Source organism: Chaetodon trifascialis, chromosome 17 (genome assembly GCF_039877785.1).
Source record: "Chaetodon trifascialis isolate fChaTrf1 chromosome 17, fChaTrf1.hap1, whole genome shotgun sequence".
Taxonomy (NCBI): domain Eukaryota; kingdom Metazoa; phylum Chordata; class Actinopteri; order Chaetodontiformes; family Chaetodontidae; genus Chaetodon; species Chaetodon trifascialis.
This window is the reverse complement of record NC_092072.1, coordinates 4,507,230-4,643,142: the sequence shown is the minus strand read 5'-3', so window position 1 is coordinate 4,643,142 and position 135,913 is coordinate 4,507,230. Positions and strand designations below refer to the sequence as shown.

At 43.2% G+C, this 135,913-nt stretch overlaps 16 protein-coding genes across 23 annotated transcripts; 10 read left to right on the top strand and 6 right to left on the bottom strand.

Moving 5' to 3' along the window:
- Window positions 1-14,961: 14,961 nt before the first annotated feature.
- LOC139346099 (T-cell differentiation antigen CD6-like) lies at window positions 14,962-24,420 on the bottom strand. Its single transcript, XM_070985000.1, has 13 exons — window positions 24,411-24,420; window positions 23,008-23,079; window positions 21,826-22,107; window positions 21,400-21,714; window positions 19,874-20,188; window positions 19,277-19,348; window positions 18,947-19,084; window positions 17,921-18,037; window positions 17,617-17,739; window positions 17,278-17,349; window positions 16,464-16,634; window positions 15,863-15,931; window positions 14,962-15,777 (listed from the first exon to the last, which is right to left on the bottom strand). Exons 1-13 carry the CDS (start codon window positions 24,418-24,420, stop codon window positions 15,686-15,688), a joined length of 1,848 nt encoding a protein of 615 aa, XP_070841101.1. The 3' UTR covers window positions 14,962-15,685.
- Window positions 24,421-25,682: 1,262 nt separating this feature from the next.
- Window positions 25,683-30,742, top strand: LOC139346105 (G1/S-specific cyclin-E2-like). The gene is made up of 12 exons (XM_070985005.1): window positions 25,683-25,722; window positions 26,665-26,696; window positions 26,814-26,871; window positions 26,977-27,027; window positions 27,135-27,283; window positions 27,599-27,734; window positions 27,929-28,075; window positions 28,257-28,352; window positions 28,445-28,579; window positions 28,907-29,018; window positions 29,285-29,442; window positions 29,991-30,742. Exons 2-12 carry the CDS (start codon window positions 26,683-26,685, stop codon window positions 30,072-30,074), a joined length of 1,140 nt encoding a protein of 379 aa, XP_070841106.1. The 5' UTR covers window positions 25,683-25,722; window positions 26,665-26,682; the 3' UTR covers window positions 30,075-30,742.
- Window positions 30,663-40,654, bottom strand: ints8 (integrator complex subunit 8). Its single transcript, XM_070985004.1, has 28 exons — window positions 40,495-40,654; window positions 39,624-39,762; window positions 39,128-39,302; window positions 38,572-38,712; window positions 38,206-38,277; window positions 37,929-37,980; window positions 37,513-37,692; window positions 37,323-37,430; window positions 36,901-37,050; window positions 36,647-36,747; window positions 36,322-36,463; window positions 35,893-35,963; window positions 35,469-35,644; window positions 35,227-35,357; window positions 34,878-34,988; window positions 34,602-34,806; window positions 34,333-34,454; window positions 33,733-33,917; window positions 33,604-33,637; window positions 33,440-33,499; window positions 33,293-33,354; window positions 33,067-33,185; window positions 32,619-32,722; window positions 32,207-32,257; window positions 31,993-32,066; window positions 31,848-31,912; window positions 31,682-31,725; window positions 30,663-30,881 (listed from the first exon to the last, which is right to left on the bottom strand). Exons 2-28 carry the CDS (start codon window positions 39,754-39,756, stop codon window positions 30,765-30,767), a joined length of 2,985 nt encoding a protein of 994 aa, XP_070841105.1. The 5' UTR covers window positions 39,757-39,762; window positions 40,495-40,654; the 3' UTR covers window positions 30,663-30,764.
- Window positions 40,655-40,745: 91 nt separating this feature from the next.
- Window positions 40,746-48,587, bottom strand: LOC139345890 (probable C-mannosyltransferase DPY19L4). Its single transcript, XM_070984764.1, has 19 exons — window positions 48,232-48,587; window positions 47,908-48,069; window positions 47,185-47,309; window positions 47,006-47,096; window positions 46,765-46,886; window positions 46,457-46,602; window positions 45,993-46,116; window positions 45,776-45,910; window positions 45,304-45,435; window positions 44,880-44,981; window positions 44,696-44,769; window positions 44,394-44,552; window positions 44,136-44,255; window positions 43,901-44,021; window positions 43,716-43,772; window positions 43,542-43,624; window positions 43,327-43,459; window positions 42,835-42,993; window positions 40,746-42,523 (listed from the first exon to the last, which is right to left on the bottom strand). The coding sequence occupies exons 1-19, from the start codon at window positions 48,320-48,322 to the stop codon at window positions 42,359-42,361; spliced, it is 2,301 nt and encodes a 766-aa protein (XP_070840865.1). The 5' UTR covers window positions 48,323-48,587; the 3' UTR covers window positions 40,746-42,358.
- A 385-nt stretch (window positions 48,588-48,972) lies between these two features.
- Window positions 48,973-53,634, bottom strand: LOC139345891 (nucleolar protein dao-5-like). Of its 5 annotated transcripts, none has more exons than XM_070984768.1 (10): window positions 53,494-53,634; window positions 52,853-52,959; window positions 51,824-51,949; window positions 51,601-51,711; window positions 51,365-51,517; window positions 51,144-51,278; window positions 50,919-51,044; window positions 50,680-50,829; window positions 50,417-50,560; window positions 49,651-50,333 (listed from the first exon to the last, which is right to left on the bottom strand). In XM_070984768.1, the coding sequence occupies exons 3-10, from the start codon at window positions 51,909-51,911 to the stop codon at window positions 50,269-50,271; spliced, it is 972 nt and encodes a 323-aa protein (XP_070840869.1). In that variant the 5' UTR covers window positions 51,912-51,949; window positions 52,853-52,959; window positions 53,494-53,634; the 3' UTR covers window positions 49,651-50,268. The 5 variants fall into 5 exon arrangements, with proteins under 5 accessions (XP_070840866.1, XP_070840869.1, XP_070840868.1 ...); XM_070984767.1 differs by having other exon boundaries at window positions 51,601-51,723; window positions 53,494-53,611; XM_070984765.1 differs by lacking the exon at window positions 52,853-52,959 and having other exon boundaries at window positions 48,973-50,333; window positions 51,601-51,723; window positions 53,494-53,628.
- A 519-nt stretch (window positions 53,635-54,153) lies between these two features.
- On the bottom strand, window positions 54,154-62,830 carry LOC139346201 (lysine-specific histone demethylase 2). 2 transcript variants are annotated; one of them, XM_070985155.1, is made up of 21 exons: window positions 62,643-62,791; window positions 62,208-62,350; window positions 61,280-61,401; window positions 61,128-61,174; window positions 60,841-60,952; window positions 60,628-60,741; window positions 60,501-60,539; window positions 60,182-60,374; window positions 59,828-60,012; window positions 59,517-59,687; window positions 59,326-59,400; window positions 59,075-59,209; window positions 58,800-58,971; window positions 58,575-58,702; window positions 58,104-58,235; window positions 57,520-57,594; window positions 57,308-57,424; window positions 57,051-57,176; window positions 56,647-56,769; window positions 55,763-55,915; window positions 54,154-55,410 (listed from the first exon to the last, which is right to left on the bottom strand). In XM_070985155.1, exons 4-21 carry the CDS (start codon window positions 61,130-61,132, stop codon window positions 55,327-55,329), a joined length of 2,139 nt encoding a protein of 712 aa, XP_070841256.1. In that variant the 5' UTR covers window positions 61,133-61,174; window positions 61,280-61,401; window positions 62,208-62,350; window positions 62,643-62,791; the 3' UTR covers window positions 54,154-55,326. The 2 variants fall into 2 exon arrangements, with proteins under 2 accessions (XP_070841256.1, XP_070841255.1); XM_070985154.1 differs by having other exon boundaries at window positions 54,158-55,410; window positions 61,085-61,174; window positions 62,643-62,830.
- Window positions 62,831-62,897: 67 nt separating this feature from the next.
- On the top strand, window positions 62,898-71,982 carry LOC139346071 (cilia- and flagella-associated protein 69-like). The gene is made up of 23 exons (XM_070984973.1): window positions 62,898-63,329; window positions 64,062-64,121; window positions 64,210-64,275; window positions 64,642-64,751; window positions 64,849-64,925; window positions 65,332-65,502; window positions 65,967-66,119; window positions 66,378-66,555; window positions 66,806-66,929; window positions 67,066-67,114; window positions 67,221-67,342; window positions 67,442-67,673; window positions 68,341-68,505; window positions 68,604-68,719; window positions 68,822-68,940; window positions 69,232-69,313; window positions 69,387-69,579; window positions 69,970-70,107; window positions 70,378-70,454; window positions 70,574-70,771; window positions 70,913-70,999; window positions 71,086-71,169; window positions 71,556-71,982. Exons 1-23 carry the CDS (start codon window positions 63,240-63,242, stop codon window positions 71,718-71,720), a joined length of 2,856 nt encoding a protein of 951 aa, XP_070841074.1. The 5' UTR covers window positions 62,898-63,239; the 3' UTR covers window positions 71,721-71,982.
- A 770-nt stretch (window positions 71,983-72,752) lies between these two features.
- Window positions 72,753-75,474, top strand: LOC139345906 (putative transmembrane protein ZNF593OS). Its single transcript, XM_070984789.1, has 3 exons — window positions 72,753-72,781; window positions 73,657-73,746; window positions 75,146-75,474. Exons 1-3 carry the CDS (start codon window positions 72,776-72,778, stop codon window positions 75,293-75,295), a joined length of 246 nt encoding a protein of 81 aa, XP_070840890.1. The 5' UTR covers window positions 72,753-72,775; the 3' UTR covers window positions 75,296-75,474.
- A 261-nt stretch (window positions 75,475-75,735) lies between these two features.
- On the top strand, window positions 75,736-86,813 carry LOC139345905 (Na(+)/H(+) exchanger beta-like). The gene is made up of 12 exons (XM_070984788.1): window positions 75,736-77,586; window positions 80,396-80,856; window positions 81,880-82,130; window positions 82,721-82,938; window positions 83,348-83,544; window positions 84,015-84,104; window positions 84,283-84,353; window positions 84,597-84,770; window positions 85,122-85,236; window positions 85,341-85,439; window positions 85,552-85,624; window positions 86,022-86,813. Exons 1-12 carry the CDS (start codon window positions 77,298-77,300, stop codon window positions 86,282-86,284), a joined length of 2,301 nt encoding a protein of 766 aa, XP_070840889.1. The 5' UTR covers window positions 75,736-77,297; the 3' UTR covers window positions 86,285-86,813.
- A 1,716-nt stretch (window positions 86,814-88,529) lies between these two features.
- On the top strand, window positions 88,530-89,636 carry LOC139346021 (fatty acid-binding protein, liver-like). The gene is made up of 4 exons (XM_070984933.1): window positions 88,530-88,634; window positions 88,710-88,882; window positions 89,370-89,459; window positions 89,586-89,636. The coding sequence occupies exons 1-4, from the start codon at window positions 88,568-88,570 to the stop codon at window positions 89,634-89,636; spliced, it is 381 nt and encodes a 126-aa protein (XP_070841034.1). The 5' UTR covers window positions 88,530-88,567.
- Window positions 89,637-89,879: 243 nt separating this feature from the next.
- On the top strand, window positions 89,880-97,212 carry LOC139346139 (serine/arginine-rich splicing factor 10-like). Of its 2 annotated transcripts, none has more exons than XM_070985071.1 (6): window positions 89,880-90,020; window positions 91,635-91,741; window positions 92,767-92,868; window positions 93,676-93,847; window positions 93,956-94,009; window positions 95,802-97,212. In XM_070985071.1, the coding sequence occupies exons 1-6, from the start codon at window positions 89,956-89,958 to the stop codon at window positions 96,022-96,024; spliced, it is 723 nt and encodes a 240-aa protein (XP_070841172.1). In that variant the 5' UTR covers window positions 89,880-89,955; the 3' UTR covers window positions 96,025-97,212. The 2 variants fall into 2 exon arrangements, with proteins under 2 accessions (XP_070841172.1, XP_070841171.1); XM_070985070.1 differs by having other exon boundaries at window positions 95,796-97,212.
- Window positions 97,213-98,401: 1,189 nt separating this feature from the next.
- Window positions 98,402-101,018, top strand: LOC139345686 (gap junction alpha-9 protein-like). Its single transcript, XM_070984460.1, has 2 exons — window positions 98,402-98,551; window positions 99,442-101,018. Exon 2 carries the CDS (start codon window positions 99,459-99,461, stop codon window positions 100,965-100,967), a length of 1,509 nt encoding a protein of 502 aa, XP_070840561.1. The 5' UTR covers window positions 98,402-98,551; window positions 99,442-99,458; the 3' UTR covers window positions 100,968-101,018.
- Window positions 101,019-101,739: 721 nt separating this feature from the next.
- mycbp (MYC binding protein) lies at window positions 101,740-103,420 on the bottom strand. 2 transcript variants are annotated; one of them, XM_070984461.1, is made up of 5 exons: window positions 103,081-103,420; window positions 102,713-102,785; window positions 102,575-102,623; window positions 102,048-102,177; window positions 101,740-101,969 (listed from the first exon to the last, which is right to left on the bottom strand). In XM_070984461.1, exons 1-5 carry the CDS (start codon window positions 103,093-103,095, stop codon window positions 101,928-101,930), a joined length of 309 nt encoding a protein of 102 aa, XP_070840562.1. In that variant the 5' UTR covers window positions 103,096-103,420; the 3' UTR covers window positions 101,740-101,927. The 2 variants fall into 2 exon arrangements, with proteins under 2 accessions (XP_070840562.1, XP_070840563.1); XM_070984462.1 differs by having other exon boundaries at window positions 101,902-101,969; window positions 102,037-102,177.
- A 152-nt stretch (window positions 103,421-103,572) lies between these two features.
- On the top strand, window positions 103,573-115,135 carry LOC139345685 (sialin). Its single transcript, XM_070984458.1, has 12 exons — window positions 103,573-103,752; window positions 106,669-106,820; window positions 107,763-107,980; window positions 108,181-108,414; window positions 108,646-108,820; window positions 109,107-109,225; window positions 109,877-110,038; window positions 110,163-110,295; window positions 111,047-111,194; window positions 111,563-111,653; window positions 112,547-114,772; window positions 115,002-115,135. Exons 2-11 carry the CDS (start codon window positions 106,736-106,738, stop codon window positions 112,712-112,714), a joined length of 1,533 nt encoding a protein of 510 aa, XP_070840559.1. The 5' UTR covers window positions 103,573-103,752; window positions 106,669-106,735; the 3' UTR covers window positions 112,715-114,772; window positions 115,002-115,135.
- Window positions 115,136-121,510: 6,375 nt separating this feature from the next.
- LOC139345549 (elongation factor 1-alpha) lies at window positions 121,511-125,356 on the top strand. The gene is made up of 8 exons (XM_070984196.1): window positions 121,511-121,694; window positions 122,533-122,692; window positions 123,279-123,458; window positions 123,554-123,850; window positions 123,927-124,077; window positions 124,166-124,422; window positions 124,528-124,762; window positions 124,914-125,356. Exons 2-8 carry the CDS (start codon window positions 122,549-122,551, stop codon window positions 125,033-125,035), a joined length of 1,386 nt encoding a protein of 461 aa, XP_070840297.1. The 5' UTR covers window positions 121,511-121,694; window positions 122,533-122,548; the 3' UTR covers window positions 125,036-125,356.
- Window positions 125,357-125,527: 171 nt separating this feature from the next.
- On the top strand, window positions 125,528-135,423 carry LOC139345547 (elongation factor 1-alpha). Its single transcript, XM_070984194.1, has 8 exons — window positions 125,528-125,661; window positions 126,770-126,922; window positions 128,132-128,311; window positions 128,402-128,698; window positions 128,970-129,120; window positions 131,566-131,822; window positions 133,844-134,078; window positions 135,049-135,423. The coding sequence occupies exons 2-8, from the start codon at window positions 126,779-126,781 to the stop codon at window positions 135,171-135,173; spliced, it is 1,389 nt and encodes a 462-aa protein (XP_070840295.1). The 5' UTR covers window positions 125,528-125,661; window positions 126,770-126,778; the 3' UTR covers window positions 135,174-135,423.
- The last annotated feature ends 490 nt before the right edge of the window (window positions 135,424-135,913 follow it).

The window sequence follows — 135,913 nt, the reverse complement described above, 5'->3', positions numbered from 1 at the left end:
GAAAAGGAGGAACAGCACAAAGATGGATAATAGAAAAAGATTTAATTACGTGAGCCTGAACTGCGTGTTTAATGCTCATCATGATCACCATCTTTGTTTAGCACGTTAGCATGCTAACATTTGTTAATGAGAAGAAGCTTTATTTGTGCAGTTCCTTTCATACAAAAATGCATAAAAAAGACAGAAACAACATGAAAAGAGGGATGGAAATTCAAAATCAAGTGGGGAACTTGGAAAGTCTGACTTAGTCTGACCAACAGCACGACTGTTTTCTATTTGAGGCAGAGCGACGCAAGGCGTGAGGAATAAACTGATCTTTATATGTAGAAAATGAGGGCGATGCCAGTGGTGAAAACTTGAAAACGAATTTGAGAGCGTGTGGAGACAGGAAGTGAGAGGAAGGCCATCAGATGGTAAGAAAACCACACTGTGGAAGAAGGAGGGAAATCAGTGTATGTGTGTGTGTGTGTGTGTGTGTGTGTGTGTGTGTGTGTGTGTGTGTGTGTGTGTGTGTGTGTGTGTGTGTGTGTGTGTCAGCTCCCTGCTCCCGCTGCAGAGCCCCATCAGTCTGGCCTTTTGGCAGCAGAACAAACCGGGCAGAGTTACTTTTTAGCGGGTGTTCCCCTCCTCTCCTCCCCCCTCCTCTCCTCCCCCCTCCTCTCCTCTCCCCTCCGCGGCCTTTTACTGTCACACAGGGATCTAAATGATGAGGACACGCAGAACATGCAGATGTTTGCAATATCTTCTCTAATATGAACCCTCTCAAACCGACGCACCTGGCTCTGATTTGTCTGAGATAGAGCATGTAGCGTGTGCACTTGACATCAGTTTTTATGTGTGCAGAAAGATACTTAAAGCGAAGAGAGGAGAGGAGGAGGAGGAGGAGGAGGAGGAGGAGGGGGAGGAGGAGGAGGTGGGTGGGGGCTGTAAGTAAAAACAGAGCAACTGTCGCTCACTTGCCCGACACAGAATGATAATCAGGGCCCAGGCTGCTTTTGTACATGAGCAGCTTTGGTTTTGGGTGACAGCGCTGGTAGTGTTGTTTTACAGTCAGTCTGCAGTTGGAAATAAAAACCAGACGAGGTGGGCTCGGCGGCCAAAATCAGTCCCCCCGGTAATTAAAAGTGCCTGCTGAGAGCTCTTTACTACACGCAGCCAGATCGCTGATCATCACCACTGACCGATCACATCAAAAGGAAATGACACAGGACACAAGGCGAGCCATTAGTGAGTCGATTTCCCCCAAAAGATCACAGGCAGTCATTGGGCGCTTGATTACCTACAGATTGTCTGTTCTTTCTGCACCTCTCCACCCGCGGGGGGAAACGCTGAAACGCTTTTATTTTTAAAATCCTGATGTGATCTACAGAGGTGAAGTATTTAACGCCACAATGGTTCGATGCATCACCAAATCTCACATTCAGCCCGTATTTTTTATTTTCTCAAGTTAAACTTAATAACTTTTGTGAAATAGCGGCCACTGTGGCCACAAGTTGTAATTACAGGATGACGGCACAATGAATTTGCACTCATTTTCCAAGATGCTCTTTAAGCAAAAGTTTAATACGACTGTGCAGTTAATAAAGAGCTACAGCCAGCAGACAGTTAGCTTAACTTCGCATAAAGACTGGAAACAGTGGGAAACAGCTAGCCTAGCTTCATCCAAAGGTAACACAATTCACCTAATAGCACCTCTGATGTAACAGTGGTATCTTCTCGTCTAAGGATGTACTTGCTTTCAACTATGAATCCGTGTGCAAGCGATCCGATTGGAGTGTTGGTTGGTTGTATGAGCTCTAAAACACACTCAAGCATCAAAAGTAAAAGCACAAGAAAAGTGAAGTTTCCTTGTCAGATGAAAACTTTGTTTCCCAGTTTTGCTAGTTTTCATTTTTTCATCTCAACTGAAGAAGAAAAGAGAGTTGAGGAGGGAGAGAAAGAGTTCAGAGTCTGAACGTCAGAGAGTCATCAAACTCAAACTAGGCTGTTTTACAGAGTTCCTGAAGGTTGACCTTTTTGAGATGAAAGATTTTTTTACAAGAGAAAACCTTTATTTTACGAGTCCTCCTCACGATAAATGTAGAATCTTAATCTACAAAGTGCAGCCGTCAGATAAAAAGTACAATATTTCATAAAGTTTCATCCAAGGTCACGGAGCACCAACTGAAACATCTCCATGACAAGTGAGCGCTGGTGGAAGAAGTATTATATTAAGTATTTTTCTCAAGTAAAAGTAGGAATATCACAGTATAAAAACACTCTTTGAAAAAGTGTTCCTGAGTCCATGTATTAATCTTCTCCATCCAATCATGTGTTCACAAAGTGGTGAACCTTGCTCCATCCTCTTTGTGAACGACTGAGCCTTTCCAGGATGCCCCTTTCATACCCAATCATGACACTCTCACCTGTTACCAATGAGCCTGTTTACCTTACAAATTAAGTATAAGCAGATATTTACAAAAATCATTGAAGCTGATGAGTAATCGTGGTAGAAGTAATTTGAACTGCTTAATATAATCTATTGTTGTGTAGTTTGGTTCATAAGAACACATCTCCGGAAGAATCCGGTCAGTGGACGTTGTGATGAGATTTGTTTTTCTTTTTGTTTTTCAGTTCAAAGGTCAAGAAAGAATCTTAACCATCTACAGTATTTCCCTCCCACATGTAGTGTCCATTGAGGGCGTGTCCAGGAGGGGGCCCTGGAATCTGATTGGCTACACAAAGTGCCACCCTGCCATACTATTGGCTATCTGCCCTGAGAGGTGTGACCTTAGTTTAAACCAATATAGCATTTTTGAATGTGCGTTGTTTTCTCTTGTATGTAGCCAAATTTTTGGGTACAACTCTTTTTTAAGAACTTAAAAAACAAAGTATTGAAGTTTTACATTACATTTGTATGTCTCCGCTCTGTTGTGAGTGGTGTGACTATTTATCTTTAAAATCTTTTAAATGTGCTTGTTACAAGTTGCTTTGGATAAGGCTTCAGCAAAAATGTCATTTGAAGAAAAATGTTTAAAGACAGAAGCAGAAGAAACAGATAGACTGTAATGTTAGTTATTAAAGTAGATTTGAGAAATGCTAAATGAATGCTAATGCTATTGGTGCTACTTCATGCCACCCCAGCTAAAAACACCACCGGGTGTAGTCGAGAAAACATGGAGATTTTAGATTTTAGATCCTTTTATGAGTTGAAGAAATCCCTGTCTTCGTGCAGCGATCCTCTGAGGTGCTGAAGGCTCGACATTTTTTGAACACCTTGTTAAATGAGTTGCAGGTGCAATCAGCAAGACAACACCACTTTCAAACCTCGGCACAATCGCCCTCCTTACTGTAATTTATTCCCCTTAAAGAAATGTGGGGGCGAGCGGCGTTCGGGCAGAGGGAGGCGGGAGCCGAGCCTTTGGGTCAATAAAAATCAAAAAAGCAGTTATTGACTTTGAAGCCCTTTGCTGTTTGAGGGAAACTCAATACCGGGCCGATTGCGGCGAGTCGCTCTGGTTGAGGCTGAAGAGGAAATGCAGTGTGACACTAACAGGCTGAAGGAGGAAGTGTTGATGGACTGAATTAAACAGGGGGGGGGGCGAAGGGGCCGGGGGGGTGGTGGGTGGGTTTGCAGGGGCATGACACTAATGTTTTCCATTGACAAGACGGAAAAGCCCCGCTGCTATGCCACACACACACACACACACACGCAGAGTTATAAATTCATGCATTCATTCAGAGGGAAGCCGGAGCAGGGCCACTTTCCCATGCACGCTTTAAAGAAAACATACACAAACGCTCTGATTGAGAGCTGGAAGATGCATCCAATCAACATTTACCACATTGCTGCAGCACAGTGTTTCCCACAGCAGCTTGATTTAAGTCTAAAACTGACCCTCATCTGCCCGGACTGAAAGAAAATAATAAAGACTCAAACATATTTCAGGCTACTGTGACTCAGAGGTACACAAGCTGCCTGTTTCCAATTATGGCTTTTAAGCAGTTTGAGGAAATGTGTGGTAACTTCAAGAGGAAGTATTTTACATGTCATGGATGTAATAGAGGAGCATTGTGCTGCGTGGAAGCTGCTGGGTCTGGGTTTTATCTGCAGGCGGAGAAATGCAGCACTGACAACAAAGATGATGATGATGTTGATGAGGAAACAGAAGCACAGAGATGTTCAAATGAGGATTTTCAGCTTAAAGGTTCTGGTTTTTTAGGCTCTCTCTCCTTGTTTTATCCTGCTACAGACATGTGTGTTGCTCAAGTGGAAGTCTCCAACGCCTCCTTCATGTCCTGAGGTTGAGGGGAAGTCCTTCAAACTGGAGAGGATCAGGTGCACGATGAAGGGCTCCATCAGAGCGGGACTTCCCAGATATCCCTGAGTGATTGATCAGGTGATTGTGGCATGACCAACAACCATGTATCATGTATTTTTATTTTTGCTTCATTTCTTGTCTTCGGTCTTGAGTTCTGTTTTATAGTATTTGTCCTGTCACGGTTTCCTCTTATCAGTGTATATTGACCAAATGTTATTGTATTATCTGTCTGTTCTATTTGCAAATGATCAATAAACAGATTGTTTTGGTGCATTTTAGTTTATTTGCTGTATGCAACAAAAATAAAGTGAACTTTCAAGCAAAGAGTGAAAAAAAAATGTGAAAACTTATTAATGATATAGATCATCTGTGGACAGCTGCAGGTAGATGCTGTGTGGAGATATTTTCAGGATGTAATAACAATAAATGAGTCATAAACTCTTATTAAACCAGAGAAAATGTAACTGAACAATGTAATCGTTGAGTGTGTGATCATATTTGGAGGCTTTAATGGTTTAACTGCACCTGAAGAACATCCTGTCGTCTTCTTCTTCTTCTTCTTCTTCTTCTTCTTCTTCTTCTTCTTCTTCTTCTTCTTCTTCTTCTTCTTCTTGCAAACATGCATTTCATCTGTTTTTTATCATTGTAAACTTAAATATCTTTGGATTTTGGAAGAATACACCACATGATTCACCCGTTAGTCAGGGGAATGATGGCCAGATTAATTGACAAGGAAAAGAGTTGTTACTTGTGGGCCCAGAATAAACTTTTTTACAGACTTTGTTGGACATTTGTGATAAACCATGAGACGCTGTAAATTCACATTATCTCGCACATTGTCTCATTCCCTCATTGTACATTATGCGCTGTGTAACTGTGTATAAATACAGTTCCATCCATGTGATCTTATTCACTGATTGGTTTATTTAACAGCTGCATTCATTATGTTCATCAATACTTGTTATTTATTAGATCCAACTACAGTTTATTCTCTTTCATGTGCACATTCTGTCTTTTTAGCTTTTTTCCCCTTTAGCCATAAATGAGCCTTTTTGATGATGAAAATGAATGGAGGTTAATTGTCCAGCTACTCGACGTTACTCACTGTAGTCGACAGGATTTTACCGAACAGTCGGATGATTTTTCTGTCTCTCAGCTTTTATCAGTGCCAGCGTGGTGATGAAAGCATGTTTTGATCTGTAAGCCACTTTTCATATGTGGATTTGGGAGGCGCATGGCATGGGAGAGGTCAGCGTTTTACGGCATTAGCAACAAGTCAGACAGACCTCCCACCACGCGTGCATTCATCTAACGAAGCAGGCCGAGTCGAGGCCCTTCGCTCCTCAGGCCTTGATAAGGTTGTCAATCAGCTGCACATTTCTGGAGGTCTGGCTCAAAGCAGCAGCAGCAGCATTTCTGAGGCCACATCAGAAAAGGTCCAAATATATTTTAGAAATCCTCCATCCTGCCTCTCTTTTAAGTCGTGGACTCGTTCCGTGTTATTCTTTGCTTTAATTAACAGGATTAAAGTGAACTTTGATCAGTATCATTGGACACAACGCCTTGTTGTCAAACCTCAGTTAATCCGTCCAAACTGTCAGACCGCATCACGTCCTGCTGCTGAAAACTGGACCAGAGTGGATTTCAGAAGTGGTCTGGAGTCACACGTTGAGGCTCTGCAGCCAAAAATTAAATAGAAATTCTCCTGTTACTGTGCCATCCTGTTTCCAACAAGAGCAGATGGATTTTGATAATTTTGAAGAAAATTAGATTCTGTTAGTATTTACAATATAAATCTGGGGCATATACTCAAACATAACGGAATAATTCACAGATTTAAATGTGTGTCTTCACAACTGATCAAACGTCTACTCAGAAACGCATCAAGAGCTCATTAAAGACTCTCACTTTCTAAAATACAGTTATAATTTGTAACTTTTTTGTACAAAAGGAGTCACTTTTTTAGAAGTTTCTTGACTGATTTTGTTTTTAAAAGTGAAATAAAAGGGTCACCTCCCCATAAAAAAGTCCCTCTGTCATTCCCAAAGTGCGGGAATTTTAATAGACAGGCTAACACTGTATGAGTTCAGGTTTCTGACTTTCTTGGTCTAGACTGGCACCAGTTTATACCTCTAAGTGTCACCATTGCATTCAAGTCACAGAGCTAATTATCCAGTTTGTTTATCCCGATGATCTTTCTAATACCCAGAACCTTATTTAACAGCAGCACTGCTCTGAAAGTATTTCCTGAATCCTCAAAGACGTTTGTGCTGCACCATGTCAACAGGAGAACAACTGCCTTGAAAAAGGTGGGTAAAGGTGAGAATTAGTTAAAAGTTATGTTATTTTATATCTACTTATCTACAACTTACAGATGGAAAGTGAACTTTTTATTTTTAAGTGTAAGATATAAAATAAGGCGCCAAACATCTGGAAAAATAACCTTGATAATCCTTGATCACGCTTACAGGTGATGATCATGATATTTTAATCAAAACAAAAGGGCACAGAGCATCGTGGAGGTGAATCCCTGCATTGTTTTTGTGATAAAGTGTGTATGTGCGGCTTCGTGAGTCTGAACAAAATGATCGCCGTCGCCCCCCGACTGGATCAGAGCGATCTGCTGGCAGTGACCCCGGCTCCCCTCTTTCACCTTTAGGTGTTGATTGCTTTTAGAGCCCTAAGTCTAGATTGAGGGCTTTTCCCATGGAGATTAGACGATCTGGTTTAAAGATGTTTCAACAGGTCGCTTGTGAGGGGTCAAAGGTCAATTACATAGTAGTGCCTAATGGTAGCAAATAACGTCAATCACTTTAAACGGACCAGTGGCGAGACTTGTGCCTGACTTTGGGCTGGAATGTGGAGAATCCAGAGGTTAAGCTGGTGGCATGGAGCGGCTGACTGGACACACACACACACACACACACACACACACACACACACACACACACACACACACAGAGTTCCTCGAGTCTAAGATGGCCGGACTCACTCACCATCACCCACCATGCCATGCATCAATCTTGCAGTGACCTCATTCAATCTGAAAAACAACACACATCCAATAACTGCGGAGGTCATGTGATCAACAATAAACTGATCACCTCAATGGAGGCAAAGAAAGGCCAAAAAATCACATTTAAACAGCATTTAAGATCTTTTCCTTCAATAAATTTAGTATCACCACAGAAATACAAGTAACAAGTAACATTATACATTACATGTAGTAGAGTATAAGTATAAAGTAGCGGCAAATGAATTTGTCAAAGTACCTAAAAATTGTACTGAAGTGAAGAACTAAAGACTAAATGTACTTAGTTACTCTACTCTCCACCACAGGTAGCTGAATACCAGAGCTTCAGTGATTTATCGATTCATCAACTGAGAGAAAATTAATCTGGAACAATTTTGCTAATCAAATCAAGCAACAATGTCAAATATTTAGTGCCTAGTGCGAATTAGCACATGCTAACATGTGGACGGTGGACATGGTAAACATACCTGTTTTGCATCAGCACGTTAGCATTATCAGCTAAAGCATGTTAGCATGCTGATGTTAGCATTTAGCTCAAAGACGCACCCTTGTACAGCCTCACAGACCCGTTAGCGTGGCTGTAGACTCTTGGTCTTGTTTGAATTCTGGAAACTTGACTTTCCATCTCATCTCATTTCGTCTCATCTTGCACAACTTGAAGTTGCTGCTGGAAGTTTCAAACAATTTAAATCCAGATAAATGATTTTCAAAGGAAAATATTTCAGTAAATTTAGGTACTGTATACAGTTAGACTCAAAGCCTCGCTGCCTTTCTTTGCTTGCATACACCTCCTCCTCTTCGGCCTGCTCCTCCTCAGTTTCGCTCCTTCGTTGCAGCTGAGATGAAATATCCATCCCCCGCACGAAGAGCCTGAAGTTCTGTGAATGAGAACTCTGTTGGCCCAAACGTCTGCATTCACATTTACGTAGCTCATGATTTGCTGAGGCTGTCCTGGACTGACTCTGTAATTAATGGCCTCGCCTGCGGCACGCAAACAAATGACGATGCTGTGTAGCCATGATGACGCAGATGACTCATACCCACAGCGAGCCCTCACCTGGCCTGATGTGCTGTCTGTGCCAAATGTAGCTTATCCTGTGCATATGTTAATGTTACGGCGCCAGTAACTCGCACTGAGTGATGAGCTCATGAAGTTTTTGTTTAGTTTTCATGTAGCAAACCGCTGAGAAATGCTAGCTGGGGGTTGATTTCATGTTATAAATATTATTTTAATCTTAGGAGACTGTGCCTACCCATTGATCAACAATAAACTGTAAATGAGCCTGATTTTACCTGATTAATCAAGTATCATTCGTAACATGGTCACCGTCTTAGCTTGTCATGTTAGCATGCTAACAGTGGCTAATTAGCACCACTGAGGCTGATGGGAATGTCAATGGTTTGCAGGTTTAATCATAAGTAAGAGTAAAAATTTTCACCTTCTGGGCCATCAGAGATACTGAGATTAATCTTTCAGAGACCTTGAAAATTTGTGCAAAACTCATTTTAACAATTAAATGAAGGAAAGAGAGCTCACGACTAGCAGATCCCACCATTCACCTGGCAGCACACCTGCTTCTTGTTCACCTTAATCATCCACTCTGTATGTATACCTGCCCATTAATGCTGGTCCTCTGGAAGACGACCTGTGTCACTATAGACTGACTGTTGTTTGTCAGTCTGTAGCTAATGTTGTCTGTTAACCTGCTCCTCTTCCTTGTTCTGCTTTGGGGTTACAAACAGATCTGTTCATTAAGGACTGTGGCAGCGCTCAGTGTGACACAGAGATCATACCTGCCTGACCAGAGTAGGCAAAGAGCCTTTAGCTCTTTATTTGAGACACAAGCTGACGTCCACACAGCTCTGCCAGCTGCTCTCAGTCAGTTTGACAGTTTTCTGGTTCGGCCCAGACGCTGGAGGCTTTTTGACTGGATGTCGTGATTTTCATCCAGTAACAAATGACATCAGCTCTTTGTTTTTGTGCAATGGATCAAACTGCATTGTGCATGCTGGCTCGGGAAACCCGAAGGCCTGAGCCCTCATTAGTGTTATCGGCTGCACCTGTATGTCTCCTGCAGCGACGAACCAAAAGGTGTGCTGTGTCTGACAGGCAGTGTCATTTATTTTACTGTCAATTTCTCTCTTTGAACTGCTTGTTTCAAGAAATCTTTTCTGCTATTTTATTTATTGAATCGGTCTTTCACTTTTTTTTTTTTTGTATTTTGTGAAGCACATTTCATTGCATTCATTTAATATAAACAATATATACAATATATTTTCATCTTATACTGTTAAAGAAAACTGTGTGTAACTTTAAGATTCTGCAACTTTGTCACCAATGTGCACCACTAAAGCACAAAATCAGCTAAAGTGTGTCCTACATTATGACCTGATGTCATTGTCCTGCATCAAAATCTAGTTATAAGAGCTTAATTTCAATCAAAGGTTGTGTTTAATCACATCACCACAAACAAATTTACACAGAATAATCCGGTGAGCAGATTCAATGAAGCCCCACAGCTAAACTTTTCAGCCCGCTTTCTTTCATTATTATCAAATTTTATTCCTCCATCTGAAACCTGATGATATATGATGCTTCAGAAATGATCACATGGTCACTTTGATTGATGAGAATAATAAATAAAAGAATCATTCCTGTGCAAAGCTGGGGCAAACATGTACAGTATGCCGTTCTGCGGGCTGGTTCAGTTCAGTGTCCCACACACATTGTTTGTATCTGCAGGGTTTTGTTTCCATGCCTCCCTCGGCCTGAAAATGCAGCAATCAGGCCTTGTTTATGGCAGCCAATCTGCCATTCACTGGCGACCAAGATTGATGACGCCTGTCCTGACTGACTGGCACTGAGCGCGAGATGCTGCTGTCCGACATGCACCGCACACTCATAAACCTCTGTCCATCTGGTTGGAGACAAACAAGGAAATGTGTCCATAAATTCTTACTTGCTTGAGAAATTTTCATGTTGAACGAGTGAGCGCCGCAGTCTGAACGTTAATTATCAGACTGGTTGTGTTTATCTCAAACAGCTGGAAACGTCTGCACATCCTCGTATCCTTCAGCCATGCCGCCCTTTTGACCCGCTGACCAGACTACTGACATTAACTAGACACAATGTATTCTCCCATGAATGCAGCGTTAACCACCGCAGGCTCCCATTGACACTCAAACGGAAGTATTTTTACGGCCTCCAAGCACCACTGAACAAGTTTAAAGCAGCTTAATTGCAGCTTTGACCTGATTGGCAGCTACATGAATGTGTCTTGGTGGGGAAGAGGCCACAGACTGTTAACTGCAGCGAGGTGCTAAGAAGTAAAAAGCTTAATGAGCTAAACGCTGCACGGCCAGGCTAGCTTTCAAGTTGGGATTCATTTCTTTATACAGACTAATGAATGTGAGAGAAATGTACGGAGGCCTGAAGGTGCAAAACACACATTAGCAAGATAGAACGTTTTAGAAAACAAAAAAATTTCTTACATTTTCTAAGAATCATGGGTAAAAGCCGACCCAGTTAGAGTTAACTTTAGCAAGTACCCATGGTTATAAAACCAGCCAAGACAAAGGATCGTTTTCAGCCTGTCAGTGTTCTTGTTTTATTGTTGTAATGCTGTTGGTTTATTTACCCACACTAAAATATGCAATGACTGTGAACTGCTATAAATTACTGTTCCTGCTCATTAGCTGTTTGATTGTTGATACATTTTTGACAGTTTTAACGTAAAACTTGGGCTCAATATATTTTACACTGAATAAATAACCCAACCGTAATATATTAAGGTTTGGTCAGCAGGACTGTATGGATGAATTGTGATTGGATGTTGGTTCTGTCCATCACAAACAAGAATTACCTTTTTCTGACATTTTCATTTTTTTTTTAATGTTTTTTTTTAAGCTGTTGCATTTTCTGTTCTGTTTGTTTCCTAAAATATTGTTGTTTCTACAATGATTTTTTTTTTCAAATTCATCAGTGTTTTCTAAAATTGTTTTCTAATATATTAATGTGTTTTCTAATATGTGGTTTTCTTATTTATTAATGTCTATGTTTATTAAATTGTGTTTTCAGAAAATGTTTTATAAAATGTTCCATTTTCTGATTCACTTGTGTTTTTAGACATTGGATTTTGTTGTTTTTTTTATGTGAAGTTAACATGTTTCATTCAATATCGTGTTTTGCACTTCAGGGCCACCGTAAAAACTTCCTGTTATGACTGATCATCATGTTCATTCTTCTCTATAGACATAAATTCAACAAGTGTGTTATTCCAGAGCTTTAACAGACCAGCGGTGACAAACATTGCAAACTTTACACAAACCATGAGATTCAAACGCTTGTCTGGTACAGTAGTAACAGGAAATGAGGTAATGAGGGCCTCTCTGGGAGTGCACAGCATGGAGAGTGATGCACTGACCCGTGGCAACCCAGACAGGTCCACTGAACTTTAAAGGTGAATTGGATCAGGGCCCCTGCCCAGCCGCTCAGCCAAAAACCTCCTGATGAGGGCTTAGTGGCGGCAGTGAAAGCAACCTAATGAGTGAAGAGTAATCAACACTATTACAGGGCCCGAGCTTCAGCCCGGCAGGCTGTAATGTCATTTACAGCAAACTACAGGCTGATTCACTGTGAGAGTGACTAATCAGGAGAGGGGAATATTAGTGAATTTAATGGCTTTAGTATAAATCTTTGCCATTGCTTGGCTGAAGGGAAAAAGGCTTTGATTAATAAGCTGCAGTGGGTTTTTCGCCCGGGTCTGTAACCATCTGGGGCTCTACCTAAACTGATGACCTCACTGCATTTCACTGGCTGCGGTCCATCCTGCAACATGTCCCTGGCAATCACAGCGCAGTGCCAAAACAAAGGCCGAGTCAAGAGCAAAACCTACGGGGTCACCGAGAAGTGAGACACAAATTAGACATGTTTGGTTCTGTTTTAGAATTTTCTTCATTGTTGTAATGACACATGAAACTGGGTTTGAAGTATGAACGAGACCAAAAATAAAAGAAGCTAAAATAAACTGAAGAGCCAAAATCTCTGAGTTCATCACTGCGAATGGCCCTTCTTACATTATAGATACTCACTTGATTCACTGTATTTTAATACTTAAGCAATAGAATAATAAAAAAATCCCTAAATCAAGGCTCACCCTGCTGTTTCTGGAGCTTTTCCACCAAATGTATATCACTGCTCATACAAAGCCAAACACCTGCTGTCATAGGTCAAAAGTCCTGACAACAAGATGCTTTCATGGGAAGACAAGAGATTTGGTCAAAATCTCAGGAGAAAGCTATATATTAAATATATCTAATGTCTGAGCTCATCAGCTTCATTGGTTTTTGTAAATATCTGCTTATTCTGAATCTGATGCAGCAACAAAGACTGGAAAAGATGTGGAACGCTCCAAAAACACCTGTTTGGATCATTCCACAGGTAAATAGGCTCGTTGGTAACAGGTGAGAGTGTCATGATTGGGTATGAAAGGGGCATCCTGGAAAGACTCAGTCGTTCACAAGCGAGGATGGAGTGAGGTTCACCACTTTGTGAACACATGACTGGATAAAGGAGATTAATACCTGGACTCGGGAACACTTTGTTAAACTGTTCATTTGCAGATGATTGCATCCTGTTTTTATTTGCTTCACACAACGTCGCAGCTTTTCTGGAGTTTTCTGGTCGTGCATATTGTTTTGAGGCTGGTACTGTCGTCTCCAGGCCTCCTGCAACAAACAGAGTTCAAAAGTTTAAACTCTGCCAGGATCAGCTGTCAGGACACTTTAAGCAACTTATGGACTTATGCAGCCGTAATCCTTTGTGTGTAACTGATTTAATGAACAAAGTGAAAACAGAGGGTTGATCTTCTAATCCCCCAAATGCTACAAGCTACTTGAAATACTGGTGCACCACATTTCTCTCCCTTGATGTTAATCAGGACTGTAAATCCACAGATTTTAAGATTCTGACTTATCAATCTTTGAGAGCAGAATAAAAGAAAAGCAAACTGTTCGAGGAGGATCTGCAATATATCAAACTGCATACTTTAAGATGGAATCTCTGTTAAGTGGTGTGTGTGTGTGTGTGTGTGTGTGTGTGTGTGTGTGTGTGTGCGTGCGTGCGTGCGTGTGTGTGTGTGTGTGTGCGCGCGCGTGCTGGATTCTCCGGCATGTGAAAGAGATTGAGTTTCATAAGGAGATCTGGTCGTTAATTCGCCTGTTTATCTTGATGCAGAGCTCTGGACTAAATTTGAGTGTAATATATGATTCTCCCTGACACGTTTTATCTTCGCCAACTTCTCCATCCACCTCCTCCTTCTCTCCTCAGCTTCACCCCCCATCCTCCTCCTCCTCCTCCTCCTCTCGCCTCCACACACACACACTCATCCTCCTCTCCCTTGCCAAATACCTTCCAGTCCAAAAACACCCAATTCTGCTGGTTATCAGTCTAATGCATCATCACTCCCACTTCTCACGTTAGCTGGCCTGAAGCTAATCCGTGTTTATCCCATTAAAAAGTTTTACAGGTGCTTTGAAGCAGTTTGTCATGTTTACCTCCACAAAACGAGACATCGCTTTAATTCAGGGCGTCACTTTGGATCAGGAGGAAGTGTTGATGCTCTGCAGCTGCTGCAGATGTAATGGACCAAGAAGAGCCGTGCCGGGTCTGGCTTTACAAACTGCTCTGATGGTTTATGTTGGCCCCTGATCAGGATCCAGAGTCCCCCTCTCAAACCTTTTCACAGTGCATCATTTTGACTTCTCCCTCACTCAGCACTGGAGGGTATTTGTCACTGTGTTACAGCCTGGAAAACACTGCTTTGGCAAATGTTTTATAGGATTACAAGTTGTTTGTTCTCTGTAGTTTACATGTGAGGTCTTCACTCCAGTCAGCGCCTGAAAGCCTTTAGTTTCTCACAAGCTTGTAGTGCCACCTTGTGGTAGAACTTAATAGCTTGATTACTCTTCTATAAATGCCCTCAGGAGGAAAAATTATCAGGTTATTTGAAGACACTATATGGCCAAAAGTGTAAGGACACTTACTTTTTGAGTTGCTTTGGTCTGTGGTTTGTGTTTATTACTGTTTGAGTTGAGCACCTCAGCTCCAATTAAGGGAAATGTTGATATTTATACTTTAGATAATAGTTGGCTCCAACTTTGTGGCAGTTTGAAGTCTGTTTCCTGTTTCAACAGATCTATAAAAATATGGTTCTCCTAGTTTGGCGTGGAACAACATGTCTGGAAAGCCAAATGCAAGACAGGAAACTGGCTGAAAATGAGTTACTGTATGTGATGTGTTACTTTCGTGTTTCCTTTACAACTGAGCATCCCTGTCTGACCTCACTCATGTTCTTGTGGCTGATCTGTTGTGGGGGCCGAGTCTTTGGGAAAGTCTTCCTAAAAGAGTGGAGACTGGTGAAGTAGTCATCTTAATGCCCATTGTCTTCAAATGAAAGCTTCAAGCCCCAGATACAGGTGTAATGTTCAGGTGTCCACATATTTTTGGCCATGCGGTGCACATCACAATTATAGAGATTCAATAGTTTAATTCAACAGCTATAAAACTCAGTAGTTTGTACTTATATCAAAACATTAGCACATTATTTACAGTACATACTCGTTATTACAGAAAACTGAGATGCAAACACATTTAAATATTAAAAATCTAAAACAACAAACAGTTGCTTCAACTACATTCACAGAACACCTGAACAGACCCGAACTGCTAAGTCTGATATCCTACCTTCCAGGTAACCACTGATTTTCATTCATTTATTCTCTATGAAAAGAACTTGCAGCCTTGAAACTTGCTTTAGATAGTTACTCATCAATCCAAGTGAACATTTCATCCATTAAAAATTTCAATTCCAGGATGTTTGGACGTGACACACTTCAGAGTGAGCTGTACAATTCAAGCAAAGTCACTCATTAACCTTTTCACAACATCCACATGTGCTTGCCATTTGTCTCCCGGGTTTGATTTCTGGAGAAAATGCTTGAGATGTCCGAGCATCGCTGAATGCACCATGTGAGCGCTTTCAAACAGCTCGCTGTGATGCAGGAGGTCACGTTTCCAGACTGCTGAGCTGGACGCTGAACTCACAGTAAATCACCGTGGTTCACAGGAAACAGCAGTTTGGTGAGTTGCAGGTAAACGTCGGTCATGAAGTCCAGGTCAAACTTGATATGAATTTGGTAAAAAGAATATTTTTTAGACGCAGAGGTCACAGTGAGCTTTTTTGTATGGCAGCATTTCAGCGCCAAGCAGGTTCAAACTGCTGTTTGCATTCAAAGGCTGCTGAGAAGCTGGTTCTGTGTAAGCTTCAGTCCATCTCTTGGTCTCTGTTCACTACGAGGCGCCGATGTCATCGTAGTCATCCTCAGATGGAGGGTTTTGGTCGGGGCTCACGGGGGAGTAGATGGGGCCGTCATCGTCATCACCTAATGATCAGACAATAGCAAAGATCAGCCACTCTTAAGGATCTTACTGTTATGGATCTGCTGCTGTAGCATCTGTATCATTTACTTGAGTTGCGCGGGTTTGTTGTTTGTCCACAGTAGACCCTCGAGGGGTCCGGCTGGCTCGTCCCCGGCTCTGGAATATGTGAGAGGTCACAGGTCATGAGTTCAGTTTTCATGAGCTTTTGATCTTTTTGAGCGCAGGTTCACATTCACTTCTGTCTTTCATATCCTCCTGCTGAAGGAGGTGAAACAGCTTTTGGTCATGTGTTGTCTTGACTGCGAGCGACAAACGCCCACAGATTCAGCTCAGGGACTGTACAAAAGCTGATGTGGGCGAGGACCAACGCTTCTTCCCTTTGCTGCTGAGAGTTACAAGGGAAATTTGATGCCACTCTCATGTCTCTATGGCAGATAAGAAGCTATAGTTAACAGCCAGGTAGCTTAGCTTAGCATATAACTGTCTGAAATTAACAAAATACAACACAATCTTCTCATCTAACTCTCAATATGAAAGCAAATAAGTGTATTTCTCAATATGTTGAACTATTCCTTTAATATCATAACAGAAAAATACTGTTAAAAAATACCAATATACACTTTAGAAGTGGAGAAACTTCACAACAACGTGATAGTTGAAGGGACGCAGGTGGATGAGGGCGACTGACCGGGGGTGACCATGACGTAGCCGTTTGTGTTCTCATAGCACTCCCCAGAGGAGGTGCTGGAGGTATCGAACGAGTCCACGGAGATCTTTGACACTCTGGCGTATTCAGCGCCTGTGGGGCCACTGTTATAGCCTGGAAACGTTCCCATCACTTCATTTTTGGGATCAGTGCCTGAAAAATGAAAATCAGATTCGAATATTAAAGACAAAGAATAATTTGAAAGACAAAAGCATTAATTATCTCTTGTAAAGTCCACAGCTGGTGATGGCCCATTTAGAGACTGCGAAAAGTAAGATACGATAGAAAGAACCCCTTTAATTATCAGGTATTTTAAAATCATTAAAATGGTTAAACACTGCCAAGTCAGAAAAATCTTTTAACATACCAAACTCCATAAGCATAAAGTATAATAGAAGACATACAGTCTAAATCTATAAGGTTGTTTTGGACCTGAAGCTTTTCAATAAGTGAAGATAAAATTTGGAACAGTTTACCAGATAATGTGAGATAACATGAGAATCTTAGTATATTAGTAAAAAACACAGTTTGTACAATGAGAGCTGGTCTACTTATCAATCTACTTATCAATGAATCTGGACGTCAGAGTGAATTTGTATCTTCTGGTTTTTCTTTATGTGTTTGTATTTGGACGAGTGTGTTTATGACAGAGAGGAACTAACTGATCTTTGGTGAGGACGTTTCTATCCAAACACTCCCACGGTGGTAAATGTGTTCAGAAAGTGGAAATGCCACCGCGATCTGGGCAGGGTAACATCTTTGCCTCTTTGACATCTTTGCAAACTTGGTGACTCACCTTCCTCTAAGAGGCTGTCGAGACCCGACGGCCTCATCAAAGGGTTCACGTCTGTTTTGTACCTCTGCGAATCTGGATACAAAATGATGCACACCAAGCATTGTCTTAATCACAAACCACCCTGCAAACATTCAGTGCATTGATCTGCACAGACTGCACACACACACACACACACACACACACACACACACACACACACACACACACACACACACACACACACACACACAGCAGGGCAGCATCAACCACAACACAGCAAGAGAACATGTTCAGAGGCAAAGACTGAGAAACACACGGGAGCAAATACAAATGGAGAGGAAATAAAAGAAGGCAGCTCACTCCGAAAGGTTGACAAAGGGACAGACGGGTCATTGCTTGGCTCATACTGCTCATAGTCTGTATCTACTGACGTGCTGTCAACACTACTAAGCTGGGTCCAAAGATACCTGGGATTGGAGGGCACTTTTTGAGACAAACACAGAAAAAATTAAACGACTTGCTGCAAACCTTCTCACCACTGTGCATGTGTATAAATACGCATATATGCAGGGTATAAAGACAGAAAAGATGTGTTAGTATTAACTTCTGCCCACACATTCAGGTTTTTTAATCATGATATTCTCGGGAATGTTCAGCCACTGACCGTCGTTCTGAGGCGGGTTGGGGGTGACCTTGACGAGGTGGACGGCGTCCTGGTAGCTGTTGTGATGATGTTCGGAGGAAGGCCGCAGGCTGGTGCGCGTCTGCTGGAGCAGGAGCGCTGCGGACATAAGAACCAGGATGCAGATAATTACTGCAAACTGCATGAAACGTTTAACTCAGGCCGGGCGTTTAACTGTGGCTGGAGGGTCTAATAAAGCAAAGCCCTAAAGGATTCTTTTATCCTAAAATAATATATTTTTAAAAAAGGTTTCTTATCATATTTGACCTTTAAGAGCTGATAAAGTTACATATGAGGCAAAACGTTAATCCCACATGAAAAAAAATTCGACCTTTTGTGTACTCGAGTAACACTTGAGATAAATACTTGCTAAATAGGCTTTTACAAACTTTAAGTGTACTGAAGTCCACCAGTGAAAATCGGGAATCATGAGCATTAAAACACACAGACACACTGTATTATATCACCAATGTGCTGGAAATTACTTAAATATACTTCAAACTAAATGAAATGAAAAGACACTAATTAAGTATGCTAATACTGTATTACTTCAAAATAAGTATACTTTTCATAAGTTCACTTCATTACTACGAAAAAAATTGTAATTTCAGTACACTTAACTACAATCTATAATACACTTACAATAAAGTATACTTTTTAAGTACTTTAAAATACCACTTTAAGTATTGCACATATATTACTATATTTATTTTCAATATATTTCAGTAGTATATGTCAAACGTACTTTAAATTAAGCACTAAAAGTAAAAGTGTACTTGTACTGACTTTTCTATACTTCTATAAAGTAAAACTATAAAGTACACTCCTTTTTGACCTTTATCAGAAGCGCACTGAAGCTCAGTTAGCCGTTTTTCATCAACTTTAATCTGGTGAGACTGAAGACGAGCACAAAGCGTCACAAATCAAAAGATAAAATGCTGAAATCACAGATTTCTTTCTTCACTTTGTTATCCAGATGAAAGGAGCAGCGCGGAGTGAAGCACCGACCGTGTCTTCTTCTGTAGTGGCAGCAGAGCACCGTGTTTGTGATCAGAAACACGAGGAGCAGGAGCGACAGAGCGATGGTGCCGAGAAGCTCCATCGACGGGGCCGAGAAGCCTCCAGGGGGGTCGAACGCGGCCGCGCCTTCAGGGATGGACAGAGAGGAAAAACACGCATCGTCCTCTGGTTTTCACATGGTTAGCGTTTTCTGTTTGTTTGAACACCTTCCTGTGACTTTTACAACATTCTGCTGCCCTGCTTTACTCTCAGATAAGCCAAATAATACTTTATTTATTTATTGTTTATTTAATCTGGATAAAAAACTTAAATATTTACCAGTCGTCCAGCTGATTCCCAGGGTTGCGTTAGCAGAGGTGGCTGTGGTGGCGGCAGGAAACCCGAGAGAACCTGCAGGATGGAAAGAGTCTTTTGGTTCAACACAGCTGATAAAGAAGAAAGTAAAAGTCATTTAAAGCTCTTTTTTTTTTTTTTTTGTTCTCAGTTATCTAATCGTGACTGAAATCTATACGACTTGAAAGGATTACAACACAGATAAATGACTTTAAGTCTACAAATATCTAAAAACAAACAACTAAATACCTAAAAAATGACGACAACACTTTATAATATTTATAATAATTATATAATTCATACAGGAGCTCAACAACTGCTGAAAATTAACTCTTATAAAAGAATTAAAATTCATTTTCATTGCTGCTTTTGATTCCTGTTTTGTACATTTTCTATGAATAAAAATATAAATCTAATATAAATATTTCAGACAAAACCTGTTACTTTACAGTACTTAAGCCAAATTATCTGATTTTGCTGCCTCATACAAAGCAAATGTAACCCATATATTTCATTAACAACAACAACATATACCTCAAAACACAAAACATTAACAACCACAAACTAAACGCTGTCACCCACCATTACAGACGACGCCAGATGCTTTGGAGGTCGCGCACAGGTGTGCTTTGTTGGCGATCTCCTCGCACTGCCACAGACTCCGCTCGTTTGCAAAGCACTCGTAGTACCACAGCGGCCCGTTGTTGTGGGCGAGAGGAGGAAGGAACTGGGAGAACTTCACTGGCTTGGGGTCACACTGCAGCATGGAGCACACCATGGACGCCATCTTTATATTCCAGCAGTTATCACACACCGTGCCCCAGCTGCCGTTACGGTGGATTTCCACTTTCCCAGAGCAGCGGTCCAGACCTCCCGTCAGTCTGAGGGCTCTCATCTCTGCACGCAGAAAAGACGAAGTGTGAAAGTATGAGAGGAAAATGACAGTCTGTTGTAGATGAATGTTAATGTTAACAAAACAAAACTCAGGACTGAACGCTACAGGAAATCATTCCTGCCTGTGGCCATCGACCTGTACAACTCCTCCCTCTGAATGGCCCCTGGACTTTTCACTTATGCTGTTACATATTTGACCAATTGAACTTTGCACATCCTGTTGTATATACTGCTTTTTTCCAAATTCAACTTGGTCATCCTTTTGTAGCCAAATTTACTTTGCACATCCGTATGTACATACTGTTTATTTGTTCTCAGTCTATATACATTGTTTTATATTCTGTTCTATATTTTGTGGTATATTTTGTTTTATATATATATATTCTTAATATAAATATTTTGTTTTTATATTTGCTTCTTATATATATAGTTCTCTCTCTTTTCTTTCTTTTCTAATTTTATTCTAGTTCTATTCTTGTAAGGAGCACTGCAACAAAAACTATTTTCCCTCGGGGATCAATAAAGGATAATTGGATGAACCCTCCTGACTTGGGGCCCCCCTGGGGCGGGGCATGCGGACAGGCGAGCCAGGCAGTTGCTTGGAGCCCCCGGCCACTAGGGGGGCCCCGGCCACTTACTTACAACAACGATTATTGATAGGCCTGGGCTTTCAGGGACCTCTCTTAGTCCCGCATTGTGCATTTATGTGTTCAAAACACAATTTTTTGCGGCGTGCACGGGTGGGGTGGGGGCCCCAGGTATTTCTTGCTTGGAGCCCCAAGAGACCTTCCTCTGACCTGATCATCATGGTGTGAGTGAGATGTCTCGACAACTATTGGATGGATTGACATGACTCATGTCCCCGTCGGTGGTGATCCCTCAACTATCTGCTGACACTGTCATTGTTAGCATGCTCGTGTTAGCATTTAGCTCAAAAGTACAGCCTTAGCATGGCTGTAGACACTTGATCTTGTTGTGCTTTGGACTTTATTGTTGGTTTAAACTAAATATTTTTCATAGAAAGAAAGAAAGCTTCTTTCTTGAGGTCCACTTTCTGTCTCTGGGGCTTCAAACCACTCCAGAAAGCTAATAAGTGGATTTGGAATTAAGATTTCTGTTTCAAACTTCTGTTTCAAAGGTCAAAAATGAACTCAGTTTAAATCAGTCAGTTATTTTTCTGTGTGTACGGATATGTTTTTGAACTGAAAGGTGACCTGAGCACACGACACCAGCGTCCTCTTTGTGTCCGCAGTCAGCCTCGTCCTGTGCAGCCGGACAGGCCCACAGGTTCTCCTCTCTGCCCGTACAGTTCAGCTCGTCCAGGTAGACGGGTCCTCTGCCCGGGGGGAACGAGCCACCCTGTCCCGTCACGCTGAGGGCGTAACCGCAGCCGAGCTGGGCGCAGACCACGTTAGCATCCTCCAGGTCCCACCGGTCGTCACACACTGTGCCCCATCTCCCATTCCTCCACACCTCCACCCGTCCAGCACAGCGGTCTGATCCTCCCGCCAGCCGCACAGCCTGGTGGCCTGAGGACATTATCATGCTGTCAGCTCTTCTGATTACGATGAAGGGCAGAGATAACCCGGGAAGTTGTTTTACACCAGTTCATTCGATAATATTGCAGAGAAAAATCTTACCACAATCAGCCGAAGCAATCACCGTGCAGTTACTTCCCACGCCCTGCGAACAGTTCTGCAGACGGCCATCTTGGTACAAACAGTCGTGAAAGCAGGCGGTGCTGGGAGGCGAGCTGGTTTTATTCACATGAAAGACGTTGCCGCAGTCAAGATCGTGACAGATCTGTTCCACCAACACATCTGCAGAGTTGGCCGGTAATGCCACCACCTCATGACTCCTGTTCCCAGGCATCCTGAGCGTGAAGCTGCATTTACCAGCGAGTTTGTAAATGTAGGGATCAGCTGAGGACACACAAAATGATTTATGTGATGATTATTCCAGTAAAACTCAAAAGCTGGTGTCAAGTCTAATTCTCTGGAGCCTTGAAGCATCAATGAACAGTATTGTTTCTGCGTGTATTCATAGTGCAGCAGTAAATTATTGTCTTTTACTAAATTATTGTCTTTTACTGGCTTCTGTTTTTAATTTTCTTTTAAATGTATTTTATTTTATTTTTATCTTTCTATTCTCTTCTAATGTCTTTCTTTCTTTGAAATATATGCTTTTAATGTATTTTTATGCTTCTGTAAAGCACTGTGAACTGCCTGGTGTATGAATTGTGCTATACAAATAAATTTGCCTTTTGCCTTTGCAGCAATTTGTGAGTGTTTGTCCATCATGGATTGTTTTTTATTCTATAAAATTTTCTAAAATGTGAATTTGCTCTTGCCAGTGGTGTTCACGCAATGCCAATTAAGCCGATCACCAGCAGGTAAATCTCTCTGTATCTCACAGTATACAGGAGTACCTCAGTAAATGTATTTGACTGAGACGTTTCTGGGACAAAACTGCGCTGTGGAGGGTGCAGTTGACGACAAAGCCACACACAAGCAAACAGCAACAAAGCTTGCTTGCAGAGCAAAGCAGAGTGTGTGTGGGAGAGCGCTTGCTTCTCTCACTGCTTGATTTGCACCTGCAAAGATCACCGAGATGTGTTTCACAAGCAGGTTACCCCACATCCTGTGATAATGAGAGCGGGGATATTCATACATGCTCTGCGTAAAGTATTTATCCTGATTCTGGACAAAAAGCAGTTCGACAAAATCTGGTGTAACGATGTGTTTGTGTACGTGTGTTTGAGAAAAGAGAGAAATTATCTTGCTGAATGACACATCTGCACTGCAGAAAAGCGTTAAACTCACTGTTAGACTCCTCTTCCTCTGCTCTCCCGTAGACGGCGGAAGGGTCTGTTTGAGTGGATGAGTTTTGTAAAGCTGAAATGAAAACAGAAAAGTAACAGTGTGAACATCAAGGTTATAGAGGCTAACACATAACGCACCACATCAAACGCAGCTGCCACAGTAACCACTTGACCCAGTGTCAGATTACTGTGAATCAGACGGACCGCAGCACAACACGCCACCAGCAAATTATCGATCATAATCTTCCACATTCTTGTCGGACTCAGTTTTGCCTCTGACACCAACTTCACGTTTTCCACTTTTAAGCACCCAGACAAACAGATTAAAATGACGCGGTTTAGTGACATGAAATGTGGCGCGTTCCTATGGTCGTGCTAAAAGATTAGTGCTGAAAATAAGGATTAGAAAAATGAAATCTAAAAAATTCCAGATTAAAAATTCTAAATAGATCAAACAGTTAAAATGTACACTAACGTGTTTTATCCACGTTTCACCCAGAACTGTATTTTTCTATGTTTTCACCTTTTTGATTACTTTTAACATCCACATCATCTCTGAAATACATTTGAATTTTCTTCAAGGCATTTTCTTTAGAGGATGGTTATCCAAATGAAAGAGATGCACGTGAAACTTCAAAGCTACAAAAAAATAAGAGCAAATGTAACTAGACCGGACGCCATTTTAGATTTACATGAACAATAAATTTACACAAAATTTCACAATACTTTCCCCAGGTGTTTCCAAAAAAGGATTATTCTACCCGTCAAATAGCTGTTTCTTTGTCCATGTTAAATTTACAGGGTTACTTTTCTTTTGATAAACTGTGGCAAAAAATAGTAAAATAAAAGACAATTCCAGCTTCTACAATTTTCCTTCCCAGACAAGAAAAATCTTCTTATTCATAATTTCCATTGTTTTTCTCATTTAATAACATAGTTTCTGTGCTGCTGTCCTTTCAGCTACTCTGGTTTCAATTCAAGTAGAATCACTGCTGGTGTTCATACATTTGGAAAAATAGAATTAAATAAAGTTAGAACGTTATATCGCCAAGAAAAAAATCTATTATTGTCTCAGCAATAGCCAGTTTCAAAAAAGTCATGATAAAGTCCATAACTCACAGCCAAATCGACAGTTTGTGAACACCTTTAGGATAAAGTTTATACAACTTTATACAACTATAAAACTGTAAACATTACCTTGACAAAGACAGCTCAGCTGGACAATTAAAATACATTTCACCAGCTTCATGTTGTAGACAGAAAAGGAAACTGCTTCTATCGTCTGTCCTCAAAGTTGAAACTCAAACTGTGCCGTGTAGACCATCTACCAAGCCTGTCTGCACAAACTGGCGTGGCTTCCTCTCTTGTTCCCTTTATAATCGACTCACAGAACTTCCCACTTACCACAATGCATCGTGACAGGAAGTGTTATCCATGGCTGTGCCGCTGATACAGTAATATCAGGACTGAAAACACATTCACGATGCTGAAAACATCTCCTGACTTATTTTGTTAAATGACATCATTAACTCAATCTATTAACGATTTTATTACATGAAAAGCAAATTTACAGGTTGCCATTTTCTACCTTTAGATTTATAAAGCTGAGTAAAATCTTTGCATCCTTTGTATAAAATGGACTGAATTAACAATAAGTAGTGACTGAAAGTTATATAATAGTGTTATATAATACTGTATGCCCTGAGGTATGCTGTTAAATTGCTGCTGGGCTAATGAGACTGGAGAAAAGCATTTAGAGTCACAATTATCTTATATGTACCAAATAATTCACACTTAAAAATATGATTACTAAAGAGCAGATAAATATATATTAAATTACTTTAAAATGGTTAAAGGCATAGGCATCTGTTGGTTTTGTGTTTTAATTTAAGAAATTATTGAAATTATGATGGTTCTAGTCTTTTCACCTCAAATGTAAGAAATAAGTCAAATAACTGCTGACAGTGATGTGTCTGTCAACCTAAAGCCATTTTCAACCAGTGGGAGGCGACATTACTCCAAGTTTGTTCGTTGTGCATCTTTTGGTCAGAGTGTTCTGTCGTGTCTTATCGTAAAATATAATCTAGCTGTGAAGAAATATGTTTCTTTTTTTCCGTTTAGGAGAAACGTACACCTCATGAGGGGCGCAGCTCTGACCTATGACCTCTCCACTGACAGCTCCCCGCTTTGTTTACATCCTGGTCCAGGAACACGCGCTCAACTCAACTCTCTCTCCTATTGGCTGTCCTGATCTACAGCTCCGCCCACCACCGGCCGGCCGGAAAATACAACTGACAGGAACAAAAAGAAACGCGCGAGATGAGGTTATTCTAATAATCATGTTATTTAACGCCTCTTGTAAAACAATAAAGGCTTAATAATACTTAAACCAAACGCTGAATTGAAGTAAACTGCGTTCGCTCTCACAAAACGACTGTTTCTCCATTTAGTTGCAAGTTTGATTTACGGGTAAAGAACAAACTCCAGTCCAGCGTTAAGGCGGTTTAAACTACAGTGAAGGGAATACTTTTTTAAAATACGATAAATTACAATTACAGCCACCCACCTTAACGTGATGTGTCCTAACCTCTCATAACCTCCGGTTAAATGGTTCAGGGTTGGGAGTATTTACACACATGCGCAATGTGCACACGCACATTTGTTGGCGCCAGCGCCAACTGGAAACTAGCTTAATTTGGGCTCGGAACCGAGGAGGGTAAGCAGCAAACGTTCAGCGTTCCTGTACAGCTAGCACGTCTCTTAACCTCACTGCTTTTTATCTTATAGTTCTGAACCATTCCTGGGTCATTTGTGTGCAGGTGCTCAGTGTTGTGCGTCAATTAAAGCGGCAGTTTGTTCGTTATTGTGCTGGTACGAGTGTAAACTCCGTCGCTGCAGAGCTCATGGGCCGACTAGTTGTGTTTAGCAAGCTAGCATCAAAGTTAGCTAACAACTAGCCACTTTAAAGTTGTAGGGTCGACTTTAGAAGGTTTTAGAAACTTCTGTTTCTGCGGTGGAAGCAGATTTTGTTTCCTCTGAACTTGAATGAATGAAGCAAACTTATTTACGGTCTGTTCCTGGTTCAGTCACCCGTAAAAAGTTATGCGGTAATGCATCTAAATCATGATGAAACTGACTGACTGGTACAGGAATGACAATAAACCGTAGAAGAAGAGATGTTTAGTATTTGATGGTCGTGCTGCATTCAGGGCGCCTCATCAGTGGCACTTGGCTCAAAATGTCTTCCTCTGAGCCTTTGTGTTGTTGCTGCATTAAGGGAGCAGTTGCAGCTTTTGGTGGGCTTTCACGTCATGTCTCTTTGTGCTGATCACGGTCATTTTGTGTCGTGGAGCTGCGGGATCATCAGCACAGAAATGTCCATAGCTAGAGAGATCGATGTTGAGCAGCAGCGGTCAGTTTACGCGCTCATTAATAATAATGGCGCCTATGATGAGGAATAATAGCTGCCACCATTAATATACCGGAAACAGTGCATGCGGGTTTATCTGTTTTCATCGGGCTTGGTTTTGCATGAAAGTATGTTCTGTGTAAGCCAGGACAGCTGCAGCTGGCTGTTACCGTTTCCATCAGAGGGCTGACTTCCTGGTTTTGTCAACAGACTCTAACTCTGACTCTAAATTTGTTCCCTTTTTTGCAGACAGAAGCAGCCACAGCCATGACTAGAGGAAGGTAATCACCTGTTATGCTGCTCTGTGAATTATTATTATTATTAGTAGTAGTATTATTATGTCTTGACTGGTTGTTGAGCTCCAACTCCGTGTTGAATTCAGTTTGATGTCTTTGCAGTGGTCGCCTGCAGAAAAGATCTGAAAATGCCTCAGGTCAGAAAGGCAAAGTAACAAAGGTAAGAGTCCTAACAAAGCATGCATCTAAGAGGACTCTGCATGGCTTTAATTAGTAATACACAGCATTTTACACATGGTCTGACCTTTGTAACGTCTCTTTTCAGCAGAGCAGCCGAAGAAAGGCTCAGCCTCTGTCGAAGCTGCAGTGTGAGAAGGTAATGATGTCGCAAACAGAGCCAAAACCCCAACTCAGATCATCCCATGAACACACGAAGAAAAAATACACTGAACAGAAGTATCAGTTTTCTCATTTCCATTTCAGAACCAGCTGGTACTTGAAGGTGTCGCTGAGCCTCGTATCCTCATCGAGACCTCGGACAAGGAAGTCGGGGTCGACGGCGATGAGACCGGCCGTGAACTTCTCACTTCAGGAGATTCTTTGGTTCGGCCGTCGCCTCTGCCTCATCTCGGGTGATTATCATTCATTATTCAGCCGTTGTTGCTAATTTCCTCTGACAGACAGTTTAATGTGCGTTTCTCTGTGCGGCTGCAATTAAAGATCATTTTCATTATCAAATAATCCCAAAATTTCGTCCAATACTTGTCACAAAGGCGTTCAGTTTACGATAATGTAAGACCAAGATGACGCCCAGATTCTCAGACTTCAGCGGCTGGAATGACCAGATGTTTAACCTTTGCTTAGAAAATGACTTAAACTATTGCAGTTGCAGATGAATCTTCTGTCCATCGATTGATCGTTGCAGCTCTGTTTTCTGCTTATCACAGATGGGGGTCTTCTGAAGACGTGTGGGTGAAGATGGTCTGCAAGGAGCAGAATTACAGACACAGCAAAAGCTTCATGCAGAAGCATCCCAGAATACAACCCAGAATGAGATCAGTCCTCCTCGACTGGTTGATTGAGGTGCGTCTTCAGCTTCAGCTATTTACATGTTTATAGTTTTAATTGTAAGATTTTAGATTTTTTACACGCAAGGTTCCCAATAGAAGAGAGAGAGAAGTAATCAAAATGTGAATGAGGGTCTTGTCTTTGTTGAGTACACTTCAGATTGTGATCAGAAATGAGCCTTTGAATGTGCTCATTGTTGTTCTTTCCAGGTGAGCGAGGCCTACGCTCTCCACCGGCAGACCTTCTACCTGGCTCAGGACTACTTTGATCGGTTCATGTTGACCCAGAGCAACATTGGGAAGGAGATGCTGCAGCTCATCGGGATCACTTGTCTTTTTATAGCATCAAAGATGGAGGTGAGGAAGAACAACTGTGCAACGCTGTGACGCCCGATTCAAGCCCCAAACATCACATCTCTGTGTTCTTTAAAGGCTTCCCACGTGTCATATTTGCCTCTCTGATGCAAAACCCCAGCAGCCACCTTCGGAAGCTCTTGTGATGGGTTTTAACAGCTTCATGGTTTTCCTTTGCTCGCAGGAAGCGTGTCCCCCAAAGCTCTCAGAGATGGCCTATGTGACTGCAGGGACCTGCTACGAAGAAGAGATTCTTCAAATGGAGTTAATCGTTTTAAAGGTGAGACTGTGACACGTACGGCCACGTGTTGACACGCGACTCTTCATTAATAATTACATGTTTGCTTAATTCTGCTTTACTCTGTTCTACAGGCTCTGAGTTGGAACCTTTGTCCTGAAACAGCCGTTTCTTGGCTGAAGCTTTACTTCCAGATGGCATCGATGAACACCGGCTCCGACCTGCTGGAGCCACAGTTTCCACAGGAGGCTTACATACAAATGACGCGTGTAGGTGTTCAGATTCACCTTTTTAAGGAAGCACGCTGATACAAATGTCCAAGCTGAGCTAAAAAAACATCTAGAAACAAAAATCATTTCGCAGAGTGCTTTTCTACAGTCTGTTTTATTGGATTTAATTCTGATTAAGGCCCCACAACCACGACACCAGTGGTACCCCATCAGAGCTCTCTGCCGTCTCTCCATACCCACTCTCATGCCAAAGTAGACGAATGTGTCAGGACTCGTTTTCTGCTCCATAATGATGCTGTACTGCCTCCTTAAGTCTCGCAGTTAAAGCTTACGCACTCGTGACCAAAGCTGCTGTCTCTCTTCCAGCTTTTAGACGTGTGCATCCTCGACATCAACTCTCTGGACTTCCAGTATCGAGTGTTGGCCGCATCAGTCCTGTCGCATTTCATTCAACCGGAAACGGTGGAAAAAGTTTCAGGCAAGATTTGGGATTATTATGGGATTAATGTGGCTTTAAAAGGCTAAAAATGAAAATCTCAATATTTGATATCTGAACTTTGAGAAGTGGCAAAAATTCTGTCAGGATCGTAACAATATATTTTAGTATTTCATGTTTTTTGATGGCTCAAATGCAGCTTTAAAACCGAAGAGACAACCACATCGACATATTGGCTGAGCTGATATTTAAAAAAAAGAAAACCAACCACAGCGAGCTGCACGTAAACATGTCTTTCATCTGTTCAGGTCTGTCGAGAGACGCCACCCAGCTGTGTGTCAACTGGATGGCCCCCTTTGTGGAATCGCTGGGCTGGTTCGGCAGCGCGACGCTGAGGGAATTTGCCCGAATAAAGACAGAAGACAGACACAACATCCAGACGCACACAGACTACCTGACCATGCTGGTTGGTACTTTGCTCTACTTGCTGGGATGTTACATGACGTTCATGTGGCCGATACTTTTGTTCAAGAGCTTCAGACCTCCTGAGGAATTAGTTTTCAAGCTCATCTCCTCATCCTGTCAGAGCCTCATGGCAGCTGTAGTTAAAGCCGTGTTCAGGCTGTGTCTGTCTGGACAAAGCCGCTCCTACATAGAGACTGATGATTAATTGGGAAAACACTCGAGATCATTGAATGCAAATAGTAGTCGCAGCCTGAGTCCTCACTCGGGTTCAATCAGCTCACCAGTGTGGAAACATTTAACGTGCAGGACAGGCTGGAACATCTGTCGTCCCGTCCCGAAACAAAAGGAAGATTTTAGTTTTGTGAGGCAATCTGGATTCATTCGAGCTGAAAGAAAGTTTCCACAGACACACCCAAAACAGCAGGATGAAGAGAAGATCTGAGCTGAGCTGTCACCAAAGTTCAAGTCCAGAGAAATGCCAGAATGAATGCTGTAAAACCTCCAGCGTGTAAATATATTCACTGATGCTACTTTATCATTTCCTTTTAGGACGCCGTCGGTAAGAAAGAGGTGAGCAGCCCATTCCCCACTCCTCCCAACAGCACAGAGAAAGCCCCCACACACAAACATTAAGAGGACGACTCTGAAGCGAGCATGGACAGAGAGGACGCGGGCTGCCGTCCCACAAAGACGGAGTCCCCTTTACTGGAGAGCGTTGGTAACCAGCAGAGGACAAACTGGACGGGAGTTTATTTCACAGCTGCTGATGTGAAACCTGCCACTGAATGCATTAATGTGCCAACATTTTAAAGACTCTTGGTCAAAGCTTTTTTTATTTTTCCTTCAGGATTTTTAGCCGTTTTAGCGACTGGGTGCTTTAATTCAGAAAAAAAATGTACAAAAAAAAGTGTCGTTTCGAGGAAATGATGTTGTATCACCGAACATGATGTGCAATTGTTTACTCTGTAGCATATTAAATATGTACAGTCAACAGAAAATCTTATAAAGTTAAAATGTTGAATGGATGCTGTTGAAAGCGGCTGAGTGTCGAGCAGTAACGTGGAAACGCTGACGTTCAGTACGAGTTCTTCTGAGGCGTCGAAGCTCGGCTGAACCTTCTGTTTGTTTCTCGGCCGTCTTCACCTTGATGCTGTGATCACCATTGTTTGTAACTCAGGGCAATGGATCGTCTTATTTTTTTAAAGAATTCATTTCAAATGATTACAAGTGTACAAATGAGCAACTGTATTTATTTAGAAGTTTATTTTCTAAGACAAAATAAAATGTCTGCTCCCACCCCCTCAAAAGTCTGACAGGTGTCTCCTAGAAATACAGTTTGGCCATCGCCTGCAGGAACCTCTTCTTCCTTTTCTGTGCAGCCAGCTGCAGCACTTCCTCAGGGTTACTGGTGTTCAGCTCGGCCTGTCCGATGGATTTTATCTGAAGACGAGCAAAGAGTCAGGACACGGGTGAGCAAAGACCTGGAGGTGTGCAGGCTGAACCCCTGTTTCAACAGCATCTTCAATGTGTTAAAGTAGAGTCAGAAAGCTGCTGTTTAAACAAGGTTAAATACAAAACCAGCATCAAAAACTGCCCAATTTTAACCTACATGTAATTTAAGCTGCTAATCACGAGATGAATGCATGCTGGACCACTGTGCTTTGCATTTTTCTGTCAGTTCTTTGGTCATTTGATCTACTTTTCTAAAGCAGGATGAGGCTGTTCATCAAAGAGTGAAGAAACTGAATCTGGCTTGTGTTCAGGTCTTCACTATGCGCTTATTGTATCTTAATTTAAACTTTAAAAACAATTCAGTTCACAGAAATGAATGAAACGCTGAGATACAGGCTGGGAACCAGTGCATTAGACAGACCGAAAGATATCTGGAAAACTCATCTCACATTCACAGGAAATAATCATCAAAAAACTCCTTCTACACAAACTTCCTGCAGGTATTGTCTTCATGATTTATGTTAATTGTACAGTTCAGCAGTTCTGTACTGTTAATATGTATAGAGCATAATATGAAATTAGTCACTTAGGGGTCGTCTGTGTACTCAATGAGAGTAAAAGGGTCTCAACTGAAAATAAGTTTGGTTGGTTATGAAACAGACGAGAAGCTTCTGTTAATTCACAATGAACATTAAATATCTGACCCTTTAAAAAAACAAGTTCAGTAGCAGTTGATTGTTTTATCTTTGGACAGAAACAGTGTTTAACTGGGTTTTTTAACAGCTTACCGCTATCTGTCTCTTCTCAGTCTCGCCTCGTTTGTGGTGAATATCTGAACACAGTCAAGGAGGAAAAAAAATAAAGGCAGACATTGATGTTAACTGCAGGTTTCTTCAAAGAGTTCTCATGTAGGGCCCCAAAAGAGACAAGATGGCAGTTCTGGAAAAAGGATACGTATGAGGTACTCCAGGATGGTGACGTCCCAGATGTAGTCGTAGAACGAGTCCATGGCGTCGTGACTGTGGCGACAGAAGAAGGCAGAGATGTTCAGAGCCGTGCTGCTGCTCGTTACTGTCGGGTGTGTCGCGTCGTGTCATACCTGTTCTGTTCCTGAAGGGCTTTGAACGCCGTCATGTAGTCCACCTCTCGAAGAAACTGGCAGAGAACAGCAACCTGATGAAGGAAAACCAGGCGCTCACACGTCAGTTTATACTGTAGAAAACAGGGCGTGAATATAAAGCCTGAACACTGACGCAGAAAACAAACTGCAGTCATTAAGTCATCACAGACTCGTGGCTCGATCGACCTCTGACCTGTGTGTGGCAGTTCATCATTGAACAGCACTTGATCATCCTCTTCAGGACCTGCAAACACAGTGAAGTAAACTTTATCGTCCCCGAGGGGAAACTCGTCTTCACGTTTAGAAAAGAAACATCACAAAAACAAGACGTTTGACACGATGGCAGATAAAAACACGTCAAAGCATGAAAGAGACATTTGACGGTAAATCCGACACAAACAACAGGTGGCTGATCAAACTAGACTAAGAATGAAAGTGCTCAGCTGCCTGTGATTTGCACTTTGGTACAAAGGTCTTCCAAACACGAGCTCAGGTCTGCAGAGCAGCTCCACCAGAGGACAAACTGTATGAATTGAATGTATAGAAGAGCACAGAAGTGGGCTGAAACCTTATAAAAAAACAGGTGAGTAGCCCAGGTGATGTACCTGGTCAGTGTAGACATCGGGGGGAACAGCTTTGGTGAAGAAGTCGGAGCACACGGCTCCAGCCTGGAGGTAAAGGTTCAGCGCAGCAGAGTACTGATTGGTCACTGCAAACAGAGAAAGACGAGGGAGAAGAGCGTTAGTCCAGCTGACGCATCGGGCTAACGCTGTGTTTACACTCTGCCTGAGCGCTGCTGCCATTTAGCAGCCAGATGTTTGGTGTTGAAACTCGAGGGAATTTAATTTATTCAGTGATTCATGCCTTGAAACGCCATACATCAGGTTCTGCAAACAACTGCAATTCAACCTGTTTTCTTAAATCCATTGTTGACCATTTTAGAAACAAGAACCTCGAGCAAATTCACAGATGAAATACTTTCTGACTGCACAAACAAAGGCTGTACTGAGTCACTGAAGCCCAGATGTTTAGTCCTCTCTGACATCTTCTTACCAAAGTAGATATCGGCCTGTGTGATGAGCCACGACTGGTTGTTGGGATTCAGGGTGAGAGCGTAGGACACCAGCTCTTTGACCGTCACAGCCACAGCCTCCACATCTACTGCCTGTATGCTGCCACACACACACGCACGCGCACACACACACACACTCACAGTCACTGTCACATTTAGAGGCTTTGAGAGATCTTGAACGTTTCATTAGAAAACGTTGGGACTTACTTTGGGAGAGAAGACGGCCAGATGGAGAGGTGTTCTGCTGTCACTTCATTCACAATGTCATCCTAAAAAAAAAGAAAACGGTTCCATCATCCTGCTGTCACGCAGCCGATGTGAGACGTGTAAATGCAGCTCAGACCAGAGACTCACCCGCACTATGCTGTGAAGCCTCACAAACAGCGAGATGAGGGTTGTCAGCACCAACGGCTCCTGTAAGAAACACGTGACACTAACTTTTCATCATCAGCAGCGCCTCATTCAAAGAAAACCTCACGTGTCCAAGCTGGTTTAAGTGCAGCTTGTCAGAAACTTACTCTTAGCTTCTTGATGAAAGTGATGAATTTGCTCCTAAACGGGCGAGACAATGAAAACAGAGCAGAATGAGCAGGACTCTTCCACCTGTGCGTTCTGCACATCACTGTAAACACCTGTGTGCAGCCTACCGGTGCAGGATGCCCATGGACGACTCTCTGTGTTTAATGAGACCCACTCTGCCGTCGTTGTTCCTCTTGTGCTGGATGGACACGCTGCAGATCTGCACCACCACGTCCCACAGCTCCTTGGCTGTGCGTCGGCTCTCTTTGGGACCTGGGAGCTCTTTGCACGTTGAGGCCAGGAGCTGCCCGAGCTGTCACAAGGAAACAGACGGGGTGAGTTTAAGAAGAGAAAACCACAGCGGTCCTGACCTTTTCCAGCATCAAATGTACAGAGCCCAGTTTGAACTCATGGAGATCCCAGTGTCTCCTGAAGTTATCAAATATGTCCAACTGAATTATAGGAATGTGTATAAAGAGATGCACAATACTTATATATGAATCGCGTGGCCTAAAGCTGCAATAACAGCTTTTATGGCCACATTTATTTGGAGCCTCCTTTGTGTCTACCTGACATGTAAGTCCAACGTTCTCTCCTTTCACCTCTCCCTTTTAGCCCAATGAAGTCAACTACACAGACGCTATGTTTACTGGTGAAATCAGGTGTAAGAAGCAACGATAACATCTCGATAACGGAGGCTGTGACGGGCTTGAAAACAGACTTTTTACCTTGATGTACGGGTTGTTCATGACCAGGGATGGTGGCACCTGCAGAGTCAGGTAATCGTTCTCCCTCCAGTTCAACATGAAGGCGACACACTCCTCCCCTACCACCTGACGCAGAGGCAGATCTGGAGACAAAGGTCAATTTAGAGCATCTGAAAAGTATGTTCTGATGCCGTTTTTGATGTTTTAGGCGGGTGAGAGGTGTTAAAATATGAGCTGTGATGCATTACAGGTCAGTACAGACCAGGTAACAACAGTTTCCACCCACTCACCGTGGATCCTCATCTCCAGGTATCCTCTGACCCTGCTGACCAGGTCGGGGGGCGGTCGCTCCTTGCTGCCCTCGGCCGCCATCGTCTCGTGCGCTCGGACCTCCAGCAGAAGCATCTCGTTCAGCATCACCTGCCTCAGCTTCGGGGAGAACTCGGTGACGAGCTCCAGGCAAGCTGAGAAAAGCTGCCGTGCGTGAGCAAAGTCCTGAGAGAAGAGCAAAACGTTAGCCAAGCACAACGAAGCCACATTTCTGAGCACTGATCGAGTGAACGCACCTTTATCGATATGCAGTGGAGTCCTTTGGCCATGAGGATGTAAACCAGGTCCTTGGTCAGGTTGTCTTTAATGCCGAGGATCACGTTAATGTAGTCGAGAGGAACTTCCCACTTTACACACAAACAAAAAGTGGTACTTTAGTTGTTTCAGTGTAAATTCTTCATGTCTGAAAATGAATACAAAATTCTCCACAATAAGTTAAATCAACCTTAAATTCTGGCCATGTGTGAATCTAAGTGAATCATGCTTTATGCTGTAAGCTGCTTTTAATAGCAGAGTTATTATAAACCCTGACTGTCTTTGATATCAGTGCTTGCTTCTCTTCCTCTCAGTTTGTTGACCTCTGACCTTACTGTTGACCCTCCAGAAGGGTCGTTCGGCCATGCCGTGGAGCTCGATGAGGATCTGTCTGATCCTGCGGGGCTCCAGTAAAAGGATGAGCTGCTGCTCCAGCTGCCCGATGTTCACGCTCGCTGAAGCTGTGGAGGGACAAAGCAAAGAGCACGAAGCTTCAGGAGGCTGAGCGGTAATCGGTCGTTGGCTGGAGGCAGATTTCCTGTGGATAACACGCCGTTTGACAGACACTGTACCTGGAATGTCGTAGAAAGAAGGCAGAGGTTTGGCGCTGAGGTTGATTGTGGCCGATCTCTTCCTCATCTGCTCCACCAAGACCTTCCTCTCCTCCTCCTTCAACAGCTCCATGAAGAGCTTGTGAGACGACACCATGAACAGCAAAGGCAGCTCCTCCAAGCTTTCACACAGAGTCCTGCAAGACAGGCGTGGTCTCGCGTCAAAGATGGTGTAACGACTGCGGTACGTTCACAGCTTTAGGTCCAGTCTGCGCTGCAGCTCGTGCAGAAAGAGATGCTGCACAGTGATCTGCAGGGTTGGCTGTTTCGACTAAATAAAGCTTTTATTGTCACTTTAGTTATTCATCAGTGTGTAATACACTGAGGACAAACTACATTTGTTATTCTAGTCAAGTTAAATGAAGCCAACTTTAACGTCACTCACTTCATGAAATTGGCCATGTTTTTCCGGCATGTCTCAGAGGGACGCTCCTTTTCCAGAGAAAGTGTGCAAACCTGCAGGACAAACAGAATTAAATGAGAGAAAAAAAGAAATCAGGTTAGTCCCAGTTACACACTGAACTCCTCAAGCTCCTGAGAAATGATCTGCCATGTTTCGTTATGAAAATACTTTTTTTTTTCCATAAAACTCCCTCAAACTTCTTTCCATAATCAAACAGCTCCCAGTGTCACTGATGCCAGTCTGAGCTTCATTTCATGGCCGTTATCACAAAGCGAAGGAAAGATGGACGCATCAGTTACAAGTCAGACTTAAATCTGAGAAACCTTTGCATGAGCCGAGGTTTGTGCATTCATCATCAAAGCTCCGGCATTAGTTGCTCCTGCAAGAATCACAATATTAGAAGAGGAGTACCTCTAAAATGAAGTCCACCATCCTTTTACTGGGCTTGAGGAGGAGCTGCTGGAAACGCACACTGAGGACTTCTCCTTCCAAAGCGTCTCGGACGGCGTTGCAAACACACAGCTTGTGGCAAACCTCGTCCAGACCCGACTCCCTGCGGAGTGTTAGAAATGGGCTGTTTGTGGATATGACAACAAAAAAACAGCCTGCACTAAGAACTAGACATCCTCTTCAATCCTTACACTTCTGGATGACTCTGCCTTTATTACAGGTTGTGTCACACTGCAAACTGCTTTGTCTGAATCAGTTTTGATGCTGGATTGAATGGCGGTCTCACCCCTGTTGGACTTTGTACAGGAACTCCCTGAGAACAGAACGTCTGAAGTGGTTTGGCAAACTGCGGGACACGTTGTCTTTGATGAAGGCCTCAATGACACACTGTCAGAGAGAGAGTTTAACATCATGTAAAGAACTACACGTGATGGCTACACATGGAGCTGTACTAATGCCACCTTATTCACTGTGTCGTCTCAGGTGTATTTTTACGAAACAAATCTTTAGCTTTACTGTCGCCGCAGCGTCGGCTCTGACCTGGTAGTTACGGCCCCGGATCAGGCTGTTGATCTGATCGTAGGATGTGGTCTGGGAGTCTGAGTCACAGTCTTCAGTCAAAGCCTTGCAGGCGTTCCAGTAGCCAGCCAGACGCTTCTCATCCAGGTGAACGTGGACAGTCGAGTCCAGCTGAAAAACATGAAGAAGTGACAGAGATTCACAAACTTTGCTGGAGGAAAACTGTCTTACAGAAGGTCAATTTTACTTATATTCAACTGTGCAGTGTTTCAATGTGCGTGCAGCACAAATTCAGTGTTTGCATGCAGGACTTCAAGCATTACCATCACGACTACGGGACCAGTTTAATGATGATTTATGTAACACAGCATCAGAAACCACAATGTGCCTGAGGGCTTACAGCAGCATCATAGCTACATGTTAGTGACTTCAGGTTGAAGTACCTTCTTTAACAGTTCCTTTGTCTGTCTGAAGTGATCCCTGGCTTTCTGATAGGCTGACTGGTCTGTGCAGCCTTGCTGGAAGAAAATACCTCCTACGTCATAATGCACCTGAAACACCAAACACAAATGAGACGCTAGTTGATGTAATCTGCACTCAGAAGCCCAGAAAGAAACACTGCTGTCCGCTAACCTGACAGTGCAGCTCATCCGCACTGATGCGAAGCCCTGCAGTCGAGGACTCTGTCTCTCCGTTGGCAGCAGCATCGGCAGCCAGCAGATCCAGAGTCCTCAGCGTGTGAACGTAGAAGTCTTTCTTCAGCTGCAGAGCTCCTTCCAGGACACTGATGGAGTCAGTCGCCTGCTCTTTCAGCTGAGGGCATGAGAAGAAAGCACACTTCACTTCACCTGCTGGATCATTTCTGAGACAGTGGACAGGTGATATAGTGAAAAGTCCAAACCTTTACAAAATCAAAACTATCTGCGATACCGAAATGCTTCTCAAATGTGAATAACCTTTATTTATATCTGCAATAGTTGGAGAACATATATTTCATGACAGTGTTTGGGGATTTCTACTTGATACACAACAAAAATGTGTTAACTCACCACAGTCAGGATGTTTTCAGTCATCTCCTTCTCCTGCTGCACAACACTTAACCTGGAAGATGCCAGAAGATGAGAACTCACAACTCAAACCGACCACTTTAAACAAAAGTGCTGCTGTTTTCTTTTTAACTTTTATGTGCAGCGGTGCCTGGATAAGACCTAGTCCACACGCATGCCCACACGTTATTAAAAATGGAGTTTTCCTTCTTTGCTGCCCACAGTAATAAGCTTATTCCAATTCAGAGGGAGGTGACAGGAAGGAAGGAGCAGCAGTTACATGTTCATCTGGTGAGGTCCCGGTTTGGTCTGTTTCTCTGGAAAGCTGCTCAGCACAATGGTTCTGATGGCCCTTTGAAAGACAGGAAGAATTGGACATGAGGACAGTTAAAATTCTTTGTTATCCTTTCAATTTCTGCAGTTTCTTCCTTTCATTTATTCTTTGCAACTAATGTGAATTAAACTACTACACATCACTGAATGATCGGATGCACTCAAGTCCACTTCAGGCTGCAGTAACTTCCTCTGAGACAGAACAGTAAAAAAACTGTCCGACCACAGCGGATTAGCTCGGCTCTTCTACGACTTCAGCTGGTGCGTCTGACCTCTGTGAGTTTCGTGTGTTTTCATTGTAGGCTTTACTCACCAGCGGTTGTATATGACGACAGCCATGGCTGTAGTAGGAGGCAGAGTGGACAGGTCCAGGTCCACATGTTTCACTCCAGGTGGCACTTTGCTCACACACAGGAGCTCGTTCAGTAACATATTTAATACTGGAATGGTCAAGCTGACGGGGAAGAAGAATAAATCATCACCTGATGCAATCGTCTGTATGATTGGACAGAAGTCACAACTATTAAAGACGTGCTGAGACATTTTCATCTTTGCTTTGCTGGCAACTTCCTATTTCTGCCAAATTAATTAGGCTGCCCTTCAAAAATGCTTTGCATAATTTAAAGCCACAAATCCTAGGACATGACCGGCGTCACTGGGGGAAAACCAACAAGCTTACATTTCAGACATCAGCTAAAGTGAAGGATACCAGTGTCCTGGACAAAACGACAAATATCTGCAACCCTGACACCCTTTCATATCCACTGAATCAAATGCAAGGTCGACCATCTTACATAAGCATGAAAAGTTGGAAAGCGACACTGTCTTCCTCCACGTTTATTTTAGAAGAGCCTTTCACACACGCTTACCCTTTCTCAAGAACATCCAGGTCCCACTTCATGTGTGCAGCCACTTTCAGAGCCAGCAGCTTCAGGGTACGGTTCCTGCGGTTGTCTGCTGGAGGCTGCACTTGATTCTGCTCGTTCACGGAGGGCTTGGACGCCTGCTCCAGGAACTGGATGATCAGCTGCACTGGTGTCGGGTCTGTGGAAATACACACAAACACACTCGTACATACATTAAAAAGAACATGGTTGATTCGCTGGAGGTGTCCACTCATGACACCGACTTAAGAAATGCATCAAACTATAATGATTCTGACAAAAACACACCAAAATCTTAAGATTTTGACTGACATTTTTCATATTAAAGTTTCATTCTAGATGCAAAAATCACAGTTTGGTATCTTGTTGTTCACGTTTAGCCCGTTACTCAAAGGAGGGATTGATTTGATTATGAGACCACTACAAATCTACCAGAAGTCGCTGTATAATAACTGTCATTCATTCTGAACACTGAGCTGACCTGGGTTTGACTTCTGCAGGTGTTTCTCCAGCAGGCTGCCGTCCAGGAGGAACTCAAACCAAGAGGTCTGAAGAGGCGTGCTGGGCCGACTGCTGGCCACAGCAGCTACCCGGTCCGCCGCCTCCGCGCTCATCCTCCCCTGGTGAACAGTGACAGAGATTTTAAACTTGGGTTTATCTTGCAAGGCTTACAGTAAGCAGTATAACAGACACAGGATCAGTTCATCATCAGGGGAGTAATTTACTCCTGAGTGACTGTAATGTCAACAGTAAAGTCCTCTATGGGTCTGGAGGACTGTGTCAAGTCTGAGAAAAAAGTAGTGACGTTATCAGGGTTAATTTTTCATACTGAAAAAACTTCTTCCTGCTTAAACTTCCATGTTTGTGACAACATACATGACCGCAGGGCCATTTCTTGTAACATCACATTACCTTTCCTTCGGAAACACATGGCCACGTGCATTACGTTTTGTGCACGTGTATGTATTCATTCTCTTGCTTTCATGTTCACTTATAAAATGGATTTAGTGGCATATTCAGCATAAAACCTCTCACGTACACCCAACCTATGCAACCTAGATAGGTATCTCCTGATGCTAGGCTCGTGAAGCAGCTAGTGTTTTATTTTCTGTAGCAGACAGGAAAGTGTTTATCCCGTTAACGTGTAGTCCCGACTGGGCGGATTTTCAGTTCTTTGTCGACAGGAGTCAAACTGTGACTGAACCCAGGTCGGTAGCGGCTGCCGGTGGTTGCATCCCTTTCACCCTTTCTCTGTCGTGTGTGTGTAGCCAGCGTTGTTTTGAGCTAATATTCATGCTAACTGGCTAATCTCTAACAGCCTGGCCCCGACACAGAGGGACGGTTTTTCTTACCTTAACAGGCAAAAATGAACAATAGAGGATATCTGAGCTAAATACACATTAAGAATATCTAAAATAAGTGCCGGAACAGCTACACGGACTGTTTAGTTCTCACATAATTCATTCTGCGCTTCGCCATCTCTGCGCCGTATTTCCGGTTCCGCTTCGTCGCCGAGGAGAATCACAGTGCGCCATATTTGCGCATATTTATGCTCTACGTTTCACGCTATTTCACTTGTTTCAAGTATTTTCTAAAATTTAATTTTAAAATATATAATCTTATGCTTTCTTTTTTCAACGAGAATTAAAAAAAAAAGCACAACGTTAAAATGACAATTTAAGGCAGCACATGGCAAAAGCATGAACATACTGTAGAGATCAGCTTTTTATTCATCAACTTATACACACTTTTAATCCCCACAAGTAAATCAATAAAACCTAATATTCACTACATGGCCTTTTGCAGAGGGATTGATATTGGTGACACTTGCATGATAGCACCAGGAGGAATTTACCACCAAACACTTCAAGGCAACATCCAGGGCCTGGAAAATCTAGCAAAAGGTCCGATTGATAAAGACATGTCAGTCGGTCAGTTCCCACATCTCAAAATAAGGCATCCAGACGAAGAGGATGATGAACATAATGCAACAGAAAGGAGCAGCTTCAGAACAAGCCTCCACTGCTCTTAAGGCTGAAAGAGACGCAATCAGTTTAAAAGACGTTGTTTGCTTTGCCCTGGGTCATTCAGCTGATATTTGGACATAACACCCCTCCATCATGCCAAGCACCGTTGTTATGTGCAGTGAACAGATCTGCTCCCTTAAAACGGGAAAAGCAGAGCACATATGACACATTAAAACCATCCAGCCTGCAGTCCAAACACTGACCTTCCATTCATCTTCACTTCATATCTGGCGTCAGGAGTGCTTGATCTTCCAGTGTTGCAGGAGTGCAGCTGATGGCAGAGCCCAGGGATTTATTAACGCACAAAGACACATAATCCCTATTAAAGTTTAGCATATGGGAGCAGCAACTGTCTAAAGTACAACATACATACACATTACTGCATGAGTACTTTTGTGAGGAAACGAGCAGAATGTGAGGGGAGGAACAGCTATGATTGCCAATTTCTATAGGTCTCAATTCCTCTTAATAATCGCATTTTCTTCAGATAAAATATTCTGAATAAGCCTTAAGCTTTCTTGATTTAAACTGTGCTGTGGTGGCCCATCAGTGATCATGACTTGGCTCAGTATTCCAACATAGAGATGTAATCATATGCTCAAATATCAAATTATTTTCTCCCAATCAAGACATAATTATCAGATTATGTCAGGATATTAAATTGTAGTCATTGTTTTGTAGTCAGCGCTTTGACGTCAGCAGACGGTTTGTTGATGTTTACCATCTCAGTTTTACCATGTGAGCATGCCAACATTTGCTAAGTAGCGCAAAACAATATGCGCAAAAATACGACCACGATTTGTTGACTCAAAATATTGAGCCTAAAAAACTCAAAGTCACGCATCAGCCTCCTCCTTCATCAACTGCATCACGGTAACAGAAACGCATGGCTTATAAAACTACAGTACAGGAATCAATATGGCATATTTCAACTTCAGCAGGGTCCTCTTATGTTGAACAAGCGACGTGAAGGCCAGAACAAGGACAGTGCGCTCAGCTGATCCCAGCTGGTTCGAATTTGCATCTGCACCGGGATGTGTAAGGTAACAATGATCAGACGTTTTTTCTCCGAGCACGCAGCACAACCACATGCTGCAGTCGTCTGTGTTACACTGTGGACAGGATGCGAGCGCCTGCAGACGGCAGAGCCAGGCTCAGCGGAGTCTCAGCAGGGAGGCGGAAGCTGCTGTCAGTACTGAAAGGAGATGACGGAGTTCACTTTGTAGACGTGGTACGAGCGGTTCCAGAAAACTCGAGTGAAGTAGTTCGTGTAGGGCGAGTAGTTCAGCTTTATCTCCTGGCAGAACCTTCCGTGCTTGGAGAAGGAGTAAATCTCTCCTTTGTCATAAACAACCTGAATATGACGAGAGAATAGGAAACGTGAGTGAGGATAACACCTGATTAAAAACTCACGTCATACTCAATGCTTGATTTACTTTCTACCTTTTTTATTGTCTATTCCTTTTTATTCTTGTTGTAAGAAGTTAATTTTACTCAACATGGGATCAATAAAGTCTTGTCTTATATGCTTCGTCTGACTGAAAAACATTTAAAACCTACATCCAACCTCCTTAAAGTCATGATGTCCTCCTGGTGGCAACAATACGCACCATTGAAAAGCACAGCTTGGCAGCTGGCGGCAAAATAATAAGCGTCTAAACTCACATGTCCGTTGGCGATGTCGAGCAGGTCTTTGATCCGACAGCCTTTATTAATACTAAGCTCGTTACACAGCGACTCCTCGATGATCACATAGTTTGTCTTCTGAGAGGTCAGAATCTTGTAGATTTCCTCTGCAGATCTCATTGCATAGACCTGGTAAGTCTACAGGAGGAAAGAACGAGAACAATGTGATGAGGAAAATCAAAATCCGATGGAGCACAGTTCAAATGGTTTGGAGCATTTTTATGTCTCTAATAGCAAATGAGCAGAAAAAAAGGTGATGGAGAGAATGCAACATTTTTTAAAAGGCCCAATGTGACATATTATTCAAACACACTGCATCATAGCATAAATTATCAGTACAATGCATTTTGAATCACCTCTTTAAAACCAAAGGACTTGTGCTCTCTAGCTTCGTTTAAAACTGGCTGCACTCTTTGAGGCGTCTCATGCAATTACTGTCCAGTACAAAGCGTCTCCGTTCATCTCACTCACGTCTTCACTCCTCCTCAGCAGGCTGCCGTCTGAGTAAAGCGGTAAGCTAGTCACAGCTGATCCTGAGCACAACTTCACGGTTCCTAACAGCTGAGGGCTGCCGGCAAAGACGGCCGCCAGTGGAGCCTGTGACCTGGACGAGAAGACGACGTTAGATGAGACAATAAAAGACTTACGTAGATTCTCTGAACGTACAGAAAGATCTGCCGACCCACCTGATCCAGCTGATCAGCTCTACTGTATCTGGGTCGTAGAACTCCTGCAGGTCTGACAACTCTGCTAAGACGCGAGGGCAGTACTGCAACACAGAGGAGAGCAGTGTCGGAGGATATCAGGTGCTTTTAAATGTCTGACGTAAAGCTTGAAATGATGCTAAAAAAAAATCTCACCTCTCTCCACAAACTGAATCCAATGATGGTTGGAACTGCAGTGCTCAGGATCAGAGACTGGAGAGGTTAAAAAAAAACGTTAAAATTAACAGATTCAGCAAGTTAAGATATTCATTTTTTTCAGCGAAAATAGGAGAAAATGTTTTTTGCTGTTGAAAGTGTTGAAAGCATCAGAGGCCTCTCACCAGCACTACAGGATGGATGGACTTCAGTTTGAGCCACTTAAACACAGTCATCCAGAGGTCCGGAGAACACACACCGAACGCTGTAAACATGCACACATACGGGGTCCATAAATATTTCATCCTGCATGAAAAGAAGAACACAGTCAACGTCCAGCGGCGCCACAACCGAAAACGAATCAACATTTGATCATTTACTCCAGAAACATGTTAGACATCCGAACGCAGATGGTCGTACCCATCAAACAGCAGAACCAGGCCTCCAAAAAGCAGCGTGTGAAAAACATGATAGATGACCTCTGGCTGCTCTCCTATTCGTCCATCTTCGAGTCTGAGGTTGGTTTTCATTGGCTGACCACTGTGTGAAAGCAAAAATCCCGTCAGCATCAGGACGTGAATTCTCCGGCCGACAGCGGAGCCTCAAACAGAAGAACTTCAGACTGTATGAACAACACGCAGCTTGAGAAAGAAATATCTGTGGCACCGTGCGTCTCACCTGAGTCTTCTGTAGATGGTCTGCAGGGTGGACAGCAGGCAGACAGCAAGCACCAGGAAGTAGAAGGGCAGCACGGAGGCCTGCGTCAGTCTTAGAAATAAGTCCTGACTGGGTGTCTGGAAGCTCTCTTGGCACAGCAGGAAGTTGGTGACAAAGTCACTAACAAACAGAAATAAATCAGATTATACAGAGAGAAAATAAAGACTGACGAGGACAGTGTTAAAAAAGGCATAGAGCAACAAACAATGCCAGCATTTAGTAAAACCAGTGTCCACACTTTTAATGCAGTGGCTGTGACTCACGTTGTTGTGTTGAGCCCAAATTTTACTTCAAGGAATTTCAATATGAAGTCACTCTCACTGACAGGGATCAGTTTCTGAAATTAAAAAAAGAGACGATCAACCAACAATAACTAGAGATGAATTCTCTTCACTGTGATAACAAACGGATCCATGGAGGTAACCAACCCATGTTCTTGTTTTTTACCTTAACCAGGTAACTGAAGGTGATCCCCGTGGTGAAGACCAGGTGGAAATGCAAGAAGAGCTTCATCACTCTGGCTACAAGAGGTCCCATCTTCATCTTCTGCTGCAGTTGAAATACAAAAAACAGCATTGAGATGATTTAACTGTGCATTCAAACCCTGGACAATCAGTTTTTTATTTAAAAAACCCAAAAAGTCCTCACATTTAAAAAGGTGCAACCAGGAAATGTAGTTTTCTTACTTGATAAATAAGTTCAATGATCAATCAGTCTTCAAAAGTCACCGATTATAATCTGTTGACTGATTAACCAGTGAACCAGTAATTCAACTGGTCTTTACTCGAGCCCCCCCACTTTGGATTCAATGCAAGTTAAAACAAATATCTCCGATATGGAAGCTCTGACGTGAGGGAGCAGCTAACTCTACCTGGAAGTACCTCGCGAGCACTGAGCCAATCAGGAGGCTGAGCAGAGGCGAGCTGAGCAGGGTCGGGTTCTGAAACTGGAACAAGTAGGCCAGGAACAAGGAGCTGAGGTACACCTTGTGAATGTCTGCCATCTTGAGTTCCAGGTGGAGGGATGATGGAGAGAAAGAGAAGAGAAGCAAAGGAAAAAGCATGTTTAGCTGTTAAGATAAAGCCTGCAGCCATTTAGCTTAGCTTAGCACAAAACCTGGACACAGGGGGAAACTGCTAGCCTGGCTCTGTCTGAAGACAGCAATCTGCCTACCAGCACCCAAAAGCTCACTTTTTAACATGTTATATCTCATCAGCTTATCCACACAAAGTGTAAAAATGGCAATTTGTGATTTCCTCAACTTACATCACTTACAAACTATATAAAAAAATTGTGCCAACAGACTGTGGGATTGTCCTTTTATCATGCTGGGACTGCGTTACCTTACGTGGTGGCACCAGGTCAAAAGAGTCCAGCAAGAACAGACAGAGGCCTTGGATGAAGAGCACATAGTGACTGTGTTCCCAGACCAGGAGGAAGGTGAAGGTGGTGGCACTCATGGTAAGATAGCAAAACATCTACAGAGAGACAGTTATCAGCATGTGTGTCAACGCAGTTTTCCACCTATTTTAAAAAAACGTGGTTTCACGAGAGGCTCACCTCAGTGGCAGAGCTGATGTTATTACTCAGGAATCCAGTCAAAGCTGTCACCTGGCACGAGAAGTAAGGCAGAGCCCAGTTGTCCCGCAGAGGGATAGCATGGTCCACTTTGGTCGTATCTGGTCTGAGGACGAAATGACCCACAGACGAGTTTGTCGCCATTAAACAGAAAGAAGACAAGTGAGGCCGGGGTGTGAAACAGGAGGGTATTATCATGCTTCATCACTGAGACTTTTATTTGTCTTCACAGCGAACCCCCAGTTTTCAAGTCTGCTGTGAGGCATCTGATATTAGAAAGCAGCAACAAGAGAGAGAAACAGAAAGAAAGGACGTCTGATCAAGTTCACAAAGGGAAGATAACTTCACCAACGTGATCGTCTTTGAGAGGAGGAAGAAACACAATGAAGCATTCAGACACACCCCAAAGTAAAGGACGGGGAACGTGGCGGCACATGTCCTCTCACCTGTTGATCACATACCAGGCCACGGCCAACATGCCAGCCACCCAGGTCCCGCTCATCACCCAGCTACACACAAACAGGGCGGTGACGTAGACCGCCTGGAGGCCAAAAACCGCTCCAACATAGAAGTAGATCGGCTCCACGAAATCCTGAAGGCAGAGAGGGAAAAACATCAGGGTTTTATCACGGACGAGGCCAAAATTATACGAGCAGAAGCATGAAAAGCGGATAATAACAACGTCAAAGTGCTAAAAGGTGTGCCTTGTGTGGACACGTCTCTTGCTGGGCGCAGCAGCATGGAGTCTACTCACCTGGCTGTTTGTGACTCTGTATATGAAGCTCGTGATGAGCTCTGGATACAGAGACAAGCGTTCCACGATGTTGATGGTCTGACCTGAAACGGTCTTGTTATCTAGCGTCAGCTCATAAAACCCTGGAAAACACAAAGCACATGAGAAGCGAGCTGACTGACAAGAGGGACATTCAGAGGCCTTTAATTCAGGTCAGCGTCGGCTTTGATGTTGTGTTTAGCTGCATTCAAAATACACACACCTCTTTCAAAAGATGGTGCTGCCAGCATGTGTTTGTAGTAGTAATAATAGAGCCCGCTGCCCTCTTGGAAGGTGATTTCACGCTCCAGGTCCTAACACATATGAAAGTGAATTTTACAGTTGATATGAGTGCAGTGGAAATATAATGGAAGCGGGCTCAAAAGAAAGCCGGTCACCCACCTGTCTAGTTGAAAACCAGAACTTCCTGTCATGATATGTTGACAGATAAACGGCATAAAGCATGCCACAGGCTACCGCTGCCAGACATCCAAAGAACACCCTCACCAGCCGCTGCAAAAAACCCGCTGAGGAGCACAAACAGCCAGCATCACGTCTCAGAACAACACTTACAAGTTATAATGAGAGTGTATGAAACAAGGACAAATCCAAGGTTGATTGAGTCACTGGTCAAACTTGTCTCTGTCCCTTTGAAAGTTGGAGTCTGTATTATTGCTGACCAATAACAGTTTAAACTGCTCATACAGAGGTGTGGGTAAATAAGATGTGATCATAAACAAAGGATCTTCTTCTGATATTGATTTACATGCTTTATATAGTGATAAATATCTGACTCGATGCCATACATCAACACATCTTTTAAATTATTTGTATACTGTACATTTTCTTTATACTGTGAACATCTGCACATCCTGTCCTTTGTTTCAAACACTGTGCAGTTCTTTCATTCATAATTGTTATTACATATATTTCCTATTTTTATGGAAGTCAACTCTTTTCAGTTTAAATCTGGACAACATAATTGTCAGTCATGATAAACAATATGTAGTGAACAGATGCAAAGCTTGTGTCAAATGACACGGGCCCACATCAGGATCATCAGTCCAGCACTGGGAGCAGTGCTGAAACTTTTCTGACCTCTCAATATAAAGGACGTGGACTTACATGCAGAGGACACCTTGGATGTCTTAGCAGGTCTGTTTGAGTCTTCCTGTTTACGCTGAGCATCCTCCTCTTTAACCTCATCCTCCTCTTTCTGCTGCTTGTCCTTTGCTCCACCACTGGCCACACTCCCCTCATCCCCCGTGTTCACCGGCCCGTTAGTATCTGTTCATGTGGTGAAACAGTCTACAGTTTAATTACAGGCTTTGTCACAATCTGTACAAGCATCCCAGTCGGACGTGGGGCTCTTCTGGAAAAGTTAACTGAAGTTAGCAGAGGAAGCTAACTGCTGTTCAGTTAGCAAACTGCTAGGTGAGCTAAACTTACGTATATTGTGCCCCTCGGGCTCACTTTGGTGCTCATCCTCTTCTTTATCTCCCATCAAAGTGTCTGTTTTCCGACATCTTAATTCGGTCATGACGAGATAAATTAGTCCGAGAGTTGTCTAATGTGTTGAGACAGCAGCATGCTAGCTCACAAGTTAGCTAACCTAAGAGCAGACCAATACTTGGCTTTGCGGTAAACTAGGCAGGTGACAGGCTAAGCTACGAGCTTTCCTTCTCTAGATGAACTTTCCTCGGACGAAGCAGCGAAGCAGCAGCCGCACAGTTCTCGTGTTGTTGATGTTGAGGGTGTGGAGGACTGAACTTAGCACCGCTGCTGGGCTGGGCATGGCGGATGTTGCGGTTGGCGACAAAAGCGACGAAGAAGAACCAATAACGAACTTCCCTGCAAATTCATGTCATTTAAGAAAACAACTCAAAATTTGAATGGATTTTTTGGTGTTGTGCCAGTATGACATCTATATTTGCACTAATGTTATTTTCTTGTCGTTCTATGTCGTGCTCACTCCTTTAATTGTTTTGGGGAAAAGGGTTTTAGTGCTTAAAAAAAAAAAAGTCATAACAGAAAATGAATCAATGGTATTGCAAATCAACTAACTGTCCAAGTTGTTTACCAAGGAAAAATGCTAAAACATTTTCTCGAGCCTTCTTTAAGAAATCTGTTATCTTGTTTATATCTGGAATTATAAGAAGCACATGATTTCAAAAATCAAAAGTCTGAAGCGGGATTGACTTTACCTGTATTCAGCATGGCTACTGGGCTGCCAGTGTTATTGGGTTCTAATATTTTGGCAGCAGGGGCTCTGGTTAATTTGGCCTCTGGGGCCCCTGCTCCTTGTGGCTACATATTAAGGCTCCAGGCCCTTTCAGACACAACACAACAACAGCGCCATTATCTCCAATGGCTTCCATCACACAGCAACAGGAAGCAGCATGCACAGCCATGACGAACCACTAAAGGCAGCAGTGTGCACAGCTCAAATCATGTTGTGTCTGAACTCTGTTGTTGCCTCGTCCTTGCCAGCCATGCTCTTCTCTAAGCTGGGAAAACCTGGGACATCTGCTTGACATATGCTTGTTTGCTGCACTGTCATAACATAGAGTTTTAAGAACAGTGAGGTTTCTTTTGGGTTGGACTGTTTTCTATTTAAGGACTTGGCTCTTCAAAGTCATTTTTCCAGTGTTTCTTTCGTAACCTCGTTCAGTGAAGCGATGCCATGCTTGTCATCAAATTTTTCCACTGCGTCTTCATTACTCTGTGTCTCTGAAAGGAAACTCTCAGCCCTTAGGATTGTAGTCCCATCAGTGGCTTTTTGATGGATGGTAGTACCAAGTTTGTGATTGTTTATGAACTCCAAGTGCTACATATTCTTCACATGGCATAAAGAATACCGCATCATCTATGTAGTGTCTAAACCATTTTATTTTGTCCAAGTAGGGGTTGGATGAGCTCTAAATTAATTTTTCCTGCCATTCTCTGACTAAGAGGTTGGCACAGGAGGGTGCATAGGTCACACCCATTGCTGTGCCTCCGGACTGTCTGCCTCCAGCTGTTCCTCGAAGAGAAATACAAGATGGACACAGGAGACAGAAGACGGTGGCGATGCACAGCAATGGACAAAGTAAGACTGTTAATAACAACACATTGGCACAAACACAATACAGTTCTGCCCCTCACACTTGAACATTCGACCGAGAACCAGAGGAAACAGCCAACACAAACAACAGGCACAAAGAGTAAAAGAACATCAAGACTGTGCATTAAATCTTTCAGGAACCCACAAACTTAAAACCCAAACTTACAAACAGGAGTAAAAATATCAACAACTTAAGTTAACATATGAACTGTATACAAAACTTTAAATGAACACTGTTCGGGAGGCGTCTCTCCGACGGATTTACAACACTTTAAGAGTCCTTCAAACGTGGAGCCACAAGGTGGTCTGAGCCTCCCAGTCCAGGAGGTGAAAGGGAACAACAGGCAGTTTCTTCAGCCTGTTCCAGCCTTTCTTTCCTGTTCTTATGCTTCTTCTGGTGATTGCTCTGAGCCGTCTGACTCCTCGCTCTTCTCAGCAGTCGGTGTGCCTGTTTTGAAGAGAAACAATAATGTTATCTTTAGTTGGAGCTTCTGTTACAGCATCAGCAGTGACTGATTATGTAATCAGTACCTGCTCTGGTTTTGTTCACGCTTCTTGCTGCCCCCGTCTCTTCACCATCACACCTCTCTAATATTATCCTGACGATTTTGGTCACTTGTGGGTGTTTGGCTGCCTTGATTAAGGGTTCATCATCTGAACTGTCGTTTGATGATCCTGAAAAAACATGAAGGAAACATAGACGCGTTACTGATTGATAACAATTTTTAACAATACCTTGTTTTCTCGTGTATGTTGGTGTTATGCATTTTCATTTCTGTCACCTTTTTCTTTACCTGACACAAGGATCTTCGTTGGCTTTTCAGGAGCTGTGTCTCTTTTCTTCTGAGCTGAAGCCTTCATTTTGGTTTTTGTTTGCTTGTCTGTGCGGTTCTTTTTCACAAAGTTAATCAAGGGTTCATCTTCTGAGCTGTCATCAGAAAGTCCTACCAAACAAGTCAAAGCAGCAAGGATTTAAATCATTTCCCATTATACAGCATACATTATGTTTGTGTCGTCGTTACTGCTGCAGTACCTCGTCTGTTTCTGGATGCACTGCCATGCGATACAGCTGTTGTCTTTGTGTTTTTCTTCACTGGTTTCTTCTTGGCAATGAGGTTCACCAAGGGAACATCATCATCGTCATCATCCGAGCTGCTGTCTGAGGATGAGGGGTCTTTTAAAATCCAAAGGCAAGCACTTGACTTGTAATAAAACTGAATTCATTCCTTCTGGCCAGTCCAATGAAAGTGTTGCCTACCTTTCAATGATTTGTCTTTTAGTTTTTGTTTTGTTTTCTTGCTCTTTTGCTCTTCGAGAGCCTTTGTCAGCTTCCTCTTCGTCGTCGCCAGTGGTTCATCATCTGAATCATCGCTGGAAGACTCTGCATATTTAACTAGAACACACACAACATTCATTGTTGGAACAAATGCTGTGAGAAAATCAATTTAGATGAGGTGATTACCAAATTTTAATACTTACCTGTTTTCTTTGCTGAGTTCCTTTTCGATTTCATGACTGGGGTTGCTTTCCTAGATGACACGACAGATGCCTTCCTCTGAGGTTTGGACTGAAGTCTCTTGGCAAGTTCACTCAAAGGCTCATCATCCGAACCATCAGCGTTATCTTGGGATTCTGTGTAAGAAACGGAAGTCATGACCAAGAGAACAGTAACGTCCTGTTGATGCTGAAGGTCCGTGGAGAGAAAATTACCTTACCTCTCTCCTTTGTACTGACAGTTTTTTTTGGAGGCACTGTGAAAGACTTATTCACAGCTTTGGACGACACTTTGGCGATCTTTATGAGCGGCTCATTGTCGGAGCTCTCATCTGTATTCACATCTGAAATAGTTAGATACAAACATTTGAAAGGCATCCATTCCAGACACAAAGCAGAAAACACAGCTGAGATATGGCTGATGACATATGGTACTGTAACCACCTGCTTTGTTGCTATGTGTGCCATTAGATCTGGTTGACGGGCTGTTTTTTGTCACTGGTCTCTTAGCTGGTGCGGAGACTGTTTTCATCTTTATCAAAGGCTCGTCATCTGAGGAGTCATCTAAAGCTACAACAGGAGAAGACGGTATCACAATGTGTAAAGTTGAAAATATTTTTTAATTTAGTGCTGGAGCGAAAGTTTAGGTTGTGTCTGTTTTCACATGACTGTTTCTGCCCTCTGTTTTGACTGAAAGGGTTCAGACTACGGGTTGGTAATATACCAGTTTCGTTCTGCCATCACATGGATTTTGTAATGCCATCATTATAGAGAATGTCTTAGCATATTAACAATAATATGCTTTACTGTGTGCGATACCATGCAGGTAGACACTTATGCACGTACTCATAGAACTGGCGTTATATCAAGTGACTAAGATCTTCCTTCCTATAACACAGACTCTGGTAACATGAAGATGTGAAGGGTAACATTATGAACAATGCACACTAATACACAACACAAAAGCCTTCATCTGCTCCCACCATCTGAGGAAGTGGAGACAAAGTGAATTAACCTGATGGAAATATCCCCACAACAACTGGAAAACTCTTCGGCTGCATGTGTGCGCTAATCAATTTATTTTTGACCGCTCTGAGGGCCAATACAAAGCAGGATTCACTTCAAACCTGAGGCTGAAGGACGGCTCGATCCCGACTTCAAACTTAGAACCTGAAAGCTTCGTGCTGCTTTTTACTGCTTTACTGGTTAGCTTGTTGAATTTGGCGTTAGCACATCCTGAAGCTAACGTGGCTCACAGCATCTACTGGAGACCCACACACTGGAGCAATGCTGGCGTACCTAATATTGGGGGACAGTCAAGAGCTGGGCATCATTCAATAGTTTTTTTCACACCGCTTTGTGGGTCGTCTCACATAGCCAAACCTAATTATCTCCACACTTCATACCTCAGCACAGGCTCAGCTAGTTTTGTTGGTACAGGAAAGACCCATCTACTGAGGTCATATCACCCACCCTTAGTTCAGGCTATAGAGCATGATGGGTGGTGCCGGTGTACACGTGACAGTTGGTGTCCTCCAAAAATGGCCGGTTTGCTGTTGATGATGTCACACACCCGCTGCCTATCATAATCAAAATATACTTACAGTATCAAAAGTAAAAGAACTGTGTTAAATGTATTGTATTATCATGCATTAACAAGGGAGAAGTTTTTTTATGCTTTAATACACTGTGTGTACTACTGTTCTGATTTTAATATGATAAAATGAAGAGTCACAAGATGAATGTAGAGGAGGAGAAAGTAGAAATGTTCTCTGAAGTGTGTGGTGAAGTAAAAAGTGGCAAAACTGGACGTGGTAAATAAACACCACAAAATCATGCTTAGGTAACGTAACGTACAGTACTTAACGGTAGCGAAACTCCACCATTACTACCACTAGTACTATTTGTGTTTTAAGAGCTAATGTTCCTGTTGTCCTCACAACATGTCATCCGACTGGATCGGTGGAAACTCTCCCATCTTAAGACGCTAGCAGCAGTGATGCCAGTGCCTAATTTCTAAGTTGTAAGCTAACTTAGCGTTTAGCTCCGACGCAGCTCCGTGAAATGTCCTCCCGCTCAGCTAAAATTTAAAATAACACTGTGACTCTAACTACCTGGAGAGTCCTGGACTACATTGGTCGCCTCGTCAGCCGTGCTGCAGTCCATTTTGATGCTCCTCATCCAAACCGCCCCAAGTTGCTCCACTGCCTCTTCTTTTTGAGTTACGTTAGCTTCTTCTTCTTCTGATGGAATCTGCGGCAGGCAGACCACACGCTGCAAAGCGGTGTTGCTGCCCCCACAGGTCATGTGTAGAACTCCACTGAATGAGTTAAATCCTCATAGAGAAAATTAATTACAGCTTTTGTTGTTTCACAATGTTACAGCTTTCAGCGAATAAGCCGTAACTCCATTTTCTGACAGCTCTGCTCACATGAGGCTCTTCTCTGTGTGATAGTTGGTGCATTTTATCAAGGCATGATTCCCATTTTGATCCTCTCAATAAATGCATTTTCTATCCACATGCCTACCAACCAGTGCCAGTGCACAGTCTGTACGTCATGAGAAATTTGTGAATTGTCAATCACAATTTCATATCTGAATCGTTCAAATTGCTTGTTTTGTCCAACCAACAGTTCAAATCCCCCAAAAATTCAAATATTCACATCTGACAGGCTGAAATTTTTTGCCTAAAAATGGCATAAATCTGTATCAATAAATAAATGAAAGCTGATTTAAGTTCCTGACTTGATGAAGAAAAAAAGGAACCGAACATTCATCCAGAAGTGTAAGCGACCAGGGTGGCAGTCGATAGCTCAGTTTATTACACACATACAAGATAAATATTCAAGCACTGTGAAGACGGACAAACAGGATATGATCATGTACTGATCCAAACAGTGATATGAGGACCTACATATAAAGCTTCATTAATTAACATGAATCAAACACAGTGAGGACATTGTTGTGCTGTTCCCCAACCCCAGACCTCAGGAACTTAACTGTTCAGGAACTAATACGACAGAAACATGGAGAGCTTTTTCCTCCTTTGGTCGGTTGTGTTATTTTTCTTGCCACCCATCAGGATTGCTCAATCATCACTTCCCTCCATCGTTTTCTGCTTGGGTGTTGCTGTCTTGATCCCATCCCTGAGACTGTGAGGGGACAATCCTCTGATCATGTTCAGTCCTACTGAGAAATCATCTTGTTATACATGTGAACTATTCATTCCTTCTCTTATTGGTTTTAAATCAAATAATTGCTTTAAAGCAAAAGTGCTATCACAGAATCACGACTATATGTCTAACCTTTCATCCACTTCTCTTCACCATTTGTACCAACACAGTAATCACAATGCAAATTCATTACAGCTGTATGAAACATTGGTCGTTAACTCTCAAAAAAGACAATATTCTTAGATATCAATATAATATGATCTCTTGAAACGTGATCCTTGGAGAATAAATCCTATTCAGTTGAATTCATGATTAGACGACTGAGAGTTCACCAATGTTTCACGCACCATAATCTCTCTAAATTAAATGTTCGGACCATTTCATCACAGAAGTGCTACATACACCACAAACATAACATCATCCTGCTCTCCAGCTCAGCAGCCCCGGGCAGAGCCGCACGGGGATCATCCATTGCTCGAGCCTCGCTGTTGATTTTTTTTTGCATCTTGTTGCCAACAAACGATTTGCCGGCTGCATTTTTGATATAAATAAAAAGCACTTTAACTCGTTCTGTGTTAAAAATGTAGAGCGCTACTTGACCCCGCTATTGGAAAGTGACTAACGGCGTCTTGCTGATCAGACGCATCACAGTACAGCGAAATATCATTTCAAGTGGAGCAATTCAGGTAATGCAGTCAGGAGCTGTTGAAGGGTCTGTCGCTCAGTGCAACCCGTGTGTCCATGCTGGTGTTTGAGTGCTCTGGAAATGAGAGTTTATATAGCAGCCATCTTGCTGGCTTCTCTGACCCCACTCAGGTAGGCTCCTGTCACAGTTTGGGGGAAATGTCTGTTGGTGGCCTGAAAACAAAAAGCAACGACAGCAAATCAAATCAAGAGGTCCTTGACTAAAGCAAAACGAGTGAGTTCAACAATACTGCAGAGTTTGATCTGCATTTTCACAAAAGTCATCTTGAAATGTCACAGTCAGAAATAACATAATTAATTATGTCTGAACTCCACGTAGCTGCTTCAGTTTCAGGGTCCTGTTATGGTGCATGCTGGCTCTCAGTTAAACCCTTTTCTTACCACCACCTGCTTTTCTTACCAGGTCTGCTCTGAAAGGCACCAACGACCCGTCAAAAGCAAATAAAACCCACATCACTGCTTCAAAACCATTAGAGACACTTTTGATTAAAGTGTGCGTTGTTACCTCGCCAGCAAAGAACACTTTTCCCTGCACGTCCTCAGCGAGGATGTCATAGGCCTCTCCGCTTCCCCCCGTCTTCACAAAGCTGTAGGACATCTGGGACCACACGTCTTTGCTCCAATGTGTGACAAAGAAATGCACTGGCTCTGGGACCTCCTATGGAGGATGGCACACAGTAAATAACAACAACTGTCATGAGAAACACACAAAAAGTACAAATACAAAGTGTTTAGTGGCACGGTGGAAGAGTGGCAACACTGGGTCCCCGGGCGCCGCTGTCAGCTGGTAGCCCATCGCTCCTGGTCTGCCGTGGAGGAAGGACTTTCCAGGATGGGTCAAAAGTGGAGAATTTCACAAGAAGCATGGCGTGTGCATGTAGTGTGCATTGTTGTGTTGTGATAAATAAAGTACGTCTCTTCTTCTCTTCTTCTTTTAATCATTTCGGCGCAGTAAGAACCTCTTACTGACACAGACTTTGCCTGACTGAACAGATCTGAGTCTAATTTTAGATCCTGGACAGCACAGAATTTTACAGCCCAAGCAAAGTGGCTGTTCTGGGCAAAGTACTTTCTGACAGTCCAGGAACTGTCAGGGTGGAGGTTTATGTCTCCTTTTTAACAACCTCCAACGTCCAAGGAGCAGAGCAGTAAGCTACAACAACAATATGATGCCCTTGTGTTGCTGAATACAAAAAACAACCTTTAGAAGCCAGATCAGTTTTCAAGGGTCCAAATAAATGTGACTTTTAGCTCCTAATTTAGTTCCACAGTTTAGTTTCTGGGACTATTTCATCAGTCAGCCTGAATTAAAGTGGAAGCAACTCTCCAAAAAACGGCAGTTCAAAGAGTTGGTTTTCGCTTTGGCATCAAACATTACAAGAACATTACCTGTTCTTTGAAAAGCTCGCGCAGGACCTTCATGCACTCATCCACCACCTCCTTGTCCTCCATGTCTCGGACAGCAGGGACAGCATCGCCAGTGATAACAGACATGAGGATGGCCTGCTTCCCCTACACACACACACACACACACACACACACACACACACACACACACACACACACACACACAAAGGCAGCATTGTGCACACTGTAATCTTTTTATACTTTCTGCTTTCACTGTGTTCATCTTTTATTTATTTCTGTTTAGCAAAACATACACAGCACTGTTTGGCCAGCAACAAGGCCAACAATCCAAACCCATTTTCTTCAGTAAGAGTACAAATTAGGTGTCATTTCTGACAGGACAGTGTGTGATTAGCCGACACTGTCTTACTGTGAGGAAAACAAACCTGCGGCTCCATGTCATAGAAGACACTGAACATGCCTCTCTTGTCAGGACTCGGCGGTATGTGACCAAAGTAGTCTGCCCCTTGGATTTTGTTGTCCCAGAATCTGTACGGGAACTGAAGGGCGATCTGTAAGAAGTCAAAAATTGATTGTAGGAGGAGGCAACTTTCTAATGAGCGGGACACTTTTGAGTCAGGAAACTTTTGCCTGGTGGCTTGTTGTTATTTACAACCATGAATTACACAGAAAGAGTTGTTACCTTCTCTATGATGCCGGCTCCCAGACTGTGGATTGCTTTCAGTTTCCTTTCAGGAAGTGGAGGGTTGAACTGAATGCAGTTCTTCTGAAGTAACGTCAATGGGACCGTAACAAGAACCTGACAGGAGGGAAGGATGTTAAAGCTCAATGACACGACACCATGATAATCAAAATACACCTATACATACACAAACATTTTATTCATGTTTTTACCTTCTGTGCTGTCCACTGGGACCCACTGGAGGAGGTAACTTTGACAACATCACCTGAGTAATCAATGGCCTGGACCTGCAATTGAAAGGGAAAAGAGAGGAGGAGGAGAAGAAGAAGAAGAAGAAGAAGAAGAAGAAGAAGAAGAAGAAGAAGAAGAAGAAGAACTTTACTTTATTAATCACAACACATGCCATGCTTTGAAGAACACAACAACAACACATCATGCACATGCTTCAGTGAAATTCGTCCTCTGCATTTGACCCATCCTAGTAAGTCCTTCCTCCACAGCAGACCAGGAGCGGTGGGTTGCGAGCCGACAGCAAACAGAAAGTTTGCATGTTCTCCCTGTGTTCACCTAGGGTATCCTCCACAAACAAAATAAAACCCCACTAAAAACATGCAAGAAGAACACCACCTGACCAATGGTGACAAAAAAGGAACTGGGTCCCGGGCGCCGCTGTCGGCTGGCAGCCCACCGCTCCTGGTACACCTGATGTCTTAAGGACGGGATTCTTCATGAGGTAAACAACACTGAGTACAAAAGGTCAAAGCAGCCGCTGAAATTAGAAGACTGAGGTACAAACCGGGCACTTTGTGCGGACGTCCAGGCCCTCGGCCAGTTTGAGGAGTAACACAGAGTAGCCCTTGGTGAGTAAAGTGTGGTCTCCTGAGAACTGGGCAAAAAACTCATTGTGGTCCCAGGATCTTGCCGATACCTAAAAACAAAGGAACCAAAGAAAGCTGAGAATATTTTCATCACAGATCTCTTCGGGACACAATATCAAAACCCACACAATCATGATGTGCAGAGTGCAGACGTGTCACCAGAGTTCCCTGCAGGTTTCTTACAGGTCAGACGCAGACGAGGTGTTTTCCAGGACATAAACTGTGTGTTTGTCTCTGTGGTGAATTCTGTGCTGATTCTACACAGACAGCCAGAAATGTAGGAAGTATTCACAACAAGCCAGCCTGAGTTTTTCCAGCTTGAGTGGAAAAATGATTGAACCTGGCCCCCGACACAGCGGGAAAATGTTCCGTGTGTGAGTTTTTCAGACCTGGTCTAACGTGCTTCCACAGGCGTACTCCAGGTTGCTGAGATGAAACTGCAGCACTTTCTCCTCCAACTCGCTGAACTGGATTCCAGACTCCTGAAGAAAGTTCTTCTTCACCTCCTGGACTTTTTCTGGAGAGGCAAAAGGTCAAATATCTGTAATAATTGCTGTGTTTAAATGATTTTTTATTTTGAAAATAGTCTTGCTGAGTTGCACACAGCGCAGCACCTTTCAGCGGCGTGTCCTGGTTCTGCGACTTGTCCTTCCTCCATTCTGACACCACGTCCAGGATGGCGTTGAAGTGGAAGTCCATGCGCTTGTCAATGGCGGGGTCAGTAACCTGCCCCCCCTCTTGAAAGAGGTCACACCGCTCTCCCAGCTTATGCATCTTGATGCCCATCTGCAACAGAAATCCAAGAAGACAGCATGTTTTTCCATTTGAAATTAAGAAAAACGCAGACCCCAGATCAGGAATTCCTTCTTTTCTTCTTAAAAATTCTCACCTGTTCACACATCAGGGCAATGGGGTTGTTTACGCAGCCATTGACAATTTGAGCTCCCCGCCCGACAGTGACTCCCAGAGACGTATCATCCCACACACGACCTCCTATTCTCTCCCTTGCCTCTAGCACCACCACCTGTAGACCAATGAAAATGAAGAGTGTAAGGCACAGCACTGTGGCCAGCAAACAGGGTGAAATAGAAGGTCACAGGAGATGAGTGACAGGAGCTAACGTGAGCCAAGGACGTTTACCTGAGTGCCAAAGTTCTGCAGCTGCCGTGCAGCAGCCAACCCTGAAGCCCCGGCACCGATGACGATGACATTCCTCTGCAAAAATGATAACATCCAGGACGTACTGTAGGTCTTAACCAAATAAATGAGAAAAACATTTACATAAGATATGCGCTGCTGTGTCATGACGGGGTAAAGATGAGGACACTCACAGAGAGATATCTGTCAGGGAGCAGAGGCTGCTGCACCGCCAGCACGCCCGTGTTGATGAGGCCTTTCCTGGTCATGAAGTGCAGCACCCGGTCCATCTCCTGCACGCAGCGCACACGCACCAACCCCCGGACAATGATGTGCAGAGCACATTTCTCGGAAGTCAGCACCTCCTTTAGAAAAACAGGAAAAATTGCGTATAGTTTTGACTTTTTGCTGGTTTTGGAATCGTCTATTCTCTTTTATGCAGGAAGAGAAGAAAAAGAAACGCGCAATTCTTGTCAGCCACTGTTGGTAAACGTCTGCAGTGTACCTTGCAATTCCTGTGCCAGGAGGCCAGAATAAGGTTACGCAAAGCCAAATACATGGTGGGATCGCGGGAGAATTCTGGAAACTCGTAAAGCTCATCCAGCTCCATCATATCCGGCCGCACGCACAGAGCCTTGCCACACTCGTTGGGCTGGTAGAAGGGCTGGAAGTATGGACACAGGCCTGGAACTGAGGGAGAAAATCATGATTACTACACATTGCTATGTTGTTAAAACTGTTATCTCTACATGGAGGCTGACCAAGCGCCCCATGATGTATTACTCCCTCTTTGTCACACGTGTCTGTAGAATCACTGCCCCGTAAACGAAGGCTGTTCCTGTAACGCTCGCAGACGTACCTTGTGGCTGGACGGCTCTGCAGTGGTCCGTCCTCAGCTCAGTCAGAGACACGTTGCTGGGAGAGCCTGATGGACTCATCCCCACGCAGTCGGGGTAGTAGGCAGCGAGGAAAGGGCTGGCTGGACTCTCTTTGAACAACGGCGGCAAAATCAACATGGAATGCCACCAGCTGTCTGTCACCTCGACCACTCGCTGTGACAACGAAGATTAAAGAGGATGCAGATCGTTATCTTGTCTTGGAAGTTTCTCATTATAATGGATTTCATACTTTGCCTAAAGCAGGGCTGACTGATCGTATAACACACATCGCCAGCTTACCAAGTCCTCTGGCTGGGAGCACTGGTCTGGACCTTCACTCTGCAGGCAAAGACAAAAAAGTATCACCATAAAATAATAAAAAATGTCACTTGATCACTGATTGATTCTTTTGCTATTTCCTGTTTACCTTGATGTTGTTGAACTTCATTCCACAGCGGTACGTCGCTGCCAGGGAAGCAGTGAGTTGGATCTCCTTGGTCAGCTGACGCCACTTCCTACAGTCGGGTTTAGTACACTGAACCTGAAAGCAACATATCGCAATGAACATCCCTGTATATACGAACTTAGAATAACCTCATTTAGCTGTTTAACAGGAACCAGGAAAACCACCTGCACTTACCCAGAATGGAAGCTGCTGATCTGCCATGAAAGCTTTAAGACTGGGCTCACTTTTCCCATTACTAGTCCACACTTTCTTCCACAAAGCAAAGGTCTCATAGCCGTCTTTGTGACTGTAAGCGGGGGGAAAAAAGAAAAACCTTGACACAACAGCACTTTTAATGTCATAATGTAAAAAACACTGATGGACGATAATGGAAGAAGCTTTATTAATGTTATGTGAGTGGTTGTTCTGTCGACATTACCTTCTGTAGTAGTGATCAAAACATTCGTTGCAAAAATGCTCACCACATGACAGATGATACCAGCGAGAGGTGTATCCATTTTTAGCACACCTGACAAGACACGACGCAAATCAGGTCCATTCAAAACGGTCTGCAGCTAAAAATGAGAGCGATTGAGTCCGAATCGGATTCCTGTTATACGAAAGAAGCAGCTACCTTTCAGATGCACTTGCAAAACAAACTGGGTATGTGGCCGAGCATCCGGCCTTCTCACACTTCCTGTACTTCTTCTCGGACTGGTCGTCTTCCTCCTCTGTGTCTGTGGCTTTTCTTTTACTCTAGAAGACAGTGTGGAGAAAGTTATCACCGAGCTCAACTCCACATTATTTACAGACCACTTTAAACACATCGATCCCATGTGCTGCATCAGCATCCGCAGCATCACTTTATAAAAAATAAAGATCACATGTTTGTGACAATGACAAATTCCAACAGGGATAAAGCAAACAACTTAGGATGGAAAATAAGAGCAGGTTAGGATGGGTTTGTTCTTTTCAGCTGGAGGAAGTTTTCCATCCACCCAGTATTTGATGTCCTCCAGGTCTGTTAGTTTAGTGTAACGATTAGACTAACAGGGCGGGGCAGCTAAAAAAAGAAAAAGCAACAATGTCTCCTTTACACTGTTGTCCCAAGAGAGTGCTTAATGTCAATATTGAATACCTGAAAGTAGAAAGATGACAGGAAATGAGGCGAGCAAGAGATGGGAGAATGGCACGCAGCAGAGGCCCACAGCTGGACTCAAACTGTGGACACTGTGCTTCATGATCTGAGCCTTAAAACCTGAAGCCAAAAAGGCCCAACAAGGTTATATTGCAGCTGTAAACTTGTTCTCCTCCTCAGAACAAAACTTGTGACTTTCTCGCCCCACATTTCATGCCTGACTGGCGAGTTACTATCAAAGCCAAAAAGTCCCCAAATAATATAATTGTAAATAACAGAATAAAATTATCAATATCAGCCTCAAAATCCATTGGGCATATACAGATGGACCAAAAATGGGACCAAGCACAGAGCCATGGAGGACCCCACAGGATATGAAGGCATATGAGACATGACTGTGCCGATCGTGCTCGCTGCAGCTCACCTGTCCAGGTGGAGGGTTGTTGGTGCGCTTCACCCGGACGTTGATGTGCCTTCCAGAGGAGCGCAGGGTCTGACTGTCCCCCGAGGACTCCCCGGAACTCCTCTTCTTAGCTCGCCGGGCACCAGAGGCATTCCCAGAGTAGTCTAAACATTAGTGACAACAATCCGTGTCTGAACAGCGCACAGTGCGAGACAGCTCAGTTCAAATGCGGCCTTTTTTTGAGACTGATGAGGCTCTTTATGACAGATAACTTGTTTCCTACTAACACAGCTTATTAGATAGTAACCAAATGGAATGAAACAAGCGATTAATTGTGTAACATAGCAAATGTGGCGACACATGAAGACATTAGCTAGCTCTTTAAACCAGCCAAACAATGTCCGCCTGTCACATTTAGCATGTAGCAAGTATTAGCAGCGCATTATCAACACTGACCTGCATCCGACAGCATGGCCGACTGCGGCGTTTCTTCAAAGCCAGAGATGTACTGACGTTTATGTCACTTTCTCTGTCGGTTTTGCGTTGTTGTGCCCGTCTCCCTCTTATTGTTGTGGGGGAAATCAATGCGCTGTTATTGCAAGAATACCACTTCCTGTTATAAAGAGGAAATGGGCGTTTCGTTTAAGATGAGTTTGGAACTCCGCTGCTCGCCGTACTACACGGTAACCATAGCGACTGTAGTACGCTGTCAGACCGGAGCAACATCAGCGCACAGAGGGAGATGTTGGTCGACTATCTAACGTTGACTTTTAGACTTTTCTCGGATTTTTTATTGTAATAAAACAACTCGGGTTAAGCTTAAGTTTCAGCTCGTTGTTTTCAGGAAACAAACACCGAGGTTAGACGATAAACTTGGACTTATTTATAATGTTTGAAACTGTAATAATCTACAACTGGCTTCTTTTGACGTTAGCTAACCTCAGACCAACTGGAAGATAAACATTTCGTGAGGCCACAATCAAATGGACCGACGATGTTTACCTCTGAGGCTGAAGTAAGAAGCTGAAGCAAGAAGCCCTCAGAAATTTGCAGATGGATTCAGGCAAAGTTGCGCTCAGAAGAAAACCGGACATCCTCGTAACCAGACCAAGAGCATCAGCTGAGAGCCAGCATGTTCAGCAGGTAAACACGTACTGTCTGCCTTTGGAGGGTTTCCACACTCATCATGCTGCTGAAGTGTCTGCCCTACATCTCAGTTTACACTCACTCATATATTCAATAATAATAATGATTATAAGCCCTGATCACTGCGAATGTAAATGACTGGAATCATCTTATCACGACATAAGAGGGATCATATCTTCTTTCACTTTCTGCTCACGAAGTTAGGAAAACCATAGCTCTTTTTAATTAATTTTTCAAAGTAATTAGCAGACAGTAAATCATGACCAGGTATGCTAACATTGAATGTATGTTGGTTTGGGGGTGTAGGGAGGATGTAATCAAGACGCTGTGTGTAATCTGCTGTGTTTACTGTACTTGATGGGTAGTTAGAGGCAACAGTACACTCATAAAACACTGAGAGTGGGAGGAAGGGGGTCTGAAGGGGCCCACAGCTTATTTTTGACCAACGGCCCCTTAATGGCTTATTTGTCTATAATGTACAGTGTGTTTTTTACTCATACTTGTTATTAGTATTGAAAGAAAAGGCCCACGATTTATTATCATATTTAATGTGCAAAAATATTACTGATATTTAAAGTTTTTCTATTTAAGTAGCGAACTGTTGCAATTTTAAATATTACCCTAATTGCCGGATGGAGCAAAGAAAAGCTCTGGTTATTAAAAAGCTTTATATAGTGTTATATTGTAAATCGAGCTTTTGCTTTGACCTAAACTGTAACTTCGCTGCAGGTCAGTGCTAAAAGTCTTGAAATCACTAAGGTGATTCGTCTTCTTGAAGATCCTTTGACAGTAAGTTGAACTTGAGCACCATCAGGCTTTTTTCTGTTTTAAGTTATGTTATTTGTAATCATACTTTCTATTCTCTTTTTGACTGAAGGCTAACTTGAAGGAGAGACACCTTTTCGTCCTGAAGAAACTACTGAAGAGAAGCCAAATTGGCTTTGTATCCTTTTTCTCTGGATTCAGTCCTCTGACATACTCTTGACATACAAGTGTGCCATCTTTTCCAAAATAAATCTCTCTCAGGTGTCACACTCTGCAGCAGATTGTCAAATTTTCCACATTACTGTCCCCTGGGGCAGCGATGGAAATAGATTTGCTCTCATGCAACCTGAACACGGAGCCAAACTTCATTCCCAGGGCTCTAATTTGCAGCTGCATCACTGTGTCTGTCAGCATTTTCCCTGCTCAGAAATAACCACAGTCACGATGACTCTTTGCCCCGTCGCTTTCCCTCCCTCGCTGGGATTTACCTCTCCGCAAGCAAACACTTTGCCAAAAATGTTAAAGCTTCTTAAATTATTCCAAGCTTTTGAAGGAGCTGACAGGCATCGCCAAAGTACTCAACATCTGTGCTGAGAAAGTGAAGGATCATCCTGAATATGTGCCCATTTTGTGTGAGGCGCTTAAAATTTGTGGGTAAGAAACTTAAATATTTCAAACCTCCGTGGAATACACTGGTGTTTTTTCTCACGCCATCGCCTGAACATCGACATGTTGCTTTGCTTCATATCAGGTTTCCCTTCCTGAAGGAGAAAGCATCTGATGAGCTGAACTACGCGCAGGACGTCATGGAGTTCCTCTCTCACATGGGTACACAGATCAGTTATTAAACGGCTGTTTTCAGTTTTGCACGTCACAACCGCGTCATTACTGGTAGCATTTACATTCAGTTTTCAAAATGAATGTGAAGACATGGAACTTAAAGGAAAAGGCTGGTGTTATCAGTTTTTTTCTTACTGACAAAAAATCCACTGAAAAGACATAAATAATACACTAGTCATTTTTTTCAATACTTCTTCCCCACATTTTCTGTGGCTGTCTGAGCCTCAAGCCCATTGGTTCCCTGCAAAGATGTACATTTTTAAAAACAAATAAACAGTAATTTTTTTTAAAAAAAGGCTCAGTAATTTTTTTTAAAACAGTATTTTCAGAGGACGGTTTTCAGACAAATACATATTTAATGAGTATTTCCTAACAGACGTGTTTCTGTTGGCAGGGTGTCTGATGAGGGTGTCAGATGCTGAAGTGAGACAGCAGATAGTTGACTCTGTGAAATCATTCTTCAGCTCTGTGGCTCCTAAACAGCTGCTCGATGGTACGGATCCTCTCTCCAGGCCAAAGCCTCGGACTTTCCACTCTGACAACCGATTTTCTAGACTTTCACGAAGTGAGGCTCTCTCGTGGCTTCTGTGGTGGCATGCTTGCGCCTTTGTTTCTTTTCTTTTCTGTGTTTTTGTTTGTTTTATTCTTTCACGTCTTATCTTTTTTAGAGTCCTACTAATACGTCACAAGGCTGAAAATGAACCCGCACTGGCTGATGACGCTCGGAGAACATACTTGTGAAACTCATTGTTCAACTGTAAAACAGTTTTGTCCACATATACCAACACACTGTTGTGTGTATCACAACATGAATCTGTATTTTAATACGTTTTGTTAATGTATCACTTTGTTATTGATTTTGATTTGGATTTCCCAAAATCCCATTAAGAGGATTTCTTCTTCTTTCATTCTTTCTTTCCTTCCATATTTGAATGTGTCCTTTTCTCGTCTTCTCTTCAGTTTGTTTTTTGCGGTTTATTCCATACATCTGCTGAACTATTGTATTGACCTTCTTATCTGTTTCTGCAGGGCTCCAGCCAACGTCTCCAGGCTACAGGCTGCAGCTGCTGGAGCGCAGTGACCTGGCTCAGACGTTGCTCCTCTCCATGGCTGCTCTGGAGAACCAGCCCTCCATCAAGCTGCAGCTCCTGCAGACACTTCAGATCCTCTCCAGCTCTTCTGGTCAGTAACTGATTTTATTCTGCATCTACTGAGGGAGTGGAGGAGGGGATCTGTCAGACATGTCAATCCAACAGATGCCCTCCTTCATTAGATAAAGTAGCCAGCTCTCAAGAGCTTAAATCAGCTCATTCCAAATAACAATCAGACAAACAATCACAACAGTGATTTTAAGTGTCCTTGAGTCAATGTCAGCAGGTCAGTGGGTTGTTTTATTATTAATCACATCTCTTTAATTGCCTTTGATGCTCATTTAACCAGATATGAACTGTGTGTCAATACTGAATGCACGAGGAGCAGAGACGATCTGCCTCCACATGAACGAAGCCGACCCGTCCGGTCAGGTCGTGCTCCGCTCCTCCGAGATCCTCTGGAACCTGCTGGAGAGAGGCAGCAAGGAGGAGGTCACTGCTCAGCTCAGCAGCATGGAGTGTGTCATGTACGTGTCTCCTGTGGGTTTAAGATGTCTTCAGATGTGGCTGATGGCTTGTAGACTTCATTTCACTTAAGGATCTTTTATTCGCAACAAGCATTTCAAAAGAAATTTACAAACTTTTAAGATCTGGAGGAAGTTATTTGAGTCCAGAATGTACCACTTTCCATCCACTAGAAAGCTTAAAGTGCAAATACTTCTGTGTTCTCATTCTGTATAAATAGATATAAGTTATCTTATTTTTTTGTTCATTTAGATCTCTGAAAGAAGCGTTTTTTCACCAGCTGATTAACAGTGTCCGACATTCTGACCTCCAACTTGCAAACGACCTGCTCGTGATCACCACTCTCATCGCTGAGAGTCCCAACTCTCTGCTTGTTGTGAGTACAGGATCAGTAATTTTATGATGGAAACACACTGCAGCTGATATTTTAGTCACATAACTGCTCAGTATGTAGAGAGAATGTGTAAAATGTACCGTTATAGTTTGCTTGACTTCATGTTTCTAATTTTCAGGAGAGTTTATTTGCCAAACAGCTCGTTACTCTCGTCACATTTCCAGAGCGTGAGGCCACTTTTTCCTTTTCATTTTTATTTCCTTTTTACATTTGAATAATATTGAGTGCTGAAGCATCTTTTATTGTAACAAAATTGCTTTATTTATGTTTTAGTGAAAAGTAACAACCCTTTGGTGCACAACCTCAAGCTCAACTTCAGTAACGAAGACTTGAAAATGAAGAAGTTGTTGTTGAATCTGTTGGTTTTGATGTCAAAGGACTTAGCTGCCCTGCAGGTCAGTCACACGCTCAGTTAGTTTCTCTGTAACTGTTTGAATAAATGCAGTGAAAGGTCTAAATGTGCGAAATGTTCCCTCCATGTTTTCCTCTCTTAGCTTTACAAAGAAGAACGAGTTCTGCAGGTTCTGCTGACGCGCGTGAAGCCTCCCGCCGCCTCCTCTGCGCGCCGCTCAGGTTCACGCCACTGGTCCTCCGTCCAGCAGGAGGAGCTCCAGCTGCAGGCGCTGGCCACCCTGGCCACTGTCGCTCCGCTCATGTTGGATGACTACAAGTCCTGTCAGGGAAACACATGTCTGCTGCTCCTGCTGGACTGGTGCGTCAAGCAAGGTGAGGATGGAGCAAAACGTTTTATGTGTCCTGTCAGAGTGAGCAAAACTCCAAGAAGACAAAAAAAAAAACAAAGAAAACATGTAGCAAAGTTAGAAATAACTGTTAAAATATTTCTATTTACAGCCTTTTATCATTGCTTTCATTTTTCACACTTCAGCTGACAGTTCAACTGCTTTCAGTGCAAACTCACAGATCAAGTGTCTGTAGGACTTGAGCTTAAAAGTAAAATTTCAAATGCCTTCAGCTCTCAAACAACAATCATTTTCAGTGGTTCAGCTTCAGCTGCCGCTCCCCTGCAATCTCCTGTGCTGCACTGACAGTTCAGCTGCTTTCATCTCCTGACAGTTGAACTGTTTTTGGTGAAAGCACACAAACTTTCACTGTTCACAGGGCTTGAACTTGAAACTAAAATTCGCTTTCAGAGTTGACATTTCATCAGACACTTCAAACCCTTTCAGTGCTTCAGTTTCAACTAACACTTCGATTGCAAATGATTAACACTTTAAGACAATGTAACGCCTGTACAGTATCTGGACCTGCAAGTGTCAGTGTAGGCACTTCATTTAGCCTTTTCTGCTTTTCAGCAGTGTCACAACACTTTGTGTATTGAAGCCTTTTTTCACAAAAGAAGAGAATATTTATTATATGTCCTCCTTTGGTCCAGATGCTCACTTTAGTCAGGGCCACAGCTTCCATGCCACAGGAGGAAGAGGCAGTAAAAAGGCTCAGATGCGGCATTGTGTTAGAGTGCTGAGATCTGTGGCATCTGTCGGCGACGACTCAGTCAACCAGGACCTTTGTGATGAAGGAGTCATGAGCCAGCTCCTGGGTAAATGAAATTAAGACTTCCACATTACAAAGTGCACAATAGCAGTGGAAACATTTTACATGATGTTCAGCACAGACGTACCTGTTGTTTTGTCTCAGGCATTCTGATGCAGATGGAAGCAAGTCCTGAGGAAGAGGATGTCATCACCCTGGAGATGCAGTCAGATATTCAGCTGATACTTTCAATGCTGTGTGAGAGCGACATGCACAGGAAGGTGAGATTAAGACTCTGGCAAGAGCACTTCTTGTTTGTAGAGAAGCAAAAGAAGACAGGTAATATTTAGCGCTATAGGTGAAAAACAATGTTCTTGTACCAGGAGCTGTTTGGATCAGAGGGAGTTGAGATGGCAGTTCACTTCCTGAGGAAAGGCTCCAGCAGGTTCTACAGCGGGCTGGGACACAACAAGCTCATCCTCTCCACGGTGGACTGTGTGTGGTCAGTTCAGCAAAGACAAAACACAAACTGATTTAACTGTTATTATTTATGTTTACATCTGGCTCCATTGTTGTGTCCTCTTTAGTCAAAGACACATTGATGTCTCTGTTTGTCCTTATTTCTTTTCAGGATTTAGCCCCTGAATTGGGACACACCCTCATGTCGTCATGTGGTTTCAGAAATCACATTTGAATCAGCCCAATGTGTCTTGGTTGCATTCAGGCATGTAGCTCTTGTTGAGGACACAGAGGTCATATTTTTTGTGTTTTTTCTTGTTGTTTCTCCCATCAGGTCCTGTATTGTGGGCTGCTACACCACAGAGGATTTCTTTTTGGCCAAAGAGGGGGCGTTGCTTCTGCTGGACTTACTCAGTGTAAGTAGCTGATTGATTCCCATATGTACCGAAATGTTAAGTGCTAATATGACACTGTCTCTCTCTACAACAGTCGAGTCCCACATGTGGACACTACAGCATCCTCGCCACTCTGCTGGAGTTATGTGACAACCCCAACACTCGGTCTCACATCCTGAGCTGGAGGGACCACAGCGGTCAGACAGCTCCCAGACTCCTGCTGCAGCTGTGGAGGGAGGAGGAGGAAGAGCTGAAAGTCAGCCGAAACCCACACGGAGGGATCGCAGGTCAGTCCTCAGCGAGACTGTAAGTCAACGACGAGACTGTGAGTGTTTCTCAGTCACTTGTATTTAGACTGACCTGTTGGCCAGCAGATAGGCAGTCAGTCCGAGCAGCAGGTGTGAGTGGGAGTGAAAGTCAGCACTGAACTAAAATGTTTCAACTCATTCACTGAGATCAGATAGTTTTCACATTGTAGAAAGTGCAGAGAGAAGTGCCAAGTGTCAAACAGTCAGTTAGAGGCCAACACACAGGTAAAACACAGGTAAAAGAGGTGGTGGAGGTGGGGCAGGTTCAGGTCCAGACACAGCTGCAGCGCCGCTCTTTCTTTCTCCCACATAGCTAACATTTATAGATCCTTCCTTCTTATTTTCTGTTTTTCCACTTTTGACTTTAAGATCCCCAGAGGCCCATCCTCAGTCTTCACCAGCAGAAGGACACCCAGCTCTCATTTCCTGCTAACGTGCCGAGTGCTGCGGTGCTGGAGTTATCAGAGAACCTGCGGTCAAAGATTTACTCCATCTTCTGCAAACTCGGTAAAGCAGTTACGAGAGGAACTGTAGCAAATATGTTGTCGCTTATTTAAACAGTTCATCAGCATCTGGACAGACAGACAGACAGACAGACAGACAGACAGACAGACAGACAGACAGACAGACAGACAGACAGATAGATAGATAGATAGATAGATAGATAGATAGATAGATAGATAGATAGATAGATAGATAGATAGATAGATAGATAGATAGATAGATAGATAGATAGATAGATAGTAACTGTATAGTAATTATTTGTTGCTTTTGAAGGTTTTCAAGACCTTCCTGGATTATCAGCAGAACATTACGTGACCTTGAGCATCGTGAGGAGATATCTGGACTTCAAGGTGGAACTGCTGTTTTTAAGAAAAGACAGATGCTAGTGCTGGACATGACATTAGTTGTGACTACCACCAGTTTTCATCAGGAAAACACTGCAAACATGGTGTCTGTCATGATGCTGTAGGTCGGCGAGGTGTGGGAGGAGGTCATCAGGGAGCTGAGTTTGGACGGCGTGAGGCCGATCAGCCCTGACGAGGAGGCTCTGAGCACCATCTGTGAGATCGCGGAGGACACGGCGAGGAGGGTCGCGGCAGAACAAAACCTCATCCTGGAGCAGCGGGAGAAGGAGGAAGTCGGCGAGGAGGAGCTCATGTACACAGAGGTGCTCAGAGTTCTCTGATTGCTTTCTAGTAAATCTCACAGAAAGTTGATTTATCTCTGGGACTTGACCTAATCCATGCAGACACAGCAGACATCTTGTTTCCATGATTTGCGCTCTGACCGTTTTTTTGGCGTATTGCAGATTATGTCTCGCTGGAAGCAACGGGAACTCACAGCCAAGTCGTGGGACAGTTACGTCTCCAAGACTTCAAACTACGAGATCCTGAAGGTTTTTATCTTTAATATCTGCAGATGTGACCACAAGTCAGCATTGCTGTTACAAAGTGACAACAACTGTGGTGGGTTTTTTTGCAGGAAGTGAAAGCACAGAGGGAGAAGTACATTGAATCGTCCAGACCCAGACCAAAGTGTGAGGATGCCACAGGTCATCATACAGAGGTCTGTCACTAACACACAGTACTGCTCACTGTCAGTCGTTTGGCTACAGTTCGTTCAGCAAAGTGATTGACAGGAAGTGATCACAATTTTACTGACCTCTACAGGCACAGAGTGGGAATGGCTCCCCTCCCCATGAACTACAGTGGAAAAGTATTTAAAGAAAAAGGAGAAATACAGATAAAGGAGGTTTATCTCTATCAAAATGACGCATATAACTCGATTCACAAAAGAGCCAGAATGAGGAAGCAATCATTATTTAGGAAGTAATTATTGCCTTTGTGTTAAATCCTGTTACAGCGTAAAAGCTGTGACACTGAGCTGTGCAGAACAACAAGGAGGCCCGCTCACTGACGATTACACGCTCTGTGTTTTGCTGTGTGTTTCAGCATTTCATCGGGCAGGTCTTGTCTGTAGAGAGCACAGACGCTCAGGGCCCTGCAGGAGTGAAACTGACGCTGGCCAGAGCTCCCATCAAGGCTGCGGGTCAGGACGCAGTGGGACCCACAGCGCAGGACCCGGAGTACTTCAGCACCGTCTCTGCAGAAGAGTGACGTCTGCAGGGCTTCTGGTTCAACACAAGCCCTTTACACCTTCATTTCATCTGATAGATGTGAATGCACATCCAGCACAAAATGAACCTTACAGACCGAACTCTGCAGCGCACAAACATTCATTTATCATGAATAGTTCAACAGTTCATTCCCAGCATCTGAAAGACTGAAGGGATTATTTTGACTTTGGCAGCAAATGCAGACATGAAGTCACTTGATGAGCACAATCAGCAGCTTGTACAGTAGCCCACCTCCAACCCCCCATATACTACACACTGTGTAGGAAACTGACTGGCCTTTGTGGCCTAATATGTCTTATTTCAGCATGTCTTAAATTAAATAAATGAAACGTGTGCCTGTCACAAAAAGTGTGCTTCAGATGGAAAATTTAGTTCACATGAAACTTAAAGAAAGAATTTGGTTTTTAAATGTGTTCAGGTCATTAAACCTATGATGGCACCGTTCAGGCATGTTTCTATGCATTCATTCTTTGTTTGTTTATATAACCAATGGAGCCGCTGTGGCATCATGGAAACTGAGGCCTTATGTAACATCAAAATAAAAAACATTAAATGACTTTAAGCATAAAAAAGTTGAATTATGTCCAGTGAAAATGAGCGCTCATGTCCAAGGCCGCAGTGTGTTGTGTTTGCCAGCTGCAGCGCTCAGACGGTCCATTTAGGACAGTTTTTTAAAAGTATTTTCTCTGTAGTGTTTTTGGGTTACATAAGTCACTGCAGCACATTAACACACATGTTTCCTCAAGCGTGCAACATGCTGCGCCGAACCACTTCTTCCTCTCTCCCTGCTCTCACCCGTTTCACCGGCTGGATGACCAAATCATCTCTGACAGGCCGCCGCTTTTCATGCAGCTCTGTGAGTGCGTGTCTGTGAGTGTGTGTTGAGCCCGTCACACTGGGATGTTCACACTGCACAAAAGAGCAGGGACACACAGGAGCCTCTTCAGTGCCACAGGCTGCACTGTTTGTTCATGCTGCTGAGGGGCTTCACATGCTGTCTGCCTGTCTGCGGGTGCTGAGCCGCTGCAGCCGTCGATGAAGGTGAGGGTGGGCGCTGCTTTGGGATCGACTCCCCGAGGACCAAACTGCGAGACAGTTTAGGTTAAAATAATGGATCATTTGGAGATTTTTAAGTGGGTTTCAAGCGGGTGATGTTTTTTTTTCCAACTACTTTTGATTAAGTGAAGCTGCGTTCAAGAGCTGTGGGTTATAAATAACTCATCTGATGAACAATGATGTAACTAACAAAGTGGGATAAAAACTGTTTTTTTACTGGTGACAGATTCAACATGCTACATTCAGGTGTGGAAAGGCTGCTTGGATATTGTAATATTAAGTATTGAATATTACTACAAAAGATCTTGATTAACAGTTGCAAATATTGTCCGATAGAGAGGGGCCATTCTCCATTGGCTTTGAGACCTTCTGTCATTTCTGCTCTTCTACAAGCTAATCACAAAACTTTTTATATTAAAAAAAAAATCTATGTAATGGGTTCAGTTACCTCATGTTTGTCTGGAGATGAGCTAGAAGGCAAAATGACCAAAATATATTCATTACATCTTCTGACAAACAGGTTTTTTAAGAGCAGTGGTTTCTCGAGGTTCACATTTTGTCTGACTTACTTACTTACTGGGTAGTTTTAACTCTTCAGATCAATAAAAACATCCACCTGAAACAATCTGAGAGGAGAGATTCACTCTTTGTGCTCACAGCTCATAAAGATATGCAGCTTGTGACAGGAGGCGACATGTAGAAAGAGACCAAAAGGTTTGACACCTCTGTCAAAAGATCTTTTCAGAGCAGACCATAAAACAAGTGTCATTTTTGGTGGATCACAACTTTCAGAGCTGAAATCTTATTTTTCCAACATGTGAACTTGAGGAGGCGTGATGACAGTTTGTCCTCCCCTGCAGGAAGGTTGTTGGCTCGTCAGAGAAGCTCCAGCAGCAGAAATGATCATCAGGCTGGGAAGACTGACACCGGGTTACTTCCGTCTCCTCCAGGTGGGTCACGAATACTCACTCTTTAAAGCTTTATTTCTGTCTTTAAGTGACTGGTCTCCGTGGCTGGAACAGTTTTTCCAGTATTAAAATGTGATTCTTTTCATACAGTTTATAGAAATGCTTTAAACTGACGGCGATTGACAAGTGAATGAATATTTTACAGAGAGCTGATGCAGCTCATCTCACAAGGTCACATTATGTGATCTGTGCAGGCTCCACCTCACAGTTCGTGCTGTATGAAAGAGAAATGTTATGGATAAAGGCGGGGAGGAAAGCGTTGGCACGCGTTGCTGTTTGCCACAGTGTCCTTTCTGATATCACCACCGGTGGGTGCCCAAGTCTGAAATTTTAAATTTAAAAGCTTGCTGGAGGCTCATGAACAGCACTGAAACATGACCATGCAATCTCAGACACAGAGCTTATGTGGGCCAAGTCAAGTACTGAACCAGCAGCACCCTGAACATCCGTACATAAGGCAGACCTGAGGTCAGTCAGAAGCAGCACCTTAATCCTGCAATGCAGAGATGCACTAACTGCAAATCTTATTAAGTGAATGAACTAAATTTGACTTGAGCAAAGTTTTTAGACATTTTCACCTCCAGCTCTGTGACTAACAACGTCTCAACTTTTGCCACAACCACATGATCACGATGATTCACAAGGAAAAGCCAGTTTCACACACAGGAGGCATTTAGGTGAGGTAATATTTTATATTCACTGCTGATAGACTCCATAAGCTCAGAGAGAAGGATGCTGAGAAATTAAATCCTTATTACAGACAATGCTGCTCAGCCCCTGCACCCGACACTGGGGTCACTTATTTTACTAAACTGAACTTTTATTGTTACTCTATCAGTTGCTGGTGTTAACATTTTGCTAATTATACTCACTTTATATTTACTGCTCTTTTGTTTTTATTCTCATGTTGTTTTCTTTTCTGAGCAATCTCCAGCACTAAACGCAAAGTACAGCTGAGGCTAATGGGAATGCCATTAGTTTTGTAGATATTTGGCCAGAAACCAAAGTATTGATGCCAGTAGAGATGGAAAATCACCAGTTATTACAATTAGTCCAGAGAGGAACATGAATATCTGTCCATCCAGTATTTGTTGTTGAGATGTTTGATATTTGACTCTGGAACAAAGTGGCGGGCTGACAAAGAAAAGAAAAGAAAAGAAAAGAAAAGAAAAGAAAAGAAAAGAAAAGAAAAGAAAAGAAAAGACCAAACCAACACATTCGCAACTCCCTGAACTGATCGACACGCTGGCACTTTAAAAAGCTGACGTATTGACATGATAATTATACACACTGTGGCTTTAATGTTAAAGAAAAGTTTCATGCTCTCTAACCACCGGTGCGTGTCTGTCTGTCTTCATCTGTCCGTCTCTCCTGTCTGCAGAGGCAGGTTTCAGGTGAGGTCCGGGTGCAGCCACAGAGCAGCCTCATCGAACCCGTCGCCATGACTATGGCCACAGTGGGGATGGGAGTGTCTCTGTACAGCGCCAAGCAGATGGCAGAGAGAGTCCACCTGAAACTTCCAAACGCCTGAGATGAGCGAGGGCCCATCAGACCGCCGCTCTGTGGGTTCCTGTGAGAGATCGTTTGTTTGTTTGTTTGTGTACGTCGAAGAAGGTTTGAGATGGAGGAGGCTGAGAGAGTTTGTGTGTTTGTGGTGTTGCTTGAAGGGAAATCTAAGTGTCCCGGGAGGAAGATGTGAGTCATTGTTCAGTCCCACGACAAGCAAATATAAGTGAGCCTGTAGTTTGAGCACTGTGCATATTTACGTTTCAGAGGATTCACATTTCACCAGTGACTGTATTTTAGAGCAATAAATGAGCATATCATCTGTCAACGAGGATCTCAGGATTAGAGTCTGGCCTGCAGGCTTTCTTATTTCCTGCATTTTATAGTGCAACAAAAAATGTGTTTAATAAAAATAACCACAGAAAATCTAATAAAAATGAAATAATGAGAAATTCTCTGAGCATGCTAATTTGTTATTTATTGATTTTAGTCACAGACATGCACTTTTTCTTCAAATCATTTCAGTTCAGTCATTAGTTTGTTGTACTTTCGCACCTTAAAGTTTTGAATTTAAATTGTAAATCCTGAAGCAGCATCAGACCTTTCAGTATTTCATCAGGGTATCCTCAGTTTGCTGAATTACAGTATCGTGTTTGTACTAGAATGTAAGAAATAAAATGTCTGTAAACAGTGCTTAAAGATGAAAAAACATTTACTTAACACATCTGGTGAATTGATGTTAATCTCAAATAAATGCGCTGACAGTTTTGACATCTGGAAACTGTTTTCAAGGTGTTTTTTGTGACGGTGAAACAGCTCCGTTCTCCTCAGGCTGCATCCATGTGGAAAGGTTTTATGGGAAACTGTCGGCTGGCTGCACAATCTGTGTGGAGCGACTCATGTGGATGAAACTCAGGCAGGGGAAGTGATTCTGTGACGTGAACGAGACGCTGAGATGAAAGCCAGCATGTTCTTCAGCATCAAACAGGTGCAGATGAGAATGAGGACCGTGCTCTTCTTCGTCACATCATATCCACCACAGAAAGGCATTTATTTATTGTATGCTTTCCCTGTGAGACCGTATAGCAACTCAGGCCACTAATCTGTTCTGTCACATTAAAGGCCTGCTGACGTTCCACAGCAGCCTCTTCTTTACATGCTTTTTACAGTGCTGTTAAAAAACAAACAGCCTCTGGATCCATGTTTCCATCAGCCTCCGCTGAGCAGACAGCAGCCAGAGGAGGAGGAGGTCTGACTCCGTGGGAACCAGTCAGGGTTGTTGGTTTTACTAATTCCTCTCCGCTGGGGGCAGACGGGGATGAAGAGGACATGAGAGCTTTGAATCATGTGTTTTTTCTGAACTCATCTAAAACTGGAAACACACATTAAGTATCTAAATTCATATGTGCAGCTGCAGCTAGATGTTGATTTTACACTGGTGAACTGATACTTGCTCTTCTTTCTCAGCTGTGACGATTTGTACAAAGTCAATAAAGAAAATTCAATCGCAAAAGAAATGTGTGTAATATGTGTACTGTGCCAGTTATGGAGGATGTCTACTCTGGCTGTGGACGCGCCTGCCTGGTGGTCGCTGTGGTCCTCCTCTCCAGCAGATGTCACTTCCACTCTGACTGCTGAATTCTGAATGAGCTGCACGTTAAAGAGACACAACTCCAGCCTGAGAGACTTGTGCCTGATGGATGTTACCGCCTGACGCTGAACCTCAGAGGAGAAAACGAGTTTGGATCAGTCAGGCTGGAAACCATCAGGCTGGAAATCATCTCAGCGGCGAGTAAGAAGAGCGATGTTAGTTTAAAAGCGCCACCCACGGATGACAGCAGCCGGCCTGTTAGCAGCATACACCACCGGTTGTTTTTCTACAGCTATGCGTAATTTCAGGATGCCTGGGGAGTTTGTGCGTAAAAGTACGCGCTTCTCCGCGGCGCACCACGCTCGCTTCCCGTACTATCCTCATCTTCATCTTCATCGGATCTAGAGCTAAGCAGCAGCCGTGAAACAGTCTGAAAATGGCTGTGCTCCGTCCCGCCCGGAGCGGCTCCGGACCGCGTCTGACGGGCTCGCTGTGCGTTTTGCTGCTCTTTTTCGTCTCCGCTGCCGCCGCGAGTCGTGATGCTGTTGCGGGACACAACGAGACGTGGAGAAATCCTTCCCTGGTGACGGATGAGGACTCCCATCATCAAAGTAACTCCACTGCTCACAGGAAGGCTTTCCCCGTCCTCTCCTTCAACTACGACCACGTCAGGCAGCCCTTTGAGATCTCTCTGTGGATCCTCCTGGCCCTGCTGATGAAACTTGGTGAGTGACTCAAATTACTGAAGGATTTTTGATTGGCGATTAATGCTCCACTCCAGTATTACTGAGGGGGCTGGGTAATCATAGATTGAAGGATGCAGACCATCCAGACTGAAGAGGAGGCTCCTGGACTGTACATTATGGCCTTTTTTAGTCGGTTTACAATTTTCTTGTGTTCACAATTCTTCTGAAAGTTTAGAAAATGCTTTTAAGCTTATTTGGATAGAAAAATGTCATGTAGTTCAACAGAGAGGAGGAAAAAACTGAATACCAAGCCTGAACAGCTGAGATTGAGATACATCATGATGGAGGATGAAGCAACCAGTTGCTGAGTTCCCAAAGACCAACTGGAAAAACATTAGATGAACTGGGCTTTTTCTGCATGCTTCATATACATGCATACACACATGGGCATACATACAGTGTATACAGTTCATATATGTATGTACATACATGCAAACACTGCCAAACAGCTGCAGATCTCATGCCAAACATTTGACCCATCATGTCATCAAAACAACATCAAACAATATCACAAGTTACAGCATTATATGTGTTTCTGCATGTTTTCAAATAACAAAAAAAGGATTACAAATACATTCTGCACAGGCTACGAGGCTGCAGTCTATCCTGATAAAGGGCTTTTTCTGAAAGGCGCTGGTGTTTCATATGTGAGCAGCCAAAATTGTGCAACATCTATATGTACAAAATCCAAAAATACCCCAAAATCCGAAATATGCTTTTGCATATGTAATGAAACCTGGTTATTCCTGGAGCTGGGACCATAGACGCCAAAAGCTGCTTCACCAACACAGTAAGCCAGTGTAATTTGCTTGTTCTTGTTAGAACTCTGGTTGCAGCACTTTGTAGTAGCTTGAGTGCACCTACAGTCCAAAATCGAACTACCTCAGGAAGTCAAAGAAGGTTATGGAAGCTTTTCAACACTTTCAGCATCGAGCCAAAACCCCAAACGTTCAGTTAGGAGTAAGTGTAATCATTAATGAGTGGATTAATGTCACAGCTGTGGACGGAGATGGTTGATTTCTCCTCACTTTCCGCTGCTGAAAGAATGAATATTGAGCGGTAACGGAGCACTAATAGTCTTTCCACACACTTCTTCAGTTATGTTCCACTGACTTATTTCAGGACCTGGTGGTGTGAGCGTCTGTCTGTCTGTAGTCAAAGCAAATGCTGAAGGATTAGAGTTTAATTTTAGCCTTGGCAAAAGGTTTGAAAGCAGTTCAGGCTAGTCATAGAGGTTAATTGTATCTCTGGAGCTCTATAATTGTGTGTCATCTCTTGCCTGTGACCTTCACACCCCTCATATGCTGAGAGGCTAAGCTCTGGACACTGCAGGATACCTTTGGCTACCAGTAAGTTATCCCTCGGGCGAGCGGCCTGCTCAGTTCTTCTTAAAAACTGCATTTTAATACTTTTTCTTATGGCAGATTCTCCAAACTTTTGTTGACTGTATTTTATTATTTGGAGTATCTGAGTAGAAGTGATCCCACCTGCCCAAGACATCTTTGACCAGCAACCAACCAAACTCCACTCAAATTTCAGAGCGTTTAAGCAAACCGCAAACTATCACATTACTTAGTTTAATATTCTCATTAATAGTTTACTTGGCATCCAGAGTGTAGCTACAGTCCTCATGACAGTGAGGTTTATTTCTTCCACAGTACAAAGTACAAATAACGATGCATTTTGACTTTTTAAAATTATATTACCCATCATGCCACCATACTGAATGTCAAAACAGCAGCAGACATGATCCTGATTCCAGTAATCTGTCCTGAGGTCTGTCGTTGGCTGAGTAAGCAGAACGAAGCTGTCTGGCATCTTATCTGTCCGTCCAGCTGTTGTCTCCGAGGGCCGGTCCGACTTCCTGTCCTAATGCACTGCTCGATAACAAAGATCCCAGTGTGCAGAGTCAGAGAGGAGAGGAGGGGGCGAGGACGCCTGCACACAAGACCACTCGCAGAAAACGCTTGTTACAGCCGCCTGGACCCCACATCACATGACGGAGAGACTGAATGTTAAGGCCTCATTCAGCTGAGAGACAAACGGGCTGAATATGAAACTAAGAGCCTGTCTCCAAAAGCGAGTCAGCCCCCATAGACCCCCATGTTAAAATGCCCAACTTTACAGCAGAAATAAACATGTTTACAGCCTTCTACAAAAAACAGTTTAACTAATAATAGTTTAACTAATAGTAACTAATTCCCCCGTTCATGACAACTTTTTATGTAACTCATTCGTTTAAATTATTTTAAAGCATAAAGTTATGAATAATTATGGGCGCGGCTGCTTTGAGTGGCAGCTAGCTGCTAGGTTTAAGCAACCAGGCTTCATTCGGCCACGCTCCGCCTCTTAACTCATTTTTGGATCAGCCGGGAGTTTGGTGGCATCAGGCACTGCCAAGATGGCTGGATGTGTACGTTAGCAACCGCTTGCTAACAAGTTCACCATATCAGCTTAAAAGATTGTGTGCACCACTTGTGGTCGCTGTCAGAAAACAAGTTATTCCAGGTTTAATGTTTGTACTGTTTTGCTATTTTCATCAAATTATCAAACTTTTAATTATTTGTCTGAGTTGTGGTACTTAGCTTCTTATGCTAACAGTTCACCCACAATTCAGTGAAGTTACCAGCAGGCTCATGTTAGCTAGCTAACTTAGAGAGTAGCTAAACTATTCTGAATAATAACAGTACATCATTCCTAAAAATGTCTCACCTCTAAATCTGTGCTGCAGGCATCCAGGATTCTGACTTTTATCAAGTTAAAGTCTTCAAACCTTTTCTCTCTGCAGGTTTTCACATCATGCCCAGAGTGTCGCACGTCGTCCCGGAGAGCTGTCTGCTGATCGTCGTTGGCCTGCTGGTGGGCGGCATCATCAAAGCCATCGGAGAGGAAGCCCCCGTCCTCGACTCGAAGCTCTTCTTCCTCTACCTGCTGCCTCCCATCATCCTCGATGCCGGCTACTTCCTGCCCATCCGGGCTTTCACAGAGAACCTGGGCACCATCCTGGTGTTCGCCGTGGTGGGGACGCTGTGGAACGCCTTCTTCATTGGCGGGATGATGTACGGCGTGTGTCAGATTGAAGCAGCCAAGCTGGGCAGCGTGGACCTGCTGTCCTGCCTGCTGTTCGGCTCCATCATCTCAGCCGTGGACCCCGTGGCCGTCCTGGCCGTGTTCGAGGAGATCCACATCAACGAGCTGGTGCACACCCTCGTGTTCGGGGAGTCGCTCCTCAACGACGCCGTCACTGTGGTGAGTCAAGTGAAGGCTGGAGGGGCTGTGGTGGAAGACCTTTTTAATTCATCTCATGACCCCTGAGACCACTTAGGTTGGGAATGATGGATGAAACTAATAGAAATGGTCACTAATGGTATGGAAAACTGATTATTCAAACAGCTTATCGTTCAGCTCTACCATCTTTTTGAAGACATTTTCTTCACTCACATGCTTGTTTTTGTTCCATCGCTGCTTCAGTGATCAGTGATTGATGAGTCGGCCCTCTTAACAGGCAATAATTGATAATGTGGTACAAACCGTCATCAGTTTTCATATTAATTCACGTCTGTGCTCTCTCCTCCAGAGATTAAATGTGCTGTTTGTGAGATCGTCTGAAGCATTTATCAGCAGTTTAAATGAATCAGTTATATTAGTGTATCAGTCTTTACTGTCTGCGTCAGAGCCGCAGGCAGTTCAAACAGCGTTATTAAGGTTAGTGACATGTTTGGGGTGAAAGAGGAAGAGTCTGCAGCATAAATCATAAAGTTTAATCAGATAAGTTCACAAGCTCCCCGGTCTACTTCTAATTTCTTAGCTCATATGAAGGTTAATGTTTGATTATTGGAAAATTTACCATTTCCACACAGTGAGTTTGACATTGTGGTCTCCAGAGATTGATGGAAGAGTCCAAAGTTCATTTTAAAATCCAGCTCAGTCCTTGTTTGGATCTTTGCTTGATGACAGTTTCTATTTAAAGTGCTGTTTATTTTCCTGTTGAGCACATTATGAGTGAAAAATAGCTTCATTTCAGAAGCTGAGCTCTGCTGTGCACACTGCTGCTGTTGCTCCCACAACCACTGGTCATGATAATGATGATGTATTTTGTATAAGGTATAATCTTAAGGTATAAGAGATAAACTGTAAGAAACAGTCAGAGAACATAAGATCCTTCTCAAAGAGGACATGTAGAAAGCTGAGAGCAATTAACACCTGACTTTTACCTTGAATGAAACACAAAACGGACCATGAAAGACTCATGAAACGTGTCTCTCCGTGCAGGTTCTGTATCACCTGTTCGAGGAGTTCTCCCACGCAGGGACTGTGACCGTGGTCGACGCCGTCCTCGGTGTGGTCTGTTTCTTCGTGGTTTCAGTAGGAGGCATCATGGTGGGGGCCATCTACGGCATCGTGGGCGCCTTCACATCCCGCTTCACCTCGCACACCCGGGTCATCGAGCCCCTGTTCGTTTTCCTCTACAGCTACATGGCTTACCTCTCAGCTGAGGTCTTCCATCTGTCTGGGATCATGTCGTAAGTCCGAGTCTTATGGATGGGATTGTTCAGGTTACGTGTCGCTTGTCTCCATTTCAGCCTGCTTTTAACATGCAAAGCTACATCAGACGAACAGTTTTAACCAGCCTTTTCTTAGTCATATTAAGACATTGTTCAAGTTTTTCTCTTCAAAGGATGGTTTGACATTTTGGGAATACACCTCTCGGAGTGAGATGAGAAAACTGGAACCACACTTACATCTGTATGTTAAAGCTGCAGCCAGTTAGCTTAGCTTAGCATAAAGACTGGAAGCAGAGGGAAACAGCTAGCCTGACTCTTTCCAGCACCTCTGAAGCTCACTAATTAACATGTTAGCTATCACTGTATCTTTTCTGCAAAACCTGCAAAAAACAAGTTTTACTGCGTTAACTCTTGAGCTTTAGAGGTACATTTTGTTACCTTCAGGTAGAGCCAGGCTAGCTATTTCCCCCTGCTTATGTTTTTTATGCTAAGCTAAACTAACTGCGTGCTGACTCTCGCTTTAAATTTAGCTTACAGACATGAGCCAGACGTCACTCTGCTTTGTTAAGTTCCCGGTTCTCCTCTGGTTTCCTTCCTGTCCCTAACAGGTTAATCGCATGTGGCGTGATGATGCGGCCATACGTTGAGGCCAACATCTCCCACAAGTCGTACACCACCATCAAATACTTCCTGAAGATGTGGAGCAGCGTGAGCGAGACGCTCATCTTCATCTTCCTGGGTGTTTCCACCGTGGCCGGTCCTCATGCCTGGAACTGGACCTTCGTCATTTTCACTGTGATCCTCTGTCTGGTGTCCAGAGTGCTGGGTCAGTCAGGACCACAACACGTGGCTATATAGTGACTTATGAGGGTTAACTTGCTAACTAACATCCCAAAGCCAAAATTTCACTTTTGCAGACAATAAACACACTTTGTAGGAACCTGGTTTAAAAAAAGTTAAGCAGTTTAAATCAAATTTTGGGTTGAATTTGGGTGAATTCAACATCTTTGGCACATTGTTTTGTGCCTAAATACAACAGCATTTCAGACAGATTTAGCTCTGATTCACAGGTGTGACTGGTTTATTCTCAGTAGCGTGCTAGCAGCAGCAGCTGAGGCTCATGTGTGTATTTAAAGAATAATGTGATATTATTTGTACTTTTCAGTGTAGCCTCTTTTCTTCTCTCCTGTCTTCTTCTTTTGAAGCTCCTTTATGTTGTTCTCTGCATCTTTCAGGAGTTATCGGCCTCACGTACATCATCAATAAATTCCGTATCGTGAAGTTGACCAAAAAGGACCAGTTCATCGTGGCCTACGGTGGCCTGCGAGGTGCCATAGCCTTCTCACTGGGGTTCCTGCTGACCAACAACGAGATGAAGAACATGTTCCTCACCGCCATCATCACAGTCATCTTCTTCACTGTCTTTGTGCAGGTGAGAGTAGTTCATATGACAAACATTTGGATTTCTGTGTTTATTTGCAAAAGCACAAACTTACTTATGACGTCTGATGATATTTACAGAACAGAGCGGCTGATATAATGTTATTTTTTTGCATCTGATAAAATGACAATTTATTAAAAACAAAAAATGAGGCACAATTTTGCTGAACTTTATTTAACCCTAATGTTTTTGTCTGCATTGTCTCTGATGGCTTAAGTTTTAGTGCAGATAACAGCATTTATCAACAAAGGGCAGCGTCTCCTTGTTTCTGAGGGAGAATGAAAATTTGTAAAATTACCAAACCAGTGACCACATCGCTGCTTCCTTTTTACGTTATTTGCTAATCAAGTTATTTGTGAGTCTGACCTCAGTGCGTCATGTCAGACAGTGCAGTCTACACTGAAAACATACGTTACAACACACGCTCTATGCACACATCCTCACACTATTTCTGTCTCCAGGGAATGACAATCAGGCCTCTGGTGGAGCTCCTGGCAGTGAAGAAGAAGAAGGAGAACAAAGGATCAATTAATGAGGAGATTCACACACAGGTGAGATCAGCTGTGATTTATTTCACATCTTGAGTTTGGACAGCGTGCAGTAGAGGACCAGAGTTACAGTTAAAGAAGTAAAAGAACATAAAATATCGAAGTTCTGTTGATTTCACACTTTCTGTTAGTTCATGGTTAAGATTATGCAGAAATAATCTAAAACTCGTTCTGTCTTCAGTTCCTGGATCATCTCCTCACAGGAATTGAATGCATCTGTGGTCATTATGGACATCATCACTGGAAAGACAAGTATGATTTTCTGAATGTCCTCTGAAACAGCCAGCGGTCCCACTCATGTCCACCTGCATGTTTTATATGAGGAGTGGGTTCAAAGATGTCTGAGGTTCCTATGAGGATGTTTATTAATATTATATATTGTAAAATAACTGAATTATAATAGGAGGAAATTAGACACTGAGTGACAGTATAAATGTCTTAAATGAAAATAACACTTAGAGCTGAACTAACGAGTGATTCCTCTGCTGCACTCAGGCTGAACCGTTTCAATAAGGCCTACGTGAAGAGGTGGCTGATCACGGGCGAACGCTCCACCGAGCCTCAGCTCATCTCCTTCTACAACAAGATGGAGATGAAACAGGCCATGATGCTGGTGGAGAGTGGGAGCGCCGCCAAGCTGCCCACGATTGTGTCGTCTGTCTCCATGCAGTAAGTATCAGTCAGGAGGACGAAACCTGAGGTGGAGCAGTGGAAGCGTCCTGGTCGTGAGTTTTCACTGGGAGAAGTGAAAGGTGTTATATTCTTCTCGTGTTACGGGACAAAATACATTTATGCTACACAAAATTACATTTATTTTTTTACTTATTTAGTTAGTTTACCTGAGTTGCCTCTAAAAAAGTCTTCAGGCAAGGCATCACAAGCCAGTAAGGTTACATAGATGAACCCCTGCAGAATTATGTAATGCTCATTTTTGTGCTTTAGTGTAGTTCCATTATGACTCTTGAGACTCTTGTTGGTAGAAATGTTTGGTTTTAGGATATGTTTCCTGTGTCTCTGCAGAAACATTCAGCCCAGAGCGCCGGCCAGGCGACGGGCGATCCCAAGCATCTCGAAAAGTCGTGAGGAAGAGATCAGAAAGATTCTGAGAAACAACCTGCAGAAGACCAGACAGAGGGTCGGTAACACGGCACTCAGCTTGTTGATGCCTGCGCGTGACGAGCGCACGCAGGCTTTGATAACGAGCACGCTGGAATTACTGACTGTGGCTTTGCTCCTCAGCTCCGATCCTACAGCAGACATGACCTGATGCTCGATCCGTTCGAGGACAACGTGAGCGAAGTTCGCTTCAGGAAGCAGAGGGTGGAGATGGAGAGGAGGGTGAGTTTAACACTGATTTCAAGATATTGATTATCAGCTGTGATCTTTAAATTCTTCAGGTATTAAGTTATGAAATAAGGTCCTTCCTGACAAACCTGTGTCTCATTCACAGATGAGTCACTACCTCACAGTTCCTGCAAACCGCCAGGAAACACCACCAGTAAGAAAAGTCTGCTTTGAATCAGGTCGGTAAAACATACAATCCAGAATTTATCTTATCATATGTTAACAGTTATATGGGGAAATATGCCTTTTCACACTGCTTAAGTAAAGTAGTCACTTTCCAATACTGTCTGTATGTACTGTGAACCTCAAACATCCAGCGTCCAGTTTTTGGCTCTGATGTGAGCTTTTACACAACCATGATTTTAAAGCGCCTTTTATAATGAAGCTTTCAATAAACACACAACTAAACTATTTGTACTAAACAGATTTAGGGTAGTGATGAAGCCGATAACCCTGAGATTAAGATGTTTCAGGAGGCAAAGCAACCAGAAGCACAAGCAAACATCCCAAAAACATTAGGATTTTGTTGACGATGCTCCAGCACTAATATGCCACTGAACTGTGTCTGCATCCCAGAACACCAAGTTTACACTTACGATAACAGCGAGAGCCCCAGAGGCCCAACGGCTGAGCCAAATCCCAGCCCTCCTGATGCCGTTACCCTGCTGAGCGAATCACCTCAGAGGCCCAGTCAGGGCGGCGCACAGAGAGCCAAAGGCGCCGCTGAGCCGAGGGCCAAAGTGCCGGACGAGCAGGAAGAGCTGAAACTATCGCGCTGCCTTAGCGACCCTGGTCCAAACAAGGAAGAGGAAGGGGATGGCTCCTTCATCTCATCATAAAGCACATATTTCTTGAGAGCAGAGGATGATTCATGACCTCCTCATGTCATCTGCTGTATTCAGTGAACAGAGATCTCTGATGTTGTAGCAAAGCTTGATATTTATTCAATGAAATCGTTTGAAGTGTTATTCTTTTCCATGTTTGTGTTCGATTGTTCTTTTTTTTCCATAAGTTCCTGAGGATTTTTATCATGTAACATATTGCCAAAGCATACTCCACTGGCCGTTTGCTATTTCAGGATTTTGTCGCAGCCTGGAGGAAGCCAAGCGTCAGTATTTTGTGTCTTAACAAGCAGACTTGCCTCAAATAGTACAAAAAAAGAAACAAGAAAAAAAAAAGACTGAGCACTTGTTTTAACAAACTTGAAGCACCAGATGGTCGGAGTTTACCCCCTCAAAGCACAGTATGAGGAATCTGTGAAGTAGAGCTCGACAGATGTCCGTCGTCTCAGCTGATATTACCCAATATATCAGTATTAACATATGTATCAGCCAGTAAGAAAGTGCAGTTCAGAAATACCAAAGAAATGTTTCAGGTGATTCAGAAACAGTGTCCCAGAGCAGAGTTTGTCCACCAGAGAGCGCTTGTTTTTAACCCTGACAGTGACATGACTTCGTGTCTGTCTGTCCACCACTTTGCCCAAAATATCTCAACAACCATTCAGTGGATTTCAGTGAAGTTTTGCACAAACATTGATGGTCCCCAGAGGGTTTTCTCTGGTGAAATACTGTATCTTAACAGCTATTATCTTAAAATATGATACAGATATTCAGATGAATTCTAATGACAGGAGTGAATTTTTAATCTGGAGCCATCATCGTTTCATAATTTGACCTGCAAAACAAATGTGCAGCCTCTGCTGCACTTTGTGTTCAATGCTTGCTAGCAAATGTTAGCATGCTAACACTGAACTAAGATGGTGATGGTAAACATGATGCCATTTCAACATGAGCATGTTAGCATTGTCATTGTGAGCATGTTAGCATCCTGATGTTAGCATTAAGCTCAAACCCAGTTTATATTCTGGCCTCTGCACAGTCGTCCAGTCACGCTGTCAATGTCGGATCGTCTGTTACAGAAATTGTCAGAGACACGCGGGAAGGATTTTGGTGAAGGGGTGTCTGGAGCTGTTTGAATGTCCAACAAGTAGTTCTGAAGGAGTATACTGCTGCCTCTGGTCTTTTTTAACTGTTTGGTGCCCCCTCTGTTCATTTCTTGGTCCAAATTCTTTTGAAAAACTAATCTGAGAAGAAGATAACCCAACTGAAAATGCTTGTGTCCATCTTAAGAAATCTCAAATATCAACATCGGTATGTGCCGCAGAAATCCCTATTGATCGGCTATGCCGTTGGCATTAAAAACTACAAGAGCGTAGAACAAACACATTTGATCCTGGTGAAACAGAGAGCATAAATCTGTTGATCCAGAGGGTTAAAATAACCTGAAAGTCAAGAATAAACTGCAATTTCTGTTTGACCGAGGTCTGTGAAGAAGCTTAGCACTGTGTGCACCATCGCTGCATGACTGGTCAATGTTTTCTCAGGGACTGCAACGTGGCGCAGTATTAATAGATGTCCTCTGCACAAAGAAAATAAGTGTTTCTGTCCGACATGTGCTCCACGTGTGCTCTATTTACGATGTGACTGTTCTGTGAGCTTGAGTTTTTTCGAAGTGTCTTCAGTAACATTCCAGCATTAATCGAGTTTCTCAACGTTTTTGTACCGAAGCTTCACAAATCTGTGTTCCTGGTAACTGAACGTGCTTCGAGACGTTTATTGGGAGGTGAATCACCTTTTCACATCAGCACTTCACAGCACTGAACTGCCTGAGCTTTTGCTGCCTGCGCGTTTGCCTTAAAATGTATTTGCTTTCTGTGTGTTTGCCAGTTGAAGTATTTTTATATTTTGAGGGAAAAAATGTACTCAAGTCACAAATATTTGTCAAATGCAGGAAAGCTTTAATTCTTGTCTGAAATAAAGGTATGCCATTGCTGAAGCTCAGTGTTAATATTCTGTGATTTTGTTGGATTTCATTGATCCGTGCAAACATCTTCACATGCATCAACTACACATTACTTTACATGTGCTGCTCCAGTCTGTAAAGATGCTACACCACAGCCTGTGAATAAAGACTAAAATAAATTCAGCCCATCACGACTCTCACTGGAAATCCCAGTCCAAATAACAGGGACTCTGAAGTCCCCAGCATGCCAACCAGCAGTGTGGTTGATGGCGTTAGACAACAAGAGGAACAAACATCCTCCTGCAACACGACCAGCAGACATGGACTTCAACGGCACTTGGAAAGTTTATTCTGAGGAAAACGTTGAGGATTTCTTAAAAGCAATCGGTAAGAATGTTTTCATATTTAAAGGATTTATTTGTCTATGTATGTATGCATCACACTTAAAAAAATGTCTTCAAGGTGCACCTGAAATGGTTGTCAAAATGCGAAAGGATGTCAGACCGGTGGTAGTGATTGAGCAGAAAGGTAAAGACTTCACCTACACAATGAAGACTCCCATCTGCACCAAAGTCCACTCATTCAGCCTCGGGAAGGAGTCAGAGATGACCGCTCCGGATGGGAAGAAGTTTAAGGTGATTCAAGCCTCAAACTCTTCATGAATATTACAGGCACAGAAGTGAAGACATCGTAGTTGTATGTATGCTGATGTTGCCAATATTTTACCCAGATAAGTGTCTCCATACAGGGATCTATGTACTGTAGGCTCCAGTCAGCAAATTTCAGCGACTCCTGTTTGTGCATTTTGAAGTAAAGTACATGTTGTAAATGATGCAGAGATCCCCCTCAGTATTGCTATACTAACCAAACTTTTGACAGGAAAGAAAAGAAAAATGATGATGATGATGATGCTCACTGAGGAAATGTCAGAAATCTGATGAAGCTTGTCCTTCTCTTGAGTTCACTATCAATCTGCTATAGTGGGAGAGATTTGTGTCTGTGTCCGCCTCTAGCAGTTGCGAAAAATGAATTTGATTTATGCACTGCAGGCATGATTTATTGTGTGGTTTTACCACAAGTTTGAAAACCGCTGCCCTATGCAATGTGTTTGGTCTTGAGCAGTGCGTGGTCAGTGAGGAGAATGGGAAGCTGATTGCTGTGACTGACAAGTTCACTTCTGTCAGAGAGATCCAGGGCGATGATATGGTTGAGGTCGGTGGCTTTAATTCTTTTGAGAAATGTTGTAAAGATGAGGGATTCAGTGTTAGACAGAAAGTGAGAGGTTTTTATGTGAATCAGCCATGTTTTCTTTCTGTCTCTGCTTTCTCACTGTTCCAGACTATCACTGCTGGCTCTGTAACTTTCATCAGCAGAAGCAAACGAGTCTGAACAACACCAGGCACCAAATGGATCACTCAGCGTCAGCAGGAGCCCTGGAAATACCGGCAACGGAAAAATAATACATTTATGAATAAATTTGAATGATTAAATAAATCCCTTTGTTGTTGTTCAGTCGTTTCTGCCTCAACTGCAGGCGGTGTAGGTGAATTTAAGCAGCAGGAGGCGCTGTGGGGTTTTTATTGCCCGAGTTTTTTTTTTTTAGAAGAAGAGTAAAGAGGCGCCTTCTGTGTGCGCATGCGCGTCACGTATTTTCACTGCAGATTTTCTGTTCACAAAAAAAATTCTTCTGCTGAGTGAGTGTAACTTTATGGCCAGATACATGAGGCCCCCAAACACGTCTTTGTTTGTCCGTAACATCTCCGATGAATCCAGGTGAGTCCACATTCAGACGCCATCAGAACCTCAGATCATCCACTAACGCTAACCAACTCATTAATGGTAGCTAGTTGTTGTAGCTTAGCAGCTAAGGTTAGCATCGTCGACGGAGCCTCAAGTTATGTTAAACCAGCGTGCAGAGGCGCTTTTATGTGGGAAATATTAATAGCAGAATCACATTTCACTCATATACTTAAAATAAAACAAAAGCTGTGATAATAACTGGTCTGAGATACGACTTCATTTGTCATGGTAATGTTTCTTTGTTTGCATTGCGTTTCTGTTGCACGTTGACGGCACGTTTTCGTGTTTATAAATAAGCTAACGCTAACAACGCAACTCAACAACGTTTCAGGAGCTTAACATTTTGGTAATTTGCAATTTAAAAATGACCAACTTGTAGGAAAAAATGTCTGGATATCATGTTTAAACAACTCTAGCTAACGTTATATTACGTGCCGTAATTTCAGTTTGCCGTTATTAATTTTAATTAACGTTACTTCTTTACGTATGCTAACCCTTTTAGCTTTACACTGTAACGTTAATCAACATCTGTACACACATAGACCATCCTGCAGTGAAGTTAATGTTACACGTTTATGTGTGTTTAATAAAAGCGTAGCAACACATTTAAATGGGTTAGCTTTCATTTAGAAAATTTTGTGAAACAACGTTTATCTATGTACGTTTATATTCACTGTGTGTTGAAACACCGTGTCAGAACACTTATATGTATTTATCTAAATACAACACGGACAGATTGGCAGCTTTAAAATCCACTGGCCCATATAGATAAACAATACATTTTAATGCTAATTTTTAGTTTAATTTAACAGTTTACAGGAGACAAAAGTCAGAACAGACCAGTTGACCAGAATCAGGTGCAGAGTCTGTTTTCCACATTAAGGGTTTTGCCTCCGTGTTGTGATGCATAATGATTTTCTCTAATTGGGAACTTTGCCTCTGTCTCTTACCGGCTCCTAATTTCCCAAATAAAAAGATGTATTTTTTTTAAGAAATGTGTCACTTTTCCTGACCACAGTTACTTTCTCCCAATCTGATTGCATATGATCAGTAACTGCCTGGTGTTGTGTTACACAGTGTGTCAATGTTGGGAAAAGCATGTTGATGCTGATCTTAATCTGTGCTTTTCCCGTCATCGCGGTAACATGTTGACCCATGTAATCCAGACGTAATTAGTTTTTATTTGCTGAAGGGTTGTGCTCACACTTACACGTGATATGAATCTAACCTGAATGGGGCAACAGTGCTGCATCTGCCTATGTCCATTACAGACTTGTTAGTGGGTTTTATCTTGAAGTGCATGTTTAACTAAGTGGTCTATCTTAAAGAGTCAGTTTATCCCAAAACACAAAATACAACCATTAGAATAGAAATTGTTCTTGAACAACAGCAGAATTTCTCAGAAATTATACAGACAGGTGTGTCTGATCGGCAGGTAAGACGTCAAACATTTTATTGTGTTTTGGGGTGAATTGTCCCTTTAGCCCTCTCATCAGCTATTCTCCCAGCTCTTGTTACTGGTTGATGATGCAGCTAGAAGTTGCCCATGATGGTCAGTTGAGTCATACTTGTATTTACGGTGTTCAGGCCTGAGGATTTGCGGCGTGAGTTTGGCCGCTATGGGCCGATAGTAGATGTCTACATCCCACTTGACTTCTATACACGTCAACCAAGAGGATTTGCATACATTCAATATCCTTTCCCAATGAGTTTTCACTGTGTTTGTGCTCTTGCTAACAAATTTCAATTTCCTTTCAGCAGAGAAGATATGCTTTTTACTTGCACGTAATTTGATTGAATATCTAACACACATATTTCTCTGTTATTGCTTCAGAAAATGTAAAAGCGTCCAGTTGTGGAACCGGCCACAAAGAGTAACAAAGACCCATATAGAGTAGCTGTAAAGACAAGTCACACAGACCTTCAGGATCAGAGGGAGGGAAAAGGTTGAAAAGAGAAAGTAAAGCATGAAGAGGAAAAGGGAACGGAGACAAAGCTTGGATATGGCGGCAAAGAATTGGGAAAAGAAAAGAGGTTTAAGAGGAAAAGGCAAGCAGGAAACCCAAGTCTCTGTGGGAGTCGATTAAAGAGTGTAAAGATCAAGATGAAGTTCAAAGTCCAGCATGGGCAAAGGTAACAAGTCTGAATTATTTTGTATCCTCCCAAGACAAATCCACAAATTTGACATGACAGCAAAATCAGCTTTCCCTGTGGTATCGATGACATTTTGATTTTAATCAAAGCAATTTAATCAGCTATTCATGTATTTGATTTGTTTCTATATTTGTGCTCCTGATCCCTTAGACGATTATTTTAAGTGTTTGAGAAGCTTGCTTCATCTTTTATCTCTACAAATATCTGATGAGCGTGTTTTTGTGTGTTGCTTTTTTTCCACTTGTTATATCATATTATAATATTAACACAGAATTTGTCATTTTAAGCTGTTTTACCTTTGAAATCAGGCCCCACAAATGAAAAACGATGTTTGGTGAATGCCCTGCATCCCTCTTGGCATTGATGTAAAATACAGTTTGCTAATGAAGAGGGTGTGCACGAGTTCATGAAAGTACAGTGGAATTGGGGTTTTAATATTTTATGTGAGGGGGAATCGTGCTCTTCTTCACGTACTTAATCCCTCTGAGAGAAAAAAACATTTATTTAAATTTGTGTGGCCTTACCAAAAATACGAGCAAACAGAACCCTTAACCACTCAGCATATTTGAGGATGTGCGCGATGCAGAAGATGCTCTTCACAGCCTGGACAGGAAGTGGGTGTGTGGCCGGCAGATTGAAATCCAGTTTGCCCAGGGTGACCGAAAGAGTAAGTGTTAAACTTTTATTTATCTTTACAACCAAGCACAGAGTGTGTCTGCTGGAGCTTCAGCTGCAGAAAGAAATTTGTCAGCACTGCTTGAAGATGATGCCTGGAATGTATTGATGAGTGAGTGACTTCCTGTTGCCTGTTATTTTGGCACAGTGGCCTTAACGGCATTGTAGAGTAAGAGCATCAGTGATAGACTGATTTTCTGCTGTTAGAATATGAACAGCTGTGCAGTGTGGAAAGTGCTGTGGTGGCACACTGGAAGGTAAAAACTGAGGAAAAGTTCAGCAGGTGTTTCCTGTCAAAGGCAGAATACTTCCACGATACTTGCTGATTGGGACGTCCCTGCAACATGTTTAGCATCTCGTAACGTTTTTATTAATGGCTGCATTCCATTAAGATATTCAGGCTGATTCCCATCATGGCTTACTGGCACTAAGTGGAGTTCTTAGTTCCATCTGTGCTCTCTCTAACGTGACAAATCAAAACTTCCTTTAAATCCTGTTGAGAAGAACGCAGCATCAGATTGTGCCCTCTGTGATTCAGTGTGCTTTTATCTTATCGTGCAAATATCGACTGCAGGCGCTTCCTGAAAGATGCTGCTCTGAGTTTAAGCACTTTGCATTTCAATATGTGTTGCATGCACTGTTAATTATAAAGTGTCTGGCTCTTCCCGTCATGATCCTATCTAAAAATAACAAACAGGAAAATACAAGAAATCTCGCTGAGGAGCTCCATGTCATTTGTGGAAATGGTTTCTGCCTTCTGGTTTAGGCTAACCCCTTTCTCACCCGTTTTTCTCGTCAGCACCAAACCAGATGAAGTCAAAGGAAAGGCGTTCCCCGGGCAGATCCTCCCGGTACGATGACTACGATCGAGACAGCCGGCGCAGGCGCTCGCGCAGCCGCAGCTACGACAGATACAGATCACGCAGCCCGTCGTATGATCGCCATCGCAGGCGGTCGGAGAGTCCTCGAGAGTGAGTTTTTCCTTCAATGACTTGTTAGTGAAGACTTGCTGCTCACTGTTCTTTCACTGAAATGTTTGTTTGAAGGACAAAGAAACATTTTTTCATTTCTTTCCTCAGGTCTCGTGGACGGATGTATGGAAGAGGGAGAAGCAGGAGCCGCGAGGACGACAGGTACGACTTCCTGTTGATGCTGATTGGATGTTGTGCTTTGTTACTCTTTCTGTCGCGGTCATGGTAACGACCAACATGGGTCTGATTATAAAGTATGTATTGTGGGAGTCAAATTGTTAGACACATAGATCAATTCGCATCGCTGTGTAGAACAAATAATACTGAACGTGATATCGCAAATCCTTTTTGACATAAACTCAACTGAAAAGTCAATATATTTAACGTCTAAGCTCATCAGCTTTATTGATTTTTCGAAAAACACCTGTTTGGAACATTCCACAGGTAAACAGGCTCATTGGTGACAGGTGAGAGTATCATGATTGGGTATGAAAGGGGCGTCTTGGAAAGGCTCAGTCGCTCCTGAGCGAGGATGTCAGTAAACCCAGCTTGAGATGGTTGTGTTCAATTTTCAATTCAATTCAATTCAATTTTATTTGTATAGCGCCAAATCACAACAGAAGTTGTCTCAGGACACTTTCCATATAGAGCTGGTACAGACCAAGCTCTTTTATCTACAAAGAAACCAACAATTCCCCCATGAGCAAGCACTTGGCGACAGTGGCGAGGAAAAACTTCCTTTTAACAGGCAGAAACCTCGAGCAGAACCAGACTCTGGGTGGGCGGCCATCTGCCTCGACCGGTTGGGTGAGAGAGGAAGAGCAAGAGAGGGAGGGACGGATGGACGGACGGACAGACAGACAGACAGACAGACAGAAAAGCAGTCAGAGAGAGAGAGACAGAGACAGAGAGACAGACATGCAGTCACAGTAACAGTGACAGTGGATGTAATAACAGCAGTAGCAGTTGCAGTGGATGTCAGGCAGGGCCAAGGCAGGAGACGCAGCTGAAATCCACAATCCAGATTCAGCCACTGTCCATGGGAACCTGCAAGATGACAAAGCACAGAGACTCCGGGGAAGGAGCTAAGTTAGTAACACGCCGTGGTAGGACATGAGAGCGTGCGGATGGAGAGGGACAGAAGGACGGAGGAGCTCGGTGTATCTTTGGATGTCCCCCGACAGTCTAATCCTATAGCAGCATAACTAGGGGCTGGTCCAGGACCAGCCTGAGCCAGCCCTAACTATAAGCTTTATCAAAAAGGAAAGTTTTAAGCCTACTCTTAAATGTAGAGACAGTGTCTGCCTCCTGGACAAAGACTGGAAGATGGTTCCACAGGAGAGGAGCTTGATAGCTAAATGCTCTGACTCCTGTTCTGCTTTTTGAGACTTTAGGAACCATAAGTAGACCTGCATTCTGGGAACGCAGTGTTCGAGTAGGGCAATAAGGTACTATGAGCTCTTTAAGATAAGAAGGTGCCTGGCCACTTATGGCTTTGTAAGTAAGGAGGAGAATTTTAAACTCTATTCTAAACTTTACAGGGAGCCAGTGCAAAGTGGCGAGTATTGGAGAAATATGATCTCGCTTCCTGGTTTTTGTCAGAACACGTGCTGCAGCATTCTGGAGCAACTGGAGAATATTCAGCAGCGAATTTGGGCAGCCTGATAGTAAAGAATTGCAATAATCCAGCCTGGAAGTTACGAATGCATGGACTAGTTTTTCTGCATCATTTTGAGACAAAATATGCCTGATTTTTGCGATACTACGTAGGTGAAAAAAGGCAGTCCTTGAAATGAAACTGTTCTGTTTTAATTTACACAGTGTTCCCATCATTTTTGGAATCAGGGTCAAGTCTCATAGAAAAAACTCAGTTGTCTTAACGTTGACACATGGGACGGTGAAGTGTCCAAATGGTCGAGAGGTTTTACAATGTTTGCCTGATTGTCAGATACAGGCAGAGGCCTCGGAGAGAGTCCAGAGGAAGATCTCGATCACACTCCAAATCTGCATCTCCGCGAGAGAACGTCAACCCAGCGTCGACTTCCCATTACACCGAGGAAGAAGTGAGACGGACACACTCCCCATCCCGCTCCAGGTCCCGGTCCGCATCCAGATCGCGCTCCCGCTCGCGCTCTCGGTCCCGGTCCTGGGCTGGACGCAAGTCGGGGGGACGCTAGAACAGTATCTGCCCCCCCTCTTCTCCGTCTTTATGTCAGATGGACCAGAGTTGGTCATTTGTCGAGAAAAGATTTGTTTGTTTTGACATGAATGTAACGTCCACTGAAGCATTTGTAGAAAGCTTGTCTTTGCGGCTCCATTTTAAGAACAACGCTGGTCCTTCGTTTGGTTTTATGAAATTGTTTGGTAAGATTTCCTGATGGGAATATGAAACAGTTAACGGTTCTGTGTTCAGTGGTAGTTGGCCAGGAATAATTGTCTTTTTTATATGTAGTTACTGACTTTTGCTCTCTAAACCCTATGCACCCATTTTTGCAAAAAAGAACATTCAGTATTTTAACAGGAATCCAGTCTGTTGATGAACCAAACCAGCGTTTCTGTGTGTTTTATCACATTTATAACAAATCTGCTACTTTTTACTTTACTGACCTCTTTTTTCTGCTCCTGAAGTGCAGACTTTTCTTGTTGTTTCTTCGACCTTTCTGCCACATGTTCACTTTCAGTTGGAAGTTTCTGAAACTTAAAACCTGCTTGAGATAATCTGCCACAGTGAATGCTGAGATTACGATCAGTTTATTACTGTGCTGCTCTGCTTCCTGCCGTGAGACAGACTCGTCAGCTCGTTTCACTCTGTTTCCATCAATCGGCCTGGTGGACTGAGCGGATTCGAAGATCTGGACTCGGGCCGTGGCTCAGAAAAATGGAAGCAGACGTGTAGTTTGAAGTCACAATAAGTCAAAGATTTTCATGCTCAGAAAATGAGTCCGTGGCTGCCTGGAAGAAAAACATTAGAAAATTATTAGGAAATGGTCTGCATAGGAAACTGAAATACGTGAGCGCTGAGGCGAAAATGCACAGAAACGCTGCTATGGGCCTTAAAAGTGTTAAAACTTTGTCGACCAGTGACTTAAACCACAAACTGCTTAAAATGTCCTCGAGTCTGTTTTCATTTAGTGGTGTTCTCTGTAAGATGAATCCTTTGGAAGAGCTATTTTATTTTTTTGAAACATTTCTCTAAATTTCGGGTCTGAGAGGAGGAACAGAAGTTCCTCACCAGTGTTTCCGCGACTGATGGGTTTTCCAGAATGAATCTTGTCACTGCATGTTTTATTCTCCTGATCTTCTATCTTTAGTAGGAAGAAACTGTTATTTTGAGTAATAAATGGATAACATTCAGTCTAAGGAAACGGCGTGTGACTTCAGTTTGTAAACTCTGCTTAGAAACACAACATGATCAACTTCAGATAAAGAAGCTTAGATTTGTTTCAGGATAATGGAGGAGGCAGCAGATGGTCCCTGATGTCCAGGAGGTGTTTGAGTACTATGTGAAAACCGGTCTGCAGTGATCTGCATGGAAAACAAACCAGCAGTCTGCCAGTCCAGCCGCAGGCATTGATTTCCTTTTAATGGATCAGTAGCTGAGAGGAACAGCTGAAATTACATCCACAGTGAAGAAGCAACCATGTATGAAATCGGACGTGCCCCATTGATCGCTGTATTGGGGAAAAAAAATTGACTAAACAAGTACAGTGTCAGCGTGGAGGAGAGCTGGAGCGCGGGGGCGTGACTGAACCAAGGAAACTGAGCTATGACCTGTGAAGTCACACGGAGATGATTGAAGCTTATTTTAAGTTCAGGGTTTAGGAGCTGCAGGTGACATGCAGGTGGAGGCTTACTGGTCCCTGCCTCAGTTTCATCCAGATGTGGATTTAGGAATTCACATCTGTGGCTCTCACCATCTCAGAATCCCTAAAACTGCTCCTTGAACTTCATCAGCCCCCAAAGGTACACCACAAACAGGGTTTTCCACCAATTATATTCTTAATTGATTATTATTTTGTCTATAAAATGTCAAAGTGTTATGTGTGAGTTTCCTTAAAGTGCAAGGGACATATTCAACAGACCAGAGAAGGGACAGCACTCAAGTTTCGCTGCTCACTTTGTTTTAGCTGGAATATTCCTTATGTGGCACAGATGCTGGTGAACGTATGGGCTATGAGGTCATAAGTGGAAATCTGTATTGATCCGCTTCAGAAGCAGTTTCTGTACGGATTATAATCCACCTTCAAGGCAGTCTCAGATCAGTGGTGTCAACCCAGTGCACCACTTCTGTCCTGTGTGAATCCACTGGATCACAGTTCAGGGTCCTCTGGGTTCAACCAGAAATGGGTGTCAAATGATTGAATATTCTGCAACACATTTCACCCCTAATGACTCGCAGCTCGGAGCTGGCAGTCAGTCCAGTCACACTGCTGCGAGGTAAATGGCAGCACAGCATTACAACGGTATTGATTGCTTTTGCCTTTCACAGGCTATAAGTTGTGAACAACTGGAGTCTGTAGGGATGGTTTGTTTTTGTGCAGTCTTCACCAGCAGCGGAGGCTGAAATCTCTCCCAGATTTAAGATTTACCTTCATGCACGAGGACAAGGACGATAAAAGATGTGCTGTTAGGATCGTGTTCAGCAGCAACAGCAGCATTATTGCAAAAGGCCTTTATTGGTACATTTCATATCCAAGATGAAAGGTGAGTCAACTCATTTCAAAGTAAATATGACATTTTGAGAAAGTCGCGTCATTCTGACTGATTTCAGTGAGCCAAATACTGTTTATCATCTTATAGAGAGCGATGTTTTCCTCTCCTTTTTGTAGGAAAACACTCAGTTTTGAGTAACTTTCTTAAGAAAAACATCAGGGATTACAATTATTGATTTATGTTTGATTGTTTGACATGATTCATGATGCCTAATGATTACTGACTGCTAATTTTACCAATATATCACCTCACTTCATGCTGAGTGATAAGATCACATTAAATTATCTGATGCAACAATTTCATACTGTGAGCATTTTAATCAGTGTCTGATGGGTTAGCGCTCCATTGTAACTGTGTAAAGAGGTTGTATAATTGAAAAACGTTTTACTGAAGTAAAAATTGAAGTATCACAATGAAATACTTAAGTTTTGTATTCAAAATCTGACTCAAAAGTTAAGTATTCTCAGAAAAATGTACTGAAATTATCAAAGAAAAGTACTCTACGAACAAGTGGCTTGTATTTGAGTAAATGTACTTAGTTATATTCCACCATTCATTCTCAGACCTGTTTGTTTCAGTATTAGCTGCTATCTTCAGCTGTTTCCTGTGCTGATCTAAAAAAAAAAAAGAAAACAAACCAAAAAAGATTTTAAAAAAGATTAAAAAAAAAAAAAAAAAAGAGGTAAAAAATTTCATGCTCATCTAAGTGGCAAAAACTGGTAGAACAGAAAAGCCTGTGAAGGAAAACTTGAGGCAATGATGTCATTACACAGTTTGTCCACCAGAGGGCACTGACAGCTTGATTTTTCAGCCTCAAAAACTTTGCATCAGTTGGGCTTTATTAACAAATGATAATTGAGATTTTTCCTCATTCGTTACAGCACTGCTGATGTAGAAAATGGGAGACTGGAACTTCCTTGGAGGGATCTTGGAGGAGGTGCATATCCACTCCACCATGGTGGGCAAGATCTGGCTGACCATCCTGTTCATCTTCCGGATGTTGGTGCTGGGCGTCGCGGCAGAGGACGTGTGGAACGACGAGCAGTCAGACTTCATCTGCAACACCGACCAGCCCGGCTGCCGCAACGTCTGCTACGACCAGGCCTTCCCCATCTCCCTCATCCGCTACTGGGTGCTCCAGGTGATTTTTGTGTCCTCACCCTCCCTGGTGTACATGGGCCATGCCATCTACCAGCTGCGAGCTCTGGAGAAGGAGCGCCACTGCAAGAAGGTGGCTCTCCGTCGGGAGATGGAGGCGGTGGATGTGGAGCTGGTGGAGGTGCGGAGGAGGATTGAAAAGGAGATGAGGCAGCTGGAGCAGGGGAAGCTCAACAAAGCGCCGCTGAGGGGTTCTCTGTTGTGCACCTATGTGGCCCACATCGTCACTCGCTCAGTGGTGGAGGTCAGCTTCATGATGGGTCAGTACATCCTCTACGGACACCACCTGAGCCCACTTTACAAGTGTGAAAGGGAGCCGTGCCCAAATGTGGTCGACTGCTTCGTCTCCAGGCCCACTGAGAAAACTGTTTTCATGATGTTCATGCAAGCGATTGCCTGCATCTCCCTCTTCCTCAGCCTTCTTGAGATCATGCACCTGGGATTCAAGAAGCTTAAGAAAGGCATCCTGGACTACTACCCACACCTGAAGGACGATCTTGATGATTATTATGCCAACAAGTCAAAAAAGAACTCGGTTGTGCATCAGGTTTGCATGGGCACGTCTGTGAGTCGCAAGACCACTATTCCCACAGCACCGTGTGGATACACCTTGCTGTTGGAGAAGCAGGGCAATGGGCCGACCTACCCTCTTCTCAATGCCTCCTCTGCCTTCGTCCCAATACAAGGAGATCCTGGCGCAAAGCCAGACAGCCACAAGGATGGCAAGGAGGGAGTGCCGAGCCCCACGGAGCAAAACAGCAACTCCAACAACACGAGCAGCGAGACGCGCTCTCCTCCTGCAGACAAACAGGACGAGCCAGAGGAACAACCCTCACCCCATCATGAGGACATGGAGCGTGCACGGTCAGAGTACCCCACCCTCCCTGTGGCCGACACCTCCTCCTGCACAACACTGTCAGGCATTGTGAGGAAGTCACGGAGGGTCAGTCCACCGTGGAACTGCTCCACTCTGGTGGAGGGGAACGGCTCGAACAGTGGGGACTCCTACCACGGGAGCAGCAGCATGAAGCTACGGAGCAGCTGCGTCGGGCCCCGAGCGAGGGTGCTCTCTAAATCAGACATTAAGAGACCGAGCAGGTCCCAGAGCCCAGAGTCTGCAGGGGAGCTGAGCTCTGTATCTCGACACAGCCGTGAGAGCAACAGCCCCACCGCCTCCTCGCCAAACCGCAGAGTGTCAGCGGCGAGCAGTGTCTGCAGCAGACGAGCTCCAACTGATCTGCAGATATAAGCAAGACTGTGCGCTCACCAGCGTGGCAGCAGAAACTCTGAACAGGCCATGCTGGGGTGCAGGATATGTGAATGCTATATTACTGCACTGTTACCCATTGCTCGGAAAATCATCAGCCATTTTCCAATCATTTAAGGAGGACTTATGCCATCTAATATCTACTCTTCAGATTATAACAGGAGACGAGATCTCAGTGGACGGCTTTGTGTCCTCACATTTCCAGGTCTCTCACAGAGACTCAGATGGACATTTAATGATTTGGCTGTGTGCAGCAGCTCTGTCTGAATGATTAGAGGGGAATGGAAAAATGAACCACTAATCTATAATGTTGTTTCAGGTCACAAAGTGCTGTTATGCAAGCGGATACTTTTAAATCAGTGACACTGTCTGAATGAATCCGACCCGTGTTCCCATATGTTCTTCAGCAGCGACGTGAAACATTAAAAAACCCAGACCTGGATGCATCAGTCACAGTGGAAAATGAGTGCATAATATCGCTGCACTGGTATTGTGGCAGAAAAAATAATAATTATTCCCCTTCTGGCACATGAGCAGCAACCTCAGAACTATTGTTCTTGTATGAATATTCCTTTTTATACTTGACACTCAGTCATGCAGTTGATATCAATGTAAATGTATTTAAGAAAACCAAAGACCATTCGAAAAGTGACGCAGTAATCCTTTTTATATGTAATACGTAAGCAGGAGCTTTTGGTTGGAAACAGAGGAGCAATGGTCAGTTTAGGACATGGAGAGGATGACTGATGCCAAATGCTGAAAAGAGCTTTTATTTTTGACAAAGCAAAAAGTTGCATCTTGTGATATAACAAAAAATAACAGTGATTTTGTGTTCACAGTACACTCACTATTATGTAATAAACATTGACATAGTCTTCAAAAATGCTTGTTTAATGTTTCTCTTTCTTTCTTTGACCCTGGAAAGTAGCACCAAAGCTCCTCTCACTCTGCTCCATTATCAGGCGATGGTTCATACTGCATCAGCTGAAAAATGATATTAAAGCAGAGGTTAAAGGTTACAGCAGGAGCAACACAAACACATGCATCTCACCAGCATCTCACCCTGTTTCTCAGCGCTTTGTTCTCCTCCATGAGCAGGTTACATTTCTGCTGTAGATCGGCCAGCTCCATGCGAAGAGCCTCAGTGTCTGCTGGTTCTGGACCAGCCGCACCGAGGTGAAGCTTTATGAAACTGTGCAGGACGTTAAGGTCGACGTCTTCTCTGAATATTCAAATCCTTATGTTTAACAAAGCCAGATGGCTCGAGCTTGGTCAAGACACTGTTCAACAACAGAGACTAGTTCCCGTCTGGGGACATTCGTGTCAAGTTAAATGATTTATTCTGTCATTTCTGCAAGAAAACAACTCCTCTGGGTCAACAACAAGCTTCCTGTGAATAATACTTATCTTTTGCAAAATGTACTGTAAAGAAAGACAGCAGCACAATTCAGTACAACTAAAGCCTGGTTTTCAGGATTCAAACATCTTGCAGGAGGTGTCAATATTCACACTGTAAAATCAGTTTTCAGTCTTGTCAGGTTTGGGGCTGAGGGGTCCTGAATCATCACTGAAAGCAAAGAAAAGGATACTCCAGTGCATTGTTAGGTTTGTCAGTCTCTTCATAAAGTGCCACTAAAACTGCAAGAGAGAACAGCAGTCAGAGAATGGATGGGTTTCTCAGCATGTGCTGGAGGCTACATGATGCTTTGAATTGCTCGCATACGTACCGCTTGTTATTGTGTCAAGGACGCCAGACTTCTCAAGATATCTTCGAAATTGTTCACGCTTCGATTCTGAGGCCTGAAGAATGAAACAGATGTCTGGCTTACACATACTAGCAGCACAGGTCTGACAAGTTTCATCCAGTGGCCAGTAATTGTGGACTTGAGTGTGCGTTTATCATTGAATAAAACTCAATAACAGACGACAAACCCATACTCTTGAGGTGCGTTCACTGCCTATCGTTCATGGCTACGATGCTAGCTAGTTGTCCCGTGCCCGACACACACAAATATGAACTTAACGTTTACCATGTAAAAATAAGAAATAAAAACAAAAAATGAGGAGCTACAGAAACCGTGTGCCGCATACTCACTCTGTAATGGGCCATGAATACGATGATAGTATAAATTAGAGGCTAAATGTGAACCAGGTTAATGAGCTAACTAGATTCTTGGCAGCTCAGCGACGTGTTTGCCTCTACAACACACAGGAGGTGCATTCGTTGCCATAACAACATAATAAGAGCTGTATCTGTGCGGAAATGCATATTATTTGTTTTTTGTGGACTGGCTTCAACCTGCTGAATAAAATAATTTAAAGAACATGTCTGTCTGAACAACAGTGAAAAGAAGACTTTGCGTTTTCGGTTCTTTTTACTAATATCAGCTTCTTTTACAAGGTAACCGTAAAGACTCGACTCAGTAGCTGTTAGCCCAAAGCTAACATGAGGAAGAGGACGAGCCTGCCGTTGGTCATGTGCTTTACGTCACTTCCTTAATTCAGACGTATAAAACATACGCACAGCCCTCACTTATTGGTCTATGGCTGCGCGTAGCTCCTCCAAGCGTTTGTAGATCGGCATTTCCTCAAACCGCTGTCCTCATGACTGTTTTTCTCTGGTAGTGGAAAAACAGAAACACAGCTCTTTTCTTTTGTCACCGGCTGTGATGTGACAAAATTCCTCTAGTTTTATTGTTCGTTTACGTTCAGCACGACCGACCAGGCTGCCTTCACCAGTAATCCTTTCTGTAAAACCCTTCACAAGGTAAGATGCATTTGACGAAACATCGGTGCGAGTTGTCGTTTAACAAGTTATGGCTCGTTAATTAACGAGCCAAGAGATAAACTGAACAAGCAAACAAGTGCAAACATTCACCGACCTGCTCTAGAGGTTATTTTTTATTTCTTCATTCATTTTTTTTTTGCTCTGAAGAGTTTCTTAGTTGAATCTATCGTGAAAAAATGAGCCTTATTGACAGTTAAAGGTGCTGTTCGTGGTATTTCTTGGTATGGCAGTCATCTGTAATGAGTGACATTTCTACAATTAACTACCACTTGTTTTATTAGTGTTTAATTAACATTTTACACTATTTAACCACATTTGAGCACGTTGTGGCGAATCAGATTATGTCGGTTGACATAAAATGAATCAACTCAGATTAAAATAGGTGAGTAATTTTAATAATTGAAATAAAATTACCTGCCAGGTAAAAGTGCCAGAGGCTGAAGATTGCTCCTTTCTTTCAGTTTCTTTATTAATGAAACAACATACTTGATTGTGCTCTTTAATGAAATATCTTTACTTTCGCTTTAGTAACTCGTGGCCACTTTTTATTGTTTTACCTTTAATTAAAAACACTCACCAGCTAATTGATAATGATATATATTGATTGTTGTAGGAAGTGGGTTTCAGACCCCATCAGTATTTTTTATAGATGTCAGCGCTGATAATGGGATTTTTCCACATTGTTTATTAAAAAAGGAGAATTCACTTTGCAGAAGTGTGGAGAAAACCTAAAACCAGGTTTTCCACAGTAACTTTCATCCCCACCTCGCCCCAAACTAGGAGCAGAAATGAGCTGTGTAATAACATAGTGTAACACATAACAGAGTGATTGTTCAGAGAGGAGAGCTGACTGAGGATGTTCTTCTGACTGAAGGCTCACACGCACATATTTGCACTTGCAGACAGGATTCACGTGTTAAAGGCAAACACTGAATGCTTTGTCACCTGTCAGATGGACTGAGAGCGATTTTTCTCACATTTTTTAGACCAAACGTCAATTGAGAGAATAAACGTCATGGAAAATGAAACAATGGTTACTTGCGGCCCTGGAAAAGTAAAGACATGTTGTGGCCAAATAATGATGAATGTCTTAATAATTACCTTGTATTTGTATCATAACAGAAAACATTCAAGGTGGCAGCTGCAGCGTGCTTAAAAAACATTCAAATCTGTTGAAATGAAAACAGAAAGGGGAGTGTGAAAAGGTTTGTGTGTCTTGATATAGAATTAAAAGACCGTATTGATTCGGCTGACTTCATTTCCTCGGTCGGCTCAGTCCACGGCTGAGGGCTGCTGATCCCCTGTTGTCTTAAGTAAAGAATAAAGGCTCATACGAACATGTTCTGCAGACATCTGCATCTCCAGCAGCCGTTTAAACGTTAACTTTGGGATGTTTTTGTGGAATACACATCGTGCAGACGCTGTGTCACTGAATTAGGAAACCAGACAGACAGATTGAAGCGAACACGGAGGATTATTGACCCCCTTTCTGTGCACGCTCAGCCTGGACAGCCCCTGATGTCCTCTCACAGGTTTTACACGTTGCTTCATTCCCTCGTGCACGTGGACGCTTACTTTAGGTTTGTGAAATTGTAACAACAGACCAAACGACTAATCTCTTAATTCTTAATCATCGTGCTGTTTTTGTGGCATGTGCTGACAAATGTTTGGTACAGAGGTCAGGTTTGTGCATTTGGGATCAAAGTTTTGAGACAGCTCACACATTCCTTCAATCAAAACGTATTGATTTGAATACTGAGGCTGACTGGACGACGAGCTCAGCCAATTCTGTCAGACGGCGGTGATAATTTAAGGCTCGTTCACGTCACTGTAACTGTTTACCGATGTGATAACGTCAGAGCAGCTGCTTCAGAGGATCTTTGAGCCGTTCTTGTCTTTACACGCTGTGTCCCCGCTGTCCTGAGAAGTTCTCCACCTCGTAGGGTTATGAAACCAAGCTCGACCAGCCAGAAATGACTGGATACGGTCAAAAATGCATTATCATCAAAGCTCCAAGCAAGTAGGTTTTTCTCAGTTCCCGATTAGCAGTTTTTAGTGAAGGTTTCCTCCTGCTGAAGTCACTTTTCTGCCCATCAACACTAAACAACAGCAAGTGTAAGAAGTGAGACTAAGGTCGCTTCTGCAGATAAATCCACTCTGTGTCATTATTAGCATAAATTAGATTATTAGAGTTCAAGATGACGTCTTAAAATTTGATGTTTCATCCGACCTGCAGGCTAATACAGTTTACTGTCATGTATGGCAACAAAAAGCATCAGATCCTGATGTTTAAGAAGCTGCGTTAAGGCTCTTTTCTGCACTTCCTCATGTTTTTCCCACCGCTGCCTTCAGTTTGGTGCTTTTCACTCGTGGTGACAGGAAACCTTTCGCTAAGCTTTCATGGACACGGGTGGTTTTCTCAGTTCCTGAAAAGGGTTTGAGGTTTGAAGATTTTACCTCACCGACCGGCTGTGTTTGGTTTGCGTTCAGGTGCCGGCTCAGTGAAGTACTGCGTCATCTTCGTCGCCTCGCCTCCAGCCTCTGCAGTGTAGCCATTCAGAGCATCAGTAACTCCTGTGAGTGCAGTACTTTTCCAACATCTTGTGAAATCAGGAAGTATCATTGTGTGTGTGTGTGTGTGTGTGTGTGTGTGTGTGTGTGTGTGTGTGTGTGTGTGTGTGTGTGTGTGTGTGTGTGTTGTTGGTCTGACCGTTGTGTTTTTTGTGTTTTAATAATCATCTGCTGAGGTGTGATGTCACTTGACTTGTCTTCTTCTGTTTACTTGTCATGTCTTTATCTCGCCTGCTGTTTGTGTGTGTGTGTGTGTGTGTGTGTGTGTGTGTGATAAAGCGTCCCTCTGTGTCTTTCTGATTACTGCTTCTGTCTGTCCAGCAGGTTTCCTGGACGCCATGACCCAGTGACTCATTTGACCACCTTTAGTTTCCCGAGTCAGCCGAGTACCATGCCGCCACAGAATGGCTACCCCGTCAACTCAGCCCGTTCCGACGAGAGCGAGGACAGCGAACCCCTCATCGAGAATGACGCAGGTGTGTTTCTCGATGTAGTACTGAGGGTATTCATGCATGCCAAAACCATGGAGACCAGTTCGTTCAGTTGTGTTAATATTAAAAGCTGAAACAGTCGTCCAGCCTACGTGAACTCAGGAAAACTTCACGTTTCAAACACAAACTTTGAAAACGAGAATGTTTAGAGTTTTACTTAAAAATCGATTGATTGATTTAACATAACCTCTGGTGCAAACAAAGACGTGCTCATTTCCAATGTGGCGTTAAGCATTCATCACGCCTGAAACGTTCATCTGACGGACTGAATGTGCAGCGGATGAATCTTTTCCATCAGCTCGCCAACATGCTGCGTCCTTCACGTCACGGGTCAGCGTCTGTGGTTGCTCAGCAGATTCTTCGGTCGACACATCAGCACCTGGCTGGTTACAGATTACCTGTTATGTCAGATCTTAAAGAGGAAGCAGGCCATTAAATGCTGGCAGTGAAACTGATGGTGACTCACATTCTGAAGTAAAGGCAGTGCAGCTGACTGACACACGTTCAGTGTTTTCTCTATTTCCACATTCGTTTTAGGGCTAACCGCTCGGCCAGAGTTCAGAACGCTGGAAGCCGCTCTTACCTTTTTTTTTTTTTTTTAGCTTTTATCGTGTACAAAGAGCAACAGCTCAGAACAGGTCAATCAATTTCACTGTGTTACGTCTCGACATGTGACCCTGATGAACTGAAACATGATGGTCTGATGATAAAGTAACGCCCTGTTTACATGGTATTAACATGGGATCTGTACCCGGATACCCTGTCTGTATATTAAACAATCCAAACTGGCCTTTTCATTTAAAGCCGGTGTTTTTAAAGCGTTGTCCTCACCGAGATCATATCTCTGTCCTCCAAACATGACCAATACCATCTCAGTTCTGTGAGTTGTTGAGTGAGGGGACATTTTGTGGCATTCTGTGTGAACAGTCCATCCCCAGTGCTGCTCGGTCCGCCTCAGCCTGTCCGTCCTCATGTTCTTCGGCTTCGCTGTGGTCTACGCTCTCCGGGTCAACCTCAGTGTTGCCATGGTAGCCATGGTGAATACCACTGACCCCACGCCAGCCGAGAACAGCTCCACATCCCAGGCCTGTCCAGTGCCACAAGGGACGGACAACACGACAGATCCCTTCCTGCAGCTTGAGGGGGTGAGCATCCACCGAATTCAGTCATGTCAAGATTATACAGAGAGCAGAGAACGGGAAAAGTGCAGGTGCTGAAGCCAAAGACATGTCTGTCCAACAGCAGGTCTCAGCTCTACCTGCTTTGACTGTATTTGCACATTTAGAAGACAGACTGTCTGCAGTGTGTCCCTGCCATTTCACCCCCTCTCGTCCTCTTGTCCCAGATCCCTCAGTACCTGTGGGACTCTGAGACTCAGGGCTGGCTGCTGGGAGCCTTCTTCTTCGGCTACCTGTGCACAGAGATCCCGGGGGGCTACCTGTCCGGTCACTATGGGGGCAGCATCTTCCTGGGTTTGGGTGTCCTGGGCACCGCCGTCCTCACTCTGCTCACCCCTCTGGCGGCTCAGATGGGGTCACGCTGGCTGTTTGCTCTGAGAGCGCTGGAGGGCTTTGGGGAGGTAAGAGTGTGAGGTGCACTGTGCTTTTTTTTTTTATGTGTTTCTGTTCTGGGTTACTGTTTTTTGAGGAGTTATTTCATATATTTTTTACATTCTTATTGATCCAGTGAGATTTAATGTTGTATTTTTGCTCACTTTGTGGAAGCTAATGAGCATCGAATGCAGAATATCAAAAGAGTTGCTGATGAGTAATCTGTTACTCATCAGTAATCTCCGTGTTTCATCTCCAAGGGTGTGACGTTCCCCGCCATGATGGCGATGTGGGCTCGGTGGGCTCCTCCTCTGGAGCGCTCACGCCTGATGACCCTGTCGGGATCTGGGGCCAACTTCGGGGCCTTTGTGGCTCTGCCGCTCACCGGCTACATCTGCCAGACCTTAGGCTGGCCCGCTGTCTTCTACATCTTTGGTGAGGCAGGGGAACGCACACAAACACAATCGCACACTCACATCGTAACGCACGTGAACGATTCATGTGCAAGAAATTAGATGTAATGAAATGACAGTTGTTGCTGTGTTTGAAACGCAGAAATCAGCTGCGTCATGTGTCGAGTGCTAAGGCTACACACTGCATTGGTGCATTTACAGCACTTCATTTTTCTTATGACATGAGGCATTCACTTCTTCTTCCTTCTTTTAATTATTCACCAGCCTGTGCAGTAAAAGTTTCTCTCTTTCTCTTCTCTCTCTTTCAGGGGCTTCTGGTTGCGTCTGGTCAGTCTTTTGGTTTATTTTCGTTTCTGATGACCCTCGCACTCATCGTCGAATCAGCAAAGAGGAGAGAGATTACATCATAAACGCCATCGGACCTCAGGTGCATATGAAACATTAACCGACGTTTTATTTCTGTCTTGCTCTGCATTTTCTATGATGAAGCTGAAGGAAGTGAGAAGTGGTGAAAGAGATAACTGTGTGAAAAAAGCTTAAATGAAGACAGATTATTCATGACATGCATTGGTTAAATGTAAAACTCTGACATGGTGCAGCTTAAATGTTGGATATAAAGACATGAAACAAAAAGTTATTATTATAAGTCCACTCAAACAGTTTCCTTGTTTTACCAGTTAGCATGAAAGCTGCCAATAAGGTGTTTTATGCAGTTTAAAAGTTTTTTTTAACAATTCAACTTCTCGAGTTTCGTCTCAGTCGTGGAAAAAAGTTGATTGACGTACATATGAAATCACAGCTTTCAGTAAGGAAACTGACACTAGTTCCCTCTCAGACTTCCTTTTTCCACTTCCTGTACTGCTCTGTTCTTTCTTACTTTCTCTTCCCTCCGCCGGCCTTTTGTTGCTCAGCTGTTTGTTGTTGTTTGTTGAACAAAACTGTCTTTTTTTCTTAACCCTGCTGAAATCTGTTGAATAATCTTTTTTTATTGTATCCTAATCAGTGAGAAACTTCCACATTTTCCTTCTGGGTTGTTTGTCATCTGTGTGTGCTGTGTTGGTCTGATGTGACACTGCAGGGTACAGGTCACGGCTGGTCCCTGCCGCTGCTGCCCATGCTGATGTCGGTGCCTCTGTGGGCCATCATCATCACCCAGATGTGTTCCAACTGGTCCTACTACACGCTGTTCACCTCCCTGCCCACCTACATGAACATCATCCTGCACTTTGACCTGAAATCGGTGAGTAAACAGTAAATAAACGGTTGCACTAGCGATGGTCAGTCCTGTTTAGCTGCTTCAGGTCCAGGGTTCGTCGTTGTTATTACCCAGGCAGGGCATCATCTGTCTGCCTCTCTCTGTCCAGAATGGCTTCCTCTCTGCTCTGCCGTACCTCGGCGCCTGGTTGTTCTCGATGCTGTCGGGCGTCGTGGCGGACCTCCTCATCGAGAGGAAGGTGTTCAGCGTCACTGTCGTGCGTAAGCTGTTCACACTCGCCGGTAAGAAAACTTTTCCTCTCACATCCTCTTTCTGTACGTCACGTTCACACGAGTGTGTGCCTTTTTGATTGCATCTGTGCTGTGTGTGTGTGTGGTTGACTGTGACCAGATCCTTTATTTCAGTAAAAGTACGAATACTACACAGTGGAAATACTCTTAAATGTGTCTTATGTATAATCAGTAAAGTCTATTTTAGCACAAACTGTGATGTTTTCCTAAACCTAACCAAGCTGTTTTATTGGCTAAACGTAACTAAAAAGAAACTGGAACTTTTAAGTGAACAAAAAGAAGGAGTCAGCAATATAAGAATAAGTTTCCCTCTGTAAAGATTTCCCAGGTGGACTTTCTGTGCTTGAATCATTCATCCACCTCGAGCTGCTCCCTGTGTTTATATGAAGGTCCTGAAGCAACATTAATGATGATACTGTAGGATTGACACCAGCGAGGTCGTGTCAGATGAACTGTTTGATCTGAAAATTCATAAATATTAAACATTTTGAACCAATATTTTAGAAGATGTTACTTCATTACAGACCAAAAACATTACACTGCATCTCAACGTGTCACATGACTTGAATGGAGATGGAGGACTGCTGCCCTCGTGTGGTGTGGATTCAGTAGCACTCAGTGACCCGAGTGAATCCACCCACTGTGAATGTGACGCAGAGCAGCATCGATGAAGGCAGTGTTTTCTCAAAGCGTTCACATCTCCTCCTCCTCCTCCTCCTCCTCCTCCTCCTCCTCTCTGCAGGCTCGCTGCCCGCTGCAGCTTTCCTCGTGGCTGTGAATTACGTGGGCTGCAGCCACATCCTCACCGTCGTCTTCCTCACGCTGTCCACAACCATAGGAGGGGCCACCGCCCCCGGAGTCTTCATCAACCAGATAGACATCGCTCCTCGGTGGGTGTTAAATTCAGTCATTTATGAGGGTTTGACAAGCTCCAGGTGACGTCTACAAACCGTCCTGTTGATGATCAATGATTCTGTTTTGTTTATGTTTTACACAAAATTTTACAGTCTGGGTTTTATGTTTAGTAAATATGTGGATTATTTTTTTGGTAAAATCGTCCAGTTTTGCTCCTCCAGTCAGACTGCTGTACATGCAGCATGTGTGGTCCACTGAATATAGATGTAGTAACTGTAATATAACTCACTGTTTCATGGATCGTCGTTCATTTCGGGCTGAAAATGTTCTCACTCTTTCCCTCCTTTCAGGGTCTTTGCATTTTAAACCCACTCTGAAGAACACGTTGTCCTCTGTCTTGCAGGTATGCAGGATTCCTTCTGGGAATCACCAACACGTTCGGGACCATTCCTGGAGTTGTGGCACCTATTGTTACAGGATACTTCACTGAGGACGTAAGTCTCTAAAAACGAATGAGACAGAGTTTCACTGACGGGCTGTATTGATGTAACTGATGTGGACATTGAGGCTTAAGGTCTGACAGTCTCAGTTGTTTCCATTGTGGTCCTCGATGTGAAGATGCAGGGGTTGACTAGGTGACATCACACCGCCAACAAATACAGTAAAAACCTAAATTCCCTGAAGACAAACTGCAAGAAATGAATTTAAATGATTTGACACAAGTTCTAACCGCCTTGACAAGATAAGAGTTCCCAGTTTCTAATAAGTCAGAATTTGATCTTCTTTTTAAAGTTTATTCTGCAGAAGTGAACTCTGATCTTCAGTCACTGGCACCACAGAACCTAAAGGAATAAGAACCCACATTGGTATTTAAGCTCTGCGAGCTCTGGTCTTCCCCCGATGCTGCAGGTGGTGTTGTTGTTCCACAGTGAGGTGTAGCTGTACGGCTCTATCCGTCAAACCCGACACACTGGGACCAGTTTGTCCTCATAGATCCCTCACATAGATGTGTCTCAGAGCTTTTTCCCAGACCTTCAAACCACAAAGCATGAAGCAGGCAAAACATCTCAAAATGAAAGAGTCAAGCTCCAGCTTTATTGTCTCCTCCACGTTCCACAAACAGAACATTTATGAACTGATAATCAAATGCTGAGATTAGAGTAAAACCAAACAACTGGCAATAAAATAGCACGAAAGAATGCGCGTAACTTTCTCTCCAGAAACCTCGTTCTGTAGTTCACGTTCTCCAGAGTCTTTAACGGCACGCTCTGTCTGCCCAGATGTTTTCTGTTGAGATGCACTAAAATACACACACACACACACACACACACACACACACACACACTCCACGTGCTGAGGTCGTACGCTCTTCTTCTTTTGTCGTCAGCACTCTCTGGCGGGCTGGAGAAACGTGTTCTGGCTGGCGGCCGGGATCAACATCGCCGGCGCCGTCATCTACACCCTCTTTGGCAGCGGGAAGATGCAACCGTGGGCCATCACGGAGGAGGAGAGGGCGGAGGCCGAGAAGAAGAGGAGCAGCTCCGTCTCCGCTTAAAGCAGGAAGAGGCAGCTGATCCACGGGGGCAGATGTCGTACAGCTTTAAGAGAGCTTTACAGGTCGACCCCTGCAAATCGACGCAGAAATGACAGGAATATACGCAGTATTCACACTTCACAAACACGAGGAGTGTGGGAGGTGTCGCTACAATATTATTAGCCAAAGATAGCACAAAGATTATTCATATTACTGAACCAGGATCAATGGATCAAGAATAATTTCCATATTTCTAGTGTTTTTATCAATAATATTCACCTGTGTTTAGAACCAGCTGAATATTTTTGCTCATTTGCACAATATTCCAGCAAAGGCATTAAAAATTATAGAGTAGTTTTATACATTAGATTTCTTAAAGAGGGTGAGTGTAAGGCGGACAGATTTGCACACAGCACACAGAAAAAAAACATTACAACGCCACGGTTCTACATCTGCTGGACATTCGCTGCCTTTACCAGTCAGCAGGTTGTGATTCCTTTCACTGTGGTTCTGTTTAGTGTTGTTAAATGTCACAGAGGCGCAGTTTAACTCAGTGATATTTACATAATAACCAGTGATGTTTGCACTGACTGTAGGTCACCTCAGGTTTGACCAAAACAATCAATGTGTGTGATTTTTTTTAGCAAGTTTTTAAGTTTTTAGCTGGAGGATTTTAAAGTGCTGCTTTGTTTACAGTGAGATCTGTTTTCTGCCTGTGTCTGGGCTCTCCAGTAGGACCAAAAGAAGCACTTTCCACACCAGAAATAAATACACCTGAAGCCTTATATTTGATGACACTGCCAATATTTGGCAAAATAATCTTTTTAGGAAGTTTAGCTTCTTTAGTTTCATCCAGAAAACCACCTTCCACTGCCAGGGTTGAATATTTTTAGTGAAAGTGCCTCAAACCATGACCTTTGTGTGGATTTGCAGTGTTTTTAACAGTGAGTTTAACTGTGAGTTCACTGCCTCATCAAGGTGCCGCCTTGTGTTGATCATTCCTTCAACTACAATAATCATTCTTTTTTACAGAAAACAGGACGTTTGAAAACATCCCACCATCTTTGTCACCTCGTGCGAGGTGTGCTGTGTTTAAACGGATGCAATGATTGTGGGGTTTTTTTTTTACCTCCTCTGCTGTGAAAATGTGTGATGTCGCACAGATGTGTTAAATATGTTTAGTCTCTAATTTATTGTGAAGAAAATCAAGTTTGTTTTACAGAGCAGAACTGCCATCTGTGGCATCTGAGTGGAGTCATTTGTCACATTTTTACAATTTCATTCTACGTGTGTGTGTGTGTGCGTGTGTGTGTGTGTGTGTGTGTGTGTGTGTGTGTGTGTGTGTGGCCGCGTGCGTGTGTGCATCCAGACTATTGTGTTGTAACCAGATTTGCTCGCAGTCAGCTAAAATCAGTGCATAAAACACAGGTGTTCATGACATTTGGGTCCACAAAGTGAGACAAAAACCTCCATTTAACTGTTTCCAGGGGACAAGATGTTCCTGTTACTGAACCAATCATGTTTTAACTCCCAACACGATAGTCTCAGTGCTGCTTTAATTTAAGAATATAATTCTTGTGTATAGATGCTAAATTTCTTTATTTTAATGACACTTATTTTGCCTAAAATCAGCCAAATTTAAGAATATTAACTCTAAAAAATGCCAGATTCAGCTTTATAAAGACTCATGTAATGTCTGAGCTGGTAAAAACCCTGCAGATCTCAGAGACATCACTGAGGACAGATCCTCGCTGTCCACATCTGTTTTGTTTCATTCATAACATGGCATTTCCTCCTGAGGTGCAGGCAGTGTTTTTACTCTGTCTGCAGAGGTTGTGTGAATGTCTTTGGGTAAACACCGCCTGTTCAGTGTTAATCCCACAGCACCCACATTTACTCACTTTTTGACTTAATCTTAAACCACAACAGACACCCCCATCAAAGGGAAAACTCGGCTCTTGGCTGCTCAACGGAAATCAATGCTTCTCTGCGGCCACTAGATGGTGCAAGAAACTATAAATATGAGCAAAGATCTCCGGGCTGTCAAAATGGAAAAAGTGAAAGAACATAAAAAAAAAAGTGGAAAAAGGAAGACACTAAACATTTTGAATTACAGCTCTTAATCAAATCACCTGATACAGCTTTGCATGTTCAACCCTATGCCGTTGGATTTAGCGTTCAATCCCCAATTATGATGAGCATATGGGCAATGTGCAACACATATAAATCAATTTGTCAGAATCTGAAATGAAACAGGTCACATTTGTTCCCTCTTGAGATGCCCAGTCTTTAAACGTTAGGCCTATAGTTAGCAGAGATGCTCAGTCAGCTTGATTTATTATGACAACACAAACATCAGGCTAAAAGTGGATGACCAGTTAATAAACAGTTCAATAATTGTATATAATATGATTTTCTGTGGTAGATCTATTCTGTACACAAAACATTAATTGCGTGCCTTTCCCGCATGTGTTGCTCTTCCATTTTCTTTCTTTTTTTTCTGTTAAGACATTTTTGGGGAGTTTTTCCTCATCAGAAACGAGGGTGTTGTGTGCTGTATATGCCGTAAAGCCCCTTCAGACGAACTGACTGTGATGTTGGGCTGAATAAATAAAACTGACTCCACCTGGTTTCATACTTCTTGACTATTTTATTGCTTTTTCTCCATCTCACTTCCATCCGTTACATCTAGATTTGTGTCCTCTGTGTGATAGTCGGTGTTAACATGCGCCACAGCTGGAGCGGAGGGTGTAGCTGATGTTACCGGAGCGGTGCTGAAGCTTGCATCAGAATTTTGATGAATGACCCGGATGTTGTCATTGTGAAGCCGCTGTGGTGTAACTGGATTTGTTGTCCGTACTTTTCTTTATGATATTCACGCGTTTCTCTACACGTCTGTTTCTACCCATATGTTGTTGGTACTCGATGAAAACTTTACTCCGTTGCTGTCAGATAGCTCATCTTAAATACCGTTTGATTTGAGATTCAGTCGGTGCAATCCTACCTTTTTCGGGTGTTTCCGGTCAAATCAAAACATTTTACAACGGTTAGGTAATGTTAGCATTGTTTTGACATAATGTTATGGTATGGCTAACCGCTCTTTAATTTACTAATTTGGACGTTATTGTTGTATTTGCTTTATATTTGTTTGTTCATGAGTATAAAACAACAAGAAGGGTTTTTCTCTAAACGCCGTCGGACCGTCTAACTTTGATTAGCCGTTGTAGCTAGCTAGGTCATGCTAAGTGACTGCAGTCTTGCTAATGATTTTTTTTTTTTTTTTTTTTGGCAGCGCAGATAACTGTGTGGAAGGGCAAATATCGTACTTTTTACTCCGCCACATTTGTCTGACAGCTACAGTAACTAGTTATTTTTCAGATTGCAGCTTTCATCCCTTTCCTGTTCAGTGAAAACCATGTATCTCCAACCTGGGTGAATTTGAATGAATGAGACAAAAGGAATAAATGTTCCTTTATTCCTTTTGTCTATTTAGACATACGTGGTTCTCACAGGACAGTGATGCCACAGACGTGATGATCTTACAGGATATGATGCAGTGCTGTGGATTTAACCAGCCAACAGTATATAAAGTTACATGTTAACATCAACAGCAATAAAATACAATAAACTACACACATCGAAGCACCAGTAGTATTCATTCAAAAGTAAAACACTAACAGTCAGATAGCACAGAGCACTTTTACTTGTAGTCGAATGTTTTCACAGTGTAGCATCAGTACTTTTATTGAAGATATGATATAACTATTAATCGCACACTGGGGAAATTAAGGTGTGACAAACAGCAAGCAATAGTAGCAGGAATGAAAAGGCTATAAAAAGGGATACAAAATTTTAAAAAAATCAACCATACATATGTACATTAAATACAATAGGAGTATAAAAATAGTATTGCCATTGGATTTTTTTGTAATTGTACATGGTAAGATATGGATAGTAGAGTACAGTGTTGTGTACTATTGCACAGTGAAGAATGTGTGTAAAACAGTTGAGATTATATATATACTGTATATACACTAAAGTAAAGGATCTGAGTATTTCTTCCACCACTGAGAATAGCGACATGACAAATTGAGCCTAAGGATGTGGATAATAAGAAATCTCCCCTCCTGGGCTGGCTTGAGGGGGCAGTCAGAGCCAGAGGTGATTCAAACACTTCACCAAGACACCTCCCCTGAAGGCTGTGCATATGCATGTGATCCGCATCTCTCCTTTATACAGCAGGTGTGAAACAAATGCACACAATAGCCTGGGCAACCAAAAGGAAATACTTGGTTTGCAAGTGTGAACCAGACTGTGGAGCGTGGGGAGTGTGGAGCAGGAGGAGGCTGCAGGAGATGTGGAACTGACTGTGTTGCAAATGTGCTTTATTTGCATTAACAGCTCCCCTGGGCTCAGATTAGAATCGCATACTGTGTGCTGATCTTGCTATTTGATTTCCTAAAAGTCTGCCTGTATGCACATGAATGCCGGTGTCGTGGGATTTTCTGAATGTTGGCTTTGATCAGAATCAGTCAGAGCTTCTTTTTTTTCTGCACCCACACAGACACAAAGTCATACTTCTTAAAACTGGCAGATAAAGACAACTGAAGTAGCAGAACTGACTTAATGCTGCAACTACAAGCTGTGGTTTAAACTGGAATCGAGTAAAGTTTTTAATCAAAATATTGATCATGCATGCTTGTTTACTGTACGAGGTGAAATATTTTCTGTATATCTATCTGTGTATGGACACATACTGTACTTGCTTCCTACTGCCTTCTGCCTTATGAACTTAGACCCCAGTAATGAGCATTGTCAGCAGAGTGATTTCTCCTCTTCAATTTAACATCTTTCGGATGTGAGTTGAGTTGAAAGTATCCAGTTTTTCCACACAAAACAAGCAAAGATTGTTCATATACTTTATTTCAGTTGTAATTTATACATGTTAAAGCAGTGACCTCCTAAAATTAAGTATGTCTCCAGATTTTGACCCCTTTAACCAAAGCAGCAGTTTTGTCTTCCTTTCTGTATTTAGATACATTTTAGGGTTTTATGTCATTTCCGATCCTATAAGTCATCTCATAACTCACCAGGTTAATGCTCAAAGGTGCTTCAGAGCATGCTGTGTTCCCAACTTTGCAGCAACAGTTTGTTTCTCCCTTTCCTGCTGCAACTTTTCAATGCCCCTGTAAAGAGATGGTTTTCTCAGTTTGCTGTGGAAGGACTTGTGTGGCCTGCACAAAGCCAGGACCTTGACCCCATCCAGCGTCTCTGGGATGAACTGGAAGTACGGCTGCGAGCCAGGCCTCATCACTCAGCACCAGTGGCCATCGTCAATGCTCTGGAGGCTGAAAGGGAGAAAACTTGAATACTTTTATTGTTTGCTGAATGAGCAGCTCAAGAGGGTCTGATTGTAAGGTGGATCATACAAAAACAGAGTCATTGCTGTGACATTAAAGGCTTGAGAGCCTTAAAATCGAGTGTTTTCTTAACCTGATTCTGTACAGACTGAGAGAACAGAGAGACAAAGCTGTTCAGTGCCTTGATGAGCATGCTGAGGTTTACGGCTGCATCACATAAACAGGACAATTAAAAGCAAATGAATGACTATGAACAGATGAAAGTTTCTCCTGGTGTCAAAGCCAAAAAATAAAAAATAAATAAATCAGAACCTCACACATATCACATATCTGAAAATCTCTGCAGCTCTCTCTCTATCTGCACTAACAGTTTTTTCTCAGTCCGTAATTAAAATGTTCAGATCTCTCCCGTTGCTATAACCACCCCTCATACCCGATGACTCATCACTGATGTGCTGCCAGGGACTGACTGCCGGTCTGACTGTTGAATCACATTCTCCCTTTCACACACACACACTCAGACTTCCCACCCCCCCACCCCCTCCCCTAGTTGGTGCCTGAAATAAGAGCACAGTTGTTGTACTTTGCACTGTTCAGTCATCAGATCATTTCAGGCTACGTCCTCATGACCAAAGCTGTGTTTGGGGCAGTGTGTCGGCATGCAGGCACACACAGGCTTTTAATGTATGAGTGTGTGTGTTTAGCCGTGCCATCGTTGTGGCTGTAGGGGTGAAAGGGTCAGTCTGTCGCCCACTTTGGTCCAGACTCAAATACCTCATCAACATGGATTGGCATGAAGCTTTGCACAGATGCTCATCGTCTCTGGAGGACTTTGGTGGTCCTCAAGCACCTCCACAAGTTTGACATTCATGCTTTTTGAGTGAAATAACTCAATAACTAATGTCCCCCTCTGGATAAGTTGTAACAGCTCTGGCGATCCTCTGACCTCTCCTCTAGCGCCATCATCAGGACACAATTTTATTTAGTCCAATATTTTGATTCATGGCTAAATACATTAATAACTTAATGACTCTGTCATCATCCTCAGCTGTAGTTTGTGTTCAGTGCTAATTAGCAAACATTAGCATGCTGATGCTAAGATGGTGAATTATATCATACCTGCTGAACAGGTATAATATCAACCCCTATTTTTGTTGTACCTGCTAACCCAAACAGGAAAATCTGTGTTTTATCTGGCTCCAAAATTAAATCAAAAGCCAATCAAAAAGATGCACATGCTCAGCTTTTAAGTCAAAACGAGAACTTTTAAATTAATATTTGAGTAATAGTGTTTACATGAAAATGTGATGTATGCACACCTGTTTACAGAGAGGCGCGCAGAACAATGAGTGAAGAGTCAAGATAAAAATCAGCCGTGTTTTGAAGCTGTTGTACAACATTTCAGGTGATTATACAGGCAACAACTTGTCTTTTCTTCTTTGTTCTTAAACTGCACATTTATTTAAATAACTTCTGTATGTAATTCAGTCTATATGGATTTAATGAAGGTTGAAATGTCAGTTTTATTTTCATCAGAAAAAGCAAACAATTCGGGCCTAGAGCGGCTGCACAAGTCCATTTGATACCTCTGTATATCAGGTATATAATGTCATACTTCTGCTAACTTAATAACGTAGACATTTTAAAGTGAGTTCTCAATTGTTGATTACAGACGGACCATACACAAAGAAATCAGACATGATGATGAGGACAACAGCCAGAACTGAGTACAGAGCAGAGCTGTACAATGCATTAAATTCGAATGGACTTTAATGGACTAAGTAAGTGAACGGAGCTCACAGGACTACAGCCAAGTCGGGTCTATTTATGTCAGATCAAAGAACAGCAGTTAAATGCTGAGCAGTTTAAAATGGCAGCTGCAAATCAATAACCTGCCATCTCACACTCGTGCTGATTTAACTGGTTCAGACCACATTTTTAAGCCTGTGCTAATGAATGGAAGTGGCTCCACACAATGGCAACATGTGCTGTCAGAGCGTAATAGGTGTGTCGACTTATAGCCTAGTGAGCTCATATAATGTGAATCATAATTAAGAAGAATCATTTTGCAATCAAACAAGAAAGTCTGCCTGAAAGAGTCGTGCCTGTGTGTGACATTCACCTGGGGTTTCTTTACAGCACTTCAACAGTAAATTAGTACATTTTTCAAGACACAACACACTTCTGGTCACTTCACTCACACTTTTCATGACTTTTTAAGCAAGTTGGCTCTCTATTTCTGACCCCTGGTCCTCTTATCACTTCCCCCGCCCCCTCTCATATCCCCAGCCTGCTTCTGTCCTTCCCTCCCCACACTTCGGCCCTTTGCTGCTCGTCCTCCCCTGTGGTCGCTCTGCTCTCCGCTGAGTGAAAGCAGCAGCTGCCAAGTCCAAGTGGCTGTTACCTGAACTGGAGGGAAAGCCGAGCGAGTAGTTAGTGTGTGTCTGTGTGTGTGTTTATCGGGGGATGCCAGCTGCCTCCATACTGGGCAACATGCCACAGTGATGGAGGATGGGATGGGACCTGACCTCCCGACCCCCAAGTAGCATCCCAGTGGGGAAACAGGCCTTTTTCTTAAGTTTATGCACCTATCACATGCTGAGTTTTGCTTTTTATTCACTCTGATCTGATTGAAAATGCACTTCAACATAAGAACATTTCAGCACACACATGTAAACGGCCAGCAGATAAGGAGTCTTGAAAGCAGCATGAGTTCACCTTTCAGGGTCCGCACTCCTTTTCAATGCAAATCTTGTTGGGATTCAGATAATCTCGTCAAGCTGATGAGTCGTCCCAGTATTACCAGTGGGTGACGGGGGGGGGGGGGCTTTGTGCTGTGTAAGTAGTTATCTGAATAGTTCAAATGAATGCTGAAGAGGACGTGCGCAGACAATCATGTTTCTATGTGATGCCAGACATAAAATCACTGATGATGCGTAAACAAGCCCTGACTTATTTGGCATGAAGAAAGACCTTGTGTGTCTTTACATGCCTTTTTTCAGTGATCAGTACATTTTATTATTATTACATTTCATTATTATTATTATTATTACACCCTGCCTTGCCAATAGTTCTATACAACATCTGTGTAGTGAAAACTGGGTGAAGCTCAATCTGGTTAAAATGGAAAAATATCAGGATTCATATTATATTTTCAACCCTAACTGTATTTGACACAGTGTCACACTTATTAGTATCAAAGTTCGTCAATAACTGGAAAACTATTTAAAAGCAGGACGTCAAAAACAACTCTAAGGGAAATCCGTGCGTTCCTGCTGAACAACCGATGAACTTGTGGCAGAAAATGAATGAAACGCCCGTAAATGTGGTCGCTTGTGCGCTCTCTCAGCCTGTTTCTGGGTCATTCTCACTGTTTTCATGACCGCTGTGGTTCGTGTCTGAGCCGGCCTGAAATTCACGGTCCCTGGTGAGACATCATGCATGTTTCAGGCGGCTCATCCGGTGACGTGCTGACGTTTTTTGCAGGAATGTGTGTGATTTGCGGGTCGGCACCGGGGAGGGCGACGGGAAGTCAGGCCGCCTCCCATTCAGTATAAAACCTCCCAGTCCAGCCCGGGTCTTCCTCTTTCTGTTACCTGGCTAGGGGCAGCAGCTTTGGCCGTGAAAACCCAGAAACACCGGTAAGTTCAACTTTGATCCCTGAGGCGAGTGAAGAGAAAGAAGGCAGACATTTAACTCTTTGCGATGCTTATTCAGATTTAGTTTGTCGTTTTCCCTTCGACTATTTCATTAAAAACTTTGCGTTTTCGGTTATGTAACTTCACACAAACCTGTGGATTTTTTTCTCTGAAATGGAAGGAATTAACCGTTAAAAATAGAGGGCAGCCGTTACTTGTCGTTTGCTAACCTGCTAGAAGCCACTGTCTTTTGTGTGTTACTGAGTTTAAGTGAGGTTAAATTAAGTTTTGAACAAAAGAGGTGAGGAGGGAGGAGAGAATGTGGGGGAGCAGGAACAAAGAGGGGGGATGGCGAAAGCCCAGACCCGAGGATGCTGGAATGCTGTTTCCTCTTTCCCTCCATGAAACGACTGCATGTGTCGTCCGGTGACAGGTGTTGGGAGCCTGGACAAAATGGGTGCTGAATATTTGGCAATCTTTGTAACTTTATACGACGTGGCCCATGGAGTAACACGTGTCTCGCCTGGCCTGTGGCCGAGTGAGGCCTAGGAGCCTCCGCCTGTGAGCGCCCCCGAGCCCAGCACCGCAAAGTAACGGTCAACTGTCTAAAAACGGAGCTCGGCGTTTAGAGTTTTTAAGAAATGTGGCCTCATTTCGGCTCTTTAAGCACTAAACTACTGTCAGAATGGTGTTTAAATTCAGCGGCTCAAGGGGAAGCCATGCTTCAGTTAGCATTAAGATTACTTTCTGTTTAAACACAATGGCTGCGCGTCCACTATAACATTATTTTGAGATAAGATCTTAGAGCTGACGGATGTGTCTTTCTTTTTAATTGTGACAGAAACTAATAAATCGAAATGGGAAAGGAAAAGATCCACATCAACATCGTGGTCATTGGCCATGTCGACTCCGGAAAGTCCACCTCCACCGGTCATCTGATCTACAAATGCGGAGGAATCGACAAGAGAACCATCGAGAAGTTTGAGAAGGAAGCTGCTGAGGTGAGCGGTTATTTCGTCTTATCTGTGAATTAGTTACAGCCAGGAGTTAAGATGGCGGCGTCAGCGTGCCCACTCTCAGCCCCGCCGCCTGGCACGAGACGGGAGCGACTGTGTGCGCGCGCGCGGGGTGGGGCTTAGCGCGAGCAGCGCTTAGAGATGACTGTGCACGAATACAATACAAGAGGCCTCAGGCTGTTGAGACAAAACGTGTAATAAACTAATACAGAAGAAATGTCTCAAATTGTGCTCAGAAATATATATTTTACAAGTTATGAAAATGATGTAATTGTAGTAATGTAATAGTAGAAATGCATTAAGTGGAATGTGTTGTATGATCAAAATCAGCTGTGTGATGCTTGTGTAGTCCAAAGGGAGTGCATACACAAGCACAGAATTTAAGGAGAAATCATTTTGTGACAACCCCTTCAGGCCTGAACACTGGTTGTCATGTACACTTGGGGTTAGTAACACAGCCTATAGCAGCATCCTTTTCCTACATCACAAACATAACAGATATCAGAATTGGCTCTGTTGGTAAAGTGTGTGCCCACACTCAAGGAATGTGACTTAATTTATCCCTCCACAGATGGGCAAAGGCTCCTTCAAGTACGCCTGGGTGTTGGACAAACTGAAGGCCGAGCGTGAGCGTGGTATCACCATTGACATCGCTCTGTGGAAGTTTGAGACCAGCAAGTACTACGTGACCATTATTGATGCCCCTGGACACAGGGACTTCATCAAGAACATGATCACTGGTACCTCTCAGGTAAATGATCATGTTTATACATGACAAACTCAGTCGGAACTGTATTTGCATTCTCCTTTAGTGTATTTGCATCTAAAATTTGATCTTCATTTAAGGCTGACTGCGCTGTGCTGATCGTTGCTGCTGGTGTTGGTGAGTTTGAGGCTGGTATCTCCAAGAACGGCCAGACCCGTGAGCACGCCCTGCTGGCCTTCACCCTTGGTGTGAAGCAGCTCATTGTTGGAGTCAACAAGATGGACTCCACCGAGCCCCCTTACAGTGAGGCCCGTTTCGAGGAAATCAAAAAGGAAGTGAGCACCTACATCAAGAAGATCGGCTACAACCCTGCCTCTGTTGCCTTTGTCCCCATCTCTGGGTGGCACGGAGACAACATGCTGGAGCCCAGTGAAAAGGTGAGGACATTTTCAACTTGTGTAAACCCAGTCATTGAGAACATGGACTGATGTCTCACTTTAAATCTGTCTGCAGATGGGCTGGTACAAGGGATGGAAGATTGAGCGCAAAGAGGGCAATGCCAGTGGAACCACACTTTTGGAGGCTCTTGATGCCATCCTGCCACCTGCCCGCCCCACCGACAAGCCCCTCCGCCTGCCCCTGCAGGACGTCTACAAAATCGGCGGTAAGGACTGAGTAATGTTATTCCTAAAAGACTGATTAAATGGAACTTCTCAAACCATTTTAGCGCTTCAACAAATAATTTTTCTCAGGTATCGGAACTGTCCCCGTCGGCCGTGTGGAGACTGGTCTCCTGAAGCCCGGTATGGTCGTCACCTTTGCTCCCCCCAACCTGACCACTGAGGTGAAGTCTGTGGAGATGCACCACGAGTCTCTGCCAGAGGCTGTGCCCGGAGACAATGTCGGCTTCAACATCAAGAACGTGTCCGTCAAGGAAATCCGTCGTGGATACGTGGCTGGTGACAGCAAGAACGACCCCCCCAAGGGAGCTGGCACCTTCAACGCCCAGGTTTGTATTGTGATTTTGGAAGAGCTTGTGAAAGCCATGATTGGAAAGGCTCTCAGTGTTGGGTCGAGTTTCTAATTCAAGTTCTAATTCAAAATGTGTCCACAGGTCATCATCCTGAACCACCCTGGCCAGATCAACCAAGGCTATGCCCCTGTGCTGGACTGCCACACAGCTCACATCGCCTGCAAGTTCACCGAGCTAATTGAGAAGATCGACCGTCGTTCTGGCAAGAAGCTTGAGGACGCTCCCAAGTTTGTCAAGTCTGGAGACGCTGCCATTGTCAAACTGATTCCAACGAAGCCCATGGTTGTGGAGCCCTTCTCCAGCTACCCTCCCCTCGGTATGTTTTTTTTTTTTCTTTTTTTTTTTTTATATAAAGTTTAAAGCCAACTATATACACTGATTTTGGAAATTCTTTTTATACAATACAGTGAAGATGCATGAAGTGCACACATGCAGTTACTAACTGCTCACCCCTTTTCTCTTCCCAGGTCGTTTTGCTGTGCGTGACATGAGGCAGACGGTGGCTGTCGGTGTCATCAAGAGCGTTGAGACCAAGGAAGTAAGCGGAAAGACGACCAAGGCTGCAGAGAAGGCCCAGAAGAAGAAATGAATGGTCGTACAGGACACCCAGCAACAAGACGTGTGCCGGCAGCAGCGGGCCACTCCTTACCCCCATCCTGGATCATCTTTTCTGAGGCAGAGCTCTCTACTCAAGGACTGGCTTATGCTGATTAAAACTCATCGCAAAAGTTTCCGCAGGAAAAAAGAACTGTGGCATTGTCACATACCTGAATCACATGACAGTGCTTCATCTGAGTTAAGTTTTAAGTTGGAAATGGTTTAGAACTGTATCTCGCTGTTAAAAAACCACATTAATTGGAAAGAAAGCTGCTGGTAACTAATAAAATAAATGTCTTTGAAAAAATGGAAATTAGCTCGTCTATCCTTCTCTTTTGCTCTTGGTGTCAGGTTTTTAGCTGTCATAGGCGAGCCTCTGTGGTGCAGCTGTTTTTGACCATGCTATCTGTGTGCAGTGATACACTTGTCATCCAATCGCCGTGATAGGAGTTATGCCACCCCAGCCAATAGCACCCCTTATTGCAGTCTGACAGCAACAAGAGCATGCACAGCCCCCTCCCTCTCCTCTGGTTCAGTATAAAAACTGTGGACGGCTCACATTCGGTCCTTTTTTCCTCCGCTCTAAATCAGGGGACGTCTGGTTATTGCTGGGCACAGGTTTGTGAAATGTCATCTTTTTTAATCTCTTAGAGCTAAAATAAGTAGCAAAAATGCATGCCGACACAGGAGCTGGGGCGTTTTTCAGGTCAGGATATTTAGACTTGGCTTTTGTTGGCCTAGTCTATAGGAATATAACTGAATCTAGAAGAAAATCAGAGGCAGCTTGTCTGTCAAAAAATAATGGTTTGGTTTGACAAAAGGTAAACATGCTAGCTCACCTCTGAATTTCTTATCTGGACATCAGACAGCATGTGGTCTATTCATCTGTCATAATTGAGGCACAATATGACAAAAATAACAAACCAAAATCCTGGACCTTAAAAAAGGTGACCCTGAACTTGAACTGTAAAGGAGTTGTCAGGTTTTTTCCTTTCTGCCAGTCATGGTAGTCCTTTCTGCCTTCGTGAACGCGCATCCTTCCACCCCAATGCTGTCTCTACAGTGACTGTGCACGCGCTTGCATCAGTTGGTAACATGGCGGCTCTGCACTCGCGGTGCAACATGGAGGCCGGGCAGCCGGCATTGAGCACATGGCGCGTGACTCACCACTGTCTCCCTTCCGGTAGCGTGCACGAGCATTGAAAAGCACTTACGAGATAAACGTATCCAATAAGTCTAGTCTCCGAACGAGTATGTGGTTAAGTCAGTAATAGTGCGTTAAATGTGCGTTGACGCAGTAACACCACACAGCTACATGTTAAACGGGCTGGTCTCGTGCGTGGGTTAATGCTAAACAGCCAGCTAGCTGACGTTAGCTAACCGCTTATGCCGCAGTTGCGACAAGGCTGAGAAATCGAGACGTTGTACTACATGTGTATTAATCATGTCAACCTGTTTTCACATTGGTGTCATAATGATCTCGCCTGCTGATCCCGAATGAACTCGCACAATTTAGAGATAAGTTTAAAGAAAACATCTAATTTTAAGTACCCACAAACACCGTTAATTACTACTTATTATTTGATATACTTGGTATGTTTGCTTGCGTTAGCAACTCATTTCACTTAGTCATCATAACCTCGATGATCCCACCGAGTTCAGACAAATTTAAACCAGAAATAATACTGATACAGTCAGCGTAACTCCCCATGTCGTTTATAACTAGTAAATCGAAATGGGAAAGGAAAAGGTCCACATCAACATCGTGGTCATTGGCCATGTCGACTCCGGAAAGTCCACCACCACCGGCCACCTGATCTACAAGTGTGGAGGAATCGACAAGAGAACCATCGAGAAGTTTGAGAAGGAAGCTGCTGAGGTCAGTTGTGGAGGCACCACACACATTCACCTCAACTTTCATTAAAAAAAAAAAGGGGGGGGGGGGGGCAGGCCGCAGTACACATGAATGAGACTCTGAAGGCAGACACAGGGACTCTTCTTCATAAGTGAGTGGAAACGGGTGTGGTGAATGAAGCTGCTCATTGATATTACTGGGTAAACACTGCCACCTACTGTAGAAATATGTGTACTGTCCATATTGTAACGTATTCAAGGTTTAATAAAGCTATTACAAAAGTGGAAAATCAGCATCATATTAAATAACTACTTCCTCATAACTATAGCCACTGTTACCTAACAGGTATTTAATTTAGTAAATGCTAGAATAAGTAAAAATCCATACAAAGGATTCGACAAAAATATTTAGACCCATCGAATTAAGGTACAAACATTTCTAAACACTGATTTGTTTAAACAGGCTTTAAACAAATCAATTGTAAAGAGAACTGACAAGTGAGAGAAAATGCTTAGAAAATACTTTTTGTGTATCTACCACAATGTGTCAACATCGTCATTAAATCCTTGGTCAAATTCTTATATATTTTATTTATATATCTTAGGTATATTTAGCCATTCTTTAATTACATATTTCATTATCTAAATCCTTTTCTAACTACATTTTATTCAGGCAAATGGCCTTATTTAACACTGATGCATTTAGTAGTCTGGCATATTTTGTTAAATGAAAAAAAAGGTGCTAAATGTGTTTAAACTAAGGTGTCTAGATTAAAAATATTGATATGTTAACAGTGCTGACAGTCAGCCTGAAGGATGAACTGAAGTTTGGTATTTGTGTTCTCACTGAGCCTTGAATCAGAAACCTGATGAACAGACAGGCATTAACTTGTCCATGTAATGTGATGTAACTGTGGGATTTACAGTGAGCCCCGATTTAGAAACTGCTCTTGGATAACAGAGTACAGGGTGGTGGGTGACACCTGGTATTTCGAGAGGTAACAAGCAGATGAGTCTCACTGGTTTCATGAAATGTATTTTATATGACAAACCAATTGTAATTAACAGAAACTTTCCTCAGAGCAGTTAGGAAATCTTTTGTATGGACAAGGTTGTTGTTTTTCCACAATGAAGAGCCGTGATTTTAATTGAAAAATCTCAAACTTTTCTGGCAGATTCCTAAATTTTCCCCATTTTATGTCCTCCTTTATTTGTGTCATCTCGACCACCACAGATGGGCAAAGGCTCCTTCAAGTACGCCTGGGTGCTGGACAAACTGAAGGCCGAGCGTGAGCGTGGTATCACCATCGACATCGCTCTGTGGAAGTTTGAGACCAGCAAGTACTACGTGACCATCATTGATGCTCCTGGACACAGGGACTTCATCAAGAACATGATCACTGGTACCTCTCAGGTAAAGGCACACCTTTTAACCTGCTCTGTACTGACTCACCGCCTTAGATTTTTTGTATAAAAAACACTTTTCGCGATCCTTCCTGTTCAGGCTGACTGCGCTGTGCTGATCGTTGCTGCTGGTGTTGGTGAGTTTGAGGCTGGTATCTCCAAGAACGGCCAGACCCGTGAGCACGCCCTGCTGGCCTACACCCTCGGTGTGAAGCAGCTCATTGTTGGAGTCAACAAGATGGACTCCACCGAGCCCCCTTACAGCCAGAAGCGTTTCGAGGAGATCACCAAGGAAGTGAGCGCCTACATCAAGAAGATCGGCTACAACCCCGCCACTGTTGCCTTTGTCCCCATCTCTGGGTGGCACGGAGACAACATGCTGGAGGCCAGTGACAAGGTGAGCCACTCATTACATGCTCAGCTCAAGTCAACATACAGCTGGTAAAGGTAGATGGACTCTCCTGGACCTTTCTTTACATTTAATTCCTTTTAATAAATCCATCACAAATCTGTGACAGCGACTCAGATTTGCATAATTTCTTTTTACTAAAATTAAAGGGAAATATTTCTTGGATCATCATATAAAACAATCCTTGAGAACTTTTGCTTACTCCATTACTTTTTCCTCTTTCTCTGTCCTCTCTCTGTATCTACATTCTCCATTTCAGATGAGCTGGTTCAAGGGCTGGAAGATCGAGCGCAAGGAGGGCGGTGCCACTGGCGTCACCCTGCTGGAGGCTCTGGATTCCATCATGCCTCCCTCCCGCCCCACTGACAAGCCCCTGCGTCTGCCCCTGCAGGACGTCTACAAGATTGGCGGTAAGGAGCATCAGATCATGATGCCTCATAAAACATCAAAGGAAAGGAAAGCAATATAATGCCTCTGGACACTGATGTTTTGCTAGTCTACCATTCATCCTAACAGATTTAAAAAGAGAAGCTAATGGCCTCTGCACTGTGAAGCCCCGTTCAGACATCTGCTGTTACAGGAAATGTGGTGGCAATTTAGCATCAAAGTGCCGAAGTCTGCTTTAGGTAAAAGTCAACGTCATGTCAGATGTCAGTTTACACAAGCCCTCACAGTTTGAGGAAAAAGAGGTAGAACCAATCAGCACTCTCTATTACATGAATATCCAACCAAATGCTTATATAGACCATGTGAGCAAATACACAAATACTGTAGGGGGTTAACTCCATTCTTGACTTCACATCTTGTCTATCTGTGCTCAAGGGTTTGGGCGTTAAACAATGTTTAATACCGTTAAATCTTCTGCGGTGCCAGCTAATTAGAAATCCCATTGGAGAATCGTTGCTATACCGTTTCCTGCCACAAGGTGGCTACAGTGTACAGATGTACATATACCACTCGATGGGTGTGAGTGCTGAGTGCGGGTTGGCTAAGGTAAATAAAGAATAGTGCAAGGACATTACATTAATTCTCAGGCGTGGGTCAACTAACCTGATAACTTGGCTTATCAAATAATAACGAAAACACGCGAACACTGGGCTATTTTCAAGTCTATTACTTGTTGGGGTTTGAGAATTGACATTTCGCAGCCTGCGGTACTGATGGCGGGTACGTGGCGCACATGCAAAGGTACTTCCGGGCCACGTTTGCCATCAGAGGAGCGGCTACAGGTTGATTTCCACGGAAGGAGGAGATGTTCGTCTTCGTCTGAAATGCAGCCAAACTGACTCGGTTAGTTTTTTGTTTTTTGTTTTTTTTTGCGGGGGCAGGACCAACTCGTTTGTGTTCACCCATCTGTTTTTTTTTTCTTCTTCTAATGACTAGAGGCTGTCACGTGTTGCGCAATTATGATCGTTTCCTAATAATTTTTTTTAGTGTTACATTTTTTGACAATGAACAATTGCATTGTTCATAAAAAGTTGTGCCATCACTTTCAGACCGTCTTCAACCGCACAGACAGAGGTGCTGGAGAAACGCGTTGATTATGAAGACGCGCACTTCGCAGCAGTTGTTTTTTTAATTACCGTAATAAAGCGGACACCGTCGCTTTTTTCAATACCCGGAGATACCGTATTACCGCCCAACCCTATTGTGCACCATAAAATCGGCAGCCTTATTCTCTATGTAATGAATAAAATTGATGAGGAGTTTCATCAGTAGTCTGACTGTAAAATGCAGGACGAGCTTCTGTGATCATCATGAATTTAAGGAGAAAAAAGGTTTCTCAAACAATGTCCATGCAGCCCGTGTCAGAACAGAAAACACTCCTCTTTCTTCAGATCATTCCTTTTCAGTCCACTAAAGCCCTCCAGTCAAGCAACTGCTCCTAATTGAGTACCAAACTTTGCAAATTTCATGCGAACATGTCTGAATGAAGCCTATACACAGAAAAAAGATACTGATGCCTGAATGACAAAAAGCCATTATTTCAACAAATAGATGAAGCCTGCAGTGTCACATATTCAGTGTCTGAAAATGGTTAATTTACATATCAAAAATACATTGATGGCAATCATCTTTTTATAACTAGAGATGAAAATAGGCAAACCATAAAAACCCTGGTCCACACCACAGTCACAAAGTGCCAACAGAGACAGAGTCAAGCTGCTCACCTGAAGTCCTGAAAGTTGGGCGTACAACAGTAACAGCAAGCAGCTCACAGTGTAATTGCAGACTCTCAAGTGACATGTCACTCCGTTCACTCAGCCTCTGCTGAATGCAAAACGATGCGTTGTGGGAGTGGATCCAGACAGCTTTGCAGTGACGTCAGACAGACGAACCACAGAGGGGGAAAGAGCCTACCAGAAACTAGCAGTGCACACCTGATGCTCACCTGTAAATCTGCCTGACATGTATGGCACTGGTGCAGTTCTAAGCATATAGCATATACATACTTAGGATTTCTCAAGCGCAATACAACATATGACATCAGTAGTTTTTCTCATAAGAATTTTAGCATTAGTATTTTTATGGGCAATATGATTTTTAATGGCCTTTAGTATTTTTATAGTCTGTACATAATGTACATACACAGTTGTTTTTCTATTCTGTATCCTGTACACTTTTTTTTATCTTGGCCCTTTGGTGCCACTGTTTTTGCTTTTTGTAATTCTTGCTGGCTGTAACAACTTAATTTCCCCGGTGTGGGATCAATAAAGTCTTATCTTAAATCAGACATGTTCAGAAGATTGTTGCTGAAAGAACGGTCTGTTGAGCGCGGACTTTACAGCTCTTTAAGTTTTTGATCAAAAAATAACACAGTTCACTCAAATATTTCGGCTCCTCTTCTCTCTCAGGTATCGGAACTGTCCCTGTCGGCCGTGTGGAGACCGGTATCCTGAAGCCCGGCATGGTCGTCACCTTTGCTCCCCCCAACCTGACTACTGAGGTGAAGTCTGTGGAGATGCACCATGAGTCCCTGCCTGAAGCTCTCCCCGGTGACAACGTCGGCTTCAACATCAAGAACGTGTCCGTCAAGGAAATCCGCCGTGGAAACGTGGCTGGTGACAGCAAGAACGACCCCCCACTGTCAGCTGAAAACTTCACCGCCCAGGTGAGTCTGAGCCATGGCAAAAGCACATCAACTTGTATCTTGTTACTAAATACCCCGAAAAATGAATTTCTCAAAATAAAATACAAAATACTGGTGACAGAAAAACTCAAGATAAAATATTTCATATTTTCACAATGCAGGAACATACATTTGTAACCTTGGCCATACGAAATGTCAGATTTTTGTAATGTACACACAGTTCTGGTGAGAGTTTGAATCCCACAGGGAGGAAGAACAGGAAGTAGAAGTAGAATCCAAGCAAAAAGGAGTTTCATCAGTGGGTACAGCTCCACAGAGGTGGGTCCATGCTGGCCCACCAGAAAACGGAGGAACTCTAACTCAACTGTGTGGCCCCTTCCTGTGTCCATTTCAAATTAAAAGCCCTTGTTTCAAATGAAAAACCCTCAAGCCTTTCATACGTGGTATGAAGTGGTGGAGTTTATTGCAGATAGTTAACATTTGGATGCGAGTGGCAGTGTAATTAGTGCCATGATATACGTGTATTTACATTTCCATCGACACAGCTGAGCTTGAGAAAGCAACCCAACTGTGGCAGTGATACAATTGTACTGGTTCTCCCATGAAACTACTGTCCCTTAGCAGCTACATTTGTTGGCCATCCCAGAGGATCACCTGTGCCATGCATGTGGACTGTGACATGGAGTCATCACATTTCTAGAACTACCATCTGCTACTTAGTGTTTTATTTGACTCACTTTCTGAGTTCGCTTTAGTATTTCTGTGAAACAGTGCATTCGCCTTTCAGCTTATGCCAGAACACAGCAGAGTGAATGTAAAGCAACACCACTGAGTGTTCCTGTTTGACTACATGGCAGTCAGTTTCCTCACAGCTACCCCTCAGGGAGAATAACTCCTGTACCAACCGGTCTGGTTTTTTACACCTCCTTCTTTTCCTGTAACCTGATGCTGAGCTGTTCAAAGGATTTCTTGCTTTGTAAAGAGGTGGAGGGTATCGGGTCCTAAACCCAGCCCGACCCTCCCATTCTTTCCATTCACCATATCAATTCTGCTGCTTTTAGCCAGTTTCACAATGTCAGTGTTGGAGAATACAATCTCCCACTACTCTACTCATCTTCCTGTGTCTTAGATATCATCCTGCCAAAGCTGTTAAAGGAGGTGTTCCGCACCGTTGGCCCAGTTATTTTGCACATTTGCATTTTACAGCTCCCTGACCTGGGGTGCTTTTCCAGACATGTTTCAACACACCATTTTTCACCCAGTGCTAAAAAATCTTCATCAGGTGCCACTGTCTCTAAATGACTACAGACTGCTCTAAACTTTTTTATCTTAAGTTTTACAGAAGGATTTTTTCCCAACTGGTGTATTTTATGGATATTAATATATATTAATCTGTCTCTTCCTCTCTCTCTAACCAAACCAGTCGTGGCAGATGGCCGCCCACCCAGATTCTGGTTCTACCTGAGGTTTCTGCCTCACCACTGTCGCCAAGTGCTTGCTAATGAGGGAATTCTTTGGTCTCTGATGATAAAGAGCATGGCCTATACCTGCTCTATATGGAAAGTATCCTGAGACAACTTCTGTTGTGATTTAGTGCTATATCAATAAAATTGAATTGAATTAATGACCTAACTGCAGGCAGAGGTGACAGCTTGATTTTAGTTCTCTTAGATTTAAGCACTGCTTTTGACACACAGTCGATTACAGGATCCTCTTACATCATTTTGAGACCTGGGTAGGCATCAAGGACTCCGCTCTTAGCCTTTTACGCACTTAACTCTCCAACAGAACTTTTTCTGTCACTCTGAGGAATTCGTCTTCCTCAACAGCTCAGCTTAAGTTTGGTGTTCCCCACAGTTTCGTTCTTGGCCTCCTTCCATTTTCAATAAACATGCTACCTCTTGGCCAGGTTTTTCAAAATCATCATGTTTTTTGTCATTTATACATGCGGTTAAAACCCACAGATCCTAGCAGCCTGGCTCAATGATCTAAATATTAGATGTTGCTCTTTTAAACCTCCTTCCATGTCTCTCCTTCTGTAGGTCATCATCCTGAATCACCCTGGCCAGATCTCCCAGGGTTATGCCCCTGTGCTGGACTGCCACACCGCTCACATTGCCTGCAAGTTCAGCGAGCTCAAGGAGAAGATCGATCGTCGTTCCGGCAAGAAGCTAGAGGACAACCCCAAGGCTCTCAAGTCTGGAGACGCCGCCATCATCACCATGTTGCCTGGAAAACCCATGTGTGTTGAGAGCTTCTCCCAGTATCCCCCACTGGGTGAGTGAAGCTCTGTTTGCCAGTTTTGCCAACTGTTAGACTTCTTAGCAGTTTTTCATGGCAGCCATTTTGACATTTCATAGCAGGATGAACACAGGTGTAATTAATAACATTAATGGCAGCTGCATGCCACTCTGATGGTTTCAGGGCCCTGGTTTAGTGCATCCTGGTTTTGCTTAAATTGAACCGAGCCATTATATGATCAGTTGCACTCTGCTCTACTGTGAAAAAGGTCTGTTTAAGGGCTGCACTGATCAATATTTTTATATAAGGAATAGTTTGCTCTTCCTGTGCATTTTAGCTTCTTTCGGCTAATTGTTTCCTGCACTCAACTCTGAAGGCAACTGTTATCAGTGATACAACACTGATAAACCCACAGTATGCTGCCTGCCTAACACCACACAACAGACACAGTTAGCAACTAGCTGATAAACGTACTGTACTGCAGCAAGTAGCTCTAGAGAGCCAGATACTTCTCTTAGGATGGTGGAGACCAAAGACAGAGCTAAAAGAGAGTCAATATTTGACTTCCTTTCATCAGGTGGACAGAAAACATGACTCTAAATGAATGAATGTCGACTTTATAAGGAGCTAAAGTCAGATTAATTACTGTTGTGTATTTAATACACAAATAAAACACAAAATTTACTTGGTTTGTGCTGTTAGAATAGCTCATGTTGCTTATTTGAATGACACTGTAATAGAGTCAAACATGAATACGCTATAAGCTTTTAATCACGAATCAATTATTCATCATTAATATGATCATAGATTGATCGTGGAAATCATTATAAATTTGTGAAGACAGATGGACATCCTTGTGGATTTATCATCCCTAAGCTTGCCTTCAAACAATAACTGTGACTCCCAACAGCTGCACCTTCAACACAGAGCAGACTCATGTCAAAAGCATCTTTTAAGCCTCTCGTCAACTTTATTTTCTCTTTTCTTGTCCATCTCTTCCTCCCAGGTCGCTTTGCTGTGCGTGACATGAGGCAGACCGTGGCTGTCGGTGTCATCAAGTCCGTGGAGAAGAAGGCCGCCACCGGTGGAAAGGTCACCAAGTCTGCACAGAAGGCAGACAAGAAGAAATGAATTCCCATGCAGGACGTCCAACCAAAAGTCGCGTCTCAGCAGCAGCGGGCCTCCCCATCCCCTCTTCTTCCCTGCCACCCGGCGCCGTCTTCTCTGAGGCAGAGCTCTCTACTCAAGGACTGGCTTATGCTGATTAAAACCCATCGGAAAAGTTTCCGCAGGAAAGGAAGGCTTGTGCCTTTTAGGGGAAACTACGCTCATAATTAAGTTGAAACCAAAACAATAAAAATCTTAAACATTGCCAAATGAAGATGTTTCTTTGCTGTTTCATTACAAGAATTTCTTGATTGCAAACCATAGCAGCACTCCTCCAGAGGCTTCAAACATAAACACAGTAGAGCATTTTTCAATTACACTTATAATAAGGTCAAAATTCAAAGATTATTTATAGGTTTTAGACCTTTTATCACTTATTCTGTTCTGATATAGGTATATAAGTGTAAGGTGTTTCAAAAGAGACACTCCAGGAGGTGAGGAAGACCAGTTTTTAAGGTGAATGTGGTGTAAAACTTCAGAGCAAGTACAGACTGGTAACTTTCTTGCTCATTTTATGAAGACAGTGGGGGACATCAAGTCCTAAACCCAGCCAGACCTTCCCATTCTTCCTGCTCTGCATGTCAATTCTGCTGCTTTTACCTAGTTGCACCCATCACCTCCTGTGCCTTAGTTATCATCCCGACTATCATCCTGGCTCAAGGAGGTTTTCCCCACTGTTGGCCCTGTTATTTTGGAGATTTGCA

Coding starts and splice junctions, on each gene's coding strand:
- LOC139346099 (XM_070985000.1), bottom strand. Junction 17,740..17,920: donor CAACCCGCCTCAGAACGACG/GTCAGTGGCTGA, acceptor TGTCTCAAAAAG/TGCCCTCCAATCCCAGGTAT. Junction 15,932..16,463: donor CTACGTCATGGTCACCCCCG/GTCAGTCGCCCT, acceptor CACATATTCCAG/AGCCGGGGACGAGCCAGCCG.
- LOC139346105 (XM_070985005.1), top strand. Junction 26,872..26,976: donor AGAAAGGCAAAGTAACAAAG/GTAAGAGTCCTA, acceptor GTCTCTTTTCAG/CAGAGCAGCCGAAGAAAGGC. Junction 29,443..29,990: donor CAGACTACCTGACCATGCTG/GTTGGTACTTTG, acceptor ATTTCCTTTTAG/GACGCCGTCGGTAAGAAAGA.
- ints8 (XM_070985004.1), bottom strand. CDS start 39,756: ATGAGCGCGGAGGCGGCGGACCGGGTAGCTGCTGTGGCCAGCAGTCGG. Junction 37,051..37,322: donor CAAAGGAACTGTTAAAGAAG/GTACTTCAACCT, acceptor CATGTTTTTCAG/CTGGACTCGACTGTCCACGT. Junction 34,989..35,226: donor TCTGGAGGGTCAACAGTAAG/GTCAGAGGTCAA, acceptor TTGTGTGTAAAG/TGGGAAGTTCCTCTCGACTA.
- LOC139345890 (XM_070984764.1), bottom strand. CDS start 48,322: ATGACCGAATTAAGATGTCGGAAAACAGACACTTTGATGGGAGATAAA. Junction 44,982..45,303: donor TGCTCGCGAGGTACTTCCAG/GTAGAGTTAGCT, acceptor TTTCAACTGCAG/CAGAAGATGAAGATGGGACC. Junction 44,022..44,135: donor CTGGTTCTGCTGTTTGATGG/GTACGACCATCT, acceptor CTTTTCATGCAG/GATGAAATATTTATGGACCC.
- LOC139345891 (XM_070984765.1), bottom strand. CDS start 53,560: ATGAGGAGCATCAAAATGGACTGCAGCACGGCTGACGAGGCGACCAAT. Junction 51,518..51,600: donor TGTCAGTACAAAGGAGAGAG/GTAAGGTAATTT, acceptor TTTCTTACACAG/AATCCCAAGATAACGCTGAT. Junction 50,830..50,918: donor TGCATCCAGAAACAGACGAG/GTACTGCAGCAG, acceptor CTTGTTTGGTAG/GACTTTCTGATGACAGCTCA.
- LOC139346201 (XM_070985154.1), bottom strand. Junction 60,953..61,084: donor TTTGATCACTACTACAGAAG/GTAATGTCGACA, acceptor CCCCGCTTACAG/TCACAAAGACGGCTATGAGA. Junction 59,210..59,325: donor TGCAGAACTTTGGCACTCAG/GTAAACGTCCTT, acceptor ATTGGTCTACAG/GTGGTGGTGCTAGAGGCAAG.
- LOC139346071 (XM_070984973.1), top strand. CDS start 63,240: ATGGATTCAGGCAAAGTTGCGCTCAGAAGAAAACCGGACATCCTCGTA. Junction 66,120..66,377: donor GATCCTCTCCAGCTCTTCTG/GTCAGTAACTGA, acceptor TCATTTAACCAG/ATATGAACTGTGTGTCAATA. Junction 70,455..70,573: donor GGAGATATCTGGACTTCAAG/GTGGAACTGCTG, acceptor ATGATGCTGTAG/GTCGGCGAGGTGTGGGAGGA.
- LOC139345906 (XM_070984789.1), top strand. Junction 73,747..75,145: donor GTTACTTCCGTCTCCTCCAG/GTGGGTCACGAA, acceptor TCCTGTCTGCAG/AGGCAGGTTTCAGGTGAGGT.
- LOC139345905 (XM_070984788.1), top strand. CDS start 77,298: ATGGCTGTGCTCCGTCCCGCCCGGAGCGGCTCCGGACCGCGTCTGACG. Junction 82,131..82,720: donor CATCTGTCTGGGATCATGTC/GTAAGTCCGAGT, acceptor TGTCCCTAACAG/GTTAATCGCATGTGGCGTGA. Junction 85,237..85,340: donor TGCAGAAGACCAGACAGAGG/GTCGGTAACACG, acceptor TTTGCTCCTCAG/CTCCGATCCTACAGCAGACA.
- LOC139346021 (XM_070984933.1), top strand. CDS start 88,568: ATGGACTTCAACGGCACTTGGAAAGTTTATTCTGAGGAAAACGTTGAG. Junction 88,883..89,369: donor CGGATGGGAAGAAGTTTAAG/GTGATTCAAGCC, acceptor GGTCTTGAGCAG/TGCGTGGTCAGTGAGGAGAA. Junction 89,460..89,585: donor AGGGCGATGATATGGTTGAG/GTCGGTGGCTTT, acceptor TCACTGTTCCAG/ACTATCACTGCTGGCTCTGT.
- LOC139346139 (XM_070985070.1), top strand. CDS start 89,956: ATGGCCAGATACATGAGGCCCCCAAACACGTCTTTGTTTGTCCGTAAC. Junction 90,021..91,634: donor AACATCTCCGATGAATCCAG/GTGAGTCCACAT, acceptor TACGGTGTTCAG/GCCTGAGGATTTGCGGCGTG. Junction 91,742..92,766: donor AGGATTTGCATACATTCAAT/ATCCTTTCCCAA, acceptor CACTCAGCATAT/TTGAGGATGTGCGCGATGCA.
- LOC139345686 (XM_070984460.1), top strand. CDS start 99,459: ATGGGAGACTGGAACTTCCTTGGAGGGATCTTGGAGGAGGTGCATATC.
- mycbp (XM_070984461.1), bottom strand. Junction 102,624..102,712: donor CCTTGACACAATAACAAGCG/GTACGTATGCGA, acceptor TCTCTCTTGCAG/TTTTAGTGGCACTTTATGAA. Junction 101,970..102,047: donor ACAAAGCGCTGAGAAACAGG/GTGAGATGCTGG, acceptor ATCATTTTTCAG/CTGATGCAGTATGAACCATC.
- LOC139345685 (XM_070984458.1), top strand. CDS start 106,736: ATGCCGCCACAGAATGGCTACCCCGTCAACTCAGCCCGTTCCGACGAG. Junction 106,821..107,762: donor CCTCATCGAGAATGACGCAG/GTGTGTTTCTCG, acceptor CTGTGTGAACAG/TCCATCCCCAGTGCTGCTCG. Junction 109,226..109,876: donor TAAACGCCATCGGACCTCAG/GTGCATATGAAA, acceptor GTGACACTGCAG/GGTACAGGTCACGGCTGGTC.
- LOC139345549 (XM_070984196.1), top strand. CDS start 122,549: ATGGGAAAGGAAAAGATCCACATCAACATCGTGGTCATTGGCCATGTC. Junction 123,459..123,553: donor TGATCACTGGTACCTCTCAG/GTAAATGATCAT, acceptor TCTTCATTTAAG/GCTGACTGCGCTGTGCTGAT. Junction 124,423..124,527: donor CTGGCACCTTCAACGCCCAG/GTTTGTATTGTG, acceptor ATGTGTCCACAG/GTCATCATCCTGAACCACCC.
- LOC139345547 (XM_070984194.1), top strand. CDS start 126,779: ATGGGAAAGGAAAAGGTCCACATCAACATCGTGGTCATTGGCCATGTC. Junction 126,923..128,131: donor TTGAGAAGGAAGCTGCTGAG/GTCAGTTGTGGA, acceptor CGACCACCACAG/ATGGGCAAAGGCTCCTTCAA. Junction 131,823..133,843: donor CTGAAAACTTCACCGCCCAG/GTGAGTCTGAGC, acceptor CTCCTTCTGTAG/GTCATCATCCTGAATCACCC.